General features: G+C 39.3%; 6 protein-coding genes and 1 long non-coding RNA gene across 15 annotated transcripts; 2 read left to right on the top strand and 5 right to left on the bottom strand.

Moving 5' to 3' along the window:
- Positions 1 to 20,551: 20,551 nt before the first annotated feature.
- LOC131971156 (membrane cofactor protein-like) lies at positions 20,552 to 30,769 on the bottom strand. Of its 9 annotated transcripts, none has more exons than XM_059332471.1 (15): positions 30,613 to 30,769; positions 29,365 to 29,480; positions 29,074 to 29,262; positions 28,713 to 28,812; positions 28,486 to 28,559; positions 28,200 to 28,379; positions 27,865 to 28,044; positions 26,903 to 26,956; positions 26,119 to 26,166; positions 25,906 to 25,953; positions 24,171 to 24,194; positions 24,015 to 24,056; positions 23,530 to 23,602; positions 22,493 to 22,553; positions 20,552 to 21,705 (listed from the first exon to the last, which is right to left on the bottom strand). In XM_059332471.1, the coding sequence occupies exons 2-15, from the start codon at positions 29,420 to 29,422 to the stop codon at positions 21,703 to 21,705; spliced, it is 1,134 nt and encodes a 377-aa protein (XP_059188454.1). In that variant the 5' UTR covers positions 29,423 to 29,480; positions 30,613 to 30,769; the 3' UTR covers positions 20,552 to 21,702. The 9 variants fall into 9 exon arrangements, with proteins under 9 accessions (XP_059188454.1, XP_059188457.1, XP_059188455.1 ...); XM_059332474.1 differs by having other exon boundaries at positions 29,365 to 29,461; positions 30,613 to 30,666; XM_059332472.1 differs by having other exon boundaries at positions 30,517 to 30,628.
- ptpn22 (protein tyrosine phosphatase non-receptor type 22) lies at positions 29,243 to 65,567 on the top strand. The gene is made up of 27 exons (XM_059332470.1): positions 29,243 to 29,316; positions 47,742 to 48,311; positions 50,311 to 50,419; positions 51,648 to 51,724; positions 51,823 to 51,918; positions 52,050 to 52,088; positions 52,318 to 52,389; positions 52,597 to 52,656; positions 53,581 to 53,723; positions 56,384 to 56,450; positions 56,538 to 56,615; positions 56,811 to 56,897; positions 57,956 to 58,013; positions 58,110 to 58,685; positions 58,842 to 58,910; positions 59,615 to 59,686; positions 59,838 to 59,977; positions 60,253 to 60,280; positions 61,163 to 61,261; positions 61,933 to 62,001; positions 62,090 to 62,223; positions 62,446 to 62,473; positions 63,883 to 63,945; positions 64,235 to 64,338; positions 64,437 to 64,467; positions 64,559 to 64,642; positions 64,718 to 65,567. Exons 2-27 carry the CDS (start codon positions 48,210 to 48,212, stop codon positions 64,783 to 64,785), a joined length of 2,553 nt encoding a protein of 850 aa, XP_059188453.1. The 5' UTR covers positions 29,243 to 29,316; positions 47,742 to 48,209; the 3' UTR covers positions 64,786 to 65,567.
- LOC131971157 (uncharacterized) lies at positions 35,000 to 38,022 on the bottom strand. The gene is made up of 3 exons (XR_009394358.1): positions 37,883 to 38,022; positions 36,864 to 36,961; positions 35,000 to 35,723 (listed from the first exon to the last, which is right to left on the bottom strand). It is a non-coding gene; the product is annotated as an uncharacterized LOC131971157 (long non-coding RNA).
- On the bottom strand, positions 38,055 to 41,303 carry LOC131971552 (complement receptor type 2-like). The gene is made up of 6 exons (XM_059333060.1): positions 41,180 to 41,303; positions 39,908 to 40,004; positions 39,637 to 39,825; positions 38,477 to 38,644; positions 38,215 to 38,394; positions 38,055 to 38,062 (listed from the first exon to the last, which is right to left on the bottom strand). The coding sequence occupies exons 2-6, from the start codon at positions 39,963 to 39,965 to the stop codon at positions 38,055 to 38,057; spliced, it is 603 nt and encodes a 200-aa protein (XP_059189043.1). The 5' UTR covers positions 39,966 to 40,004; positions 41,180 to 41,303.
- Positions 42,143 to 44,421, bottom strand: LOC131971550 (uncharacterized). The gene is made up of 4 exons (XM_059333059.1): positions 44,391 to 44,421; positions 43,978 to 44,295; positions 42,821 to 42,974; positions 42,143 to 42,719 (listed from the first exon to the last, which is right to left on the bottom strand). Exons 1-4 carry the CDS (start codon positions 44,419 to 44,421, stop codon positions 42,554 to 42,556), a joined length of 669 nt encoding a protein of 222 aa, XP_059189042.1. The 3' UTR covers positions 42,143 to 42,553.
- A 1,996-nt stretch (positions 65,568 to 67,563) lies between the features above and the next one.
- On the top strand, positions 67,564 to 71,861 carry ube2t (ubiquitin-conjugating enzyme E2T (putative)). Its single transcript, XM_059333825.1, has 7 exons — positions 67,564 to 67,691; positions 68,424 to 68,533; positions 69,940 to 70,009; positions 70,108 to 70,213; positions 70,309 to 70,407; positions 70,651 to 70,734; positions 71,548 to 71,861. The coding sequence occupies exons 2-7, from the start codon at positions 68,425 to 68,427 to the stop codon at positions 71,662 to 71,664; spliced, it is 585 nt and encodes a 194-aa protein (XP_059189808.1). The 5' UTR covers positions 67,564 to 67,691; position 68,424; the 3' UTR covers positions 71,665 to 71,861.
- Positions 71,862 to 71,968: 107 nt separating this feature from the next.
- Positions 71,969 to 115,753, bottom strand: LOC131972072 (leucine-rich repeat-containing G-protein coupled receptor 6). Its single transcript, XM_059333824.1, has 18 exons — positions 115,437 to 115,753; positions 100,910 to 100,981; positions 93,859 to 93,930; positions 91,220 to 91,291; positions 87,522 to 87,737; positions 87,273 to 87,344; positions 83,138 to 83,206; positions 82,597 to 82,668; positions 82,388 to 82,459; positions 81,948 to 82,016; positions 81,469 to 81,540; positions 81,130 to 81,195; positions 80,388 to 80,459; positions 79,436 to 79,507; positions 78,095 to 78,220; positions 75,022 to 75,176; positions 74,303 to 74,383; positions 71,969 to 74,207 (listed from the first exon to the last, which is right to left on the bottom strand). Exons 1-18 carry the CDS (start codon positions 115,655 to 115,657, stop codon positions 72,958 to 72,960), a joined length of 2,901 nt encoding a protein of 966 aa, XP_059189807.1. The 5' UTR covers positions 115,658 to 115,753; the 3' UTR covers positions 71,969 to 72,957.
- Between the last annotated feature and the right edge of the window lie 277 nt (positions 115,754 to 116,030).

Genomic DNA, 116,030 nt, shown 5'->3' with positions numbered 1-116,030 from the left:
TAATTGATCCCATGAAAGGAAACACAATTGTCATAACTATAACTTAAAGAAAAAGAACAGTTCCAAAGTAGATTAAATAACCTTAAAAAGCTATAATACTAGACACAAAGTGATGTGTTATCACAATTTAACTTTTCAACTAGAAAATTTCCTCTTGGGAAATTTTGAAAGGGCCACGGGGGCTACTGCCGGTGTGTGTGTGTGTGTGTGTGTAATTAAAATCACATAAAGTTACTGTGTGTGTGTGTGTGTGTGTGTGCATGTGTGCGCGTGCGTGTGTTTGAAGCATGTGTATGCATGTGTGAGGAGTGTGCGTGCTTACGTGCATGTGTGTGTGTGTGTGTGTATCTGTAACTGTAATCACATCAAAGATCAAAGGCAATCAGATCAAAGCAATCAACAGAATTAACTGGCACCTGTTAATGAAAGAGTGACAGCAGCCAGAGGTGGACTGGAATTTCTGGCCTCGAACAGAAAGCATTTTTGGCAAAACCATAATAGCTATCATTGATCCGACTTCACTTTGAGCGTCCTGAGTTCTTCCTGAACGTCTACATGTGATTTTTTTTAAGAAAAATGAAAAAATAGCTTTGTTAGAGCGATCTAAAAAAATTGTTCCATCTTCCCTTTTTCCGAAATCTCCCTGCGTTTTTAATATGGGAGCCAATGAGGCTGTTGGAAAAATTCGTATTCTGTAGAGAAAAGTAATAGCACACCGATCCCGATCAAACCGCACGTTTGTCCTGCATTTCTTCAAGTTGTAGGACTAGTAGCGGGACGAAGTTGCGTCCAGAAGAGGAATAAGAAAAAATCCACAGTATAACAGTAGTGCTCGGTGCGATTGCCCCGAGGCCCTAATTAACCTCAGTATGTAATTACATCACAACCCCTTTCGTCTTCTATATCTCCTACGTGAACCTACACACTTGTGTCAAATAGTTGCATACAAAAGAAGCAATTTTGACTCAAACCTTGTTCTTTTTTCTTAACCTTTGTCCAAGTAGTCTTGTTGCCCAAACCTAGCAAAGTATTGAAGTGACATAATGTTAAAGTATTCAAAACAACATGTTAAAGAAAACGGTAATAGGTTGTAAAATATCAGACAAACCCGTTTATACATTGCCTTTAAAAGTAGTTTTAAATATATTTTTTTGCATATTCTCTCTAATTGAACCTGTCCTATTTTTCAGAAAGTTGTAGACAGGTGAGTGATAATGTATGGAAAACCCTGTTTATGACAGTTTGGAAAGTCCACAAAGAGACTTTACTACTGTTAAATTCCTCATCAAGTAGGCTATTTAGTCAGATTTTTACATTTCTGTCAATGGAAACAGTTTAAGTCCACAAAAACAACTACTGCAGTCTTCTTTGTTGATCTTCCAGTCCAGACAGAAAAAGTATCTAGTAGGATAGTGAGCTGTTAAGGGAAAGGTCAGTATCTGATAAGGTTATTATCATTTTCAAGAATTCAGGTGTGTCTTACGGTATACATATTATTTTAATGTTGACTGAATGTGTTTTCCTTAATTATAACAATATGTTATACACACTGATGCACTTGCACCCCCTTAAACGTGCACCTTATATTATTATATCTATACTTATCATCATATGTAATAAATAAATATATATAAATAGTACACTTTTTATGTTTACATATTTGCTATAAGGCATGCCTTATATAAATATATTCTGCATACTTTCTATATCATCTATCTTTTCTTGTACCCTTTTAGACTAAAGTATGTATATCCTTTGTGTGTATATACATATATTGTTATTTTATTGTTCATATTAAAACATGCAACAATCTATTTAATATACAATGTACAATATCTGTGCAAAACAAAATACCCTCAGGAAAACCCTATGTGCACTATTGATAGTAACGTTTAATAGCAGCCATATAAGTATTTTATTTATGGAATGTGTGTATGTGTAATGTATGTATGGTCATGCATTTATATAAAGACTTTTTTATTTATTTTATATGCAGATTTGCTTGAGTATTTTTTGAAACTCCCCGTCTGTACCTTAAGCTGCTGTGAAGACTGAATTTCTCTCACTGCGGGATAAATAAAAGCTTAACCAAAAGAAAGGGGAGAAATTTAGGCTAAACCCGGAGGTGCAGAGAGGTGTATCCTCTTGTTCCGCCTGCACTGCCTCACTCTCTGCGCCTGTTTGTAAACCTGCGTCAAAAGCACGTGATCCTGTTGACGCCTTTCGGAACGCGGTCCAATCAGGAAACGGGGGTGTGTGTGCTGGTGGGCGTGGCTTGTTTGTGTTGCTGTGAAAATGTCGATGGACAGGGTTTTTTATTAAAGCCAGGGACCACTTTGGATTTCATAATAATAATTGTGAGGTTAAATGGAGGTAATGGAGGTGGGGACGGAGTAGTAATAGTTAAAGTACCGGACGTGTTGCGAAAGAGGCGCTGTCGGTAAGCCATCGCCCCTTCCAGAAGGGACTGTTTATTTACATCCAGTTCCTGCTCCAGTGCATTATATACCATCATTTGTATGGATTTAGGTTACAGTGCCTTTATGTTGCGTGGTAGGCTGCTTTTAGTAACGTGCTTCAGTTTTTATTGAACGCGTTTTTACGTTAACATTTTCTTTATTTATTTGTGGAATGTATCATTTGTTTTAAATCTGTTTAAAAATAATGGTATTTTCATATTAAAGATCAGTGAGAATAACGCATGACCGTGATTTGCTAATTGCGATGTATTGCGCAGTTTCCAGCATTACCCGGAAATTAGCAAGGTACTTGCTCTTAGCTGTTTTCGTATAAAACGTGTCCTGGGAGGTGGATTTTTGCCTCATTTTTGTGTGAGAGGGTGAGAGGGCAGAGGAGCAGGGTGGGATGGAGAGGTGTGCTGGATGCTTGCTGCAGGAGGATGTTGCGCACTTCACTTTACCTCAGGAGTAAGTGGTCTTCATCCATGCATCCATGCGGTACTGCGTAATGATTTAATATATGTTGTACATAATATTCTTGTCTATGTCTGTAAGTAGAAGTTAAGACTTACTTAATATGATTACTTCCCTTTTTTCCCCAGAATTAGAAGTAACAGGATACGTTTGGTAAGTAATAGGATAAGTTTGATTTAAAGTTACAGAAGAGATGAAATTACTTTAAACTGTATTCTGTAAAAAAATAAAAAATAAAAAAAAACTTTCAAAGGGAAAGCTTTATTTTTATTTTGCTACTTTTTCAGGAAATCGATATGATAGTCCACTTTGAATTCGGTTGCTATTACACCTGTCACAACCTGTGTGTAATACTATTTCATGCTGTATTTAAAATGTTATATTTGTAAAGAAATGTTAAAAAAAAAAAAAAGTTTCCACTTAATTCAACAACATTTTGCTGCGTATAGGCATATATAATTTTAAAAAAATCAAATATCGTTTATTACATTGTTCATAGCAGACATACATTTCCTTCAGTTCGTTGTTGTTGTTTTTTTTAAATCTGCATATTATTGACTATTTCTAAAGACACATTTTTTTTTGTAAAACTAAAGTGCGTGTGCCTGCTGTACCAGTGCCTTGACTCAGCTCCATCCATCCAGAGGTTTCTATGTCATACGCACTTTTTATTCCTGATGTAAACAAATCCTCTAAAAGCAATACTCTTACTTAACACAGGGTGGCAGGTTTGTTCAGAATTAGAGCTTTCACAGGGCATGAAGTTATCAGAAACAGTGGGTGAGGGTAAAACACCAGTTTGCACATCTACATTTTTGGAGTGTTAATTAGTAGTTCATTTAATTCATTTTGCATCTTGTGACTTTGTTGACAGGAGAGACTAGCATTCCGTTGTTGTGCTTTGGAAAAAAATGGTCTGACATCAAAACCCCAAACCAACTGCAGTCGGCTGACCGATTGATTTGCTGACTGCTTCACAGTAAGAGAAACTGTTGTTCAGTGGTGTGACAGACAGACAGAAAATATACTGGGGAATAGGATAAAACAACAAAGGTAAGCTTAGAAATGAAGATAGCTTGCCTTTCAGATAAATATTGCAATTTCTCCTTTCACACAGAGACAGTAGATATTACTTTTAGAGGCAATCCACTTCTCATCAAACACAGCCAGCAACATTTAGGATGAATAGCACAACAGTGCCACAGCTCTGCCATATTCTAAAAAATTGAAATGGCATAGAATTAAAATGTGTCACATTATATTCTGTACAAAGGTCACTTTTCTCTGACTTGGTCCAACAAACAGTTGAGCTAAGGGGTAACATTTGAATGATGATGTAGTGGGTATGTCTCCAAATAATGCCTGGGATTTTTCTCAGGACCTGCAGATGATAAAACTCTCAGAGATTTATTTTTCATCATACAGTGAATGATGCTGGAGCTCGTGCTGACATCCCCAGAGAGAGCCTGTTTGCGTTCTCCTGAGTGGTAACTTCAAACCAGGTAATAACAGAAAAAGATCACACCGTTTACTTTCAATAAAACACTGTAATAACATTATACTTTTCTTTAAAAAAATCTAAAATACATGTGCATTTAGGAGCTATGCCCATTGTTCCCAATAAAGCCAAAAACAATATCAATGGAACTGACTGGGCACCTTTCCAGGGCAGAGATTAAGGTTTAGGAAGTGGAACAGGCATGGCTGATAGATGACATGGCTAAAATTAACACACTGCCCACTGGATGAGGAGCATAAATAGCAGACAGGAAGGAGCAGAACTTGAACATATCTTTAAAGCTGTAGCATGTCCCTGTCAGCATAAACACAAACCACTGTCGCAGTAAAACATCCTATTTCCATTACAGGCTGCAGGCTGTGGGAAAAAGCAATAATTCCCAAGTTATTAACAACACTTGAATATTTGTAATGACTGCATATAGTTATACTAGATCTGCTACGGCCATAAGACAGAATTCAATATTTTGATATTACATGCAAAGTAATGACTAAAAATGTAAGTCTTTTAACCCATGAAATGAAGCACAACTCGTATTTATATTCCTTGGTGTTATCATAGTCGTCTTGCATAGGATGCACAAAAAGACTGAGGACATCTTCATCCTAGAAGAGAAGATAGACCTCTATCCTCAGATCAATACCCACAGCATCTACCAGTCAGCTCAGAGCAAACATGCCTTGATCCCTCAGATCCCTTACATTTCCCATATAGCTCGAGGGTGTAAGCTGATTCTTTTGCCGATGCTCTCCTTTCTCAGTCCTGTAAGGTGAAGCTGTGGGCTCCATATCCTCTGCCTCCAGTGGGGAATTAGGACATCACAAGCTACAAGTGCTGTAGGGGAGAACACTTACAGCCTCACGAAAAGCCAGATGAAAATCTAGACCTGTAATCTAAGGATAATAGAACATTTAAAGGGGAGACATTATGCACATTTTCAGGTTCATTCTTCTATTTTTGGTCTTTACTCAAACATGTTTACATCCTTTAATGTTAAAACGATACATTATTTTCTCACACTCTCCATACATATATTTACACTCAATCTGAAATGCTCCGTTTTAGCGCCTGGCTCTTTAAAACCACCCTCCCATAAAAGCCCAGTCTGCTCTGATTGGTCAGTGTTTCTGGTGAGTGCCACATCTGCACTCTTGATGTCTCTGCACCATCATTGCAGCCGGGGAATGACTGTACTATCACTGTAGCTGCAGCTTTCTACGTTGTGTTGAGTATAGTTGTGACATCACAACCTTACAGGAGTCCTGACGGCTCATTTAATTTTTAAATACAGGTGTGCATTTTATACTCTCACAATATTTTTATAGCACCTAGACCTGGCTCATAATGAAAAAAAATGACATGGAAATCTCACTTTTTCCAATACGGGACCTTTAATACATTAAAATATAGTAAATTTGTTCCTGTATAAATGTAAAGCTGTAGGTCGACGGTGAGTCTGCACTACAGCATAGAAAATAATTCTCAAAACATAATTCCCTTGAGTTCCAGCCAACAGTTATGACGTTAGGAATACACATTGTCCCCTGTGGTAGTATTGTTCCAAGATTTTTTCATGAACACAAACAGGGACATTGTTTACCTTTTGTTTACTGAAACCAAGCTTTTTTTTCAGTTTATTGAGTTTTCTAATCCTCAGAAATGCAGATAGACCTGAAAGACACAGCCTGGCTGAGAAGGCTGAGAACAGAAGAGCTCATTAAAGGGACAGAACCGAGCCTGCTCCTTTAATGAGTTCTTCTTTTTTGCAGTATTGCAGCATTTTTTTTAACCTTCCACCATGATGGATTCAAACAATATTAAACTAATCATGAATGCTGATAACAATAATTAATTTATAGTGTATGTATGTTAATTTAAACGTTGTATATAATAAAGGATGCACCAATTTGGCTGATAGCCAATGCTGATATTAATGTTTTGTTTTGGTGCCAGGGAAACAAATAAATTGTCATTATTAAAGATAAGTGAACTGTTTTAATGGTCTGTTTGTCTGAGTCAGACCAATAACCAGAACAACAGCTCAGATTAACACCGGATGCTGCCATCAGTGTTGGTCATCTTCGTCGTTGATTGGCTGTTTGCAGTCAACGAGGTGATATAACGGTGCATTCATTGATATAATAGAATCCTATTATCAGTTGGTTCCATTGTTGGTCATATGTCATTGGTTGGCTGTCCACTGTAACATTCACAAAGCTCTAATGCTATACAGTTCATCCAAAGTTTTTTGTCTAATGGAATGTTTCACCTTTGTCTTGACTTATATCTGTGTTATAAGTGAAATTTGATATTAAAATAATGTTTAGGACAGTATTTTTTGTATTCTAATAAGGGGTTTTCTCTTTTTTTATCTTCCTACAGCTCCATCAGTCAAGTTACAAATGCAGAATCATTGGATCAAGGCATGTGAGTATTCAGATAAAAACACGTGTTTTTAAAAATAAATTCTGCTAATGTTTGATTGAACCAAAAACAGACTATTTATAAGACAGAAACACAGTCATTTTAAAGGATCAGTTACATTTGTTGTTCTCATTCAATGCAATACACTTGCACAGATATACTATTATAATAAATTTCTCCACCTTTTTTAATCTTAGTGTGACCTTACAAGATTTCTTGAAGTGTAACTAACTTCCGTATTTTAAATAGAAACGGCAGATAAAACAGTACTTTGCATTTCCAAAGCTGTGGTGGGAAGCACAAGGAACTGAAAGGGGAAGTACGACAGACAGACAGTCTCCTTACACTGTATACGATCTTTCAACCCTTTCTCTTTCTCGGCTCTGGAAGTGAAAATTAGTAACATTTAACAAGGAACAGCGTGTTCTCTACGTCAGAAATCACCTTAGTTACCAACATATGGGTATTACAAAAGCATCGCATTACATTGTAAACAGAGCACCATGTAAATATTCCCTTTGGTGCAGATGCAAAGATAAAGGGCATCCCTCATTAGACTGTTTTTCTAAAGCCAAAAGACCATCAGAGTGCTTATGCAACTGATACAGAAGCTGGTGATGTGCCTTTAAAAGCAGTGGGTTGTCAGGTGATCGAGGAGGCTCAGTCAGCTCAGCCTCACAGACAGAGGAGCCAGTGCGTCTCTAGCTGAGAGCAGAGAGGAGTGCGCCAGAGAGGAGGGCGGTGGAGAGTGAGAGAGACCCAATTATAAGGGGACGTGGGGGGAAATGGGGACACGGCAACGTCAGAGAGTGGGAGACAGGGAGCCACGGTGGTAGGGTCCCTTTAACTGGAGTCTGCTCATGCTCACTTGCCTTGTGTGGCAGCTAGCAAGTGTGTTCAGCCTGATCAAGAAGTTGCGTTGTGTAGCTACAACAGTGGTATAAAAGCACAGAGAATTAAGTGCTGCGTCACACTGGGGAAGAGGAATAGCGTGATCATGCGTGAGAGTGCACGGCTGTGCGTGTGTGTGCGTGCATGCGCACGTACATATGCAACTGTGTGGGTTTTGCTCTCTATGTGTTAGCTCGAAGTAGCAGTCTAATAGCAGTTCTGCTGTTGCAACAAGATGAAAATAAAGAGTGCGTGTGTTTCAGAGGGAAGCAGAAAGGGAGAGAGAGGGAGATACAGGGAGGGAGGGAGAGCGAGCAAGTCAGAGGCAGAGAGAGAGAGAGAGAGAGAGAGAGAGATTTTGGATTAGTTGCTACGTCACTTTTTCATGTCAGGAGAAACAGAAGCTGAGATAACAGAAGCCCAGAGTCATCGAGTTTTCTACCTGAAGTCGACACAATGGTTTCGGACAACCTCGGCTTTCTCCTCCTCTTCCTCTTCCTCCTTGGTAGTTTTGATCTGCTCTGCCTGTCGCTACTATATGTGTGTGTGTGTGTGTGTCTGTGTGTCTGTGTGTGCAGAGGCTGTGTAGGTCCTGTGAGCTGGTATCGAGAGTTTCAACATGGATGCTGAAGATGTGACACAGTTTCTCTAGGTCTTGTTGTGATAGCATGATAAGGTGTGTGGTTTGGGTGGGCAGAGGTGCGACAAAGGGGTTAACAAAAGAATATTCTGGAGGGTTCTTAATATCACAGCGAAGCTCGATCAGGAATGTTTTGTCGAGAATTATCGAGGTTTTTCGAACATCACTTCTTTTTTTTTTGCCACCATCACCTTAAGGAATACGGATGATTACATTGGTGAAAATAGGTGAATACAATCATGCATGGTGCCGTCTGACCTATTATGAAACAGTATTAGACATTTAATACACCATTATATGGGAGTGTGCGCAGATGCAGCCAGGTGGACATTACAGCAGCCTATAAAAACGACAGGATAAGTTCGTTGTTGAATTCAGTCAAGAGGGTTTTTTAATGTAAATTAACCGTTTTATGTCACTACATATATACATATGTGTGTGTGTTCGAACTGTTGACTGCTGGCCCACTTTGTGGAGTTGAAGAAAAGAGTGAGCATGGAGGGGCAGGCATGTTCGAAGGCAGGGACTGGTTGGGATCCAGCTGTGTGTTGCTATCAGACAACAGATCAGCTTGGTGTCTGTGGCTAGTGGCACTTGTGTCATGTGATTTGTTTTCACCCTCCAGGGCCACTGGGATTTGGTGAAACCCTCCCCAAGACACATTTGTTTCTGCGTAGTTAGGAGACACAGAGATGGTGACGCAGTCATTTCTGAGCTGGCCTTTTTCTTCGACCAGTACATAGCTTTTATTTCTCCCTTGGTCTCTCTATCTGTTTATCTATCTGTCTCTCTTGGAGAAAGGGAGCAACAGCAGGGGCTAAATGTCATGGCTCAGGATCAGAAAGAGAGAAAAGGAGGAGAGAGAAACTGAGATTGAGAAAGAGAGAGAGAGAGAGAGAGAGAGGGAGCTTGTTTACCTTGCTCTCTTGGTGACTCTGCTTTGGCTTCTCTCCAGTTCACATGCACTGGACTTCCTAAAGCTGCTGCATCACAGGCCATCGTGCCAAAGCTGGTTTCTCATTGGGTGGGAGGAGCTTCCCCGACTCCACAAGCTGCACAGCAGCGCTTTATTGGCTTAGTACAAGCAAGCAGCTGGAGGTCAACATCTGATTGGTTAAAAAGAGAAACACTTTTCCATGGATACATGAGTACCAAGCATGTTTATATGGCTTTTTCTGTTAATATATTAACATATATTAAGTGCTTTTGTAAAAATGGTAACATTTGTCTTATATGTTGGTTTAGAAAGCTGCTGAAAGGGATAAATCAGGTCGCTGCCAGTCTCTCTTGTGAAGTGATTATCAGACATTTATCGTCTAGCCAGTGCTGACATTTCTGTCCAAACCTGCCTCTGAGGATGCAGTGGGCCATCCTCAGGCCTTTGTGGCACTTTTATTTATCTATTTATTTTACTATTTCTTCCATCCATTTCTCTGTCGACTATTACATCTCCACACTTTCAGCTATAGAAACTATTCAAATATCAAAGTGCTTGGCTCTTTAGGAACAGTTGTTCTTCAATTCAACTTTCTACTTAATACTTATAGTATTAAGATTATTAAAAGCATATTGAAAGATATGCATTTTTGATTTTGGGGGTGAACTGTCCCTTTTAAACACGTCTTTACCTTTATGATATCTTTTATGTTTTTTAATAATCACAGTTCCCATTATATGCTTTTTTTATTTCATGCTTAACTTCATTAACATATGAAAGCGTAGACATTTTTGTCTTCTTTCAGATGATGTGCCTGTTTAAGCACTGGAACTAACAGTTCTGTTTTTTCTGGCTCAGAGCTGTAAGAGAGCCCTTCAGCTATCTCCTAGACTGTAATGTTATTTTACGTCAGTCTTGGGGACTTTTAAAACTATGACTTCTCAGTCATTTTTATCTCTATCCAGATCCATTTCATATCTACATCTTCAGAAAAGCATTGGGATAATCATAGGGATATAAATTACATTATTTTAATTGTGGTGTCTTTTTTCTTTGAAGTAGCAACTCTCTCTAAACCTCCTCAACCTAATATGCTCTGGTTCTTGAACGGGTTACATTAAGGATTCTTAGAACCGTGGTGCTGTCTAGGAAATAAGCCTGCGTGCCCACCAGTTTTGATTAAAACCATTGTAATCAAGGATGTTTAATCAACGGAGGGCAATATAGAAGTGGGCAGTATTAGCAAGATGGTGGATAGCATTGATTACCAGCATGGTAAAACCATAATGATAAGAAGATGGAAAAGACTATTACGTTCAACCTGTAGAATATGACACGCCCACTTTGGTTTGCACTTTAGATCAAGGACAACCTGTTACTTTTTGTTTCTCTTGGCTCTGACCTTTTCGTACCAATTTATTTTCGGCCAATTTCCGGTTCAGAACTAGGTACACAAACTGCTGGTGTTAAAGACACAACAATGACACAGCACTTCTCCCAGATACAGAGACACGCAGCAGATTCTGATTGGATATTAGACCTCCATCAGCTCCGGCCTGTTTCTGATTGGTGCATCACTTTTGTGCTCTTTGTGAGACTTCTCTCTGTGCTTTTTAAATTGTTAACCGATTTAAACTTTTATATATTTCAGGTTTAATTCACAATTCAAAACTAACTCTCTCTGTTTGTCTTCCTGTTTCTCTTTGTCTGTTTCCGTGTTCCTCTTTCTGTGTCTCTTTCTTTCTTACTCTGTCTTTCCCTCTCTCTCTCTCTCCGTCTCTCTCTCCACCTTCTCTCTGTCTGTTTGTCTCTCCGTCCGCCTCACCTTCCTCCCTCTTTCTGGCTCTATTTTCGTCTCTCTCCGTCTGTGCATTTGTTTGTCTCTCCGTCTCTCTCTTGACTACTAGTTCTGCATACTTTCCGCTAAAGAAACCGTTCAAACATCAACTTTATGCTCTTTAATTTTTACATTTGAAAGTTTGAGTGCTTTTTAAAGGACAGCCAGTTCTTTTTGCAGGCTTTTAAGTTAATTCATTGCATCTTCCAGCTTTGGCAGTATTACAGTTTAGCCTCCAGCTTTTCTGGAAATTGTTGACTTTTCAAATTCATTGATTAACTGTGATAGCTGCACTTAAACACAAGCCTGCTTGTTCTGATAACAGACACGGGCATTTCAAAAAACTTTCAGCAAGAGGCGTGTTTTTAATAACACTGAATGTTTGTACTGTGCTGATAATTGTATTTAGGCTATAACATTGGGCCTCATTCAAGAACAACTTGTGCGAACTCATATTTATAATTTTCTCTTTGGCACAAATAAGGTTAACAAGCTGTCCAGACTTGTAAGAGAAAATTAAGATAAGATGATGAAAATCTCACATGACGTCTATTGATTCTGTTTACTGATGGGCGGAAAAGTGTTGCAGAGATGGCAGTAAAAACAGTCAGGAACACTAATCTATGCAAAAATTCACTTGTGTCGTGACTTAAAGATAAGGCCTATTGTGAATTTGGCTGTGATCATTTAAAAAAAAAAAAAAAAAAAAATAGTAGGTCCCCAGAAAAACAACAAGACACATTTTCACTGGTTAAAGACATAATTTCAGTTTAGTTAGTTGTGTAGTAGTTAGTTTCCATGAAATGACTGCTCAAATATAAAGAGATTCAAAATACAAGAGTAAATATGTCTATTAGATGACAACATTTAATTCTCCATATGCTTTACTGAAGAGAACGTTCCAGTTTTTGCAGTCTCACCAAGCTTCACCAGCTATTAATCATTAGTTAATTAATTGGAAGTGTTGCAAAAGACACTTAATTTATCAAATAATTCATACCAAATTACATAGTCACTTTCTAAAAATGTACAGTGACATATAAGCACCTTTCTAGGAAATGATGATAAAATAAAGTGTAACCCAAGCCTTCCTGTTCAACCTGAACTGTCAGTAAAACAGAGCTGCTCAGCATCTTTTGCATAGCGTGCATGCCTGACATGCTCCGATAGCTGTGATGAGGAAGGATTTAAATCCCTAGTCATGAGAGGTCTTCACATTCTCGAGGCTCGAAGTTCAACATCCAAAAGATGCCACATTTCTAAAAAAGATGATGCAAGAGCGTGTGTGGCTGCCTGTGGTCTGCATTGCAGCTCCAGCCACTACAGTCAGCGTCTTTCTCTCTCTTTCTCTCTCTCTCTCTCCCCTCGAAATGTGCTGATGGTATAACATACTGTATACTGTCGCCGCCTATTTATTTTTCCTTTATAAAGATGGTAGGAAAGAAGAAGATGATTCTGGTGCTCCCCCCAGTCACCTCGCCACTATGGGGGCGAGGTTACACCTTGTGCCTAGTCCACCACTAGGTGTAATTGTGACAGTCAGAAACAGAAGTACACTACTGCTGATTCCCTGCAGACATCCGATTTATGTGTATTTTTTAAAGAACAAGCTGTACTTTAACTTAATAGTATTTTGTAAATGTGTTACAAGTAGAAGTACAACTGTAAGCCAACAAATTGCTTGTCGTGCATGTTTCACTGCAGTTTACTCACCCAGCGATTTACTGTTGCTACTGTATTCCTATTTCTGTGTAACTAACGGCTGCTTTCATAGATATAAAGATATTGTCCCCTATGGGCTTTCCCAGGGTGCTTTAACGTTTCATTTTGATTCTGGCGTTGACCGCTCTCTAAAGCCCTCCTGTCCCTTTAAATCTTTTATAAGCATTACACAACAGGTCCAGTGGCACACAAGCAACAAACAACCCGAAAAAGAAAACTGACGGGGTTGGTTTGAGCCAGCCAGGCGAAGGAACCAGACACCTACGGACAGACAGGCCCTCTGATCAGAGCCGTCACTGTGGCTACAGTGCAAACACACACACATACATAGCGTTACAGACACTACAAACAGCCGCGGAGAAGAAAATTACTTGGCCTGGTCTATCTGAAGTCTGATAAGGACTTTTTAGGGGCCGTGGGGATTTTGTCCTTCCTCTCTTTGTGAAAATCAAAGTAAATTTCATCTGATGTTTTGAGGCCGGGATTAGGCTTGTCTGGTTTGGCTTTAGTCAGTTTCGAGACAAGTAGTATTTGTGGGAGTTGTCATTGTAAACATGCAGAAATGAAGGCAGACTGTGTGTGGGTGTGTGTTCTGAAGGGACAGGGGAGTTTGAAGCAAGACAATGAATAGTTAGTTGTCCTTTCACCTGCATGCAAAGAGTAAAAACAGCAGTAGGGAATGAAAGGATATTAGAAACAGTTGGGTAGTTTTGTACTTTGTTGAAGCACTTGGCAACAAGTCAGTGAACTGGCCACTACCTGTCCTTGCCCCACCCTCTGAGTGTATTGTAGCTGCCTGTCTGCGTCATGGCTCTCATTGCCAGCGATTGACTGCCACTTCCTTGCTTTTTCCCTTGTAGTGGCCGGAGAGCAACGCACTCCTCATCATCCTCACTATTCTACCGGGCAGCAGGGAGAAGAGGACTCATCTAGGTCTGTGTGCAAAGAGCTGCAGGTGAGCTTGAAAGACATGCACTGGCAGTGTTTTGTGTCTGTTCTTGTTTGGCCCTTCACACATCCGCGAAGCTTGGATCAAGTATCAGATCAGTCGTGTGGGCGTGTTGGAGAGAAATAGATTGAAAGAGAGAGAGAGAGAGAGAGTTAGAGAGAGTTACACAGAGAGAGAGAGAGAGTTAGAGAGAGAGAGAGAGAGAGAGAGAGAGAGAGAGGTGTTCTGGTGCATTCTCAGTGGTTTTCCATTTCATCTCTCTCTCACTCCCTTCATCTGCTTCTCTCCTCTCTGTTTTCTGTCCTGAACCAGGGCGGTCACTCTTTTTGCATGAGCCTAAACCATCCCAGAGTCCATTACAGTTGAGGTCTCTGACAGTCTCCCAAGATGCTGTCAGGCTTTCCTGGAACGTCACCTTGGTCCAGTCAAAAACAAGGTAGAGACAGACACAATTCAAAGCTTACAGTGCTGACAGTATTAATAATTTATCAGCGTAACGGAGACCAATGAGGCATTGTTTAAAAAATGAATTATTCTACCTGAAAAGGCTGGTAAGGCCCCCAGCTGAACAGGACGACACATCTGACAGCTGTTATCTCTTCAGTGTCACCTCAAAGATCTTATTTAATTCATGTTTTTCCAACTGAAAGATGTAACCAGTGTTAGGCCTGCGTGATTAATCAATCATTTTCAAACATGATTTGGCTTCCAGCAATTATGAAAACAAGATATCCAAGATAAATGATTATTGTGTGGCATTCAGATTCACAGTGTTTCTCTCGTTTTTTAGAGGAGTGCACTTTTGCTGAGTTACTGAGTGGATTACATTGGAAAAGTTTACCAATATGTTCGATTTATGTTAAGGGGTTTTTCAGTTGTTGCAGTAACTTATTTTAGTATTTTTTTAAATGTATTTATTTATTATTTTTAGATATTAAATACATGCTTTTTTTAATGAATACATCTTTAATATGTTGAACATATGTTTAGTTTGTAGTTTTCAATAGGCGTTACGACATAGTTGACTAGTTAGGCTTAGATAAGATAAGATTCTTTATTGTTTCCCAATGGAAGAAATTCAGGTGTTGCAGCAGCACAGAGTAAATACAGATTACATTTTAAAATGTAATATAAAATTTGGATGATATCATAATCAAATGTATTTGTATTTAATATTTGCCTAATATTTATTTAAAGTGATTAATGTTTTATAGATAATTTATTGTATTAATTTTTTTTGATACATTATTTATTTTATTTTATTTTATTTATTTTAATTAAAATCCATTGTTTTTAAAAGTTCAGTGAATTCATGATGTTTTCAAAGCCAAACTAATCGTGATCTAATCGTTGGTCTAAATATTGACCAAAATATTTGTAATTTAGATTTTTGCCATAATCTTCCAGCTGTAATTAGTGCAACAGTATGTTGTGCATATTTGTGTCATATAATCGTGAGTGAATTTTAAAATTCACATCTGCAAAAAGAATGTGTGTAGTTTCATAGATGGGTAGTTTCTACATTTTTTACAATTACCTACGTATATCTGTTCCATAAGAGATGCATTTCTGGCTGCTGATGCTTCTAGGTTTTACTCTCTTTTACAACTTCAGGTGATGAGTGATAGAAGTGAAGTACCTGATGAAGAGTAGAGAACACCTATCCATGTCATACTATCGACTAATAGACAACTTTTAGTACTTAACAGTAATTCATAACTTTCTGCCTGGGCCTAGACTACAGTTGGCTTGCAATCCCTGCTTCCATAACACATTTTTATCTATTGAAAATGTTAATTCCATAATGAAAATATTCCAAATGAAACAGTTGCATGTGTCGCAGACTCCTTAATCCGGGCTTTCTCTCAAACTACTGCCATATCAGTTCACATCTCCAGTATCTTTTTTAAGCTCTATTTTAATTACAGTACATGCAGATAACAAGCTACGTGTGTGTCAGCTGTTGCATCTGAACCACTCTTTTGTTCTCACAAATATCTTTGTTTTATTTAGTCTAATTGAAATGTATCTGAAATCCCTCAAAGGGACTTCTTGTCATAAATTCTCCATTATAGTGGAGAATTACACTTTGTCTTATTACTTGTGTCAAGCTAACAACTACTTTCACTCATTGTTACCCAGTATTTTCTGCTATTTATAATGTCATTTTCCATCATTTTTTTAGAGTCGAGGGTGTTTTACATCACAGAGGGATGCCTTTTGTCGTGCCCCCCTTGGAAGCTGGTTTCAGATGGTGGCTTAGAGTATTGTCATCTATCTAGCACCATTTGAAATCAGTGTTTTTGGGGAGGGAATTGATTTCACTCACCAGCAACAGGCAGCTGTGAAGTGTCCGGAAATAAAGGTATCAGTCCCTGAAGCACAACTCAGTGGGCTACAAACCAACAGACCACAGTGATGTTCTGACAACTCAAGCTCTTTGTCCCTTTCCAAGGTTGACCGGTTTCTTTTGGTGTTCAGAGTCTGCTTTTGTTTCTAGCACCATTTGAAATCGGTTACAGTGAAGGACAGATCTCATCTTAACTTGAGGAGGATTTTGCAAGTAAGCTGCGCTCTTTATTTAACAGACTGCGGACCGACCAGTGAAATTACAAATTACTGTTTGATTACAAATTAAACAAAATGACTGTCATCCTGGATTTCTCATTGATATGTGGATTGGTGTTTGCAATGGACGCAGAAGACTTAGATCCTTTACTGAAAGACATAGTTTGGACTTTTTGACGTGAGGTGACGTGAGATATTTGTCAATATTCAGTGTATTGCCTACAGTAGGTAGCGGTCCGTCTGTCCCAAGTTTGATAAAAGCAGACAGGAGTATGGACACGAAAGCTAAGCAATGTACTGCTGGGGACAGGGGAGTTTTAGTCAGCTAAAAAAATCTGTCAGTTTAAATGTATTCAATAGTTGTAATATTTTCACTGCGTTCTCTTGCCACCAGACAGCTCTGTAAGTTTACGTGGGGTGAACCAAAGCAATTCTATGCTCCTGTCAAAGCCACCAGACTTCATTTTCTTATTAAGTATATTTTTTTAGGGGAATTTTTGCTTTGACTGGATGGGACAGCTTAAGATAGACAGGATAGGGGAGAGAGAATGCAGCAAAAGGCCGCAAGGGGAGAATCGAACCAAACAAGGACTCAGCCTTTTGCACGTGGGGTGCGCGCTCAACCAGGTGAGCTACAAGGCATCCTAAAGCCACCAGACTCTTTTGATAAAAACAGTCATTTTAACCTTGCAGAACACAGGAGTTGCTGTTAAAGTCACATCTTAGTCGGTTCGTTTATTTGTGTTATTGTGTGGCTTCGTTGAATCCAAACTAACCTTTTAAAATACAAAAGTCGCACATTAACACAAAGAAACTAAACCAGCAGCTCCTGTGTTCTGCCAGGCAAAATTAGTATTTTTGTCAAAGGAGTCTGGTTGCTTTGAAGAGAGCATAGATTAATGGCTTTAGTTCCCCTGCACAAACTCAAACAGGGCTGTCTGACAGCAAGGTGGGGGTGACTTTATTCTGTTCCACAACAGTACATTGCTTAGCTTCTATGCTGGTACTCCTACCTGCTTCTCCAAACTGGGGTGCGACGACTGTCATCTACTGTAGGTAATACACGTCTCTTAAAACAATCTAAACTATTCCTTTGAGTAAAAGCCACAATACTACACTGTAAAAAATATTCTTAACATATAAACTAAAAGTCATGTATTCAACTTTAATAAAAGTATTTAGGTATTATTAGCTAAATGTATTGTTTTGTAAGTAGCAACATTGTCAAATAAATGTAGTCACATAAAAAGTACAGTAATTACATTGAAATGTAGTGATGTAAATATAAAGAAGGAAACATGGAAATAACACTATGCGACTACAATTAACTACTTAAATGTACTTAGGTACTGTAAATAAAAAGTAATTAACTTTTACCATTCATTTTATCATTTGGAGGTTTGTCAGCCAACTTGATAAAGAACGAATTATCTAGTTGAATCCACAAGGTGGCACTGTGATATAAAATATTAGTGGAATTATGTTCCATCTGTTATCAAGTTTACCCCTGACAGGTGCCCCCTCAAATTTTCATAGATTTTCTATTGCTCATGTTAAATATATAGCAAGATTTAGACATGATAAGCAGAGCTTCTGTACATATTGGATATCTTCACAATGAGAATATATTAACACAACACTGTGTGTGTGGCTCAGGAGGTCTCTGACTAAAGGTTTCATGGTTCCATCCCAGCTCCTCCTGTTTGTGTGTTAAGGTGTATTTCAAATCAAATTGAAATGCAGGCAATTTCCACAATTATATTGTCTTTCATCATATTTCATTTATTGAAATTGGTTCCAAAAGGTAGTGCCAAAATAAAAGCCTGTCTCAAAATAATACAAAAACTTTTAGTGAGGTTACAGTCCATACGTTAACTGACAGGGCGCACAAAATAAGCAATATGCCGAACATGCCATTAAATGTGACTAATATTTAAGTATAAATATTAAGATAAGATAGGCCCACAATTAACCCTCCTCTAACAAACCAACCACTGTTGTTTTCCATTATTTGTTAGATTCAAGGGTGTTTTACGTCACAGAGGAATGCCTTTTTTCAGAAGTGCCCCCCTTGGAAGCTGGTTTCAGATGGTGGCTTAGAGTATTGTCATCTATCTAGCACCATTTGAAATCAGTGTTCTTGGGGTGGGAAGTGTATTTCACTGGCAAGCAACAGGCAGCTGTGAAGTGTCACAGGAAGTGTCCACAAATAAAGGTATCAGTCCCTGAAGCACTGCTCAATGGGCTACTAACTACCAGTTTACAGTGATGTTCTGACAGCTCAAGCTCTCTGTCCTCTCTTTTTCTTTGATTTTCAGAATCTGCTTTTGTTTCTAGCACCATTTGAAATTGGTTACAGTGAAGGACAGATCTCACCTTACCTTGAGGAGGATTTTGTAAGTAAGCTGCACACTTTGTTTAAAAGACAGTGGATTGATTGTAGTGAAATAACAAATAACTGTTTATTTAAAAATTAAACAATCATTCCAATTCTACACCTCTCACTGATATCCTGTCTACAACTCCAATTTAAAAAAAGTAAAGGTTTGTGACATATATTCAGTTGAATGATGTACTAATAGTATATTATATTGAATAAAAGGTATTTAGATTATTAAGTCACAAAAAAAGCCCATAGAGGTGTGGCTTTTCTAATTTATTGATAAGATATTCATTATTTGAGGGACCAAGCATAATAAACAAATTTTAAAAATGAAATATGATGCATTATACAGCGATATACCTAAGAGTTAATTGTCTAACTTGTTTAATTATTGATGGTTCAGAAGTTCAGATTGAGGATTGCATTCTTGATTTGCTTTTAATGACCTTTTAATATACATAGAAAAAGCTTTTAAAACGTCACAATGCCACACTGTAAAGATAGCATTGTGAGCTAAATGTTTTGTCTGTACAACTTGAGCAAACAAGAAGTGGAAAGAATAAAGTTTTTTGCCAATCCTACTGTCAGTCTCCTAATCATTTCATGACTAATTGTGAAAGACTAAAACAATTAAACACAGACAGAGTGGCTTGATTTGCAGAGTAATTAAACGGTCAGACAACGGTGGAGGAAGGGGGGCTGAACCGCGTGTGTGATTAAAAAAAAGATATTCATGGAATAAAACGTGCACTTTCCCAGAGTCAATCTCGTTTCCTGAATATTCCGATATTATTTGAATGCAGCACAGCTACTCACGTCTCTCCGCCAATCACGGGAAAGCATGGTCAGTATGCCTGTGGGTGATTGGTGGAGCAGAGCGGGAGGGAGGGCGGGGACGGGCCCCCGGGTGGTTCGTAAAGATGAGAGCTGTTTGGTTTATTTTTTTTTTGCTGTGGGGCACCGCAACTGTTTTGGTTGGTTCAGTAAACATGTCAATGTGAAAACTTTACTCTTGTCTCTTTGCAAGGGGAGCATGACACTAGATAGTGTATTAAAGGCAAGCTTCATGGACGTTTAGCCATTTTAGTTAGTGTGTTGCAGCTGTTTTGGAACAGAACATCCGCCCATTCCCTCCAGCTTCGTTTGATTATTGGACATTTTCAGTGATAGATAGTGATAGACTGCAGGACGTATGGAGCAGCATGACGGCTAACTGGAGCAACACCTAGCTTAAGGTAAAGTGTTTTATTTTGAACAGCCGCCGAACAGTTTAACGAACAGCAATTTCATAAGAATACTTTACTTAAAAATTGATTTGATTTTGTTGTGTGCTGTGCCAATGTGGCTTTTAACACACTGGTTAAAACGTGTGAATCATTGAGGGCCAGCAAAGTAGACCACAAAAGCTGGGACTTTGTAACGGAAATAAAACAATGTGATAATAGGGTAATTGGCTAAACTGATCAACTATTTTATAAATTCACTCAGAATTCCATGCATCGTAAGGTGTTTTTTTGTTGGTTTTGTTTACATTTTAGACAGCATCCTCACTGTTAACACAATAATGTGAGGGTGTATATGTAGATCCACTTACAGCAGCGTTGGTGCCTTGATCCCCAGCTATCCACATAACATGTCAATGTGTTTTCCAAATTATTTCTGATGGTTGGCCATTCCTAGCCAAAGTGTGTGAGAGGGTGAATAGGATGCAAAGGTTGTGAAGTGCTTTATAAATCCAGTCCATTACATTGTCTGTTATTGTTTTATTTTATTAATTTATTACAAACTGTGCTGCCAAATAAAATCCTGCCTCAAATCAAAAGAAAAACGTAATGATTTTCTGAAACAAATCTGAATACATTCAATAAATAGACAAAAAGCAAGTGCAACATTTTCTGAGATCAAAGTCTTTAAATCTTTACATAACCATACACACACTGTTTTACTCATTCTTTATAGTGGTGTATAGTTCAACAAACATTAAACTGAAACTCTGGCAGAGAGGGGTTTACAAAACCAATATGGAGGGGGGAGATGTGATGTTTTTATTAGTGGTATTACAATAGCTATATTTTTTACATGCCAGAGGATATTGACATACATGCCATTAAACATGGCTAATTAATTAGCACAAACATTAAGTTTCCAGTAACATTAAAAAAACTGACAAAAACTATGCTACGTGGTTCTCATTTAAGGCAGTTTGAACATGCCTATATTTAGGCACTATGCTAGGGACTGTTTTACAGATCCCATTATTATCTCTTGAAAAGGTAGCAGTTGGAGGTCATCAGCTTCTCTTTTTTTTTTTTTTTACACAAATAATTTCCATATCAGTTACACCAATGGAATAATTTTTTTGCAGCTATATACAGGCAAATCAACAGCTGTCTTAAGCACAAAACTGATAAATGTGGATTTTTTTTTCTTTTCTAAAATTTAAACAAAATCTATATTACAATAGGTCAAGCATTCAAACATTCTTTACTGATTCTGCTTGTTGAAAGCGATCCGTATACTTGAGCTGTAACAGCCAGGCTGCGCTGCGCTGTGCTGTGAGCTATAGTGCAATAATATTAAATCAACATTGGGTTTAAGCCTCTTCCATAAACATCAAATCTCTTTCCTTCATAATTACAGCATAAAACACTGTTGCGATAGCGATTACACTATTGTCCAAAGAAAAGGGGTGCCATCCCAAACATCACTGAACTGAATTATGGAGAATAAGGGGTTCAGTTTTTCTGAATCTTAGACTGGCGTGCACAAACTTTTTTTTGGTGGGTTCCACAGGATTGTGCACACAGTAGATTTGAAGACTTGTCCAGTGATATGATCATCTTCTTCTCAACCAGACAGTTTTACACCCAGCAATTTTGGACCAGCAGTAGTGCTACGCTTACTACAAAAAACAGAAGCAAAGAAAAATGATCTAAATTAGACATTTTTTACACAAGTATTACAAATCCTTACACCCCTGTAAAAGAGGAAAGAATACTGTTAAAGGTTTTTGAGGGTATGTAACCATTGACTGTATAAAGAATGGATGACGTCTCCATTTCCTCCCACTGTGTAACAATGAGGCCAAAATATCCCTGATACGCCATCTTGCGCTGGTGACGTCATTTAGAGCCACAGTCTGCGCAGTAGTGACAATGAGTGGAGCCTGCAGTATCAAAGTCCAAACCAAACATGTGCCCGACATATTGTGAGTCAATTACAGCTGTCAATCATGACGTCATCATGACACCCTTGTTTTATAGAATAACTAAATAAAACCAAAGTTATCAGAAAACATACTTTAACAAACTCTATGTAACTGCCAAATATGACAGAAACCATCTTTGGGAATCTCTACTTCGAGTTTTTAGTGTAGCTCATGTCCCATCCACCAACAATGGGGGGCAGGTTTATGAGCTATACTGCAGCCTGCCACCAGGAGGCGATCAAGACGTTTTTGGCTCATTTCTGGGGAGCTGTCATGTCATCCATGTTTACATACAGTCTATGGAAGTCATGCAGGCAGGTGTTAAGTAGCAGATAATAATGAAGAAGAAGGAAGAAAATATTAGTAACACATCATGGAAATACAGTATGAAAGCTTGTGTGTTTTCACATATTATTCTTAAACATCATATCACTATCTGGCATAAATGAGTCCAAATGTGCTTGCTGGTCCTTCTTCTTACCGAAAGTGCTACATCCTCCCCATCTTTTGTAGCATCATTGTCAGGATAGCCTCCACGAGAGCTGTAATCCAATAATTACTGGTCAATCTTACCGCTTGTTGTACGACCAGGCAAACAAGAAGTGCGGAGAGCTGAAGTAAATCCAGAGAAACCCTCACAAAACTACAGACCAGCCCCTTTTAAAGAATACCTAACAAACACAAGCACAAATACACACACCCGCCCCGTCTAATGCAATGTCATTCTGAAATAATGCAATGCAATAAGATGCAAAATACTACCGATCCATTTCGCAGATCGGAAATCAACAGGTCACCAAAGCATCATCAAAGATGCAAAAGTTTAGATGGTGGTTTTAAATTCATATCATGTGGCATTTTTAAAAATGTTAAATTAGATTGCAGTATAATAAGAAGATTTTAGAACAATGTTCCAAGTGTATGGGCATGTCACATTTGTTTAATTTATAATAAAAATGTGAAAACCCCTCTTTGTATCCATAGGGATACCTAAGAGTTTGACAGACAAAGTACAATTTAATTGATTTGAGGCTGAAGTGAAATGAAGTGAAATGACAAAACATAGGTCATGTGACACTTGCAAATTATCACTAGCTGCCATGCAACAAGTCACTTTCTTCAAACTGCCATTCCTTCACTGGAAGACACTTGATGGGTGCTGTTTGATTCAGACAAGTCATTTGTGTAAGTGTAAGCTACTAATAAGTGAAAGCATTGAAATGGACCACAGATGATTAAAATGCAAAGCATATTTCCTATGAAATGCTATATACACAATAACATTACATTATACCTTATATATGCACAAAACTCCAGCATGCAAGACTTGACACACAGACAGCTTTAACAATACGAAAAAAGCGGACTATATACAAAGCACAGAGACATGAACAAAAGGTTGGAAGATTGTGCTCTGTTAATAGTTGGTTTGAGATGAAAATAAAAACATTGAAAAGCCATTAGTGACAAAGCCACTTCAAGGATTAGTTGGCATAGTTGAATAAAACCGAATGTTACCGTTTATCCTTGATGCAAGCCGGGACTCCACAGAAATAGCATACACAAGCAGTGATGACACAACCTATGAGGGCTATTTTGATGAGGAAAAAAAATGAAGATGTTTGATAATGACGTAAATAAAGATAATGAGCAATGAGGCAAACACATTTGAGTGCCATTTAAATGTATGACATGAAAAGAGCTTGATTGGTAATCCCAAAAAGCTTTATGCAATTATTGCTGTTGCTCTCTTTGAATATGCACCTTACATTGCAAAATGGTTAAGTACAAAACACAAAAAAAACAGTAGTCACAGAACCAGCCATTACCACATGAGTATGTGGTTATGGCTGATGAATACATAGGTCACTTTGTTAGCTGTTGACCCAAATAAGAACATGATGCCCACTTCAGACACAGTGATCTTCTGTGGCCTTCATTAACTTATTCATGTCAACATTTACATTCTTAATCTACCGTTTAAGGATGAAGTATAAACTTACCTGCCAAACCAACACCCAATCCTATTCGAGGGCCATTGTTAGCTGTAAACAAATAAAAAGGACAGAATTATGTCAAACTGTGGCTTTGGGTAGACTACTATGCTCATCTGCTACTGTTAAAAAAAACAAAATAATCCATTTAAATAAATTACTTACAAGGTGTGACCGGGTCAGGAGAAGCTGAAGTAGAGATATAAAGTTAGAACATTAAAAGTTTAGTCCATCTACGGTATCTTACATACACTTTAACAAGGCGCCAGTCATGTTCTGCAAATGTCAAGGTCAAGGATTTTATGATGAGATAAAGTGTTGGCAATGGCTGGCGTGTTGTGACTGCTGGAAAAGAAGAGTGACTGATTGCTATACACGTAGAGAAAACCATCATCACTGTTGAGTCGAAATTAAAATCACACAAAAAAAGCCATGAAAAGTCAATGATTTAGATTAGATTAGATTAAACTTTGCCATTGCACAGAGTACAGGTACTTAGACAACAAAAAGCATATATCCAGAAGTGCAAAAGAGCAGTAAAGTGCAAAGCATGTGCATATGTACAGGAATATATAAATAAATACATTGGCCCTCATTTATCAAACGAGCGTACGACAAAGTGAGCGTAAAGTGGGCTCACGACCATTTCTACGCAAGGCTCGGCATTTATCAATCAGGACGTGAGCGGGGAGTACGATCAGATCTCATATCTGCTCTCAGCTCTCGTACGCAAATTTGAGTCAGCATGAAGTCCACACGTCTGAGTCAGAGAACTGAGCTTAGACTATTGTATCGATGCCTGGAACGGATACAACTCTGCTGTGTTTTTTTTTTTTTAATGGTGACAAACCAAAGTATGTTTAGGCTATATCATTTATCACTAAAACATCATTAAAAATAAATACACCGTGAGACAGTGAAATTCTCTAACCAGAATACTAGCCGAGGCTATTAAATGTTTTTGTCTTCTGCTATTTACCGTTATCCGGCTCCGACAGTGTCTCCTCCACCAGTGGTGGTGCCCGAATAGAAACATTTCCAATCAGCGCTGCCACACGCTCCTCTGACTAGGACAGAATTCTTACTGAATGTAAAGAAGTGAATAATATCTCTCCATCATAATAATAATATTTGCATTATTACATATGCTAAAAAGGCTTTATATATCACGATGTATAAATTAATTACTCCAACCTCACCGGGAGTTGGATGATCCACTGCTACTCTGCACCACTGATTTCCTTCCTTTTCACTTTTTATGCTGCCAAACAAAACCAGTTTGTTGTGTTGCAGCTGTTGGACGTCAGCGTTTCACTTTCTGCCTCTGAGATACTCCTCTTCTATTAGGATTAAAACATTGTTTTACCTGTACTTTTATTTCGTAAACCTCCATCACTGCGTATTTCTGTAAAATGTGTATTTCGCTCCTGTTGTTATTGCGCCCTTCGGTGTCGTAAACTCTCGAGGCGAGCCATCTGAATCAGGTTTATATTTGGGCGTGGTATTTGAAATTACGCTTGTTTGGAGCCGCCACATTTATCAACAACCGATCATTCTTACTCTTATCTGCGCTCGTTTCTACGCTCGTTTGATAAATGACGGCCAATGTGTGCACAAGTGGAAGATGTAGACATTTTCCTTAACCAGTTGGCATATTTTTTAGCCAACTGGAGTGAGTTTAGGGTTGTAACATTTGAGGAATATTCAAGGTGGAAACTTTCAATGGGAATGTCGAATGCAGTGTGAAATGTGCTATGCGGCGATTATTAAAAGGGCAAGTTAACTAATAGGGAAGGGTACTTTAAAAATATGAGCCAACAATGTTGGAAAATTGCTCAATCAAGCAAACAATCAATGTCCGCTGGTAAACTGATTTACTCAAAATAAAATCAAAACTTACATGGCTCAGACAGTGCAGTAGTACTGGCAGTTGTGATGAGAGTGCGTGCTGTTGAATGTAGTGCATGGTTACATTTAAATTAAAAGGGCAAGTTAACTAATAGGGAAGGGTACTTTAAAAATATGAGCCAACAATGTTGGAAAATTGCTCAATCAAGCAAACAATCAATGTCCGCTGGTAAACTGATTTACTCAAAATATAATCAAAACTTACATGGCTCAGACAGTGCAGTAGTACTGGCAGTCGTGATGGGAGTGCGTGCTGTTGAATGTACCGCATGGTTACAATTAAATTAAAAGGGCATACTTTTACCAATGTCACAAAATATTTTTACCAAAATATGCCATAAGACCTAGTATTGGTTTCCATGTGCATTTTCCGTATGTGTTAATATTTAAAAATTAGCTAAAAATATAATCATGGCTCAGACAGTGCAGTAGTTTGGGCTACATTTTTGATGGGAGAGAGTGATGATGAATGTTAAAATTAAATTAAAAGGGCATACTTTTAATAAAAATATGCCATAAAGACCTAGTATTTCTTTCCATGTGTGTTTTCCCCCATAAGAAGTTCAGAATTTATAAAGACAAAGCTATTCCAGCCTTTGCAATCCTGGATGTAACTGCAACATTACTGTGTTGCAAGTGTAAGTTGCAATTTCCTTTGAGGGAAATATTGCAACGTAAACTAAGACTTCTCTCAGCCCTTATATAAACAGAATTTAGCACAAGTGCTAGAGGTAGGTTTCTTGGTGAAGCAATTATTTGTGTTATTTGTGTAATTATTTCAAATTAGGCGTAAGCAAAAGAAATAGAATCCTCCACCTGGGTTAATGTGATCAGGTTAGTTTCTGGAAAATCAGTTGGGGAAACTGTTTACGGATAAAATAAACAGTCTTTGTTGTTAATGAATCAGAGTGAATTCAAACTGCACCATTTTGTCAGGTGACAACACAGCATCGCTTTCGATGGTTCTTAAGCATAAACAATGACTCTACCTGCTGGGTCCTTTGTGGTGGTGGTGGTGGTGGGTTTAGTCGGGGTTGGTGTTTCTGCAAAAACAGTAATAATCAGCAAAGTGTTACCAACATCAGAGATGTGCTACTATTACAAATCCATTTATTCCTCTTAATTATGTTTCTTATGTCTGAAGAGTTGTATCTGTACCATTACAGTTACTTCCATATCTTGAAAACATGCAGTTGAACGCTAATTTAATAAGTACAAGATTGTTCCAGGCAGCATTATTGGGGCAAAAACATGCACACAAACTACATAGAAAGTGAGTGAGGGCCTGGTCACTAAATAACAAATTTCCATATGCCAGTATCTAAAACTTATTTTACCCATAAACAAACAAATTTCCAAAAAAGCAATAAGTATTACATAACAGAAGGGTGTCATCCAAAAGATATGCTCAAACATGGAGACAAATGGGACTGATGGTGTTAACAGTAGATTCTATTTTTTTATTCCAGATTTGCAAACCAAATTATCCAAAATGCACATGCAAATAGGAGAAATATGTAATGTCCTGCAGCCTTGTTGAAACGACTACGTCCATGACTCCAATTTCTACTTCATACCATTTCCTTCATACCCTCGGGAATATTTACGTTTGTGAAGTCTGTTAAGCGAACAGAGGATGTGTGGTGGAAGACTTGATTTAAAATTTGGCACTTTTACAAGTTTTAGAATTTCAGAATATTAATTAAACTTTTAAAAACTTAATTTAACCACTGAGCAAAGAAAATAGAAAGCCCAATGCCATCTAAAAAAGGGAAACCATGGGCAGTGTACAGAACGTTTGGTGGTTAACCCAATCACTGGTCATCGAGATGACATGGCACATGGAACAATGTGATCACATCTAGATTAGTAAAGAAAACATGTTCAAACATAACAAGCTGACTGTTGTTCCAATATCTCAAACAATTAGTAATTGTAATTAATGACTTACTGATACATGTTGGAAGCCCAGGTAACCACTGACTATCTACACCACATGTCAGGATGCCGGATCCTATCATGGTATATCCGGATCTGCATCTGTAGGTCACCGTAGACTGGTATCCATGAGGGGGTCGGGAACCCTCATACCATTCAGCATTTCTAATGTTGGGATCTGGACATTCAACCCCTGCAAGCAAAGAAAATTTCCATTTCATATTAATACAATTTTCCAAAATAGCCTACTCATGAGTGGGTGAGAGTATCAGTCACAACTAAATTTTACTCTACTAAAATGTTGAAAAGGGTTAGAAAAAAAAGAAATACATTTAAAAAAACACTTACTGGTACATGTTGGTGGATCGGGCGTAAAAGTTCCATTCGCTGAACATGACAGTGTTCTTGTTCCAATAAGTGTATAATCTCTTGCACAAGTGTACTGTACAACTTCTAAATATTCATAAGGTTCTTTGATTGGACTGTAATTGCCATTCTGCACTGGAGGCGGCGCAGGACAAGTCACCACTGCAAAACAAAAATGGCATCTATTAAAATGGAATTAGGCACTGTGTTAATACAGACTGCGTTAATACAAGACTCATGACTAAATAAAAACTCAGGATTTACCAACCTTCACATTCAGCCAACCTGCCCTCCCACCCCTGGACTCCACAAGTAACCCGAGGTTTGCCAACCAGATTATAACTAATTAGGAAATAAAAAGAAAGAAATAGTTAGACTTCAGACAACAAATTTCAAGATCTGTGTTTGACCTTTCGTTTGATATTACACCAACTTGTAAGTCCGACTAAACACCTACTTTAAGAGTAGATGTTTTGATTTGGAAACATGACTTACCCCTCGTTACAAATCATCAATAGTTGATCGCCAAAAGATGACCCTTCAGGGTAAGTAACTTGTCCATTTAACAACTCTCCGAAGGAGCCACAGTTCCTTGCTGAAAAAAGAAAACCGTCACATGGATTAAATTCCCCCTTTTAAAAATGACTGGATATTGTTATGCACAAATGATTCAACGGACTGAGTGATTACTGGACATTATCACATCAGGCACTCATTTATTTATCTAGCATTTATATCTTGGTAAGATGTTATTTACTAAATGGTTAAAATAACAGACTATTACTAGTTTAAACTTGTGAAATATTTCTCCTATTATATATAGCATATGAATATAAAATTTAGCACCATTACTCACGATCGCATTTCAATTTCACAGGACTCCAAGTGCCAGCAGTACAGGTAATGGATGCAGACCCGCCTGCACTCACGTAGCCAGGATCACAGGCAAAAGAAACCCTGGTCCCATCTGGGAATGTTTGTAAAAGAATGTCATCGCCCTTCAAACTCATGTTTGGTCCTCCTACAGGTCGGGAGCAGTCTTGAGCTGTAGTAAAGACAGAGAAAGCAAGATGGAGACTAGAAGTGAGGACAAGATAAGGTAACACCAAACACCATAATCACAAGCTTATTTGTCACTGCCACTTACCTTGAGTTGTTATGGCAAGGCCAAGACTGCTCAGTAGTAGGAAGTGAGCGACAGCCATTACGGGATCTGGAAAGTCTGACTGAAGTCAACAAGCTTTCTGGCAAGGACAAACGCAGCTGTAAGCAAGAAAATTGGAGTAATAGCTTTGTTAATACTACGTTACATCGAACTAAACCATCAGCATAGATTCCGTTTGGATTAAAACACCCAATATAACAAACGCTTAATATTTAGTCTGCATGTGTACACTGCTTACAATTCGATCGTTATACAAGGTCCATACACTTTGAGTGGTCAAATTCAAGCACTTTTCAAGGACTTTCAAGGTCCATTTTCCAGCTTTTCCAGGACCTTACAATGGTTGTGAGTTGCATGTTTTGGAAGAGTACTTACATGCTAAAAGGGGTAATTTCACTCAACCATACAGACAGCGATGGTTTTACACTTTTAACAACCAAAAGTACAGTTTGCTAATCTCAATATTCAATTATTTTTTTCATTGAACATGTGATTATATATATAGTCAGATTGCAAGAGAAATACAGTCAGAATTTCAAGCACTTTTAAAACCTTGAAAATACATTAAAATATAAGCATTTCAAGGATTTCAATCATCCGTATGAACCCTGGTTATAGGTGAATTTGCTTGCATTGTCCCGTTTCCTTTAAAGAAAACATTACGCCAAACTCCATTCAAAATATATCAACATTAGCTTATAAACATGGTACTGCTTATATACCGACTTTCACCAAGCCATTTCCCAAAGTGTCTGTAACGATAGTTCCGACTGGCAAGTCCGGAATACTTTTAAAATGAGAGAAATAGAAAGATGCCAATATAGCAGTAAAAACTCAGCCCGTAAAATGACATCACGCGTGTGGTGCCTGCCATCTTCCTTCACCGTGGGTGTTAGCGCGTCGCAGTTATATTCACGGTATAAGCCTAAATCTATATTCAATTTATATAGTGTATATGCCGAAAAAAACGATAGATCTTTAGGGTGGGGAAAAGCCCGAAGCTGTGTTCAAAATTGTGACTTAATTGGCTTGTTATCAATACCTTATTAAAACAGCCTGGGTCCTGTCAACACAAGCAGGGTTAAGCTAGTTAGCTATCAGTTAGCTGACCATCAAACGGTAATAATAACCTACATTGTTTTACTCAGGTCACAGCGATATCGTCGTTATGTTTTCGGTCAGCTTCGGAAGAGCAGTTTGTTAAAGCATCGGATAAGATTTTTGACTTACCCGATTAAATGCGAAGAATCACTATGGCAGCTACTGATCCACATCCGTGAACTGAGCTTCTTGTGGACGGCCACGCCTTCTTGTCGGAACATAATAGGCGGGGCCTTCCGGACAGCTCGGCTTCCAGCGAATCGGTGACGCTTTGCTCTCAGCTGAAAATCATAAAGTTTATCAGCGTTTGTTTTTTTCTAATATGACCTCACAATGAAGTCTCTCTCTCCAAATTCCAGCATATCGTCACACTGTTAAAATAATCGCCAAAGTCATTTTTTCAAGTTTTGCAGGAAACAAAAAACTTCACCAAAAGTGTAACATATGATATTTATTGATCATTTCACTCAAAAAGGATGTAACAAAGGATGGCTATTGGCATAGCAATAACACTGTGTGTAAATTATGTAATTTAAGAGAAATAAATGACTTAGGCAATTTTTTGAACATGCCTTTGTGACTTAAGCAAGATATGGTAACACTTTATTTTGAAGGTGTCTACATAAGAGTCACACAAGCCTGTCAGAAACATGACATGACATGTATCATGAGCATTAATGTTACTTCAAAGTGTCATTAATGTTCATGACACATCCCATGTCATGTTTATGACACGCTCATGTCACTCTTATGTAGACACCTTAGAGCAGGGATGGGCAAGTGGAGGCCCGGGGACTGCATACGGCCCCGCAGCCTCACTTGAAGTGGCCCTCAGTACAACTACATTTGAGCATGAAATCTTAAAAGTGCGTTGAAAAAATGCACAAAATTACTTCTTGCAATTAATGTTGGTCTGCTGTTCTTGCACTGAAAAAAAGAAATCACAGTAAGTGGTTATTTTTTATTTGCTTCAAACCTTTTGTATATAACATACATATAAGTTGCCCATCCCTGCCTTAGAGTAAAGTGTTACTTAGCTCTTCTTTGCTGGGTTTTTATATGATGCCTATGAATGTGGCAAATTGTCAAAGAAGTGATGATTTTAAAGGGGTAAAATCACATGATCTGATCAACTGAGGATGTAGGCGATTTCACCATAGGTGGCCGGTGTCATGAGGAGATGATTTAGGCAAAAAAACAAAACAATTTTGACAAAAAAGGACTTAGGTGATTATTTTAACAGTGTGACGATATTTACAACAAGATTAGAGAGGTTCGTTTAAAAATGCATAATTTCTTTTCTCCTCATAGTCAACCTGTTTGTTATATAGTGTTCACATTCTATTCAATTTTGGACCTATATGGGAATATAGCCTACAATTTAAAGACACTGATCACAATAAAAATCAAATCTGAAAGAAATTATTGTTAATTTAGAATGTATTAGTTGTATTTTATGATAAACATCATGATCCTGCTTGGTAAATTTCATATACACAATCTAAATTTGCCAAATCATCCTCCCCTTAAACATTTTTTTAAATAGCTTGTATTATGTTAATGTAGTCGATTTATAACTTTAAAATTATTTGAATTTCTCTCTTTGTTTCTTTTTATTTTTTCATTTGATCTTTTATGACAATGAGGTCTGACATTCTTATTAAGAATTTTAAAAATATCTGAACAATGAAACTTGAATATTGACAGGAAAAAAAAAACATTGAACACAATATAGGATATTTAGGTTCACTTAAGCTCCAAACACCACAAACACATGTGTTTTTGAACCTTTATTAATGCTGATAACTGATATGTATGTCATAACTTGTCTTTTAACAAACTAGATAAATGCTACATTTAAAAAAAGCTTATTTAGCGGATACGGCCATATTACTATACAGGGTTTATGAGGCTAAGGACAACTGGGCATAAATTCCTATAACTCCCCAGAGCTGTTGGGTCCATATGATGTCAGTTCAGAGCACTCAGTAGGTGCCTCCCCTTCAAATTTCTTTAGGTAGGTCCCACACAGAAAAATATTTTTTATCATGTGTAGGCTCCAATGACAGTAATTAGCCAAAAGGCCAAAACTTGCCAAAATGTCCTTTGGCAACAATAGGCACCATGACACAGGGCATTCATAGAGCATGGTGTAATTAACCCCACCCCTGCACAGTCAAAAGGAGGAAGTGATGTACTTCCTCCTGAGCAACAAAGTAGATTGACTATATATGAAAATGTTCCTCTTTCATGATTTTTCTCCCCTCCACCTAAATCTCATAGCTCGTTTCCCATTGATGTCACTTCCAAATTCTTAAAGAATACAGGACTTGTTTAATGTGGTTTGGGGATGCTTTACTTTTTAAATTATTTTGACATTTAAATTCATATATTAAGTAAAGTAAATAGTCGTAACAATGTCAAGTAAATGCATTTACAAAAAGTCAGACAAAGCCAAAATAGGTTAAGAGGGACAAAAAAGTTTCTACAATACAATGTGAATGATAAAGGAACTGCATGTTTCTTTGTCAATATTTTTCTCTCCTGACCCTAAATCACACAGCTCACTTCCTGTTGTTGTCACATTCAAATTCTTAAAAAAGGAACTACAGTTTCTTGCCCTGTCTTGCCCCGTTGCTTGCAAAATTGCCCTAAACAGTAGAAATAATTACATTTACAGCCTGGTACTAAAACAGTTTTAGTCTCTATAGTTCTTTCTCCCTTCATGACTAACTCACTTGTTTAAATTACATTAAGGCTTAAATTATGGTAAAATGTATACAGTATTAGAAGGCTGGGCAGAGAAGGGGTTACAATTGTATTCACAATTGATGACAAATACTGTGCTAGACCCCTTTGATAAAATAGCAAAAACATTTAATTTAGACTATAAGGATTTATTTCAATATTTCCAGATAAGGAGCTATCTCATGAAAGAGCAGAGAGAACAGATTCAGAGAAAACATACATTATTGGAATTCATAAACAAAAATAGAAATAGCTTTAATACTGGAATCTCTAAACTGTATAAAATTCTACAAGAAACAAAAGAATCTGTAGATAACACTAAAGAAAAATGGGAAAAGGAATAACAATATCAGAAGAAGAATGGGAAGAAGCATGTAAAAGAATATTTAAGACAACACAATCAAAGTATTGGAAAGAATTTGCCTGGAAAATTAACATGAAGCTCTTTGTAACACCAATCATTAAATAAAAATATAGTTAATCAGGAAGTGCAAAATACTGGAGGGAATGTCTGGAACAAGAAGCTAACCATGCACATATTTTTTATTTCTGTCCAGTGTTAGAAACATTCTGGAGGGCAGTTCAGGAGAAAATCATCAGTACATTTTATTTAAAGAAGCCATTAAAACCAGTTAATATTCTTTTAGGTACTATTCCATCCGAAATTGAGAATAAAGGAGATAAATATCTGTATACAGTGATGCGTATAACTGCATTAAAACAGATCACACGAAATTGGTTGGACGTTAATTCACCATCCATTAACAAATGGAAAATAACAATAGATGAGATTAAGGAAATGGAAATAATCACCTATTAAGAAACAGAGAAGAAGAATTTAAAAGAAACTGGAGTAAATGGTAATGGAAATAAATGGAGTGGAAAACTAGAACGGTGCGTGGAGTGTTGAAGGAGTCCCCCCCGCCGTTTTTTTTGTTGTTTTTTTTTTTGATTGTTTTTTCTTCTTCTTCTTCTCTTTCTTTTCCTTAATGAAACAATTCATTGAATAAGCAAACAATTAAAAAATGAATATCTTATTTACTTATTTATTTATTCTTTTGGCATTGCCTCTTGTAAAAAATGCATAAATGTGGCAGGATGAATTGAATATGTAATTAAGCTGTTAATATTTGTAATTTCATAACCTGCAATAAAGTAATAAAAAGGGCATGAGACCGCCTCAGCTAACTCCACCTCTAGATACACACCAAACCAATTTCCTTTTTTAGTCCGACTACGGGGAAATTTCCAGTATAACAGCAGCAACGTGGATAGCAAGATAGAGAGGAGTTTCAATAAAGATAACAATAAATAGTAAACGAGCAGTATAAACTTCAAATATATGAAAGGAACTAACAATTAAACAAGTAAAAAATACTTGACCTGCATGACCTGTCCTCCTCTGCCTCTGATTTGCTGACCTTGATATTCTTACCTTAACCTTAACCAATGTCACTCCTCTTGTCTAAACCTAACCATCCTAGCCACCATTTGGTGGGTACACTTCAGCAGCTATCCTTTGTTTGGTTACACTTTGAGCTTCAATATAGCTCTTCAACAACCTATGGGTGCCATCATTCAGACTGTATCCATATTTTATACAGTCTGTTTCTATCTTCTGATCTGGGAGGAATGCTTATTTTTTGTGTCCAGCACTGAACACAGTCCTCTTTTCCTTTTTATAAACAATATATTTCCATGCCATAGAACACCTCACTGCTGACTCATTGTTTGTGCAAGAGACTAGTTTGCAAATAGCTAACTGAGGCATTTGAATTTATTTATACTGGGAACTCACTATCCTTGTTTACATAGCCCGACTCATCAGAAAATGTACAGACTCTCCTTGTAATAGGTTTGCACTCCCAGTACTCCCAGTTTTTAACATGATATAAATGAGAGCCATGTTGTTTGTGGCCAGAATCTGTGGGTTTGGCTTTCAACTGCAAAATGTCCAGGGCCTGACTCACATCCGCTGTTTCCTGTGGTCAATTGTACGACTTGTATACACGGAAAATAAACACCCTGTACTGTATTTGTTTGCTCTGATAAATGTGTATTCATATTGTAACTAGAATCTTCACAGAACATCACATAGAGCAATGACTCGTTTCTTTATTATTCGTTATAGTCCTCATTTCCAGCCGGCATAGTAAATGTTCTGTTGTTTATTAATACAGTTCAGTCAGTTTCTTTGTGGAAGAAGGATGTGTGGTAATGGTGGTGGCTTTAGTTGTGGTTGAAATTACTGAAAAAGAACCAAAAGAGTAATCAGGACAATGTTACTGACATCAGGGATGTGTTCATATCACACTTATTCACTTTAATGATGGTATGAATTCATCCTGAAGAGGCTGTCAAAACTAGTTAAAATGCAGTCCACACCTTCTCTGAAACAAAAGTGTAAGTATCTGTACAACACCACAGGGCTTTAGACAGTTGTTAAGCACTAACATGGACTCCTTCTGTTGGTTTCTTTGGGGTTGTTGTTCCTGCAAAAACATAAAGGAGTAATCAAGACAGTGTTCCCTTTAATTATGTTATTGATTGATAATAAAAAGGTAGTAGACCAGGCCTGGAATTTAGTTATTTTAGGGCAAGGCCACTTGGCTTTTAGTGTTGTCAATATTTTGAGGGCACCAAGGCCATAAAATAAAACAATGATTTTAATGATTTTTAATTTTAATTTCATGTCCAGAATTAATTTAATTTAAGGACTAGTAATGACACTAGCCAGCCAGTGTGGAAAAATAGCTGGCTAGGGGGTCCGGAGAATTTTTTTTCCATAAAAGCCCAAATTTGGTGCCCTACCACAGATTCTAATGCCACTATTCCATCATACCCACCGATCTTAATCATTGCATATTTTAAGAATTATTTTAAAGGAGAATAAGGGTTCTTATATATTTTATTTAAGGCATCTTGTTTTGACAGTCTTCTTGTAAATTCTGTGGTCAATTCTGTTAACACACTGCGCTCTTATTTTGAAAGTTGCATGCGTTTAGTGACAGGAAGTTATTCAAAACAGTAAGTCACAGTTTAGTGTGATTAAAAACAACTTTAACTGTTAGCTAATGAACCGAACGGCATATGCCGACATAGGTGTCAAAGCTGTGTTGACAGGAAAGAGGAAGACTAGAAAACCACAAAACAAACTGGGGCAGTGGGCGGGGCATCAAGGCCACTGTGGCCTCAGGGCAGATATTTTTTTCATGGGCATGAGGCCAAATGGCGAGTGAAGTTCCTGCCCTGTTGTAGACCCTAACTAAAAAGATTACATTTTTCTTAAAAGTACAAGATTGTTCCAGGCCCTCTTTCACTTTCTAAGACTTCTGCCCATTAACAAAATAAATGTTTTCAAGTTTTACACAGCAGCAAGGTGTCATCCAACAGATATGCTCAAATATGGAGGCAATATTTCTGATGATGGTGTGTATTTGAATATTTTACTAATTCTATCTAAAAAAAAAAACCAACACACACACAGGCAGAGGTATATAGAATGTTATATGGTTAGGATAATCACACGTATCAGTGTGATGACATCTAGATTAATATAAAATCATGTTCAAACTTAAGCTGACTTTTCTTTACAGACCTCAAACAATTAGTAATTGTAATTAATGACTTACTGATACATTTTGGAAGCCCAGGTGACCACTGACTATTTAAGTCACATGTCAGGACGCTGGATCCTATCCTAGCAGGACGGGGGTCGGGATTGGTGTTTCTGCAAAAACAGTAATAATCAGCAAAGTGTTACCAACATCAGAGATGTGCTACTATTACAAATCCATTTATTCCTTTAATTATGTTTCTTATGTCTGAAGAGTTGTATCTGTACCATTACAGTTACTTCCATATCTTGAAAACATGCAGTTGAACACTAATTTAATAAGTACAAGATTGTTCCAGGCAGCATTATTGGGGCGAAAACATGCACACAAACTACATAGAAAGTGAGTGAGGGCCTGGTCACTAAATAACAAATTTCCATATGCCAGTATCTAAAACTTAAGCCCATAAACAAAACAAAAAAATCCAAAAAGGCAATAAGTATTACACAACAGAAGGGTGTCATCCAAAAGATATGCTCAAACATGGAGACAAATGGGACTGCTGGTGTTAACAGTAAATTCTATTTTTTTTATTCCAGATTAGCAAACCAAATTATCCAAAATGCACATGCAAATAGGAGAAATATTTTATGTCCTGCAGCCTTGTTGAAACGACTACGTCCATGACTCCAATTTCTACTTCATACCATTTCCTTCATACCCTCGGGAATATTTACGTTTGTGAAGTCTGTTAAGCGAACAGAGGATGTGTGGTGGAAGACTTGATTTAAAATTTGGCACTTTTACAAATTTTATAATTTCAGAACATTAATTAAAGGCGCAGCCTTTTAAAAACTTAACTTAACCACTGAGCAAAGAAAATAGAAAACCCAATGCCATTCTTCATCTAAAAAGGGAAACCATGGGCAGTGTACAGAACGTTTGGTGGTTAACCCAATCACTGGTCATCGAGATGACATGGCACATGGAACAATGTGATCACATCTAGATTAGTAAAGAAAACATGTTCAAACATTACAAGCTGACCGTTGTTCCAATATCTCAACAATTAGTAATTGTAATTAATGACTTACTGATACATGTTGGAAGCCCAGGTAACCACTGACTATCTACACCACATGTCAGGACGCCGGATCCTATCATGGCATATCCGGATCTGCATCTGGAGGTCACCGTAGACTGGTATCCATGAGGGGGTCGGGAACCCTCATACCATTCAGCATTTCTAATGTTGGGATCTGGACATTAAACCCCTGCAAGCAAAGAAAATTTCCATTTCATATTAATACAATTTTCAAAATAGCCTACTCATGAGTGGGTGAGAGTATCAGTCACAACTGATTTTACTCTACTAAAATGTTGAAAAGGGTTAGAAAAAAAGAAATACATTTAAAAAAACACTTACTGGTACATGTTGGTGGATCGGGCGTAAAAGTTCCATTTGCTGAACATGACAGTGTTCTTGTTCCAATAAGTGTATAATCTCTTGCACAAGTGTACTGTACAACTTCTAAATATTCATAAGGTTCTTTGATTGGATTGTAATTGCCATTCTGTATTGCAGGTGGCGCAGGACAAGTCACCACTGCAAAACAAAAATGGCATCTATTAAAATGGAATTAGGCACTGTGTTAATACATTTAAAAAAAACACTTATATATACATTTAAAAAAAACACTTAAAAGTTTCATCATCCGAACATGACAGTGTTCCTGATCCAATGAGTGCATAATCTCTCTCACAAGTGTAGTGTACAACTTCTCCATAATTGTAGGATTCTTTGCTTGGATTGAAAATGCCATATGCTATTGCACGTGGCCCACCACAAGTCACAACTGCAAAATAACAAGGACCTCTATTAGAATGGCAAAGGACTCTGAGAGGCGAATTCACAAAAGGATTTTGAGGCTTTTGTGTCCATTAATCATGTGCAAAAAAGGCAAAGACAAACTTGTCATTCTCAAAGCATATACAAAAGCTAAATTGTAGCCCTAACTGCACTTCCAAGCAAACTGTGCCTCAGTGCTCCTGTTTTCTATTTTTACAAATTTTAAAATTAGGTAATATGCAGACAGTTAGTACAGAATCGTCCCCTTTCTATGCAAATTAGGCTCATTGCAAAAAACTGAATCACAACAGAAAAACTCCTTTATTTTGGGACTCAGTGGCAGGCGCTCCTCTCAGCTCCTCTATGTGTAATTTTTGAAAATACATGAGAAAATAATCAGTTGAATAAACTCAGAGTTATTCTCGTGATGTCCACAGCTAATACGCTCACTGTGTGAAAGTGGACCGTGTGTGTGTCATATCTTTTGGATATGTTGACAAACACAGAACATTTAATAACAGTTCCAGGCTGATTGGCTGGTCTGGCTCTGGGGATTTAAATAATTGATGGAGATCCGCTGTTGTATCTTGTGGGTAAATATGCACTGTGTCTCTCTTATCTCTAAAGACACATTTACTGTATCTTTGCTGTCTGGGCTTCACCTCTCACATCTTGTACTTCAACCTCTAGCACATTTATACTCTGCCACTTTGCATAATTGCAATCACGTGTAAAGGCAAATTTCGGTCAGATTAAAAACTTTATGAGCGTGTTTGCACTGTGATAATTAGCACAATATCTTTTGTGAATAGGCCCTTATGATGGGGCAGACATCAGTTGCAAGTGATGCGCAATTCATGGTGCTATCAGCTGCCACAATGAATTCTTTGTGAATTCGCCCCTGAAGGATTTTTTTGGACATAGTTAGACATTATTTACAAAATAATTCCAAATGGCTGTGAAATATTGCTGCTATTATGAATTATTGCTGATATTTACCCTCACATTTGACCATTACAGGACTCCAACTGCCATTAGTACAAGTAATGGATGCAGACCCCCCTGCATTCACGTAGCCATCATCACAGGCAAAAGAAACCCTGGTCCCATTTGGGAATGTTTGTAACAGAGTGTCATTGCCTTTCAAACTCATGTTGGGTTCTCCTACAGGTTGGGAGCAGTTTTGAGCTATAATGAAGAAAGAGAGAACAAGATAAAGTAACACCAAACACCATAATCACAAACAAGCTCATTTGTCACTGCCACTCACCGTAAGTTGTTATGGCAAGGCCAAGACTGCTCAGTAGTAGGAAGTGAGCGACCGCCATGACGGAATCTGGCAAGTCTGACTGAAGTCAACAAACTTTCTGGCAAGGAAAAACGCAGATGTAAGCAAGACAATTATTATTTGGTTAACATGGTTCAAAACCGTCTCTGTGGCAGTTAGTGATAACAGCGAGTTACATCACCGACATCAGGACCTCAGACAGCCTGTACATCTTCCGCCACAGGCTGAAGACCTATATCTTCCAACAATATCTCGGTTAAGTCATGGTCACCTAACATATATATTGAAAAATAAATAAATAAATAAGCTCTTATTCTTTTCTCTTCTTTTCTTCTTTAACATATAGCACTCCTTTAGCGACAGTTAGCTCTTAAAGTTATGTACTTACTTGATTCCTATGGTCTATGTCTAGTACCATCAGGTTGAATGCACTTATTGTAAGTCGCTTTGGACAAAAGCGTCTGCTAAATGCCATGTAATGTAAAAAAACATGTAACATCAAACTAAAACATCAATATGGATTCAGTTTATGTTAAAATACCCAACATCACAAATAACAATAAATATTTATTCATCTACAAACGTATGTATACTGGTAACTGGTTAGCCTTTGTAGGTAAATATGCTTAGTCTTTAAGAAGACATCACACCAAACTCTTTATTGCAGTTTGGGGGAAAAATGAGAAAGTCGCCTCCTTCGTGAAGAAGTTACTCATATTTGAACTCTCATTAAAATAACAAATCTTGACAAAATTGCTGAAAATCCCAAAGGAATCCTGTTCAGACAGTGACAATGACCACAGAAAATCCAAAGCAAATGTACATCCACTGACAAATAGACAGGTCCTTATCATTTAAAACAAATGTATTATGCAATGGCCATTTCATGCAAAATACTCAGGAAAATCTCTCTCCATGATAATTCACAACCCTACCTTTAACTCTCTTAAGTACAGTGAAGTAACCGGATACTCTACTCTTTCAGGGTGATCTTAACATAATATAATTTAATTGAGTAATGAAATGTGAGAATTCATAGCCTTCTTGCTACTCTACCAATCACTGAACAAAACAATGACAAAGCCCAAACAGCAGCTATATTCACTACAGTAACCCAGGCTGGTTTAGTTTCGCTAGCTATTGGTTCACTTCACTAACATAACATCAACAGAGGTTAATAGCAATAGTTTTAGTATCACTGTTCTGATTCCGGCTTGTGTTGGCGAAAGCCTCGGGTACATTTTTTTTACTTACAACTAAATGCGAAGAATCAGCTGCTGATCCACAATGTTGAATTTAGGTTGCTTCTTAAACCGCCAACCAAAAAGTGATGCATATTGTGTCCTGCGTCGAAAGTCACCAACATTCATTAACCATAAACCATGTACCTTCAATATTGACTAAACAAAGTCCGAACATCAAAAACACAGTTCGTTTTTGGCAGCTATATCAATGCTGACTAATTACTGAGTATTCAAATGATTACTTCAGGCTGGAAAAACTGCAGTGTGTGCCAACGTGTCTTCAAACAAATAATAAATAAATGATAAATCAAGAAAACCCTTTTAAGCTGTTTTATGGCCATATTAGGCCACCATAAAGGACCTGAAGGCCATGGGCAACTGGCCACAGATGCCTTTAAGCCCCCCTGTTTAGCAGGCTGCTGGCTCCATGTCTTGTCTGTACACAACACCTGAGGGGACAAACAGAGGATGTAAAGACATGATCACACAGGCTGTAACAGCTAGATTCAAGTGGCCAGTCGAGGAACTTAGGAACTAGTTTTGGCACTTCCGCATTGGCTTCACTTTCAGCCCCGGAGGTTAAACCAAAACATTTCGATAGTAAATGGCTGGCCGCAGTTTATTTTGGCTTCATCCATGTTTCACCGTCTCACTGCATTGACTTGATATGCAGTTTCTGTTTTGTTTTTTGTAGGTTTCTGTGGTTTTGACCTTGAATCATTACTGGAATTATATTTGTTGGCTCACTGCAGCACGTTTTTTCATGTTTCTGTTGTGGTATTTTTTGGGGAAGTGTTTTTTTTTTATATGGCGTCGGTTCTGAAGGCACGCTACAATTTATCCAATTGGAAATGTTTTATGCCATTGTAGCATGTGTTCCCTTGTTGACTACTGTAGTTAACACACACTGAGACAAAAACACCAACAACAGCAAGTTTTATTGACATTATATCACAGACCGCTCATTCGTACCAATGTACAGTATGTATCAAAATAAAGCCAGCACATTAGAAGTACTTAAAGTTGCTTCATCCTATTATAACTATTTCACATTAATATATTGTATAACAAATACACTTTTATCCTTGTATTATTTGAGCTAACATGTGGTGACAGATTAATCTTTTTTCACCTCTTTAAATATGGATAAATACATGAAAATTACTTGTATATACTTATTTGTGTTGATGGTGGCGTACCAATGGAAAAAATAAAAGCCAAATGCTACAGTGAGACACTCTGATAAACATGTTGACATACATTATGACCCATGGCTCGTCATAAACCATCATGTGTTATCAACGAACTTCGGTAAATAATAAAACCACAAACCAATGTCACAAGGGCTGATATGGCTGAGAGAACTGCCACTATAAAATGCTGGTCAATGAGCCAACTGGTGCCTTCGCCTGACACAAACCCTCCTCTTCCTCTTGACACGCTTTTGCCTTGCTTTTGAACATTTGAGCACTACACCTAGAAATATCAGTAAGAATGCAAAACAACTCCAACGCACGAATGAATACCAAAGTGGCACCCCTGTCCATGCCCTGAAAAAGAAAAAAAAAATTAATGAGTGCCTGGTTTTACAACATTTTGCGGGACCATTTTAAGATAAATCGATAAATACATTAAGGAAACATAGCCTAACCTGAAAAAAAACAGATCTTGGTCAGTTTTATTGTTTGGTGAAGACTGGTTTCTTGTGTCAGGGAGGATTTTGCCAATAGCTTGGCAGGAAGTCAGAGGTGGAGTTTGGAACGTGGTGGTGCTCATTCTGTCGGCACAGTCATAAATGGGTTGGCCTGATGAGTCAAAAGGAAAACATAACATTGGCATTCTGTCATCAGTTTGTACTTTGTACATTATCGATTTCACAACAGCCTCATTATGTTAAAATATATTAAGATTCCTACTGTATCATGGTCCCTTTATGTATGATTTGTATTACAAACATTTCTCTTTAAAATGTAAAACTGATTGCACAATTTAATGTTTGTGTGTGTTTCTTGGATCAGATGGGAGTTTGATGAGGGGTTGCTATGTCCTGCTATATGCCAGTGTTGGCCACTAGGATTCGCCAAAGTTAACCCTCCACACAGGGGTTATAATCATAAATAAGGCTTTAGTCCATTATGACTCATTTGTCATTCTTCATGGCAGTCATTTTCCGCTATAAGTGAAGTAAGGGTGAGTTTGGGCAGCAACATTTAGTACCTTTTAAAATCAGAACTGTGTTGACGAAGAGGCAAAGGAAAAAGGAGAAATAATAATATCTATCTGTAGAATAAGAAAATAGATGTGGATATTTTAAGAAGAATAAATGAAATGTGGAAAAATAAAGATAAATAAAATATTATTTATACGCCTTTTCATTTAATTCAGCATTTATATGTCAATTTATTTCTCTCTATATTTCCACATTATATATTTTATTATTAATTTATAATTTTATTAATTTCTTTTTCTATTTTCACATTTTATTGTTTCCTTATTATTCCTATTGTTTAGCTCTCTTTATATTTACAGAAATTGTATTTACTTATTTATTCTTTTATTAACTTACCTGTATATTTCCACATTTTAGTTTACTTCTTCCTTCTTTATTTCTCTCTGTATTTCCACTTTAAAAACATTATTTTTATGTTTATTTGATTTATTCATTTACTTATTCCCCATAATATTTGCACCCTTGGCATTACCTGTAATGTCCAATGCCCTTTTTTGTGTTAGTATTTGGCTAATAATAAAGCATGACAATACTTGCTTTGATATTTATAGAAGCAACTACAAAACATTCGTCCTTACCCCGCGTATAAACGACATAGATGCAGTTGGGGTCTGCAGGCATCAGAACCTGCACGGAGAGAACATCACTCCTCTGACTGCTTACATCATTACTGGCTACACAGTAATAATCGCTGTCTTTTTCCACTGAGCCACAGTGCAGGTATAAGTCTGACGATTGGTACAGCAGGAAGTCCTTGTGGTGTGCGTGTTGGTACCAGGCGTAATGAACGGAAGTCCCCTTCATGCAACTGCAGCGCACTTTCATTGGCTGCCCCCAACATGTTGTCCTGTCCACCAGAGAGCTCAAGGGCTGAAGACTCGGTTTAGATACCGGAACTGGCACATAGAAGAAAGCAATATATTCTAATTTAACTTCACAGTATATTGGAATTAATGTCCAAAAGAAGTCTAGAATGTTTTGTTTTACTTGCCTTCAGTGATAACCACGTTAACTGAAGTCATGGTGTCGGCATATATTGTGTCAATTCCAACCCAGTACGCTCCGGTGTCGTCAAATTGGAGATTTGTAACTTTCACGTACAGCCCTCTTTTTCCTGCATCCAATACTTGAGCCCTGGGCATCTTTTTAACTCTACCATCTGAATCTACCAAAATCTCACAGGTTCTTCGAGAAGGCCCTCTGCACCAGTACTTATTACTGAAGCGGAATCTGTTTGTGTCATACGTGCAGGCAAGAATTAATTCATCTCGAATATGTGCTGTGATGCTTTTTTTATCACACTGGAGCTGAAGACTTGCTGAAAGACAAATCAGAATACAACTGCTCATTGCAACAGCAATTACACAAATACTCTCCTTTTTCATATTTTCCAGTTACAAATTAAGTTTGTACTATTAATTAAATCACTGTTACTTAACCATCCTGTTATGTTCATTTCTTAGGAACAGCAATAATGTTCGTGGGTCAATTTGACCCGGGGCATGTTTAATTATCCAAAAGTGTCAGAAATATATATTTATATTTAATTTAATTTATATTTATATTTAATTATCAACTCCATTATTATTAATTTCAATCAATATTTAGTGCAATGGTCTTCTTTACCTCCCACAGATCATGGTTCAATGAGGTTAATAACTCGTTTTTCATTAAAAAAGACAAAAAAAAAACTTTTTTTATGTACATTGGAAATAGCTACATATAAAATACAATACTTTTACATCACATTGATATATTTTTTAAATGTATTTTATTTTACATTTTAACATTTTTTCTTATATAACAAAATTACAAATAACAAAATAAAGGTAATAACTCCTGCATTGTCACACTTTACAGATGAGCATTTTCATTTTATATGTTGATTGCAGTTTCATCCTAAAAAAATACTTTAAACTATTTTTTAAAAGATTTTTTTACTTTCAAATATGTCAATTTGACTTAACAGGAGGGTTAAGTATATGTTATTGAAACACAATGGCAAAAAAAAAAATGATATTCTTTTTTTTCGTTCTCCAAAAGGCATGAAAATATTATTTACCTTTAAGACATTTTATAATTAATAAAAATCGTATTTTGAGAATTAATACAAATTGTAAATCATAGCCTACTCACCATGACAAAGCAAGATGAAACACAGTGCTCTCATTTTGATGTAAAGTTGGACTGTAAAACCTCTGTGATGAACACTCAGGAAGCTATAGCGTTGGACTGTGGTGATCGTAGCTTCCTGTACTGCAGGTGTGAGGGTTACAGAAATGCTTTGTTCATACTGAGATGCTTAGATTGTCTGACTGAAGTTACGTTTCGATTTTGTCACGGACACAATCCCCTGTTAATTGTGGTTTCATTTTCATTGTGATATGTTTGGAAGAGATTGATAAATAACATTTAGAGAAGATATACGCTTCATCTGTCGATAATAAATCACATTGTCACAATCATTTCATGGAAAGAGGTAAATAATATATTTAATTCCAACTTTATGGGCAACCGTGTAATTCATTCATTTATTCATTATCCTTAACCGCTTATCCGCACTCGGGTCACAGGGGGCTGGAGCCGATCCCAACTGACACTGGGCGGAAGCGGGGAACACCCTGGACAGTTCGCCAGACTATCACACAGCTGACACATAGAGACAGACAACCATTCACACTGTCATTCACACCTATGGACAATTTAGTGTCACCAATTAAACCTAAGTGCATGTTTTTGGACTGTGGGAGGAAGCCGGAGTACCCGGTGAGAACCCATGCTGACACAGAGGGAACATGCAAACTCCACACAGAAGAGCCACAGGCTGGAGTCGAACCAGTTCAATTCAGAACATTGAGGCATTGTTATGGATCCTTGATTTGCAATTAGAGCAGCCCAGATTATCATTGAATGGATGTAAATGTTTCATACTGAACTCTAGTGTAGTTGTGAGTGCAGCAAAACTGACTCAGCAGCCTAGGACCTCAAAGTTCTTTGCACTCAGCACAAACGTCAGAAAATAAAAGTCTGGAATCCAAAGTTCTTCTTTTGTTTGTTTACTTATAAACTTAAAATCATCAGTGGTGGAAAAAGTATTGCGATCCCTTACTTAAGTGAAAGTACTAATGTAACACAGTGAAATTACTCCACTACAAGCATTCAAAATTTACTTTAGTAAAAATACCAAAGTATCAGCTTCAAAATGCACTTAAAGTATCAAAAGTGTTACAGATTATATTTTCCATAGAAATGGCTACAACAGTAGTTTAACAAAAACAGGTTGCATGATTAGTAGGGGTGGGCGATAGGGGCAACAAAAAAAAAAAACGATTTTCTGACGATATCCTTTTAAATGTGATTTTTTTACCAAAAAAAAAGCTGTTAAAATTCTTCTTCCTTACCAGAACATCTATGGATGGACACAATGTTTCACAACAACAACTCTTGTTTATTTTCTTTAAACTTACGCATTCAAGAGACTTCCAGTTAAATTTCAATGTAGAGACATTAAATGGGTAAACATTCAGGTTCTCTCTCCTGAGGTAAATTGTGCTGCATACAAGCATGAGCAAATAAGTGGCACATTATAATTTCTTAATATTGTTAACAAAGTGACTCTCCTCTACCATCTATGTGCCTTTTCTTTTGTTTTCTTTTTGAAATATTATAAATATTTGATAATGAAAAGATGGTTTTAACCACTGTATAAATGAAACCATGTCAATTTACCATAAAGCCACTAGATGTCCTCATACCACTACTGTAGTGTACAACACCTGCTGAATGCAGGGTGCAGTGCATTGTTGTCTTCATCATGTCTACTATGGCACATTAAGCTCTCATGACGTCAAGTACGGCGTCGCCGGTAAACTTATTTTCAGGACATTTTCCTTGTTATTTTCCTTTCTATCTTTAGTTTAATCTTAATGGCGTGTATACAAGCTATAACAGATATTCTTATTCATACAGTATATGTTTTATTTTCTTTATTTATACCTAACTTCCAGCTTTCTGTGCTTAATAAAGGGAAGTTTTATATGGGTGAGTTCCTGAAGCAGAGCTCCTCCCATTGCTCTTTAAAGCCTACTTAGTCAGATTAGAATCTGCTCACCTACTAAACAAATGACAGGTTTTACAAAAAAATGGCAGCATTTACTTGATAGTATTTCATCAATTCTGTGCCGTGATTTACCAAAACAAATGTCACTGTGTACATAGGCATAAATAAAGACCTAGAGAGTTGAGTGGGTTGATGCTAATTGCTGACTCAGAACATCAGGATTTTCAGGATTCTCCCTCTCTTCACCACTCCCTCTGCCTCTGCCTCCATCCCTCCCCACAGCCCTCCGCCACTCCTCTTGTGTGTCCTGAATGCTGTCCAACAGGCTAGACTGCCTTCTTTTGCACTCTGACTGACAGTTGTTCGTAGATGTTTATATGCATAAATGTGTGGCCCACTCTGTTTGTGGGTGTTGTCCTCCTGGTCCCTCTGCGACGATGTCACGCAATGAAACACCCGGGTGACTTTAGGACCCAGCAAGAGACACCCAGGGGGCGCGGCAATATTTTTAATCTGACCACAGAACCTGTTAGCTTACTCTTGCTTCCTCTAAGACAGTTCACACGTTCCCTCACAATAGTTCCTTGATGTGACAGTTGCAATAGAGAAGTGCTCTGTGCGGCGGCAACAGAAGCACCACAGCCCTGAACCCAAGCCTCGGCGACCTTAATCCATGACCCCTGGACGAGGACCTTTGTGTCCTGACATGCCTGTGAAAGGTGCACTATCCCAGGCAGTGTATAGCCAGCCATGGAGCAGCAGGCATGGATACTAAGAAGCTTCCTGGCCCAGCAGGAGAGACAGGAGGCTGCGGACGAGCAGGCACCGAATGGCATTGCCGGGGAGTTTGCGGTGAGTCAACTGTTTTGCTTGAAGTACTGTCATGTGTTGTATTGTGGACGAAACCTAGACTGATTTCTTCCGTGGCTTTCATTATCACATCACCTGAAGCCATGTCAGAATGCCTTGATACTGAATGAACAGACTGTAAGTACGAGAGGGTTTTCCAGACTCACAAATCTCACAAAAGTCGTCATGTTCAGGGAAGTAACACGCTGCTGTTGTAACGCCACATTTGTGCTTCCTCTTTAAACTGATGCTTCTCATTGAAGGCACATGAACAAGGAAGACACACAGGCAAGTGCAGTAGAACATTTAACAACGACAACCAGAGATTATTCAATACGTTAAATCAATCATTCATTTAATATTTGTCAGTCTTGTATACATACTATAACAATGCATGTACTTTCATACACAAGCACAAGTCTTCTCATAAGTCTTGACACCCAGGATGACATCATATATGGGCTGCTGCCATGGTGATGAGTGACATGTCTGTGCCTGAGGACAGCACCGTGTGCTTCGCATGCTGCTCCCACCCAGACCACTCCAGAGGAAGGGGTCTATTGCATCACTTCCTTTAAGAACAAAAAGCACTCTGTGGTGTAAGTCGCACAGATGGTCCACAAGGCCTATGGCAGACTGTTTGGGCCTGTGAGAACTGGCTTCCAAACAAAAAGACCAGTGTCTTACAAATCCTGTAAGCATGGACGTGCCATGACTTTAATTTGAGTGTCAGATCTTCCACACAGTAAATGCCGGATGGAAATCCTCTCAGTTTGTAAGTCATCGTGTCAGGTTCTAGTAAAATGAGTCATAGATTCTAGTCACCAGGGGTTGAATCATATAAAAACCTACGTATGACCACTGTGCGATGGGTCACAATTTGCCTGCAAGCCACCCTCTTTTTTTTCTGACTCTCCTTTAAGACTATGAAAATACTGGAAAAAACATTACTAATATAAATGCGACACAACTGTCATAGATTTGAGTCACAGCACAATTTATGAGCTAAAAAGTATCCTACCACACACAACAGCAAATATGAAAATTAATTAATTAATTAATAATAATAAAAATGTGTGTGTGTGTATATATATATATATATATATATATATATATATATATATATATATATATATATATGTATATAGATAAACACAGTATAACACAGTCATGGAAAAATGATTAGACCACCCTTTTTTTCTCCCATTTCTTGTTCATCTTAAATGCCTGGTACAACTAAAGGTACATTTGTTTGGACAAATATAATGATAACAACAAAAATAGTTTAAGTTTTTTTAAACTTTTCTTGGTAATGATTTTGGTTATTATCAAAACCATTGAGATAGGAAGTTCTGCACTGAGTCAAAGAACAAATGGTGTTAAGATTGAAGTAAAAACTTAAGTGCTCTTCAAGAAAAGGGCCAGGTGTCAAGACTGAATAAAACAGCAATTATTGTCTATTCAACTACTATCATGGATGACCATCTATAATTTAATAATGGATTTTTATTCACAATGTGCCTAGGATACTACTTTGACTGCCAATTAATCCCATTCTTTTTTTAGTTTTTTAATGGAAAACATGACCTTATTAATTTGCCTTAATTAATTATCCCTCAGAGACAATAAGAGTGTTCCAAAGTTGGAAAGAAACAGATTTTTTTAATTTAAATTTTTCATCACCGGTTTCTTTTCAAACTTCCTTTTGTCTTGTGTATCATTCAATCTATCAAAGCAAAGCAATCTAACACAGCACTGCCATCAAAATGACCAAACTTCTCTGACAAATGCTTCATAAAGGTAGTATTTTTCTTTAACCACCACTGACATATTTGCAAAGCACCTTCCTCTTTTAGAAGTGTAAAGTTGGGCTGACAAGTGTGTTCATTTGTGTGGCGTACAGTGAGAATAAAAATAAAAAACTATCACATGACTTCAAGGAATTATGACCAAATTGTTGTAGTTGAATGTGGTCGGATTTAATGGCTTCTCTGTTTTTCAGAGGTTGAAAAGCCAGTCAACTAAGTACCGCACTGACAGGACCTTTCCCAGCAAGACAGCGGAGAAGCAGGAGAACATCAAGAAGAACCGATACAAGGACATTGTGCCCTGTAAGCTTTGCTCAAGGCAGATTTTATGTTTGCCATTTATAATTCTGCAATAGATGATAAATGTAATTCTACATCAGAGCGGTTCAGATATTCTCCCTTTATTTACACCTCTGGCACATTAATGCTGAAAATAAATGTAGATGGATGAAAGAATCATAAGATTGTAGAATTATGGGTCACACAACGTTTAGATGCAATCATTAAAATACAAGTAGATTTGAATAAACAATTTAAACGTGTGTTTGATCAGATAAAATTTTGCTAAGTAGGATTGATGATAAATAATATAAAATAAATAAAATAATACTTTATTTTGTACCATATTCATGTGGCCCAAGTGTGGCTAATTATGTTAGACAGATAATACAGATAATATTTGATTTTTTTTAAAAATAAAAATCACTGGACATTGCGTAATATGACCATAGTATTAAGAACAAATTAAGTTGAGGTGCTGTGTAAAATTTAAATTAAAAACTGAATCGATCAAATTCAGAACTCAGAGTGTATAATTAGAAATATAACTTCTTCTTTTTTAGCAGTATGGGGAAGGGTTAGGATTAGACCAAAAATATTTGACCCAAAGCTTATAGCAGAAGAACTGTGAGGCCAAAATGGATGCACAAGGCTTCATTTGAAAGGTAACATCTCTTAGTTTCTGCCGTTGAGCTCGTTTATCATGTGGCTAAACACAACCGAAAGTACATCCGTTCACACAAACAAGTGCTAACCCTATGCCTTACCTAAAGAGGTCATACATATTATCTTTGTCCAGTTTTCAATTGAATATGTTACAAAGAATTAACAAAATTTTTAATCAGATTCTGCTTTATTTACGTTTTAGACAAAGTCCCAACTTTTTTGTAATTGGGGTTGTACAAATATTAACATTTTGTTCAAATGTTTTGCTATTTGAATATTAGCTCCTTAATTCATTACATTACATGTCATGTAATTCCTCTTGTATTACTACTGTAATATTAATATGCATAAAGAGGTTTTATTCTGACATCAGAGGAGTTTACATTTGATGATTTCACATATTTTATACTTTAAATGATCTGCTCCATAACTGCACTACAATTTATTGTATTATTTATTTAATGCTGTTGTACATGTATTGTGTAAAGTTTTTTCCCCCCATGAGTATGTGAAAAGGTAAACCACGGTCAATGACCCTTGAGTTGTGCAACATTAATGGTCTAACTACATTTTCTTCTCCTTTTAGTTGACCACACCAGAGTAAAACTCACCTTCACCACAGTTAAAAATGACACAGAATACATCAACGCCAGTTTTATCAAGGTACATTGACAGTGGAAGAGAATCTTAATTATTCCTATAACTTACATTTGCATATACTAATGTGGTTTGTACAAATGTCCTGATGTTTTTTTCTACAGGGAGTGTCAGGTTCCAGGGCCTACATCGCGACTCAGGGACCTCTGCCTCACACAGTGCTGGACTTCTTGAGGATGCTTTGGGAGTACAATGTACAGGTATGACCCAACTGTCATCTGTGGACACAACACTGTGTTTTAACTCATAATGTTGCTCTCAAAACTATCATCATGCTTAAGATAAAATGATCATCTTACATAATGTGAACTTTTGCACTCCCCGGCTTTAGGTGGTAGTGATGGCCTGTCGAGAGTTTGAGATGGGAAAGGTAATGCTAAATTTCTGTTTTTCAATGGCATTTATGCCGTTAAAACTTCTGCATTTTGTATTTCCCTTAACCCTCAGCTTGCTGTGGTTTTATAAACCACTATGCAATGTAATGCATTTGTTGTTTTGCTGCATAGATTTAATCCATTTTCATGTGTGTTTGCAACACAGTTTAAATCAAATGTAATATGTGAAAAATACTGTACTTTCCTAATCATTTTTTTTTGTAGAAAAAGTGTGAGCGCTACTGGCCACAGAAACAAGAGCAGCCGTTTTTTTGTGACCCTTTTACAGTTTACTGTGTGAGTATTTTAATCTCACTTCCTACTTTGACAGCTGTCCCATAACATACGCTTTCATTATTATCTCACATTCTCTTCAGAACATCTGTTTCATACAACACTTTGTTATACTATTAATAATACAGTACCAAAGAAATTCAAAATGTCTACCCTTTTTAAACAATAAGTACTCACCCTAAAGATGCACTGCTGGCTTTTTTTAAACAGGATTCTGAGGAAAATAAAGGAGATTATCTGACAAGGACGTTAAGGGTGACTTATCGCAATGTAAGTACTGTTTGTACCGTACCCTCACTGTGGGAATAACTGTCAGGGTAATTCTCCTGAGACAAGCAAAAGATTATCAGCTGACATTGTTGTTAGCTGCTACAAAGACTAGAGGAAGTTGATTAAATCTCAAAACTAATGTGGTCATATTTGAGATCCCAGAGACTGGATCTAATATTTGTGGTGAAAAACCAGAACCGATGGTGGAAACGTGAACAAATGAAGACCATAAAGAGAGAACCTGTCTAGGTTATTAAAGCTTCTGCAGAAGGGCCAATACAAAACAAATCAAACAGAGTCTGAATTGGATTGACAAAGAGTACAGACTTAACAGTCACTTATAGGCAAGGCATGTGAAGAGTCTTTGTCTACACAAAGAAATAAACTATGAAACTATCTTTCATTAAGGCTTGATAGTTTGATGTATCTTATCAAACAATTCAAGACCTCATCTTCAGTAAAGTGGATTATACCATGCCCAGTAAAGATCCATGGTGATACAACAGATCCAGTGTCATCTTCTGGAGTTGTCCAGTTCAGCACAGATTATCAAAGCAACATATTGGCACAGTATACGAGTAATATAGTTACAATAAGTTCAGAAAGAGTTTAATTCACTCATCTGTACTTAGGTCAGATGGAGTACTCACTTAAGATGCACTTTTCTGCTTCTTGCCTCCTTCAATGATGTACAACCATAAATTGACCATATAATGGAAAAGAGAACTTGATCTAAAGGAGAACTTGGCCACTGCACTAATGTCTACCAAAACCGTTTGATTGTTGTAAATCTTAAGCTTTCAAAATGATACAGCAGCTCAAAGCAAAGCATTTGTCTGGAACTGATTTATGATCTCATTTTTAAATGTTCTCTGAAAAGGGGCTTGCATTCTTAACTGTCTACAATGCCTTTATTTTTTCCAGTTTAGCCGAACTTTGCTACAGCTGCACTATGTCAACTGGCCAGATCACGGTGTGCCAGACACAATCCAGCCCATTCTGGACATGTTGCATGATATGCGTTCCTATCAAGACCATGATGATGTCCCCTTTTGCATCCACTGCAGGTCAGGCTTCTCTATGGAATTTAATTCAACTTAATCCTTCTTAAGAAGAAAAAACCTTAATATCTGTAATAAATCATTTAAAAGCCCAATCCAGCCTGTTTGCACTATATCTAAACAATTAAATAGCTTTCTATTAATAATAACACCCATGACAAATATAAATTGGGCAGATCAGAATTATAGAAGCAGTTGAAATTTTTGGAAAGGTCCTTGTCTGGTTCCACAGTGATTTTTCAGCATTTGCTTCAAATACTCATCATATTCAACATGGTGTTCCACAGGGCTCCATACTTGGCCCACTATTCTGACTGTACATGTACCCTCTTATACAACAACACAGTGTGAAATTTCCTCACTATGCAGACAATACTCTTTTATTAATTTTTGACCCCAAAAGTCCAAATTGTTTAATTACGTAATTCGAGTTTTTCAACTTGGATGACTAACAACCATTTGGAATTTGATGAGGACAAAAGAGAGATTATATTTATTGGGACTAAATCAAAGGAAGACTGGCAAAAACGCTTGGTATCATTATTATTTTTATGTGTTAGGTTTGAGAAGCACCAAGCCTCAAATGTTTATCTAGCAACTTAAATAAATTTCCGTTTAAGTTTGCTTTAAGATATTTTACTATAAGATATTTTTTGTTGCCTTGCTTATTTCATATAAATATAAGGATCTTCTACTTGTTTTTTTTGTTTTGCTTTTTTAAACCAGGGTGTAGATTTCATTTTAATAGTTGTGTAAAAGAAAATACAAAATTTTGGCACCAGGTGACAATTCAAAATTTAAAAATAGAATAAAATGAAATTCAGAAAGTGTCTAAGGCACTCTGTATTGCTTTTAATAATTTTCAGATCAGATTTAATGTTACTCCTGCCGAGCCAACACAAATGTTGGCATGATTTACTCTAGTAAACGTCTTTAAATGCCCATGTGGCACCTATTTAGCTTCATATTAATTCATTATAATTAATTTATTGGACGTTTTAATAGCCCATATTTGCTATGATGATGAAAACTTTCTGCACATTGAAAAATGTCCCACATGTTTTTGTTCTCTGAGAAGTCGAGAATAATGTAATCAAAAGTTCTTATTTAATCTGAAAAAAATTGTGATTTAATTTGAATAAAGTCATATTATCTGCTATGTTATTCACAGCGTCTGACAGACACATTACCACGTTCAGTATCTGCATGAGACAAAGTTAAGAGAAGTGGCTGTTACTGAAAGTAAATAAAACTGCGGACAGGGCTTGAGATCACAATGACGAATGTATATGTCCTCTACTTTTTAGAGGTTAGGCCCCCCCCTCCCTTTTTCTTTGAGACAGGAAGTGTGCGTAGGCAGGTAGCCAACGACCTACGAGCTTTTAAAGTGTAAGTGTGGGCATTTCCCCTCTGTTTTTCCAGCACTTACACTCCGGCTGATTTCACACACATCTACCTTTTCACTGAAACTGAAACCCAAGAATAATGACTTAATCCAAACACAAAACGGCAGATGTTGATGATGCTTGATTATTGGACATCAATTTGGCTGTAGGGGGGATATGGGATGTGATGTATCTGACTACTTCAAAGGAAGAATGGAAGAAGGATTTATTCAAACTGACATCTCAATGAGTTACCAAAAGTAGTTTATTTCTCCTTTCTGCTGTTCTTTTTTATTGGAAACTACCCAGTAATTGGTGAAGTAAGATAAAAACTGAAATTGATTTAGCAAATACAGATGACGCACAAAAAAGTTTGTCAGTAACTATTTATGTAACCTCTGTAGAAAAGAGTGATATGAAACCGTGCCATACACTGACATACTGCCACAACTATTTAAGGATGATGGTTTAGAATGTGATGTTGAATCATTGACAAATCCATTGTACATACCAAGAAGCACACATCTCATATTATACTCTACTACAATCCAACCTTACCACCTCTAATATATGAAATAAACATGTTTATATGATTACTTATTTCATACAAATTGTAAATTTGTTCTTAGCATCACTACATTTATCACTAAAGGACATTTCAACCATTTGATCAAGTAGCTTTTAGACTGTAAAAAAATCATACTTATGCAGCATATATATATATCTAGTGTATCAAGTAAACAACTATAAATGATCCCTTTTTTATTTGTAAAAAGTAGTCAGTTTTAATGGCTATACTTTGACCATAAAAGGACAAACAAAATGATTCTACCCTTGATGTATCAAGTTACATACAATTATGTTCAGTAAAACCTCTGAAACTAAAATATTAAAAAATATACCTCCCTTGGAAAATTCCACCACTCAGAATCGTCAGCATTAAAGGGTTAAACATTTTTTTATTTATTCATGATATTTGTTTAAATTTGATCTCAGAATACATAAGAAATCCACTGGCATTGCCTTTTTAGACCGTTGAATTAGAAGTTAGAAATGACTATCTGCAAAGAAACCTGCTTGGAGTAAATGGTGGGTGCAGTTTGGACAATGCTGCATTGCATTGAATACTAGAAAATCAGTGTTCTAAAATCTGTTGTTTGCCAATGCCATGAAGGCAAATGCAACTCTTCTAATGATCATAATAACAATTATATTGAATGTCCCTCTTACTGGAAATAAGCAGAGTGGTTAAAATGAGGCTTTTTGTTGCTGTGATTGCAGTGCTGGCTGTGGCCGGACAGGAGTCCTGTGTGTCATTGATTACACTTGGAACCTCCTCAAGAAACAGGTGAGATATCCCTGCCTCACCACTTTCTATTTACAGTCAGATTAATATAATGATTAAGACTGAAACTGCTTTTGTTCTTGTTTTTAGATGATCCCTCCAGATTTCAATATCTTTGACTTAGTCTTAAACATGAGAACCCAGAGGCCTTCGTTGGTTCAAACCAAGGTAGTTGTTGTTTTATTTTTTATTTTTTTTATAACAAAGCATCACATGTAGCAAATCTTTCAACCACTGGAGCAACATTTCTGGCTAAATCTTGATGTCAGTTGCCTTGTTCTAGGAAATATCTTTTGATTGATTTGTGCCTCATGCCCCGGGCTATGTCACCTAACAGAGCAGGTTTTTGCTGTTTAACCACAGGAACAATATGAGCTGGTGTACAGAACAATCAAGTTGCTGTTTCAGAGATATCTCCAGTCCATGGATGCACAGACCCGCAGAAATGAGGTGAGCGACCAGAAACAGTCCCTTGTGAAGAAGCAGATTACATCTAAACAATGGAAATGTGTAATACATGCTCCACAAACACCAGCTGTATGCACAACCATCACAATCAGCAAAGCAAACAGATGTGGCAGATTTTCTTGTGGTTTCAGTAGCACTCACATCGAATGCGGTCATGTGATCTGAATGGAAAATCATCATGTATGCAGACGATTGAACTATGAAGTTTGGCAGTAAGGCTACTGCTTCACTTGAACAATTATCAGGAAGTTAGTAGTTTGTTTAACTGCGAGGGTCTTGATATTTACATGCTGCATAATCTGGCATACATTATGATATTAAAAAGATAGTTTGGATGTTTTGAAGTGGTGTTGTATAATGTACTTATGCATAATCAGTGTATTAACTACAGAAGATGGCAGTCGACACGCCCCCAGTTTAGAGAAACAGGCAGGAGTAGTGACACAGAAGCTAAGCAATGTGGACGGGGGCAGCAGCAAAACATTTTTGCCACTAAAAAAAGCCCCCCCCCCCACCCAAAAAAGTATATCAGTTCAAGTAAATGCCGTATTTACAATGTTTTGAACACTTTATCTTGTCATCAGACATCCCTCTTGTTCTAATCTTCTTTCAAGGCCACCAGACTCCTTTGACAAAAGCAGTGTTTTTATTTTGCAGAACACTGGAGTTGCTGATGTGCTGCTGCTTGAATGTTGCTTATTGGTGTTATTGTTTGACTTTGGTGAATCCTAACTAAAAAACACCAAAGTCACACAATAACAAACACACTTGATGATTTAGGCAGTGGCAGACCAGCAACTCACATGTTCTACATGGTAGAATTAGTATTTTTGTCACTGGACTCTGGTGGCTTTGACGAGAGCATACAATGGCTTCAGTTCAGCTGTAGGTGACTGACTATGGAGAAGTAGGTCATACAACCCCACTTCAAAGAATCTGAACTAAGATGATATGACTTAAGATGTTAGGGTTAGGGTTATTTGTCAAGCATTATTGCATCAAAGCTGTTGTGACTCACCCTCCTCTGTTAAACTGTCCAGGTGACAATGGTCCCGTCCGCTATCATGCCTGACACTGAAAGCGAGCTCTTTGACCCGGGTGAGGAGATGAATTTGCTGCCACAATTCCAACACCTGCTTGATGAGGAGAGGGATGTTTTGCCTCAGTTCCACAATCCCTCACCTTCTACTTTAGAACATCACATTGCACCGAGAGCCAATGACATGCAGAGGGACCAGGAGCAATGGCACATACTCCGGACCCTTCCTGAGGCTCTGGCCGGCACCCAGGACCTGCGGGAGGGACACAGGGCGTCACCCCAACTGGTGCGTAGCGGCCAAAGAAGCCCTGCAGCAGAGGAGAGGATACAGGGGAGCGATGACATACCGTCACTGAACCCTCCACCATCACCGGCTGTGGCAGCAGCTATTTGTATGATGGTGGAAGACCCTTACTTTGACACTCCAATGAGCTCGCCTTCATCAGAGGAAGCACCAATGGACTCTACTGAGGCGGGTAAACAATGGACAGATATTCCCACCTTCAACACGCCCTCATTGTGTCTGAATGACCAGACTCTGAAGCTCAACTCTCCTGCCTCAGGTACTCTAAATGCTGTGTTTGTCTTAAAGAGCACAAGTTTTATTTGGTTGATATTTGCATTAATGGATGTGTATTTTGTAGATACTGTTGAAGCCCATACAGATGAGGAGGCAGCTCCTCCCCTACCTCAGCGAACCCCTGAATCCTACGTAATGGCTGTAGAAGCAGGTCGGTGTATAAACCATTAGTTTCTATCAGGCTTAATCTGAGCTTATTCATGTGGCTTACCTGTTTTGTAATATTGATATGTGCTAATATATCATGGACTTTAGAGGATACACACTTTACAGTATATAACATGTATGATTTGCTCTAATCACTCAGGTCCCCCTGAAATGTTAATGGTTATAATTCCACCCAATGCTGCTGCTGAGGCTGTCAGACAGCTGGGAGGTGAGAAGCAGAAAATATCTTGAGGACAAATCTATTATAATATACTGAATGATGCTTTCCTCTTAATGAAGATGACGTATACCTGTAAAGAAAAAAAGTTGTGTTAAAGTAGGAGTGACTCTTTTCATGTTGAATTGACAACCGTTCTCACTCCTAACTTGTCAAATATAAACCCTTTTTTGTTTTGTTTTTTTCACCAAAATACAAAGTTAAACCGATGCATCTTGACAACTACTAACACAACATACATCGGCTGGCCCAACAACCAAAAATATATATATAATATTAATAAAAACAGCATATACATTAAAAAATTAATTGTACTTCATACAATGTTCTTTCCATTTTTGCGCATGAAGAAAGAAAGAAAGAAAGAAAGAAGGAAAGAAAGAAAGAAAGAAAGAAAGAAAGAAAGAAAGAAAAGGAAAAGAAAAAATGTCTATTTGACTCCCATGTGAAACCAAAGGTCAATGTTGTTATTTTAAGTCAACGTGTAAATTAACTTCTGTATGTAGATGAATCACATTCTGGATCATGACTTCACCATCCTAAGAAAAAAAAGTTAATCTAAGACACATCAAAAACTGACTATAGTAGAATAGGGTGGATTGACGAGTTGGGAATGAGAATGTGTTGCAAAATGCTGATAACACAGAGTACACTATCCATAACCAACTATGATAATTTTTTTCCCATATTTCCAGCCGGTCCCCCCTCTCCTGTCCCCCCACTTCCAGAGAGAACTCCAGAATCATTTGAGTTGGCCCTCGAGCAAGGTGACTGTTAAACAATGGACAACAAAATATAGACTCTGAATTCTGATGCTTTCTATTTTTATTTGCATTTTACATGATCCCAACTTCTTTGGAATCAGGGTTGCACTTAAGAATGTAATAATTAAATAGATTTTTGTTGTTGACCTTTCAGCTCCTGTGGAACAGAGGGCGGAGGACAAACCAGCGGTGAACCTTCACAGACTAGGAATGTCTTCAGAATGGTTCGGTGACTCAAAGCCAGCTGCTGCCGCTGCATCTCAGAATGAGACCAAACCTTTTATGAGGAGTAAGGTAAGGATAAAGCCTCTTCACTGGCTGAATGATGAACTGGATTCATTGACATTATTTGATCACATAATGAAGTCAGCATCTGTTTGACAAACACCTGAGAGTGTGGCTGGCATGTGCATCACTTAAAAAATAAATTATAAAGTGGTGGCTATAATAAAAGGAGATTTAAACCTCTTTAAGTTGACACTTTAACTGATGGGTTTCTAAAATCCTCCTTTATGAATATACTGTAATATCACAGCAGTTATGTAACAGCAACATCTCTTTCTTTGTAGAGTCTGAAAACAAAAATGACCTTTACAGGTAAGATATTTATATGATAACTCAATGTTTAGGGCTGTGAGTATGAATGTGCACCAGCTAATGATTAAAGGGACAGCTTACCCAAAATACATACTTTTCCTTTTTGCTGGGTGTTGGGTGGGTGAGAAATTGGCCATGGAAGTGTCTACTATCTCTCCAATATAATAGAACTATATGGCACTATCTTGTGATGTTTAAAGCACCAAAAATATACATGGGGCATCCTTAGTCTTTGACACAGTGGGCCCAAGTTTGAATCTGGCTGGGAGCTCTGTCCTGCATGTTTGGAAAATTCAATATCGTCTCTTTGCAGAAATCATGACTAGAGCCCGACAGATATATTGGTTGACAGATATTATTGACCTATCAAAGGCATTTTAATATCAGTGTATATGATGTCTGATATGTGCTGTTATGAAAACTTTTTACACAATATATAATGCAGAAAACATTGCCTGGCGTGATTTTTTTTCAATAGTCAGCAATAGACTGACATTGAACAATAATAACGTTCAGCTATTTATTTTATTCCTATTTATTTTCATTTATCATTTAAAACATTGGCTGACAATGTTATAAATGTTTTGTAAAATGTATAACAATGTTTAATATTATTTGATACATTTTTATGTTTGAGAAAGTAGCTCTTTGGCAGAGTGGTGGAAAATTGGTGCACAATTCACATTAAAATGGTCTATTTTCATTCCAGCTCAAAAAATGCCCTATATCCACCACCATATGGGTTATCGATTGATTTTCTCCCTCCAAAATCAGTATCGGCATCAGTCTCAAAAATCCCATATCGGCCGTGCTTTAATCATGGCCCGTTGTTGATCCATGAAATGACTATGTGTGGGATTAATAAAGTATTTTCTTCTCTAGTGCATACAACCCATCATGATGTTGCATCAACTACAACTCCGAACCTCCACCCTTACTGTCCACCTCTGGAGCCGCTGACTCCTCCGCTGCTTCCTCAAAGTTAGTTCACTAAACTGAGTGATGGAATTATGATCTCATCTCTTTGCTTTGAGATTATCCTCGCCAGTGGCGGTTCTAGACCAGTTTTACTGTGGGGGCCAAGGAGGGGCCAGTGTTTAATCAGAGGGGCACATTTAAAAATGGCAAAGATTATATTTAAGCATTCAAAACCTTTATTTTAGCTTATTTAAAAATGTCATTTAAATATATTTGGAAAGATACAAATACATTGATTGAAACAATGAGACTTACCAACAATAACAGTTATTTTTGTACGACAATGACATTTATCATTTTTGTGCACAATCACTTTCTTTTATTTTGAAAGCTTTTATTGCACAATTAACTATTATACAATGTACACATTCTGGGTTCATTTTGTGTACAATAAGATATTGTTTGAACAGAAAATAGGTAAGAATTGTTCCGTTGTTCATCGTTATAAATTGATCATTTTATTATTAATTTGACACAGGGGCCACAGCAGGGGCCAAGGGCTTCTTCACAGGGGCAGTGGCCCCTGTAGGCCCCTGTGTAGAACCGCCACTGATCCTCGCTTATACAAAAGGGAATCCACAAACATTTCTGACTGTAATTTAAAGAGAAAAACAAAAAGAAAACTCCCACTAACATAAAGATGAGTGATTTTGGTGTTATCTTTGCTTGTGCAGCTGAGGAGAGCCTGACTCCTCCACTTCCTGACAGAACCCCAGAGTCCTTCATTCTTACAACAGAGGAGAGTGAGTACATCGTTGCCTTCTTACAAAACTCACACAGTTTAGCTCATGCTGCAGTTTGTTGTCTAAGTTAAACTCTCGTTTCCAACAGTTCACAGGCAAACCGCCCTCTGCCCACAGCCCATAGCAACAGCACAGCCCTCGCCGAGGGTCGGCTTATCATCTGAGTGGGATGGCACCTCTCAGCCTAAGAAATTCCTCGACGTTGTCATGTGTAGGAGCAAGGTGATATAATCATAAACTTTATTAATTTTCTACAGCACTTTTCAAAATAAATCAATCAAATAAGTCTAAAAATGGAGGTTACATTGTGTTGTCAACACACACAAACAAGTGACTCATTTTACTAATACCAATACTAATCTCAGTTATTTTCAGTTCAGTGATGAATGGACAGTTTCCATTTAATAGAACATTAACATTTTTTCCTTCCAATGTTCTCTCCAGAGCGTTCGAGCTAAAGGTTCCAGACCAGGTAAGCAATTTTATTACTTAAATAAAGTTTCCCTTCTCTTCTTTTTCTGATGCTACCTGATCTGGCAGTTAATGGATAAGTCTAGCAATATTCAGGCGACAAATTAAATGAAAATAAGTGTAGAAACACAGGTGTACTGCTTTACACAATTAAGCAACTAACACCATATGCCATACTCAGAAGCGTGTATAAAAATACTGAGCAGGCCCAGCTGACCTTAATTTTCTGATCAATTAAACTAGCATTTTTCCTACATTTTGCAGTAACTTGCTGGTAGTTTAGTAAGTAATTAAATATTTTTTTTGCCTGCTATGTGTTGTTAAGAGCTGAAACTACAAATAGTTTGGAGCCATAAAAGGAATGGCCATTGTGAAGCCATTCCTTTCACCTCTGTGTAGTGCATGTGCAAAAAGGCGAGTGTTGCTCAGTGCTCACGCAGCCACAGAATCATCATTAATACTCCTCCCAAATATTTATGAACAAATACTCAGAGATGTTGGTGTGTGCTATTTTGGATGTTATCTGGCTAACTGAAAGATACTGACTCAAAACCAAAGCTTTTTTATTTATTTAATGATCTCTGGTTTCCCCTCGGGATAAATCAAGTAATTTTGATTGATTGATTTGATTTTGATTGATTGAACTAGTGGGCAATTAAGTCAGCTGAGCAGCATTTTGAATTATATTTTGTTATAATTCTGTCTTTAGTTAACCAAACTAGATTTTAGCCCTTTGGTAGCTTTGCTGCAGTTCAACTTCTTCCAGTGAAGTAATTGGTGGCTAGCACAGCTACGCATTTGCAAGCAGTACCTTTCGCCAACATTGTGCACTCATTCCCACTGGACATTTAAGCCATGAATATAAGCTTTCAGTTCTAAAAGGGGCTAAATCAATTCACAAACTGGATGTGTACTGTAGTTTTTACCAAATATTTCTCAAGCTGGAGTACACATTGGCTTTGTTGAAGGGCTACTTTTTCTGTCGCTTATGTGGTGTGTTGGTGAGCAGAACAGCGGATGTGGGTTTGACTAATCTAACTAATCTAAACTACTGAAAAAGCTCAGTGCAGTGAGGTGGCTCTAAGTGTTTTTGATAACTTTGATAACAATGGAGGATTTTTGGCACTTATTGGTTGTTTCATGTTGCAGTTTAAATAGATGCCAAATAATTCTTTGTTGACTGAATTCCAACCGTTTATCACATTTCGCAAGATTGCATTGTGTTATTTGTTGAGTGCATACACCAGCATGCAGGTCAAAGATAGTATTTAGAGGTTCCTATCTTCACCACTGCTAGGCATCCTCTACCAAAACAAGAGATGACTGCTTGATTGGTTAAATGACAGTTTGTCTTGTTCATGATTAATTTAAAAGATTGTGCTTGTCTCTATATTTGTGTTTCAACTGCAGAGTCCTTTACTGCAGTTCGCCAGTTTGCTCCACCTCCTGTGGTCGTGGCTGGAGCAGGAAGTGGTGAGTTGCTTCAGACATTAGAGGGGCTGCACTTTACAAAGTAGCCTCACACACACTTGTATTATTAGACGCATATTTACTTCCTGTTAAATAAACATATACGCGGCTATGTCATTAAAAATGCCCAGCCGCATGCATCACATATCTATGACTGGTGATTCCTAATAATAATAATACAGGGGGGTTTCTTTTGCACGAAGCCTTCTGTAACAAGCACATGAAGGTTGTCTCAGGGCAGTTTCAAATGCAGCAGATGATTTCATTTTCTATCTGTTTCTGTGTTCATCAGCACCTGTGGGGGTGCATGATGTGAACCGCAGACCCTCCCTGAACACTGAGCCATCAGGAAACAAATCAGACAAAAGCATTGAGAAGGGCATGTCTCGAACACGGGTAACACAAGAGCTACACACAACTAGATAATAGTTAAAAGGATGAAGGGAAAGTTTAGCGGACTAAATCTTGTTTTGTTTATATCTTCTTTTGTCCAGAGTCTGAAGTTTTTTAGACATAAACAAAAACGTAAGTGATGCTACTTTACATTCAAGCTCAATAAATGCATCGATTTTAATCAGAAAAGTAGGAGTAACATGTTCAAAAACTATATTTTCAGCTAAAACTGCCCCTCCACCACCTCCTACTCAAACTGGAGCTCCACCTGCATCATATGGGGCCTCTTCTTCAGTGTTCAAATTTGGTAGGTCATCTATTTGGTATGACATTAACCCATGTAACACACAATTTTTATGACACCATCTTTATTTTTTCACAGGATTTGGGAACCGTTTTGGAAAGCCAAAAGGACCCAGGAGTTACCCAGAGTCTTGGTTTAACATTTAGAGAGTCACCTTTCTTTAAAAATAAAAAATGGACATATTCTTCTTATGATAATCAACATATTAAATTGCATCGCTACAGGATATGGACAGTTGGAAGTGGAAGTTTATTACAGGTCTTACAGGGGACCTGAACAGCACTGAAAGCCGCTTCTCTTTGTCTCACACAGCACAGTAGCACCCTCACTAGAGAACAGGAAGTGCTTTGTTACCAGCTCTAATGCACTTTTTACAGTACTGTACAGCTGTTGTTGATCAGTGCCTTATTGAACAACATCCACTTGGACCGATGACTTGAATGTTAAATTAAAAACTCTCTTTTTGCTTGAAGCGTTTTGTGACTCTGCAGTGAGTAGTCATGCGCTTCTTTCTTTAAAGCTCAAAGCAATGCAGTCTAACTTGGTGTTGAGGAATATATTTAGTTTTGTATGTGTCTGCGTTTGTGCTTTTGGCATGAAACAAGAAAACGGGTAAAACATTGAATCTCAGTAAATCACTTTTTCTACTATAGGAACAACAAACTTAACATCATTCAGGGTACTATGTATAGTCATATACTTTGGTTTTTCTGCCAAAATTGACACACATTTGTAGTTTTTAAATTATTTTCAAAACGCATCATCTTTAAAAAGATCATCAACATTTTATAAGGAGATCTTGAGGTACAGTGAATGTGATGTATACTGAATATGGACATGATGCTACTGTATAGTTAAACCGTGTTGCATACACGGTTTACACAGAATAATTTATTAAAAAAACAAAAAAAAGTCTATGCATTCTAATAGTGTTTTTCTTTTTTCACACTAACAAAACTGAAACATATTGTAACCAGATCGCTATTTTGTAACTTATTATCCAGGAAACTTACAAGTACTCTTATAAAAACAGCAATTATTGGTGCTGGAATTCAGAGCCTCACAAAAAATGTGACAAAAGGCTGATTTGAGAGCATTTTAACTGTCATCTTATTTCTACGTAGAGCTGGCAAGTCATATTTGACAAACTAAAATAACCACTCTGTTTAAAGTTTTAAATGAGACAAACCATACACAATGCAAGACACAAGGATGGTAAAGAAAATGCATTAACACATCACAACTTCCTATATAGAATAGTACAGAACAAAAACCTTTGTAAAACTCGTACTCTTATCAGAAACTTTGGGTCACCATGTTTATTGTGAGGTAAAGATATTTTAGGCCAGATCGTTTTTGAAAGAAATATGAAGTTCGTTTTCATCTGTCACCGACAAACAGTTTGATCTTGGATAATTTTGTAGGTATTCAGGAACAGGTATTCACAGTGAAACCACACAATCACACTTGCACACAACCACAGTTATACCTTCCTCAACGGTGCTTTCTTCACCTCAGTGAAAATACCAGCTAAAACGTAAGATTAGAATGATTTTAAGTTGTGAAAAAATGACTTGATTGCACTGACAGCTTTCATGTATTCCCATCTATACTAATAACAACAACAACATTTTTACCTGCAGTGTAAAAATGCTCTTACTATAAGTACAGTGCTCTTACAAATAAAAGTCCTGTGTTCAAAATCGTGCATAAGTATAGTGCAAAAGCTTTAAAATATACCTAAAGTAGCAAAACTAAAAATACTCACTATACATAATTTCAGAATCATATATATTATATTGTTTAATTAAATGTATTGATGCATTAATGTGCTCATGGTTTTTATTTTGTAGCTGGTAAAGGTGGAGCTACTTCATACTACCTGGTAGTATTAACAACAATAATGTATCACTTATCAATTGATTTGCAGTTTGCATTTTGCATAGATTGCATTTACAACCTGAATGTTGAAAGTAACTTCAACTAATGTTATCAAATTATTGTAGTGAAGTAAAAAAATTACGCTACAATACTGACTTCCCGAATGGAGTGGAGTGGAAGTATAAAGTAGCATAAAATGTAAATACTTAAGTGATGTTCAAGTACCTAAAAATGCACTTAAGTACAGATCAAGGTTATTATAGTTAACGAAACAACGAAAACTAGAATTGAAAAAACATTTTCGTTAAATGAAATAAAAATAAAAACGAGATTTAAAAAAAAAAAAAACGATAACTAACTGAAACTATATTGTGTGGTTACAAAACTAACTAAAACTAACTAAATTTATAGTGAAAATGCCCTTAGTTCTCGTTTTTGTCAACTTTTTTCATTCATAATTCAGTGCTTCTATTTGAACATGCAACACATGGTAAATATGTTTACTGAGACTGGGATGTTTACACTAGAACCAAAATTCAAAACACCCAGAACTGTAAGAGTTAATAACCTCATTGGGGCTGAGATGATAAACCAAAGGAAATAAAGGAAACATTTATTATGACCTCTTTGAATCTCGCACCCAACATATAGCCCATTACAAAAAAACTAAAACTAATAAAAACTAAACTAAAACTAAGCATTTTCAAAAACTAAAAACTAAACTAAAACTAGAAAACTCTCTCTAAAAACTAACTAAAACTAACTGAATTTGAAAACAAAAATTCACAACGAAATTAAAACTAAAACTAATGAAAAATCCAAAACTATTATAACCTTGGTACAGATGTACTGATACATTCCACCAATGTTTTCTGTCCGTTACGTTTCTGAAAACACACTTCAAACCGCGCCCCCTGCAGCGCACATTCAGCAGACAATACTGTTGATTCAACGGTAGGTGGCAATCGTGCTCCGATTGGGTACAAATCACCATTTTATAAACAGTAGAAGAAGAGGTTGAACGCGGGCGGACCAGGGCGGACACGTGATGACGTAGAGCGAGGGAAATCCAAAACAGCACACGTCCTCTCCGCTCGACCGTTGCTGAAAAGTAAAAAGAAGTGAAGTTGAGCTATAACCATAGACTGTATAAAAGAACAGCGATTAAAAAGTAAGTGAATGTGATCTTATTTTGACTTCGGTGTGGTTCTTGGACTCAAAGACATACTGACATGTTTCTGTAGTCCCATCATTTGACGTTAGCAGGCTAACGTTAGCTTGGGGCTCATAAGAAGCTCCAAATTAACGTCAGTAATAAATAACTGTCAAGTAGCGTGACGTGTTAACGTGATATCACAAGTGACAGTGATTGAACATCCAAAGCTAACTTAACCCTCTGGAGTCTGGCTATTTTGATATTTTTGAATCAATTTCATGCTGCCTGTATATAACACTTAAAACAATGTTTACCACGTCACGTTGGTATCTTTTTTTTATCAGCACAACCTCACCTTTATGACCTGTGATTATTTTTTGACTTTGACTTACTGGATCAACATTTTGAACCCAAAGAAACACAACAAAATGTTGCAAATGTGGACACAAGTTGCACATAAGAGGTAAAATGAGGATTACATCTAGTTCTATATTTGTATACTAAATATATTTGACCTACCATTATCAAACAAAAACTGGCATGGAGTTTTAAGCCAGTATTTTAGAGGGAAGTTGATGGCAGGGAAACGCACTGCTTCCTTTTTACGCCATGACATCATGAAGAAATCATTCTGATTTGATAATGTTGGCGTGATTGGTGACTCCAGAGGGTTAACTGACCCAACTAAGCTCTGGTTTTGCGTTGCATTGATCAAAACTCCCGTTTACTCATTTTTCCGCTGGGCAGAATGCAGAGGGCTTCCCGTTTGAAGCGTGAACTTCAGATGCTGAGCACCGAGCCACCTCCCGGGATAACATGCTGGCAGACCGAGGAGCAGATAGACGACCTCCGGGCACGTAAGTATCCTCATTTTATACGCAGTTGGAAAGAGAATATCCTTAGCGTCCTAATTATTGTTGTTGTTTTGTGTATTCCAAAAATTAAGCAAAATACTTCACATTACATTAACCCATTGAAGCCTGGAAAGCGGATACGTCGTTTTGTAGTATTTGTATAAGCTCTCAAATACTTTTTGAATTTCATTTCTATCTGCTACAGAGGCTGAAAAATCTATTATTTAGTAGAAGCGTTGACACTTCTGTTGAATTTCCAGAAAAACTTCAGGTTTTAGGGGGTTATTTTAAAATCACCCAGAGGTTTTACAGGAAGTTTTAGGCGTCAATGGGTTAAGACTGCCACCAATCCATGATTTTGAGCATAAGGACACACACACACATACCACACACACACACACACACATACACTAAACTGTCACTTGCACACGTCAATCCTTGGAACAAAGGCATTCAATTAGGCCCATACCTATGTGTACACTCATCAAAATACGGTTTGAATGAAAAGTGTTCTTGGTTATGACCATTTATATACAGTCTATTGTAATTACTGATCTTGGATCATTGTGAGGGAATACCATAGAGAACAAAACTAGTGTGTGTGTGTATTTCTGCAGGAAACGCACACTACACACTCTCTAAAACACACACACAGCCGCTTCATTCTCGACTTCAGGTTTTATTTTATCATTCGAATTTGGCAATTAGCGTTTATTTTATAATATTCTAAAAACCGAAAGAGCTGAAAACCCACTGTACCAGACCCTGCATTGTTTCCTTTTATTCATAATTTCAGGGAGACATCGACAGATTTCCATGAGGTTTTGGAGGACTGAGGTGCACATATTTTGTGGGGCGTCTGGAGGTCCTCCTCCAAGAAAACAATTAAATATATGCAGTTTCAGATCATTTTGGACCATTAACATGTCCGTGTCCCAAATTTTGGAAAAACTATAGCAGATAATAAATAAACAACAAAATCCAAACAGCTGAATGACAACACCTGCTAAAGAAGTCCACTGGGGGACTTTTAGATGTGTGAAAAGTTATTTACTTGGTTTTGATGCCTGCCTCATTGATCTGGCTTAGATGGTGCCCAAATCAGCTTGTGTGCTGCGCCTAAGCATTATAATGAAACCCTGGTAGGAGGAGGGGGAGCAGGAAAATGTTTAGGGTTACTTTGCTTTGAGCTTTTCATCATGCATTTACAAGCCTAATATTTGTATTTATTGTCTTAATATTGGAGATCAGATGTTTATATTTTGACTGTCAAGTTAATCAGACAAAACCCCAAAATGACCATAAAACAAGATGTTGACATAACTCCATTTTGTCAAAACCAACTGATTTTGATAAAGCACCCCACATTTTGTACTGATCATGTATTTTTTCCCTTCTCTGGTTTACAGAGATAGTAGGCGGAACAGAAACTCCATATGAAGGTGGACTCTTCACCCTGGAAATCAAGGTCCCAGAGAGGTACATTTTCTCAAAGCTGATATGATCTCTCTCCCACTTCTACCATATGAACACTTAGTGCAGTCAAATAGAACTGACCTGCTCGCCTCTTTTCATAGGTACCCATTTGAGCCTCCCAAAATGCGATTCTTGACCCCCATCTACCACCCAAACATTGACAGTTCAGGGCGTATCTGCCATGATGCCCTCAAACTCCCCCCAAAGGTTGTATTGGATTATCAACCATAAATACAGGTTCTGATATACATCCATTATTTGGGGTCAAATTGTGATTATTTATTTATTTATTTATTTCTCAGGGTGCCTGGAAGCCATCCCTAAACATCTCCACAGTCCTCACCTCCATTCAGCTGCTCATGGCTGAACCCAATCCAGATGACCCTCTCATGGCTGATATAGTGAGTCACACATACTCTTCCATTCACAGATATCGTACTATCTGCTAGAGTAGCATAACTTTGACATACAATGATATTGTGGTGTTTTGGGAATGTTCTAACGTATGGATATGTGAGCTTTTTCAAAAAACTGTTTTTGGAACATAAAATCTACAGAGAGCATATGAGCTGTGATGTTGTGACCAATTGTGTATTTTGCCCGTATACAAATGTAAAAAAGAAGTATATATATTTTGAATGCAGTCATCAGAGTTCAAACACAACAAACAGCTGTTCATGGAGAAGGCCAGGAAGTGGACACAAGAACATGCTGTTCAAAAGAACATGGTAAGTTTTTCTGCTGTTTGGGTGAAGCAGTTGTAACATATTTACTGGCATTCATAATTGAAAGAGTTAAAATCTTTAAAAAAAATAATATGTAACAGTGTTTCTGCTATATACATTTTGTCGTTTTATACAACTTCCTGTGCTGTGCTTGTACTCCATCTTAAGCAGACACATTTGTAGTGCTAGTGAGAAAGTATGAGTAGGTTTTAATGGGGATCTTGTTCTATTTCTTAGTTACTTTGTTTTGTCATGGATAATTGTATTTCTATCCACTGTTTTATTGCTGTGGCCATGCCATTTCTCCTTGTCCACATACATCAATTTGTGGCCGCTGAGGACCTGGACACTGACAATAGGGAATGATGCGTTCAGGTGCACCTTGTAATAACAGGAGAATAGATTTTTGAAAGGAATACAGAATACCTGAGAGCTTTGCTGCATTAGACTGTATTCTATTGCATAAAAAGGATTTCCTTTACATAAATCAAGCCATTTTCAACATAAATTAATGCAGAAGAGGCACAAATTGGCGCCATTATTTTTCGTAGATGACCTAATTATTGTTGTCACTTGCTCCACATCACTGTAAAGTCATTGCACTAGCTCTATGTAGTTATATATTTTGCCCACAAGGTGGTGCTGTGGTCCCTCGGTAGAATGTTGTCTGCTCATTTAATACGTGCAACAAAGTGATGCAGACTGTTAGATTTGTATTCAAATGTGACATCCACATTGCATACTTTTAGATTTGGGATGTGAAGGAGCACATATGGGCTTTTCTGTTATTATCTCATGTAATATGTCTTTGTTCAGGGAGTCGTGGAGGGCAACAAAGAAAATACTCCTGATCAGAAAGCTTCATCCCGCAAACGAGAGGCTTTCAGTGTTCGGCAGGAGGCAGAGGAGCCGGCAAAGAAAACCTGTGCTTAGTTTCCATCTTGCTTGTTCGAGCCACCATGCCTTATACACCTATCGTCTTGTACAGAGTATTTTAAATGCATTTAGTGCTAATACCTACTTCTGTTTAATATGTACGCATTCATCTTCTTAATCCAGAAATACCCACATATTTATCTGTATAATTTTTACATTTGTGTTGTGATATTAAAGTTTATTTTGAACACTAATTAAGTGGTTGATGGTGTATACAGTATGAAGATAATAATTTTATTCAAACATATGCTTACCAGTTGTATACAAAGTATGTACATCCTAAATAGCAAGAGTTTTTTTGCTTTACAAACTAAGGATTTGTTTCTTAATATATAAAATTATATATTTGCTGTTTATCATATAAAAAGGGAGACAAACATCATAAGGCTGTAGTGAGTCAATACCATGCTAGTTCAGAGGTAGTTACATTGTATGTACATATTGCTAGCCTGCTCTAATGTCTGTAGAAAGATAGCTACATCCCATTCAGTCTGTAGAACTGCTTGCCTCCTGTTGGGCAGATTTGCATAATTGAGACAAATAATGTAAACCGTATGAAACTCTGCGACCTCTTTCCTGTTGCATTTTGTTGCCACATAAAGAAAAACATTCTTATAACAGCTAATACACAGTTGCAAAGAAATGTATCTGACGATAACATTTCTGTGAATGAAAAATCTTAGCTTACTCTGGTAAAAAACATCAACAAAAGAAAAAAATGTCCTGGTGTATCTGAGAATGAATCCCTTTCTTTGAAGCAGACTTTAGCAATAGGATAGAACTTATATTTAAAAAACAAATACGATGACTCCAGTTAAAATATAACCAATCAATCTGTAACCTCTAAGCTGCATGTCTCTCAATCACATTTCAGTATAAACATTTACACTTAAATTCTACCGGTTCTACCTTTTTTCCCCAGGCTAAACCATTGATTTGTCTGATGCTAAATTGTCCATGTAGCTTTTATTTGAGCTTTCTTTTTGTCATGCGAGTCCATGACTGACGCAGTCCACTGGGTAGTGTCTGAAATTGTCCTTTATTTTAACATATTGGGATGTTTCCTTTAATAGTCTTTATCGCGAAGGGAACTTTTAGTTGCAGTCTCCATTTTCAGAGGCACTTCGTTGTGTTCTCATAGACTTCTCTAGAGAACTCTACAGTCTCTGTGTGGACTCATTCTGAGGTGCTTAAGGGTTGATAACCCAGAGCTGGTCTTGCTGCTGCTGTTTATTGATGGTCCTTTAGTCTCCATAGTGTCCCAGCTATTCAGACAGCTAGCTCGGAGGCTCATGGATGAGAGGTGAGAGAGGAAGTCATGGTAGAGTGATACAGAGGGCAAGTGTTATGAATCACATCTTGATCCAAACTCTTCAGACATTCATCGTTGTTCAGGCTCCCTGCATCTGTCACCCTGTCTCTATCTCTGGCTGTGGGTATCTGGCAAGGGATGAGAGGAACAGAGGAAGTAGAGGAGCAGTGAGAAAACCTGATTGGATCCAGTTGTGGTACGGGAGAGGACCCCCCGCTGTAAAGGGCTTCAGCATCTGCAAGTGACACCTGCGTCGACGAATCGGAGCAGGAGCTCTTCTCTGTCTCCACGGAAACCAGTGAGTCCAGGGTGCGGTCCCGGCGGAGCTGTGGACGCGCTTTGGGGTGAGGCCAGAAGAAAAACTGGGAGTGGTCTCGTGAGAAAAGGAGGAAGAGGAGGGGGTTGAGGCAGGCGGGCAGGGGCTGGAGGAGCAGGAGAACTGATTTTAGCACCTCCTCGCCCAGAGAGAGGAGACCCAGGAGGGAGCAGAGGGAGAGGAAAGCCACTGGGACGTAGAGGAGACCATTGGTGAATATTAGCCAGGCAACATGTTTGATCATGGCGCAGTCCCACAGGCCCTCACACTCTCCCCGAAGTAACTCCCAGTATAGGCGGATGTATGAACCTGTGACTATCAGCAAGCAAAGGGTGTTCATCATAATGAGCGCCAAGGGAAAGCCCAGTGAGGATGGTAGTCGAGAGGATGGGGGTGGCAAGGGTGAGGGCAGGCAGAAAGGTGAGGACCCGTACTCCCCAACTCCTACCAGTGGGAGAGAAGCAAGCGTGAGGGAGAGAGTGAGGCAGAAAAGTGCACATGTGCGCACACTGCCAAGGGAAGGGGACTTCCCATAGGCACGGGCACATGTCACGCTCACGCCACACTGCACGGCCGCCAGGGTCAGCAGCAACACACTCGCTTCAGATGCAAACACCCAAACCCATCCCGTAGCTTGGCACCCAGGACCCCCCTCCCAGCGGGCGCCGTGGTGACCAAACTCTCCCAGGGTTAGAGCGTCCACGAGGGCCAGGGTGCATGTGCACACACCCGTCAGGAGGTTGGAAGCCCCCATGCAGGCCACAGTGAAGCGGAGAGGCGACAGGTAGCCGGGTGAGCCGAAGAGGGAGAGGAGCAGGAGGGAGTTCCCCAGAAGAGACACCAAGGAGATGGACCACAAGCCCACACGGACCAGCCAGCTGCCCAACAGAGACTCACAGGGACGGAAAGGACCTGCAAACACACAAATCATCAGCTGTAGAAAAACAAACTCTAAATAGTGAACTCACAAGTTGATCACATTACACTGAAGGTATAATTTCAGTTACCTGGAGTGGGTGTGCATTGGACACTGGTCTGTAGTTTAGATTCCTCTATTTCTAGTTGGAACTCCTCCAGGTCAGGGTCATCTGGATTAAAGCATTGTCAAGGTTAGCTTGTGTAAGGTTGTATGGCAGCTAATTCAGCATGTGTACACAGTATATGCATGTCAGAGTGTGTGTGGCACTGGCTTCAGGGGCTTGGTGCAATAAAGGTGATCTAACATTATTTTTGCAATTAAATAAATCATATTTGTCCAAGGTAATTGGAACTTGTGTAAAAATGAGATCATCATGACTGTTTTTCTAACAATTACAGATGAATCCATTTTAATCAGTGATATGTCATGGTGTAATCATCTTTTGTTATTGTATCTTTTGTTACACTGCAATTTTTGGGGTTATTTTCAGCTTTTAATGGAGCAGGTTTAATGGTTTTAATTTCAACTTAATTTTGGTTTATTGGTGTTGATATTTTATGCTTGCCACAGGAATGCATTGAAGGGTTAACACAAGTGTAAGTGTGCTTCAGCTGCCAGGTAGCTGTGGTTTCTGTGAGGCTCTGACATGTTTCAAGTGGGCTTGTGTTAATAATTCAGCAATGAGCACAGACATATGGGGCTCAGATTTCTGACTATTACTTTACAAGCAGTCCTGGTCTGTGTACCATGTGTTTTATATCGGTATATATGCTGTATAAATGCTTGCACGGATATCAGTATTCTTACAGTGTGTGTCAGCATGGAGAGGGTACATGGCTACAGTCCTCTTGTGTAGGTCCTCATCAGTGTTGCTCTGCTCTGTGTCCCACTGGCCGTTTGGCTTGTAGTTATCACAGGAACCATACACACAGCACTGGTAGGCATAAGGCATCTCTATCACCCTGTAACAAACAAATGGAGGAAAAGATATTGACAATAAACCAGGTAAAACAATTCCATGGTAAAGTACATTGCAGAACAATTGCATAAAGAAATGGTAGCAAAACCTTGAAGGGAAACTTTATTATTTCTCAACCTGGATCCGATTTTCCTATGTTTTCGTGACTAATGGGGACAACAGTTTTTGAATATGGTCCAGTATTGAGTGAAAGGGCTGTTGCTGCCAAGACTGCAAGGGCAATTGCATAGCATCAGTGTAACATTACGTCTACCAAAAGCATGGGTGGATTATGAGACAATGGGTCCCTGGGCACAGACATGCACAAGGTCCAACCACCTCTCCATTGGAGCAAGACACAATGAGATGCTCTTGCCTCTTATTTGTTGTTGTTTTGCATCTCTTTGTAGGCATTTTTTTGTGTACGTTCTGTATCTCTTTAGTATAGTTTTTCCCCTTGTTTTGGGTATTTTTGTGTCTTTGCAATTGTTTTATGACTCTTTTGTAGTTATTTTGCATCTTTGTGTTCGTACGTGTCTCTTCAAGTGACACGTAGGAACACGTACGGACCCCTGACACTTCTAGGCCCTGGGCCTGTGCCCGGTAGGCCCTTCCAGTAATCTATTCATCACTTAAAGAGCTTGTTTTTGCCACTGACATGCTCAGATTCTTATAACAAGTTTCTGATAACATCATGGAAAAGACCCAGCAGAGAAATATTTTTGCTTAATCTGGTCTAATTGTTTCCCAAACTGATGGAGAAGTCTCATTCTGAAATCTGAATATATGATAATTATACATAATTATTCTTCTCACAGTAACACCGCCAGACTTCTGAGCTTTGCGGCCTTGCAGCAGCTGCTTGACCCTACACTGTTCAATTCGTAGGAGCTTGTCATACTCTGGCTTTAAATAAATATAGGCAGCCTTTGAATTCAAAAAATCTCATCCACATTGTGGAAATCATCTAAATATTCAACAGTAACACAGAAAAACTTTTAGATAACAGCTACGCTCTCTTACTCCAACTCTCACTCATGTTTCTACTGTTGTCTTGCGGCAACAAATCACCTCTCACAAGATTTAACAAAGAGACATCTCATCTCCTCCTTCCCTGAAGGGTCCTTTCCTTAACACTGTCAGATGCTAATATTAGTAATCTGAGCCTGTCAGTGGCAAAAACAAGCACATTAGTGGATGTACGTTGATGGTGCACAGTTACCCTTGCAGCCCAGGAGCTGCGGTGCAGTTAAAAAGTTAAAAAATTAGTTGCTTATTCAAAAAAACATGGGAAACAGGATCCCATGTGAAAAAAATAGCCTTTAAGGCTTGTGTTCATCTTAAAGTTAAAGAAAATTACCAGCGTATTATATTATATTTACACTAACATTAATTTCAAAGCAACTTAGTACAAAACTACTCATCATGTTTAGAGGTAACATTGGGAAAAATATTTTCTGTAGCCTTGATCAGCTGACTTTGGTTGTACAAAAACATTTACCGAACATGTACAGTGCTTTTGGAATGGCTCTCTGCCAGAAGTTCTGTTTTGGACGATGTTCTACAGTAATGCTGACATTGCCACTTGATCACCTGCCATCTCCTATGTCTTTGAAACTCGCTCTCCATTTTCACTGAACCTTTCCAGGCCTTCAGGGATCTTTGCAACATGAAATAACTTGCTGCTGACAAATGCTTCCTCATTGTTGAAGTTCAGTTCAGGAATGGCTTGCAGGGATACAGTGCAATTAGGTTATTGTCGAGCTTGGCTGCTCTTGGTAAAGTGAAGATATTAATAGAAAATTGTGAGAGGAAGGATAATTGAAGGGATGGGAAGTGGTGCATTGTTCCTAACAGCCACAGGTTACACACCTGGGTAGGTTATCATCTTCAGTAAGTGTTTGATGAGAAGCCAAAATACAAAGTAAGAAACATTAAGTAGGAGATAATAAAAGGATGGCAACACGTTCCTACTCCCAACGCGTCATATATGGACACTTTGTTAGGACCCCATGGCATATAATTGAAACGGTTAAGTCTGGGTAGACTTAACTGTCAGTTTCCAATGTGCACGTTAGTTTAACATCTATAGAACTCCCCAACTCTATGAGACGCCATGAGATTTAAACAAATGCTGACTGCTGTGTTGAAAATTTAAGCATGGGTTTAGGGAAACAAAATAACTTGGTTAGTTGTAGGAAAATATCCTGGGTTGGGTTGAAATGAGTATGTTTGTTACATAATTTAACTACATGACGTACATAAATTAACATGTAAGTTAAAAAAAGTCTACACTGACTTTTGGTTCCACACAGGACACAAAGTCTCCTAGGTGAAAGTCATGTTTTTCCTCCTCCTTACGCTAACTTTTCCCCTCTTTTACCGACATCTTTTGGCTTCCTCTTTGCAGCGACAGGTTAAACACCTGGTTAGGTTATCATCTTAAGTAATTGTGTTTGATGAAAAGCCAAAATAAGTAAGAAATATTTAGTAGGAAAGAATAAAGAATGCATAATGATAACACATTCATACCCCCAACTCACAAACATGCCTTGATATCGTAACCAAATGCTCAGTTTAGGGAGAAAAAAGAACTTAGTTAGTTGTAGGAAAAGATCATGGGTTGTGTTAAAATAAGTACATTTGTTATGTAATGTAACTACGTCTTGTCTGCATAAATGAACATGTAAGTAAAAATAAGTCTACATTGACACGAACAGCAGTCTCCCGGGTGAAAGTCCTTTGTTTGCATCTCCCTACAATGACTTTTTCAGACTTTTACCTACATCTTTTAACTTCCTCCCGACACTAAATGGGTCCGTGTAGCGCCCTAGTTTTTTACGAGTAGGGCCACTGAACAAGCGCCTGTATCTGACTGGTTAGGAGTGAAAACGCCATGATAATGGTTTGTTTGTGTGTTACCTCATACGGGGGAAGTAATCAGGACTGAAGGCCTCGTACAATTCTGTGTTGCCCCTCAGCTTGAGATGAGTGAGACCCCCGAGACCTGCAACAGGTAATGCACTGAGATGGTTCTCAGTCAGGTCCCTGCGATATGGAAAGAAATTGAGAAAGAAACAGAAGAGGGTGGGTGTCAGATCAGGCCAAGTCACAACAAAAAATCAATCAGGCAGCTGCAGCTGATCCAGAACGCTGCCGCCAGAGTCCTCACAAACACCAGGAAACTGGACCATATTACACCGGTCCTTAAATCACTACACTGGCTTCCTGTGAGTCAGAGGATAGATTTTAAAATCTTACTGCTGGTCTACAAAGCACTGAATGGTCTCGGACCAAATTACATGCTTGATCTGCTCCCTCTCTATGAAGCATCCAGACCCCTTAGGTCATCTGGAACTGGCTTGTTGCATGTCCCAAAAACAAGAACTAAGCGGGGTGAGGCAGCTTTCAGTTATTCTGCTCCTCACCTGTGGAACAAACTACCTGTAGATCTGAGGTCTGCCCAAACGGTCAGCTCCTTTAAATCAGGACTTAAAACACTATTGTTTACTGAAGCGTACTCTTAACTTTAACACTTATCTGCTCTACTCTACTGCCCTTACTTTTTAACCACACAATGTTTGACTTGTGCTTTTTATTATTTTATCTTTTTTTTATCCTGCTGTATCTTATGTTATCCTATTTATATTTTTAGTTCTATTTCCCTGTTTTAATTGAGTGATTTTACTGTTTTCAATTGTGTCTTGCTGTTTTTAATGTGTATGTAAGGCACTTTGAATTACCTTGTGTTGAATTGTGCTATTCAAATAAACTTGCCTTGCCTTGCCTTACAAAATGTGTTTTCATTCCACATATTGCCGAGGGTCATCTTTGGTAACAAAAAGACCTTGTCTCTTAGAAATTTTAAACTGATCAGACAAGGCTCTATCAGATTTCATCCAGATAACACTTCCTGTCAGATGTAGTGTATCTGCTTGTTTAGCTTCGCATACTTAAACCAGTCTTTACACAATGAAGCAGTTTGTATTGGCATGACCTGAGATGAATCTCCTGGCCACACAGAGGGCTTTTTCAAACAATAAATGCATGTCAGTGTCTTCTGTAGACTCAGCCAAAGACAACACATTTTCTGTGGCACCCAAAGTCAAGTGTGGAGTGTTTGTATAAGGAGAAGGCTCTGACATACAGCTTAACTTTAATTAAGGATGCACAAAATGGGCATTCCTGCCAGGGGAGAAGAGTGACACTGCAGAAGGACCAGATGAAAGGGAGAAGAGTATTATAATGTGTCTGTTTACTCACAGTTTGATCAAAGAGTGAAGCGAAGCAAAGGCATCCAGGTGGATCCACTCGATCATATTCCAGCTCAGATCACTGACAGAGAAAAACAATCACAGTAAAGTGAAATGCACTGAAATGAACTGTAATTACACATTGAATGTTGTATCTTGATCACCACTAGATGTCAGTAATAAGTCATAAGTCTACATGGTTTGATCTTGACCAGTGTTTTCCAACTTTGTTAGTTTTTAACCCTTTAAAATGAACCAATGTCTATGTGTGACCTCATCATGCTATAAGGGATTCTCTCTCCACCAATTGTTTTATTTAAATTTTTTTTTTTTTTTTTGAGGTAAAACTATCCTGTATTTCACAGGAACAATAAACTTTATTTCTATAGCGGCTTTCGAAACCAAAGTTACAGGGTGCTTCACAAAGTACAGTACATTACAATACATATGCAAAGATTAGGAATCATGAAATAATAAAACAAGATAAAAAAAATGTAATAAAAAGAAAATGAAACAAACACAGATTTTAAGAATTGGTCGAATATAGAAAGATAAAACAAAGTAAAAGTCAAATGCCAGTGTGAAAGTGCGTTTACAAAAACACTCTGCTAATCTAACTCTAAAGGGGGAATTTGTTCCACAGAGTTGGAGCTTAAACAGTAAAAACATAAGCCCTTATTGTTTTTAGTCTGGACAGAAGAACTTTTAACAACATTTGGTTCTCTGATCTGAGGGGCATGGGATCAGAGTACAGAGGTTAGGAGTTAGGAAATGTAAAGCAGAGTCAAACCATTTAAAAGTGATCAACAGGATCGTATATTGAAGTCTGTAATGAATGGGGAGCTGGTGTTATTCTGACAGGACTGGAGTGATGTGGTTGTCAAAGGTTTTGCTATATTAACCATCTGATGCATGTGCAACATGTGGGAGAAAATAAACAGTTATAACAGAGGTTGACTTACAGTGCTCTTAGGGAGGTGAGCTGCTGGAAGGTGCTTGACTCTATCCTCCTGATCTGGTTGTGCTGTAGCCCTCTGTTGTGAAAAATACATAGAGCCATACATCAGTACAGAAAGAGTAAAAACATTCCAACATCGATATATCAGCTGTTTTATTGTTTTATATATATATATATATATATATATATATACACAGTACAGGTCAAAAGTTTGGACACACCTTCTCATTCAATGCGTTTTTCTTTATTTTCATGACTATTTACATTGTAGATTCTCACTGAAGGCATCAAAACTATGAATGAACACATATGGAATTATGTACTTAACAAAAAAAGTGTGAAATAACTGAAAACATGTCTTGTATTTTAGATTCCTCAAAGTAGCCACCCTTTGCTTACTAGAATATAAGACATGTTTTCAGTTATTTCACACTTTTTTGTTAAGTACATAATTCCACATGTGTTCATTAATAGTTTTGATGAATTACAATGTCAATAGTCATGAAAATAAAGGAAACGCATTGAATGAAAAGGTGTGTCCAAACTTTTGGCCTGTACTGTATATATATATATATATATATTCTGAAAGAAAGAAAAGTTTTTCTCAACATTGGGTGCATTGTTAACAGAAGACAATATATATGTATCTCTGACAGGCTAAGATCGACTGATAATATCGTCCAAGCAATTTATCGGCCCGGCTCTAGTTTGATACATATGTGTGTGTTGAGGGTTGAACTACTCACATCTCTTGCAGTGCAGAGCAGTGGTAAAAGCTGGGCAGATCCTCGATCTGGTTGTAAGACAGCTCACTACAACAATACACAAAGCACACACACACACACACAAAGCACACATAAACACAGTGACCAGCTGTGGATTTATAGCGTGGGAAATTATGGGGGTGACAGGATTATTTGAGTGAACAGTCGGCTCTGTGAGCAAGGCGATATAGCAGGACAATAATTTTTGGAGAGGGTGATTGGATTTCATAGCATCGTGATTGTACATATGATTGCTTGGGGGCACAACTCTGTTGGGTTTTGTGTATCAGTTTGTGTGTGTGTGTGTGTGTGTACACTCACAGCACTCTGAGATGAGGCAGCTGCTCACATAGATCCAGAGGGAGAGCTGAGAGACCGGCCCGAGTCAGAGTCCTATAGAGAAAAGGAGAATCCTCTGATCATTGTTGAAGTGCAAGCAAGCGAAAGGATCCCCCAGTCCTGTGAGTCTAACTCTGTCAGACAGGGACCTGTGTAGGTTCGCCAAACCTGTCACTGGCTGGCATAACTAGCTCACCCCTCCTTATCCCTTTTCTGAGTGTCCTGTTTCGTTCTTTTCTCTGCTGAAATCCCAAAAACACACATATACTTTCTCTTTTTTCCTTCCTGCTCATCCTTATCTCTATCTACTCTTTTATTTCCTTGTGTATTTGTGGACTACCAGGTCTGCATCTCTTTCTCCAACCTCAGTGTCTTCTCACATTCACACACATGGGATTGTGTGTGTGTGTGTGTGTGTGTGTGTGTGTGTGTGTGTGTGTGTCTATAAAGGAGAGACTCACAAAATTTCCAGGCTGGTGGTTCCTTTCAGATCGGGAAACTCTTGAATCTGGGTTGCCCCGTTAAGGGAGCTGCAGCAACAGGGAGAAAAGCCTCAGAAAACTCTCTTTCTTTCTCTCTCTAACACACACACACACACACACACACACACACACACACAGACCTTGTCTAACAGCTCATTTCAGCCATCAAACCTTTCCTCCAACATCAACACAGGCTGTTTTGGCTGTCTCACAAGACATCATAAGTCACACCATTCAACATGTTCTTACAACACACTCTCTCTTACCACATCAGCACAGAGCACAGCAATACGCTAACACAACATCATTCAGTAGGCCATTACACATGTCCACTCAACTCTCACTGCTAGGGACAGAGGATGATTTAAACAGTGTTTGGGCTAACTCACTGGAATGGTTCCTACTGACCACATACTCACAGTGTGTGCAGCTTAGGTAAGAACTGGAAAGCGGATTTTCCCACAAACTGGATGGGGTTTTCATAGAAGTGACTGCAAAACAGAGAGAGAGAATTGATATCGACATATTCTGATTCATTTGTTTTGGGGAATCAATTGCGCTGTACAAGATGTTGACATGAAATAGCAATTATGTATATTTTATGTGCACATTGTAACATTAAGCTCACATGGTTTGGAGCTGAGGGTTTCCCACGAAGGCCCTCTCAGGGATGGCTTTGATATTGTTGTTATGGAAGCCCCTGCAAATTTGAAAACATACCGTTAGTCAGACAGTTTATCAATATGTTTCTGATTTTGTGTGTGTGTGTGTGTGTGTGTGTGTGTGTGTGTGTGTGTGTGTGTTTGGAAGAGCAAGAGGCAAGTCATATGGCCTCATGTTGCACCTGCCATTGCACAGCTGAAAAACATTTTTGGATAAATGAGATGTAAACACGCTCACATACGCTGTATCTGTGTCACATATGCACGCCGCGGAACATCTGCTAAAGCTGAAGGGAAAACATGGTTTGTGTGTGTGCGTGCGTGCGCGCCAGTGTGTATGTGCAGGCGAGCGGGTGCGTGGGTGTGTAGCCAGCACCTGCTTAGGGCGAGAGAGATTGTATCCGAGTGCCACATTAAAATCACTTAACGGGATTACTTGGGATAACGCAACCATGATAGTCATGTCAGGCAGGTGTGTTTTGTGTGTGTGTGTGTGTGTGTACTCACAGTTCCTGAAGCTTACTCAGTGTCCTGATGGCCACAGGGAACTCCTGCAGATCATTGTAGTTCAAATCCCTGAGAGAGAAGTAAACAGTCATGATTAAATCATAAAAGTCCAAGGCATGATGTAGGTTTCATTTCTCTGCAATCATTATTCAACCATATATGACATACTGCATTTCCATGTGTGAGAAAGTGTGCCTGATTGCATATGTATGTGCAGCCATTTCCTCTCCTCTCTGAGAGGCTGACAGCTGTAGAGTGTGAAGTTTGAATTTGACCTTTGACCTTTGCTGCTCTGACCTGATTATTTAGGTCTGTCTGTGATTAGTTTCCGAGGAAACGCTGTATCAAAACAACCGTTGCTACAGTATAGTTGACACAGCTCATACGCAGGTGGCAGGAAAAGGGGTTTTATTGTATTTCTCGCCTGTATATGAGAATTTACTGTAGATTTGCTTGTGTACATCGGAAAAGGGTGTAGTCTGTGCAGGTCCACTAGTGTCTTAAAAATATTATTAAAACATTTCAATAATGTACAACAAAATAAGCATTTATGTGTTTGTTTACAAAATATGAACCTATAATTAGATAGGCTAAATTACCTAGCTTATAACTAATTATTATTATTTTCTTTGCCAGGTGCAGGTGAGCTTGGCGGCAGGATCGTATTTGTGTTTATTTATGTTATTTGCACAGATGCGCCAACCCTACCATTTATATTTCTCTCTGTTATCAACCGTACTTGAAAAACCACTATAACTGTTTTTCACATGTTGTGGAAGTCCCAGATACATCGAAAAACCAAACCAACACCACCATGCACCTGAGCCAATAATATCACCCAGTGGTGCCTAAAGTTCGTTTAATTTCTTTGCCTGGTACAGCATCAGTAAATCGGTGTGCACTCAAAATACACAGATTATTCTGTGGTTAAATTGCAATAAACAGATCAAAAGTATGCCGAAGTTACTACAACATGAAGTCTGAATTCATGATTTGTCAAGACGACAAGCAAAAACAGATTAAAAAGGTTGTTTTCTCAATGCAGTTCAAGACTATCAGGGCTATGCTGGCAGCAGTATAAACACAAAATAAACTGATTCACGTGTAATAGATTGATCAAAAGGATGCCACCATAACTACATCATGAGGCCCATGTGTAAAATGTCTGAGTTCATGCTTTATCAGGTCTGTCTGCAAAACGACAAGCCACCAACTTCTAAAATGCCTGAGTGGAGGTTGAATCGATCAGAGCTATGCAGGAGGTTCTCAATGCCTGGCAGAGAGCTGCACTAGTTCACTATTTCAATTGGTAATGTATAGAAAATGTTAGTATATAGTGTGTAATGTATAGTAAATAGTTCAAATTAAAAAGGGATTTACAAAAACAACATAAAACAGTCTAATAATGAAATATATTACTGTTTCCATGACACACATCTTAGTGCATGTTGCATGTGCATACATAGAATGTCCTCTGCCATACTAAGACATGTGCTGGTATGCATGCTGCCTTTGAAGTTTCTTTGCCATCCAGGTCAGAGGATATCTAAAAGTCATAGCCAACTGGATTTGTTTGTATTCTTTTCAAGTGTAAGACAGCGGAAATGCTTTGAAGTACTATATATATATATATATATATATATATATATATATATATATATATATATATATATAGTGTGTGTGTGTGTGTGTGTATCTTCCCCCCAAGTATCAGGGATGTTGTAAAATGTTGTCTGTCTGCCTCTGCTCTGTCTTGTTTGCATATGCAGCTATGTTTTCCAGCAGTCCCCTGGACGGCTCTTCGTAGTAATGATTTTATAATACACTCTTGGGGTTGGGGGGAGTTGTGGTGATGCAGATGGTCTCTCGTATTTCTCATAAGCGAGGCCGCTGTGAGAGATTAACCCCTCATACCAGCGCAATCCCCACGTCAATGACACCTGTCATCTTATCCCGCTGAATCATCTGTCTCTCCTCACCGCTGACGGCCCAAACACTTTAACACACACTATTCTGGTCCAGAATAGCTCCATCCCTCTTTTTCTCATTCTCTAGTTTCCCTTCATCCCCTTAAGCACGGCTCCCCTGACTTACACCCCGTTCCCTCATATTTCCCAGCATGGATAATGGCTTTTAAGTTGAGTGTTAAGCTAGCCATACGCTTGTGAGTCCACAAGCAGAAGTTGCTTATCTGCACACACACATGTTCCCACACACATGCTCATAAAAAGAAACGCATAATTTTTTACACTTCAACAGGTTGTTAAGCAGCATGCCAGAAACTGTGTTTTCATCGGACCACCATGATTTTTGCAGTAGACGCAGTTGCACTGTCTCCATTTCTCTCGCTTTCTTTCTCCACCTCTTTCATAAGGCTGTGTCAGTTTTCTGCGGTTTCCATATTGGTATGTGGTTAGGATCTAGTTATCCGAGCTGCAGCACGTACTCTCCAACAACCATCCTGCAGCCACGCTGAGCCATTTTTGACCTCAGCACTGCTAAGCAATTACTTTTACAAAACACAGAGGAATCTGTTGATGCTACTTCAAGGTAATCAAAGAGGAACTTTTCATCTTCACATTCCTGCCTGTTGGTTGTGGTTTTAAGAAATGTTCAAGCACCTGCTGAAATTACCAGGACATTAATCATTATGACTTTATGATTTAGCGCTGCACTTCATTATTCTTTGGCACACTTGGTGTATAAGGATTTATAATAACACATTAATTTTAGGTGTTCCAAGTCACACCAAACACAAAAAGAAACAAGGCTATAATCAGAGACAGAACGCTGGTAAATGTCTGCCTTTCGGTTATATGAACTTGAGGTTATTTTTCAGGGAGTGCTACATGCATCTCAGCTATTCCAAGGCAATTTGATTGTGGGAAAGACTACCGTACGGAATGAATGTTGATACTTGTTGATACTTTGTCATCACCAAGCCGGCATCAGTGTTTGGGGAAACAGAGGAGGTACTCATTTGGGTCTATGAGAGTGTGTGTGTGTGTGTGTGCGTGTGTGCGTGTGTGTGTGTGTGTGTGTGTGTGCGTGTGTGTGTGCGTGTGTGCGTTTGTGTGTGTGTGTGTGTGTGTGTGTGTGTGTGTCTCAGGAATATAATAATGCTTCACAGGACAGTTAAGCTATGATTGAAATCAGCGAGAGAAAAATGAGTTGCAATACTCTTTTTGCACAGCAGACGGCGCTATCTTTGACTTTGTTTTTTGAACGTCCTACCACGTCAGTAGCTTTATGAAGGGTTAAATATATGGCAGCTGCAGGTAAAAATCTGAGAAGGGTCTCGCAGGTGACGCAACACGCCCACATTACTACTGTTACCACTGTAATTTTAAGTACAAAACTCCTTATTTTAACCTAAATCTAGATCTACTTTTTTCTTTACTTTACCAGGTAGGTTTTTTTGCTAGTTTTGCCGCCTAAACTTAACAAAAGTGCAACTGTTTTGAGGTCCTGTTCTGTAGTGCTGTGAGCTGTGCACCCACAGGGAGACCTACAGGGAAGATCTTGAAACTGAGGATGCGCCGTCCTGTTTCAAATCAAGTGTGGTAACATTTTGGCTTCCTGATTAGCGGAGGAGATCAAAGAATCACTTCTGGGGTTCTCTGGTAGAATCATAAGCACTGTCAGGTGGCCATGATCAGCTCTGACAGCCACATCACGTCACAGTTGTGCCCGGTGGAATCCAATCAGAAAATAAAATAGGTGAGAAGGTGACGTACAGTGGGCTCTGTAAATGTCCAGAGATCTTTGCTTTAAAATGTAAATATGCTGATGGTTCGTAACAAAACATGTTAATTCCCAGCTAGGAAGACAGGCCAAGCCTTAGTGTGCTTTTTGAAGAGATTTTCTTTATTTGTATTATTCATTTATTTATTTGATTTGGGATTTGTTTTAAATTAAATTACATGTTTTTGTTGTTTAAGACAACAGATGAGAAGTAGAAGAAAACCAGTTTTAAGGAAATATGCATTGTTTTGCATAGTTTATACCCTCCCTAAAAAATAAAGATTCTTTAATTTGCTGACGAAAAGATAGAAAATCTCAAAGAAATAAAAATGTTAGTAAAAATGTCTTGCTGTCACATGTCTGTGATTATGTGTGTTTGAGTGATACTCACAGTGTCTCCAGACTGTGTAAACCTTCAAAACACCTCGCGCCCATGCTCTGGATCTGGTTGTTATGGAGATGCCTGGAAAAGGGCCACAAATATTTTTCAACAAATCAGAAATTACTTTCTCAAAAATGTTTCCACACTGCAATCATCACCGCCCTGTTCTAAGTCAACGGAACAATTCATTTCTCTGGTAAGTTGAGAAACCCAGACTCAGGAGAGTTTTTTAAGTAAACAAATCAAGATGTCACTTACAGTACAACAAGGGCCGAGAGGTTGGTGAACGCATAATCTGGGATGTGTGTGATCTGGTTGAGGGCCAGCGTCATGGCCTGCAGGGAGGGCAGAGAGTCCAGGGCCGTCACTGGGATCTCTGTTAGGGAGTTGTCATCCAACCACAGGTGTCTCAGGGAGCGAACCCCTCTGAAGGCCCCAGGAGGAACCTCAGACAAGAGGTTAGCATCTAGACGCCTGCAGGTGAGAGGAACTGAGCTTAGCGAGATAATCACCAAGTCTAAGTACAGTATGTTTGCTTACGTGCGTGTGTATTTGTGCTTGTGCGGGCATTAGTGGTTGTGTGTCGTGGCAATGAAACACTTTGGCTTACAGGAAGGTTATTATGAGAATTACACATCTTTTATTCTCCTCCTTTCATCTTCGCTGCTCCAGCGTCTTAGAAGCTCCTCATTATGATTTATTCCCATGCTAAATAAGCTATGTCTAGCTTCACCAGCACAGACATGTATGAAATGTAAGATGAGAAAATCGCAGATACAAACATGCAGGAACGGTTGTGATGAGCCTGTTTTATTCTATGCCTGGAAAAAGATGGGAAGGAGGGAGGGAGGAACAGTTAAAGACGCATCTTCATCTGTTTCTCCCTCCTTCACTCTTTCCGTTGGAGTCTCGCCGTTGCCATCAGTGTTTGACGTTACCACCACTCACACACCAAACCGAACAAAACCTTCCTCCTCTCTCTTCCTCTGTGTCCTCGACCCACAGGCAATGAGTGTGGACTGTGACATACACCCCCCGCCCTCCCCATGTCGATGCACACATGCATACACACCATCCATAGTGATGAATGATCCCCTCAGGGCAGAGTTGACAAGCTGAGACCACTTCCTCTCGCTATTCTTCTTTCTTTTGGCCCTTCACAATCTCCTTTTTCCTCCCTCTGGCCCCTCTCACACTCACATTTTGTTTCTTACATCTTCACTGATGCACTCCCAGCCACTGCGAACCCCTTTGAGTCTCACTCCTTAATTCTTGTTGGTCTTTCAAACATCCTCCCTTATCAATCTTCCACTGGGGTTCTTTGATTTTGGTGCTACAGCGCCTCCTCACCCCTTGGAGGCTTCACCAAACAAACAGCATCATCAAAGTGAAATCTGAACTTGAACTCTGAACTCTGGGCTTTTCTCCCCAGGGAAATTTTCCATCAGGAGAGGCAACTGTATACACTGGCAGATGCTCACACACAGGCACACAGGGAAACACCCTGCAGCGTGCATGTAAAAACACACAAGTGTGTTTACGCACACGCACAAACGGCTTCAAGAAATGTTCATCTTGCCTACTTCCTGAGCGTGCGCTCATTTTCTTCGGTGCTAAACATCATCCTTGTGCATCCTGTGCACTCCAACTGAGGACATTGTTTGTCCCTGACCCTAATCGCAGGATGAAAGCTGCGGAAGACCCTTCAACTTTCTGGTTTATTCTCCAGGGCAAAATTATAATTGCTCCTCTGGGTGGACCTGCCAGGTCTCCAGAAGGTCCAGACAGAACCAGGAATGTTCCACAGAAGCCAATAAAGGAGCAACTATTTCCTGTCCATCACATCAAAGTCTGAGGTACGATTACGGGAGAGAGGAATAGAGACAGAAAGAGAAAGTTCTCTTAAATGATCCAAGAGATATGTGGAGTGGACCTGCCTCCTCTCCTCTGTTGCAATTCTCCAGATGTCCAACATTTTATACAGTGAGGGGCTTGAAGGAGCACATTTCACTGCCAATCGAGTCAAATCTATAAAAACAGGGTCACATTGATTAATGTAGCTTGTGGAAGTCATCAGTGGTGATTACACTGCTAACATTTGAGTTGGGACCCAAAATACTGTCTGTCTTCTTATGACGACACCGAACCAAACAACAGCACTCAGTACTTGGGGCGGGAATCACAGACTGACTCACTATCACTATACACTGCAATCAATAAGGATGGTGTCAGCGATTCTGCGATAATTGATACATTGCAAGACAATTATCTACAATACAACACAAATTTCACCACTGTAATAAAAGAGAGAAAAAAACAAAATCTGAAGAGTCTCGGCTTAGCCCATCTTTAACACACACACACACACGCACACACACATTGACTTGCAACTGGCAACTTGTCCACATGTGCCATTATTCCAATGTAAAATAGCCATAAAGCAGACCAGTTCTGGCATTGGTTGGTGTAACTTAAGTTTACAGAAAACTAAAATGAAGAACCTCTCCGATTTGCTTCCTCTGCTGTCTGTGCAATCCGCCCTTATCCCCCTTTTGAGTTTATTCTTCTTCGTGCCAAGTTTTCCCTCATTCATTTTAGCAGCTCTACGACAAGGAAATATTGTTATTTGTCGCAGTGAGAGCGATATATTCTCATATCTGTATTTTATCCCACACCTCCTCAACACTGTGTGTTGTAATTAGCTTTTTCCAAGCAGTGGGGCTAATTACTTGACTCAGTTTCAGTTCTCTGCCGAGAAAAGGATTCTTGTACTAGATTAAGACATGATTTATTTTAGATGAAAGCCTCTTAATACATATATACCAATTTAAACCCATGTGCTGTCTCTCTCTCCTTTTACCTGGTGTGTTTTATGTCAGTGAGAGGCGCCGACAAGCTTCACTCTCCAAAGCCTTTCCAGTAATCTTTCTCCGCTGGGCTTATCATTACTGTAATGACAAGGTGCGTCTCTATACACTGGCTGTGTGTGTGTGTGTGTGTGTGTGTGTGTGTGTGTGTGTGTGTGTGTGTGTGTGTGTGTGCGTTTTTCATTACTTGAGCATCTCTATGGGAAGAAATTGAGAGACCACACACAAACACACACACTCTTGTGCACACACATACACACAGACTGAAGACAGACAGAGACATCATAATGAAGATACGCTCACACCGCGACTGTCTGAGCCATAGTAAATGCCTCTAGGTACAATATGTGTGTACATATGTGTGTGCGTTGGGGGAGAGCAGGCCTGTTTAATACCAGACAAGGAAACGTTGTAGGTGGTAGTTACATGTGCACGCCCCTCCTTTGTTACAACTCCGGCAATTTGAGTGTGATGAAGGAAATAGCTTTATGGATATTTACAGAGAATTATTAATTTGGAGTATGTGTGCGGTACTAAGTTAAGAGAGACGGGTCTGGGGGGAATACAGATGAGGTGGTCCACATGCACCCACCCAAACATTCACCCTGACACAAACACACACACACACATACACACATGTACACTGACCCCACAGATGAGACAATTATGCCACCAAACACTCTCATTAGCCAGGGGGATAGCAGTGTGGGTGGTGAGAGAACAGAGGAGAGGAGCGGAGGAGGAAGAGAGGGGGAATTGATGGAAAATGGGGTTGTTTCACAGCTCATTGGAGATGCTCTCCCTGGCCTGCAGTGTCTGCTGTTTCCCTCATGGCTTCCAGATGCTACCATGAACTGCACTGACACACTCAGGCTGTGACTCCTACCGTCAGGCAATACAGCACTGAATGCACAACTATTGGGGGTATGGTCTGTAATATGTCAGCGGTACTCTATACCTGCACTGTGGTTACAGTTGAGATGTGTGGGTGGGTGGCCAGGGGATGTTTTATTCCAGCTAGAGTAGCATGATTAGTGTGTGTGTGTGTGTGTGTGTGTTAGAGAGAGAAAGAGAGAGAGAGAGACTCACAGGGACAGTAGGTTGGGTAGGTCCCATGGAGCATCATCAGGAAGTCTCTCCAGTTGGTTGTTTTGCAGCATCCTGGAAGACACACACACACACACACACACACACACACATCGTTCAGCTGTAGGTAATAGGTCTATATGTAATAGAGTGTACGCAGTGTGCGTGAGGGCACATCAAGCAGAACAAATAATTCTATCGTGAGGGAAATCTGACACAAGGAGGAAAGGGCCAGTGAAAGCTTGAAGAGAAGCAGAGAATAAAGGGTAGAAGAAAAGAGAAAGAGAAGCTCCTTGGGTGGGCTGCTGATGTCATTCTCAGAAGAATGGAGCAAAAAGTGAAGAGGAAGTGGGGAGCAAACAATATCCCTCTCTCTTTCCTCTCCCTCCCTTGCTTTCTTTGTCTTTCTCGCTCCTTCGTTCTTTAAAGTTTTTATCATCAGACATTTGCACACGAAGCGTATAGTCTCCAGTGTGTTGCTCTCAGCAGCAGCACTATGCCTTTATCATGGCATCACGGTGCCTCGACAGTCGGTCTTTGTGAGTCGGTGAGTGTAAGGCCTGCGTCTCAACAGTTAAACAGCTTAGCTTACAGTAGGGTTATTATACTGTAACAATCTAGCATCTTTTTTTGTGAGTATGAAATAACTTTTATGCCTCTACTGCCAATAACAAGGTACATTTAGGTATCTGAAGTAGGGTTGCAAGGGAATTAATTTTTCACATTACGATAACTGTTTCACGATATACTGTATTGCACAATTATTATTATTATTATTATCATTAATAATAATATTATTATTATTATTACCAGCTAAATGACCTGCAAAGGAATAAAAACAGAAGGGTTTGTTAGTGGTTGGACAATACTTTACAAACACTTTATTATAATTAAAACGAATGCATTTTTTTCTAATGGAAGTATGTGAAAAATGTCTCCCTTTTTAAAATGTATATATATTATATATTTTTTCAATACCGTACATACCTTGCAACTCTACAGGTGCTAAAATTAACGAAATATACCTATATATTCAGACAGTAATAAAATTATTTATTTTATTTATTTATTTATTTTTACTTTAGCTCTTTATAGGAAACTATACACTGAATAGTGTTATCTGAGGATTTACAAGACTTAATTAATTAATTAATAATTAATTAATATTAAATTAAAATTAATTAATAATTAATATGGTTCATTGCCTGATAAAGGGAGCATGTAAACATGTTCAAGTATTAACCCAAAAAACATGTATGAACCTGAAAATGAGCCTAATAGGTTAGTTTAATGTAAATTATCTATTTATCTATTCATTTGTTTTGTAGTCAGTGAGAGTGAACTTTACTATACTTTACTAGTGTATTTTACTATATTTATTTACATAACTCAATGTGTCGCATGCCTTCATAGTGTCGTGTATTTCCCAATAGTCTCCTGATGAAATGACTGCTTCAGTGTAGAAAAAATGCCCGTCAGGTTTTGAGAGGATCAGGGGAATGTTTCCACTGGGACAGTGATGCCATGATAAATACATCGAATTTAGTCTTTTCCTGTTTCAGAAAAATTCCCTACGGGGAGATTCTCTGCACTCCGCTCTGGGTTCATAACCTTCTGTCTGTGTGTGTGTGTGTGTGTGTGTGTGTGTGTGTGTGTGAGAGAGTGAGGGAGTCAGCAGGGACCTTGCGGTTACCCTACACAAGGTCAGCAGCCCATTTGTGTTTGACACGGCCTGACTTTAACTAATATATTGAGGAAGGAAACCAACAGCTCAGCTGCTCTGGGGTCAAAGAGACCGTCCAAAGTTTTGTCGGTGTTGTGGTGTGTGAAGCATGAATGCTTGCAGACGTGGATGAATTCAGGATATGTGTGTCCTTCTGCAGTAATGACATAATAGCCCAGGATTCTCGTGAGTTTCACAACACAAGGTGAAAGAAGATCAACTTGTGTGCCTGGTAATCCCCCAGATTCCCTCAAATTACAAACCACAATTCTCTAGCTAAGTTTATATTCTGTGGCAGGGCTTCTCTAACTTTTCTCAGCAAGGGTCCAAAAGGAATTGAGTTGGCTGCCAAGACTCATGAAAACCTCCTTAATACCCTTGTCTCGCACCCAGTAGAAATATGGCAGCAACTCATTAGCCGCCGTGATCACAAGTCAGAAAGTGCCAGTGCCAGTGGTTTTTATGGTTGCTTTGCACTTTTGTGATTTAATACTTCACGGCAGCGCTAACAGTTGGTGGCCATGGATCATAAGGCTACGAACACAGCTTGAGAAATGGGGTGCTGAGGGAACAGCCTTCAATGGCGTTTTTAAGTGATTTTTTTTTTGTCACTTGCTGTAATCTCTGTGGGTGGTGTGACTGGGAGGTCCCTGCAGTACACCTGTGTACTGTGTGTGTGTGTGTGTGTGTGTGTGTGTGTGTGTGCGCGCGCACTCGCAACTGAAACAGTGCTTGTTTCGGAATGAAAGCACTAGCCCATAAACTTTAACTACAGTTAATGATGCGTGGCCTGTGTTTTTTATTCAGGGCGGGAGCACAACTCTATCCCCCTAGAATGCTGGAGTGGAACAACCCACTTGGGATGAGGACTGAACCACCAGAGTGCTATAGGGTGGGAAGGTGGAGAAAGGTTACTTACAGGACTTTGAGGTTGTGGAGACCCTGGAGAGCGAGGCCTGAGATATACCTCAGCTGATTCCCTGAGATACGCCTAGGAGAGAAACACAGAGATCAAAAAAGGGGGAACAAAATATAAAAGCGAAAAATGAAATACAAGCACATGCAGAATTCTTTTTACAAGTCTCATAAGAGAAGTTTTGCCTTTTGCATTATTCTACATTTTTGGATTGAGCTGCGATATGACTTCATTCTTGAGTTCCTGCTTCGGGGTTACTGCTGGGGCAGTATGCAAATAACAATATTCGATTCCCTTCAGTGTGGTTGCTATTGGCCCAAAGCACACCCTGAAACCTTAACCAATCCTGGGAGCTCTGATGAGTGAGTAAAGACTGAATTGAATGAGACTGAGACTGGGTCAACAAGTGCAGCCTGAAAGTATATTTGCTTGTGCGCATGCGAATGTGTTTATATGTGTGTGTATATGGTAAGGTGTATACTATATACGTGCACATGTGGGTGTGCAGTGTGCTATTTTCCATGTCCTTGAGGTAAATTGGGCCTGTTATATGAGGGGCCTTGAGGACAGCGAGGGAGAGAAACCACACACATTCACACAAGCAATCCAATCAGTTTGTTTATCAAACACAGCACCTAATGGTCATTTGTGAGTGTGTATAAGATGTCCAAATAAATAACATTCAGTCCAGCGGAGCAATTCTCAAGGTCACGAGCTGGAAGCACAGTTTAAACACAGATTTGGTCTTCACAGCTCGAGACCACCCACTTTTATTAAACACACACACACAAGTTAAAAGTTACTCATTGGCATCCTCCTGCGCACACCGTTGCTCTACAGGTGACATTTGCCTGACATTTCAGTCTTATGCTAAGCAGCCTGCCTCTGGCTGAGTTGTTCCATCAGTGCCAGGATACTGAAATATTGATATAGCGCTCTGCTTGCCTTTCCAAGCCACTATCATCCAGATGGTAATGGACGAGAGCTCCCAGCAAACTCTTTCTGACATCTGATACTCATGTCAACATGTCTCAGTCTTATTACTGTGCAGTGGCAAACCACATAACCCCACCCACGCCTGCCAAATCACTCACACAGCCCGGTTTAAAGTATGGAGCCATAGGAGTGCCATGAAAGAGAATAAGTCCATAAAAGAATTTTTAAAAAATGTGGAAAAATAAAGAGGAATAAATAAATGTAGAAATATAAAGATAAATTAAATATTAAAGAATAATTAAATGCATTTTCATTTATTTTCACATTGATTTGTTTGTTTATTATTCTGTGTATACATATTTATGTATTTAAAAAAATAAATAATAAAATATGTGTATATATAATATATACTATTTTATTTATTGCATAAAATTACTCAATCTCCTTACTGTATAGCTTCACTTTTTTATTTACATTTAACTACATTTATTTACATTTTGTTTATATAATTTCTTTTTCCACCCTTATTTCCATTTTCCTTGTTTTTTTAATAAAAATAAACAAATACAATTACTATATTTATATTAATATAGTATTAAATAATACAGATTTAATAAGCAAATAAAGTATTTTTCATTTTATTATATATTGTCTTTATATTTACACATTTATTTGTTATTTCATATATTTTTATTGATGTTTTAAAATTGTTGATTATTTTATGTATTCCTAATTATATTTCCCCATTTGTTTTCAGTTTATTCTTTTTTGTGACACTCCTATGGCTCCATACACAGATGCACCCTCACACATAGAAGCACACCCACATCGGCATGCTAGAATACAAAATGGACTGATCGTTATCTGGGCTATTGTGGTGCCTTTTAGTCATGCTTCTCAAACCACAGTCAAAACGTATTCACACAGACTTTGACAGCCTCATATACTCAATTTAGATTTCACAGACCTGAAGACAGAGATGACAGGGAGTTGATTTGCAGTAACTGCAGCTCTTTGACCTCCACAAATTCCAAAATCTATTCTTATTTCAAGATAAAGGAGTTCAATTTGCTTTCAGATCTTATTTTCTCTCATAAAGAAACCTGTATACTGCCCATTTCCTGTCCCTCAGCGGACGATAGGTCTGCTACTTCAATACCATTTCAGTTTCCGCTATTGCACAAGCTCGTCACTGGGGACCATTTCAATAGCTACTTTTCCAGAGGTAACTGTTTCAAAAGGCCTTGCTGAGGTCCTGACACCAGTGAAATAGATCTAAGCCTATTTCTGCAAAGACCCCTAAGTGCCTTCTTTTGGTTCCTGTTCAAATGCAGTGATTGGTTGCAGACGCATTGGAAGGAAAAAAGATATAGGTAGCACCAAAGAAAAATAAATGTCTTTTCAGTGGGGTGATGAGGAGGGCCAGTAATTTAGAGTTTTAGAAAACAAACATTGTAGTTAAGGCCATAGTATGATGTGCACGTCCTACTGCCAACCAGCCTTTCTCTATTAGCTGCACCATTGGAGCCAAAACAGCATTAGAGTGGAATCATGCTTTTTTTTTTGCCGGCTTCATTTGTCAAATGGATAATTATGTCGAAAGTGAAGATGGATATTGAAAAAGGAAAAAAATGTTCAGACGTTCTTGATAGACATCAACAGAACACCGGCAGTTGCCATTGACCAAGTGTTTCCATGATATCAGTGTGTGTGTTTATGTGTGTACGTGTGTGTAAATGATCGTACGTATGAGTGAATGTTCCGCACTTAGCCTCCTAGTCGTTCCACATCAATCTCATTCTAATGAAAGGCGCCTTGCTCTTGTCAAACCGTGGCTCCAACTGTTTTTTCTTTTAATTTGATTTGGGGATGGTTCGGATTTTTCTTGGCCCCTGGATCACGTTGATAAAAAATTCCACCTCAGCATAATTCAGCTACATTGACGTGATTCATAGATAAAATAACAGAGGCCAGCGTGTAGTTCAAACATATGGGAGAGAGGTAGGAGGGGTTTGTGACAAAGGTGAGACTGCCCGGCTATCAGAGCCAATCATGGAGGGTGTCACTGAAGCAAGCCAACTGTTGATTATCCTATGTATCGCCATGTCCTATTGTCTCGAAACAACAAACAAAAAAGACAGAATAAAGATCGAGACAGCAGCGACAGCATCATATTTTGGGATACTATCTCAGGTAGTGATAGGACACCATAGTGGCAGCATGACGGCTGATAGGAGTCGATGATGAAAGAAGAAAGCAAGGATAAACTGGTCTTATCAGAGAGAGGGTGGTGTGTGGGTTTGCCTGTAAGTACATATGCCTGTATGACCTTTTTCACCCTTAGTCCATCAATAGAAATGTTATCCCTCCTTCTGTTCGGAGGTCCAGCCCGAGGGTCAACCACTTAACCTGGTGTTAACCTCTGAAATTACTGGAGTAAAATATAGACATGTGGAAAACAGTGTGTGTGCATGTGTGTGGGTGGGCATGTGTCTCGGGGGGGAAAGAGACATGCAGACAAAAACCAATGTTGGCAACGCTAAAAGGAAAAGTTTTAATTGACCTAGATAGGCCCAGCTGTGTGATGCACCTGGAGTATCAAGACAGCCAATATTGCAAACCCTTAACCCTCACCTACGTTACACTCCTGGCCTATCAGCAGACAATCTTATCACAGAGAGGAAAACAAGCGCTGGCCTCCACTCACCACTTCTCTCCTCATTTGGTTTTGATTTGTGTTATAGCTGGAGAGCACCTGAGAAGACTCCCATTCCTGAGTCGATAACGGGAGATAGCAACATATTCCACGTAATCTGGTAATACTGCGGGCTGTTCTCATGATTGGTTCCTATGCAGGGCTGAACAATAAGGATTGCTCAATTGTAAAATGACACATTAGGCTTGAAATCTAACAACTAAAAATAATTAAACGCACATTTTTGTATTGAGCTGATGGTGAAGTAGCTAAGGAGTCAGCCATCATGCTTCCTTCTCATTTCTGTTAGGTGTTGCACATGCGATTGGACATTTGTGTAAAAATGACTGCAACCAGGAGACTGGGACACCAATGTTCATGTCCTGTTCGTATCCCGTTAAATGCTATGTATGTGAGTCACTTTTTATAACCCTAACCCTGTCCGATTTTCCTAACCTGAAACAAGTAGCTATGATGCCTAAACCTAACAACATAGTTACATTTTCCAAAATTAACATGTTCAAAACAGCAACAAGTCAAATTTCGTAGGATATCAAACCAACCCATTCATGGGTCAAAAGAGGCAAAGTTAAGAGTGATAAAGATCTTTATAAAAATCCAGTTTTATCCTGTCAGGACACTTTTAATGGGCTGATTTCACCTCTGTATTTCGGAGTCTAGTGATGGCAAAAGATAATAAGAAGATAAGCATAAGAGACTTGAACCGAACGGCTAGGGAGAGCAACGTCGAGCAAGGTTGTCTTCGAAACTTGTTTTCAGGAAGGGCTTTTAGGGCGACAGCTTCCCTTAGAAACATCCTCTGCTAGTTCCAAGCTGCAATTAGATCAGAAATAGATGGTGCATCTTTGATATTAGAGCGGAGCATTTGATGAGAGGGGATGTCTTTGATATGTCAGGTAGATGAGTAACCAGTCTGCGGGCATTGCTGCCCTCTCATTAATGCATAGACATGCAGTCTGCCTCTCAGTCGCCTCTCTTCATGCACCGTCTGACTGACAGTTGCGTGCAGGTTTTGTGTATTTGAATTAAGTGCAGATTCACTGATCAAAGCGCTAAATGAAGGCTTAATGAGAGGGATCTGAGATCAATTGAATACAGTTTAGAAATAAGGAGTTACAGGTAGAGAAAGGGCTGGAGGGACGGGCAATTACGCTTCTTATTATCAATATCAATGCCGCAATGAATCAAAGGGAGATTTGCCACATGCTTTGTGCGTTCATTTAATCATATCGTTTGAGGTTCAAAGGGATTAGCTGTGTGCACTTTGATACTATAGAGTTGAGCGAGGAGATAAGAGGCATCATGATACCGTTTATATGTACGAATGGTGCTTCAGAAGGGACACAGTGTGTGTGTGTGTGTTTGTTGCTCATAAGATTTTATTCCCTCTTTTCCCCGTAGTGTAAAACAGGATGAAAGCTGGACTTCTTGCCATAAGCAGATTTGTGTTAGTTTGTAAGAATGTGCAGAGGGCCAAAAGAGGGGAAAAGTGAAAAAAATATCAAAGGTAGTGACTGCAGCTTGTAGTAGCCTGCAGTAAAATGGAAATGGGGGGCTGTAGAAATGAATTGGAAAGGAAGGAGATAGAGTGGAGGAGGGCAGGGAGGTAGAGCCTAACATCAAACAATTTATCACTCTACCAGTCACAACATGCCTGGCCCTTGCCTCTCCCTGTGCTACCAACAAGTGCTGTGGACCCACATCAAACACTTTCGCTCTTGAGTCGACCGTGTTTGTGTTTAGAGCTTCAGTTTGTTTTTCTAAGCGCCATAACTTGTTGTAATTATAATGTGTTTACCATAACCTGCTATGCTTCATCTGGCTAAATCTCCTAGACGGGAGTGGATGTCAGAAATCTGCTTCTCCCTGCCTTGGAACATCATCATCGTCTCAGCATATTTCCAGAAATGGTCAGCCGGCTATAAAAATTGGCTTTAGGGCAGGAACATCCTCCTTGGATGAGTTACAAAGCAACAGAACGTCTCCATAAAGTGTTAGAACATGAGAGCGATACAGAGGAAGCAAGATCAATGGGGCTGTAAAACACTGGGAGGATTGTCTCTGGACAAACACTACAGATGGAGCCGCATCCAAGACCCCCACCCCCTTTTTTCCCCAATGCAGGCAAATGTCAGCATCGATGTTCAGCATCACTCTGCACTGTGTGGTTCTGATTATTACGCCATCGGCTATATCTGACCTTTACCATTTTTACAATTGCAAAAGTTTAGATCAGTAATTCAATACACCATAATAAATCAAAGTCTTGAATTTAATTCTCCAACTTCGAGGTGTCACAAAACTTTATTGTTCGGCTTTTCTTCGACTCTTCTGATCCAGCTTGACTGCGGCTCAAAGTCAACCGAACGGCTATCCAGCTAACCTTCTGCTTTCATCGTCATTAGCTCATGCCTCACTGGCTGCAGCTGCAAGAATTAGCAAAGAACACAGCGGACTGTTCAAACACCCCATGCAGAAACACACATTTGGCAGGCTTCAAAAGTAGAAGAATCAGGTGAAGGCTGACATTCACACACAGTCACACCCTTAGGGCATATCTGTGAGCAGCCTTTGTCAAACGAGAGACTTAGCTGAGTTCTGCTGAGTGGTCAAATCAGATATCGGCCAGGTCGACCGAAAAAATGTTCCAAAAGTTTTGTTACGGCATGTGTGCTTTCATCAGCCCTATCAGAGTAAAACCAATACCTTCTACTTTGTGAAGCACTGGCTAAATTGTGCCTGTAGCACAGATTATAGAAGTCAAAGAATGTGGCCTAGAGGCAGACTCAACGTCTTGTTTTATTTCTATTTTAACATATTGTTTAATTTGTCACAAGCCAAGAAAAGTATAAAGAATCAAGTCTTTTTCGGCATTTAGTGTCTTGGCACCGATAGCAAAACAAAAATGATACACAACTATACCTATAGCTAATTCTATTTCACAAGAAAAACATCTTTGCTTGTTTCATTTTCCCCCATCCTGTCCTGAAGTTCTCCTATAATGTGATGTTTGTTTTGGCACAGGCCTGTGTCTACGTGTGTACTGCTCCTGCTGAGCTGTCCAGCTGAAACAAAGTCAAGGGGGGGCAAGAAAGCAGCGGCTTGGATGCTGAGCACAGAACCTGCTCTCTAAACACTTTAAAGACCATATATTCACTCTCTGAGTGAATATCAGGTTCCCTTCGCCTCCCTCTTTTGTGCAGCCATCCCAGGATCTTCTAGCGTATTGCTGCAGGCAGTTTCTTGGTAGGAGAGATCAGAGGCAGGCCAGAGTCATCAATCCCCATCACTGAGGTCCGTGCGTATCAGCGGCTCGACAGGGACTGACTGTTTCTTGTCATGCATGAGTTGTGACAATGGAGTTTTATTAATTGAATGTGAGCTGAATGATTTTGTACTCACAGTTCTGATAACAGGTGCAGTCGGTGGAAGGCTCTGGGCTGGATCTCACTGATGTTGTTCATGCTCAGATCCCTAGAGAGAGAAAAAAGGGGCATCAGTATCAATCAATGTATGCCTTATCAATGTCCTTTGACGTTACTCGTGGCATGTAAAATTACAAATGTTTAGAAAGCGGTTTTCACATGGCGATCAATCATCAAGAGTGGGGAGTAGTACGCAGAAAAGGTTAGAGGGTGAGGTAGAGAGGTTGGAGGACGAGAGGGAGGAGAGGGAGATGTAGAAGAGAAATTTTCCCCAATGAATCATTGTTGGGCAGCTGTAATTTCCTCCTCGTCCCAGTGACTCTTTCTCTTTTCCAGATGTCTCACTCTACCTTCTCTCAGATTTGACCCCGCAGTCTCCCTCCATATCTATCTATCTCCCTCTCCTCTTCTTTTTTCCTCCTCAGGTTTCTCAGGAGACCACTGTCTTCCCCCTTTGTTCATGGCTGTAGCATAGACACACTCCATTTCTCTGCCTCTCTGACACACTCTGACGTGAGAGGGTGTGCTTCGGGTGAGTGTTGACGCAGCTGCGTTGCGGTCAAAGAGGGAGAGGCGCAGGGCGCTCGAATACATGCACACGCATTGAACACACACGTAACCTACTTTTTTAACACTTGGGATAGTATGAGGACAACTTATGTGTCAGCCTCTGGTAGAAAACATACATAACCTCGTGGCCTCGGTCATGTCAGGTCATCTCTTTGATAAACACAATGAAAGCAAAGAGGTGCTACGTCACCCCTTCTTTGCTTTCACAGCCCTTGGGGTCTCGCATGAGTCTTCAGGAGTGAAGCTTGTATGTGCGTGTGTGGTTGTGTGTGTATGACACTAACCATTGCTCATAAAGCCAGACCACCGGGCTAGCAAGTGTAAACTGTGCTCTCAGAAGCCCTTTGCAGTTGGGAGTTTTGACACACTGGCTGTTTGTTTGTGAAGTCAGCCAAGCTGACGGGGGGCTGGATGAATCTATCCGCAGGCCTGATCTATATTCAGCTTCAAGGGAGATGTGGAAAGAAACACTGCATGGCAATATTGTGGCTCACCAGTTTGGGTTTTTGAGTAGCATGTCATATTTAGCAGTTGTGACAAGACAAACTCACAGTTTGGTGCCCTGTCAAGGATAACATTTAACATCAGGCGGTCAGGATGTGGACACCCACTGTCACTTTGTGTGAGGAGGTGTGTTCTCAGTATGTTCTCAGCGTTAACCGTGTCCGTTTGCTATTAGATTTTGTAGGTCAGATAATTATGGTATGTAGCACTCTTACAGCCTCTGCTGACATTGAATATTTTCCTTATGAAAGCATAATTTTGGCATGTTGGTTTTCCTGCATGGGAATTTCCTGTTACACATGCCCCCTCCTGGGAGGTCTGACTGCAGAGAGAGGGCTTCAAGGTGTAACTCAGGGACACATAGGCAGGGTGGATGCTTTCGATCAGTGCGGAGAGCAGATGGCGGATTCTCTAATGACATTGCTTTTGTCTGCAATAGAACATAATAGGGCATTATAATTCCATGCACCATCACTGACCTTAACTTGTCTGTGACTAGCATGTCCCTTTATTGTAAAGGTCAACACAAGCACAAGAGTGGGGTGATACACATTACTGCTGCAGAGAATGGTAATGCATATTGACAGCTGATGGTGGTAATGCACCATAAAAGAAAGCAATGTGCTAATAAAAAAGGAGAAAAAAGAGGAAGGCGGCAGGTCAAAGTAAATGATGCAGGTGTCGAAACATTCAGAACAGCTTTGTGAATGTTTTAGGTGGTGTAGGGCTTAACAGAATGCAGTTATGTAGCCATGTTTGTTTACCAAACTCCAACGGCTTCTTTAAATATCATAGCCTCGTTATGTGTCCATAGACAGAGAGGGCACCAAGTCACAAGTAAGTCTTAAGTATTGCACTCAAGTCCCAAGTCCTACACTTTGACTTTTAAGTTATAAACTAGCCATAATACACTCTTCACCAAACATAACACCATTTTAAAAACAGAGTAATACAATTTTAAATTTACCGTAAAAAGCTTTTTAAAATGTTGTATTTATTTGTTAAAATGACTTTAACACAAATGCGACGGAACTTCATCATCATCATTAAAATAGTGCAGCTTACTTTGCACTTTCATAAAATATGAAGGTATTATGAAGTATTTTCGAGTCAAAAGGCTCACGTCCAAGTCAAATCACAAGTCATCAGGTTAAAGTCCAAGTCAATTTGCAAGACTTTTTGTGGTTTTGTCAAGTCAAGCAAAAAGTCATCAAATTTGTGACACAAGTCCAATTCAAGTCCAAGTCTTGAGGCTGGAGTCCACATGTCTGCCCATTAAATCTTCTCATCTTATCAGTTTATGTAAAAAATATCACATTTGCAAATGAAAGACACATTCAAAATGTTCTTTTTAGTGCACATCAGCTCCTCAAATGTAATGCAGCGCAATGGATACCTTTCTTTATTAGCAACGAATGGAATGATTCCATAAATTTAAGCAAATTAACACGCAATAATGTGTAGTTTATTACTTTTTTCCCACCAGTGTGGCTGGCTTCAGGTCTCCTGCTCAACAAATGCACTGTGGTGATGTCATGTGAGTTATATACTTCATGTTTGTCCTCACTTTTGGAACAATCTGCTCAGGCTCCAGGCAGTTATTTGGGAATGAATGAAACAAGTGTAATGCACTACTGCTTGATTAAAGTCAAGGGTAAATATAAGTGATAACAAAGTTGCCATGGAGATGACACAGCCAGCAGTAACGGCAAACCAATTGACATAATCAAGGGCGGGTGACATCACATATAACACAGGAAGCGCACAATCACCTCATGGGGCCTCATGAACAATACACATACACACCTTAATCCTATTCATTGTCTGTGTACTAATATTCCTCTGAGAAAAATATTTATTGGAACATTCTGGAGGGGATCATTAACGCATAGCAACACACACACATGCAGGCTCACACACTGACACACACACACACACGCCACCCGGCTTCTGGGATGCGCCCACGGATGGAGAAAACTCTCCATTATCTGGTCCTGATTAAATAAGCCATAAACAAACGTTGTGTGAAGTCCATAACAGCGGCCTCACTCAGACAGAATAAACATGCAGCAGTGGAGAGAGAAAATGTTTAAAAATAAAGACACACAGTGGTGAGTCATGGGGAAAGGTTGAATGCAGCTCAGCTCTGCTGTGCTCTCCAACCAGCTCATTGGGAAGCCGGAGAGAGAGAGAGACATTTCTGCTGTGCAGGCCAAGGCCTCCGCTGACAACTTGACGTATCGTTGGAAGGCGCTGCGCTATGGCTTGTTTTTAAAATCAAATAACAGCTGTGGCTTTTTTAAACCATGATAATTATGATTGATGACTACCACATGTGCATTGTGTCGGCTGGCGCTGTGACGTGCAGATATTTCAGCGCAAATAAACGGCCGCAAAAGAAATGAGAAAGGGAGCGCTTAAAGGTTTTGCAGGCTCCTCAGAGTATGGGAGTTTAACAATTACAATTGGGGTTTCTGCGTCCCCATTTTATGGGCACCTCAGATGTGTGTGTGTCAGAGAGAGAGAGAGGGAGACTGCAAGTATGTGTGTCAGTATCTGTGTGTGCAGTGCAATATTTTTTCCATTTATAGGTGACTGCGGTGTGTGTGGTAAGATGTCTGTCGCTCATTTTCACACCCCTATTGTTTCCAGTGAGCCTGCAGATGTGGTGGGTACAGTCCCTGGTCACGCTTTCACCACATCATACATGGATGCTGCCAGGGCATGGAAACAGTTTGCTGTGTGGGTCTGTCTGTGTGTCTGAAGGACAGAATGGAAGTTCATGTGGTTTCTTTTCTTTATTTTTCATGCGAGTATTCAGAAGGGAGGCGTCCTGCCCTATCTTGGCCATCGCGGCGTCAAGAAAGCAGCCTGATATTGCTCGCAGGACAACACATCTCTCAACCAACAGAGCCACACAGGACATCTCCTCCCCTCAGATCTCTGTCTGCCGCTGAATGACGAACTAAAGACTCCTGAGCTGTATTTGGAGCAGAGGATGCAGACATGGAGACCCATGCTCATCCCTCAACAAACACACTCCCAAATGTGCCTCTTAACCGTTCTTTTTATCCCCCTCTGCTCTGAACCTGCAGAATGACTGACAAAGCCCACAGTGATCTCTCTCTGTTTCCCTGGGGAGGAATTACATTTTCATGTGCGTGCATGTAATTCTGTGCTTTTAAGCACAGTAGCGTGTGTGAAATTGTGGCCAGTATTGCAGCAATTTGAGAAAGTAAGAAGAAATGGGACGTTTTCCATTCCTATTCCCTCCATCGTTCCGTGATTTGCAGATACACAATGTGCTCTGATAGATCATTTATTCTTTCCTCTCTAAAGTGTGTGAGTGTGTGTACGCTTGTGTGCATGTGAATGTAAGAGAGGAAGGTTTGGCATGGGAAGAAAGGTAAAGTGCTGGATATTCGACTGCTTTATGCTGTGATTGATAGAGTAAACCAAGGCAAGGAGCTTGTCTTAAGGGGGGAACGGAAGCATGAAGAAGCAGAGGTACATTTCCATTCATCAGCCTTGGCCCTTTCTCTCCCTCTCTCTTATGCCACTCTATCGCTCACACTCGCTCTTTCTCTCCTCATCTCTGTTTCAAATTTCAACTAACGCTTGAGGTTACACAGTCCGGTAGTTACAATAATGTGATTTATCATATTTCCTCTTCGCCATCAACAGAACTACTGAAGTATGTTATCGCCACTGTGATCAAAGGCAGTGTGTGTGTGGGTGTGAATGTGCCCCTAGCTCTGTTGTAGCCAATTTCAAAGTTGAAGCATTTCTGACAAGAGATGGTTGATTTAGCGCAAAACAACTGGCCACATCATATGAAAAAAACACCCCTGTTTATGTTCGGAGAGACCCCCACACACACACTAAATCCACAGGCACTCGTACACACTCCAGGCTCCGGGTGGCTTTTGTGGTGTGGATGATGGACCACCCTGGTGGCTGAATATACCCTCAGAACAGGAGAGATGCGATCAGCAGTCAGGTGTGTGTTTTTATCGTCAATAGTGAAATGTGTCAGTCAAACAAAGCTGTGCAGGAGCAGGCTGAGGGGAGATGACTTGATACATTTCACTTTGGAGAATTCAATTGTCTCGAAGCTTAAAAAAAAAACTATATGGAAAAGTTTCTGGCATGCTGCTCAAGCATAAAATTGCATGCAGGTACAGTACAAAACAATGCAGCAAAAGCATGTAAACAAGCAGGCTTACATTGTTGCCCTTGAGAAGGATGTTTTTTCATGACTCTTATACCCCGAGGTCTTCCCTCTCACTTCCTTTCCTACTCTCTATCTCTCTCTTTCTTCTTGCCTCCCGGCCTGCCAATCCCTTTCTCACTCACTCAGGTGAAGACTCTTACCAAACAAACAGCCAATAATGACGGTAAGCTCTTCCCCTTTGAAGGCGGCTTATCTGTGAGGAACATTAGAGTAATAGATCTTTAGTAGAAATCAACAACCAGAGCCTTTCCCCGAGGGCAGGAGTTCTGTATTAGCGCTGCTAGAGCCACACCTTGGCTGTCTTTTACAGTAACTATGACAGTAATGTCTTCAGTCGGATTCAGCCAGTCTGATCCTCTCCGCTTAGTGCTTTGAAACAGTTAAGGCCATGATGAAAGAGGATCTTTTATTCCACACAATGCAACTGGTAGTCAATGCTCGGGCGCCGCCTTAAAGAGGGCCTAAATGGTTGTGTGCATTAGTGTGTGTGTGTGTGTGTGTGTGTGTGTGTGTGTGTGTGTGAGTGAGAGAGAGAGCTGGAGCAGAATGTGTGTGCGTACTATGTGTGAGGGTGAGGTCTAAGTGTGTTAGCTTTTTTCTATCTGAATAGACTGACTGCTTTGGCATTCAGTTTCTCTCATGGTCACACATGAGCTTGCACACACACGCACACACACACACACACACACACACACACACACACACACACAGGCATGCACACAAACATACAAAGAGTCAGGAAGGAGGGTACAATGCTGTCCTCCCCTCCTCCTTCCTCTAAAGATGTGTTTTTTTCTCTCTCTCTCTCTCTCTCCCAGACTTCCTGGGAGGGGTACACTGCCCTTTGTGTCCGAAGGCACTCTCTCTTTATCTTTCCCTCTCTTATTCTCTCTTTCTCTCATTCACGGGGCACAAAGAGCGAGGGAGAGGGCGAGGAGAAGTCTTTCACCTGGACAAGGAGGGCCACGGGGAGGACTCGGCCACAAAAGAGCAGAGAAACAGAGAGGCAGGGAGGAAGAGAAAAGTGGAGATAACAACAAGACAGAAAAGGGAGATGCGTCTGTGTTTTTGTGTTCCCATGTTTTGTGCTCTTTTCCGCTCGCTGCGGTTTAGGGGAGAATGACAGGCGGATGTCTGGGTGGAGAGAGCGGCTGTTTAGTCTGAGGCCATGTCATGGGAAACATATTCATGCCCTCTGGGACTTATTCATACCCTGGTATACCACACATACACACGTGCACGTACACACTCTATGTCCGCTTCTTGTCCTCCCACACACACACACCCTGTCATGAGACGGAGAGGGGGGAGGTGAAAGGTCAAGCACTTCAGTAATGGAACAGGAAGTGTTGGAACAGTCGGCACTACACAACATACAACTGCCTCCAACATGTGGACAGGACTGACAGGCAGCTGTTGTGGGTAGGACATAGCTTTGGAGGCAGAAAGGCATTCATAGCCCTGCCCATAGTTCACTAATCTGTTGTTTTGGCATGTATATTTTGTCTGGCTTTCATATATGTTCGATACATGACATGTGCCAGACAGCATGTTTTGCTCCTTCCTAAATTGAAGTGAACAGTTAGTGCCACATGAAGGAAATGTTTCATGAGCACAGGACAACCGCTTGCCACTGAAATCTGTTGAAATAATGGCAAAGACGTGTGGAAAAGGGTTACAAATTTCACCACTTTTCCACACATCCTGAAAAGGTATCCCTTACAGAGGTGTCCTTTCCTGCATGCTGATTCGAGGCAGATTCTCAGCAGCGGATACAACAGTAAATGAAACCCGATGAGTATTAGTGTCAGGCTCTATTATGACTTCATTTGGTTGAATGGCAGAAACAGGAGGACACTGGATCTAGTTAGAAGACTGCTCAAATCCACTCCTGGCTCACTCCTCCTTTACTGCTGCACTCGCAGATCTATGACCAGCTCATCTGCTCCATATATTTAACCGTACCCATGGATAACATCTAGACCTGAACTTAGATCAGCACTTGATGAAATCTTACCCCATACCAATGAGGACATGTGGCTGCTGTTGGTTTAAAGAGATTTAGTTTGGCCTCTTGCCATGCATGTAAAAAGTCCAGATTTCCTCTTTTGCTCCTTCTCAGACATGTAATAGAGACGTGAGTAAGTCTGGCTGCAGTTGTAGAGGCTCTGCAGTGGCAGAATTCCCTCCAGCCACCATTTACGGCAGATGGAATATACACCTGTGAAGTCCAGTCCAGTCGAGAATTATACTATTGCCTTCTGCCATCTTAGTGACCTGACTGCTGTTTCTGCATTCAGATCACTTTTCCTGACTAAATTAAGAGTCATCTCTTTTTCTCCCTGCGTCATTCATCTCCCTAACTTCTGTTTTCTCCATCCCCTCTTCCACTTCCTGTGCAGAACCCCCATTTGGCTACGCTATGTGTGTGCCCTGAGGTGCGTGCACATGTGTGTGACATTTAAGTGTGTCTGTGATTGCTTCTTTGTTCCCTTTAGCTAACTCCCGTCCCAGTGGTCCATTCTCCCAACCTAATCCCTGCTAGCATCGCTGTATCAGCACTGCTCTGTGGGATGCTTTGATGCTGCACAGGGGGATTGGATAGGGCATTAACCATCATTAAGTCAGTATGTGCATGTGAGTGTGTGTGCAAGCAGGCTGGTGTGTGCATACAGCCATGCTTGTGTAACATCTTTCCCTGTGTGTATTCTGCACACAAGGGGTCTTGTGGGTAGGTGTGTGTGTGTGTGTGTGTGTGTGTGTGTGTGTACATTGTTGGAAAGGGCATTAAGTATCATTAGCTCTTACTAGTCATCACCTGCACACTGCCAGCCCCACATGAGCCACTTTAGTCAGCAGGCCTGGCCAGCGATCACACAGATAGGGAGACAGAGACAGACAGACCCATGTTGAGGTACAGGGGGAACTTGGAGAGCTATGTCCTACATGCACTGCTATCAGCACTCGTGTAAACATTCTCCATGTCTGGAGCTCACTATTTTGTCACTTCACTTTCAACCACCAAACATGTTTTCAGAGTCATTTTCAGCACAAAAGTAAGTGATTAAAAGGATAGTTCATCCCCATATCTAATTGTTTTTTGCTCAGCAGCAATGTCTCTTTCCAGAAATCATGAGCCGGTTACTCAAGATAATCTACAGGCCTTGTTTTGAGCAGTAGGAACTATACTAGAAAGAAAATAGTTCCACAGTACATTTGGTAACTCACACCAAAACAATCTAGACTGATAAATAGCACTATATGAAAGACAAAAACATATGGATTCTTGATTATTGTGTTAACTGTCCCTTGAAACTTAAAGCACTAAAGCCAAGTGCTTTACAGACGGTAGAAAATAAATAGAAAAATAGAAAAGAAACAGAAGATAAGATGCAAACTACCACAAAATATAAGGTTATTCAGTCAAATCCTGAATCTGCTTGGTTTAATCCAAATTTCTCTTTTAAAAAAAATACATTTTACTGGTACAAAAACTTTTCCAACTACGATAATTCAGACACCTTGTGAATTAAACTCAAATTGCCTCTTGCAATGTTAATGAAATAAAAACATAATTCAGATATCCACTTCAAATCATAATGGGTTCTTCCATGCTGCACCCTCCAACCACATTTCATGAAAATCAGTCCAGTAGTTTTTCTTTAAACCTGCTGACAAACAGATGGACAAACTGAGCCAAAAACATGACCGCCTTCGAGGAGGTAAAAATTTGTTTAAAACAAAAATGTTTGATCTCATTCATGTGTTAACCAACCATACATGCACTGACACAAATGACAGCTTGAAAAGTCACAGGTCATGGATGCACATGTGCATGTACACGCACTAGAACAGTTAGGGACATTTGTCGTGGCCTGGCCCAGGATTAGACAATGCCTTCTCTGTAGTGGAAAAGAGAGGGCTAGTGAACTTGCACAGATTCATGCATACACACTCACACACACAAACATTCCCATGGATTCCCAGGGTTGGAAAGGGGCTGAACAGGAATCTGGGCCATGCAGGCATTCTGAATCCTCTCAGTCAGAAGCAGCCCTTCACCCCACAACCACACGTCACACGGAGCACATTCCTGGGCCCCGTGTCATACTTGCGTCACACTGCTATCACACGAAACATACAGATTTACATATTCAGTCGGTTGGCACAGGTCTAACCCGTGACAAATACCAACCACAGTTGCGTTCAATCCACATGCAGGCTCCTGTGCATAAACACATTCTCCCCAATCTCCACCTCCTCCACCCTAGTTCCTTTTAAGATCTTCTGTCGTGATTGCTTTCTACTTTTTTCTAAAGGACAGGATATGGAGCGGTACAGCACACTATGGCCTCTGTGTCTTCACTGCCTGTCGCTCCCAAAGGAATTGTCATTGTTTCCATTGTTGTCCTCTACCTGCCTACCTGCCGTCTGTCCCTGAGCGACATTTAAAAGCCTCCCAGGTTGCTCTCAGGAAACCACAAACCGCTGCACTATCCAACGCTAACTGCCAATCCCTTCTCTCCAACACCCTTCTGGCATAAATATCACTTTTGTAGCAGGCCGAAGTGGCTTTTTCTGCTGGCGTTGACCGCTGCGTCTCCTGGGAATCTAGGAGAGAGCTGAGGAATTGACACTTTGAGGCAAGTTTGCAGGAAGGAATAAAGAAATGTAGGAGGAAAGTACTTTCTGCAGAAAATTCACCTTAATGCAACTTTAAAACCAGAATAGATTAACTATAATGACGTATGCCGCTGTTTTCGTCCTCTGTATAATGCCTGTAACTGTCTTCCCCAACTCTGATCACAGCTGCTAGTTAGTTGGCTTGTAGCCAAAGCACCTCCTCTTCCAACCAACACACACACACACAGACACACGCGCGCGCGCACACACACACACACACACACACCTTGAAAACATTTACCATTTGGCATGGGTACACACCCTTCACTCTTCTCACTCTGCTGCCCTGAGCAATATGCATTCATTTCACTTTTATAGGAGACGCAGTGCACATCGGTGATTATAAATTTACATTTATTGCTGCATGACTGGCTTCAACACCTGCTTTGAACACACACACACACACACACACACACACACACATTTAAGCATTTAGTATACGACTTCTTGTTCTATCTAAAGTAAGAGACCAGGGGAAACAGGTGAGGAAAGGAGAAAAGGTGGGGGAAGAAGGATAGACAGAGAGAAAGAGAGGCGGGGGGCCAACCATAGACGTCTGGAGCCAGGACACTGATGCTGGATCTGATAGCTGCTGTATAGAGAACCCTCCACTGACAGTACACACACACACACACACACACACTGTTCTCTTTCTTTTTCTGTAATTCTCTTATTTTTGTCCTCTTATTATCCTCCTCCCCCCAGTTACCCTTACAAATTCTCTCCCTCTTTCTCCCTCTCTCTCTCTCTCTCTCTCTCTCTCTCTCTCTCTCTCTCTCAGACATGATGTTTACAGTGTGACCCCCGGTCGCTTGTGATAGGAATCATTCCATCAACATAATGGCTAAATGACACGCACACGACGGTTACAGTCACGGCCAGGATCATCGGCAGGATGTGGTCCCCAGTACAGTATGTGTGTGTTTTTGTGTATTTTTCCAATTCACATTTAAGTGTCACCAATTTCTAATCCTCACCTTCCTCCTCGTCAGTTTTCACTCCTTTTCTTCATCATCCTCTCCATTTTTCTTACACTTTTGCTTCACCTCCACTTGCTAGGAAAAAAGTCCTCCTTCCACACTCTGGGTGGTCTTCACACACACACACACACACACACATGGACACACGCATGCACGCTCACTCACACACTCCTTGGTTTTCCTCTGTCTGGTAATGCACTAGCTGTGGTTTCCTGGCCTCTGCCAAAACACCGTTAGAAGTTCACCGCACTCACCGCTACCACAAAACATCACCTAATCGCTGCTCAACTGCAGTCACAGACCAGCCTTGGACCCACACACTCTTTTCCTCTTACACACCCATGCACACACCGATGACCGCCGAAGGAAGTGTGAGATGTGTGAACATAAGCACCTGGCAACCTTAGAAACAGTCCGTGTAAAGTATATCACGTCAGCTAGATCATTTGAATTATTTTCGACATGATTAAATATTTGCTGTGAATATGCGCTCATCTATCTGGGGGAGGGCAGCTGACTAATTCATTTGCCCCCAGCTAACATTTGTGACAGACACATACTTATTGTGTCACTGTGAAGCCATCTCTTATGACTAGTTACCTCGCTCGCAGCTACACATAAAACAGCACCGTTCCCCAATGTGCATACTGTACGCTGTGTTCTCAAACTCACATTAACACACATTCACACACACACTCACGTAGACACACACCCTTGGGCACTGTCTTTCCTCTCTAATCTGATATCAAAGAGAAGGTCTTTCAAAGCATCTCACATGACAGCTCATTTCATGTGTTGCCCACGGAAATGATTATTGTCATAAATCTCTACCCACTCTGCTCTGAGTTGCTCGGAGCACCTTTGCCTCTGAATAGTTGAACTCCTTTGCAGTCAACCTGTATTCAACTCAGTGTGGTGATACAATATTTTTTTTTTTATTCGTATTACATGATGTATCTGCCGTTATGCATTCGGGGCATCCAGATGTGCAGAAAACACTAGAAAACAGTCATGCATAGCCTGGATTGCCCTCTCTGCCACTATAGCATGAACAGTTGTGCTCACTTTGAAGAGCTCTCCGATGACACGGGTGAATGATGTCATATACTTTCACAGCGTTGTGTGGATGTGGTTTGTAATGTGGACTGTTCCCAAGCAAATCCCTGTGACCTCGGCAGCCTACAGTATGTGCTGGGAGGCTAATCCAGAATCCTCAGCACAGCGGGGCATGCTGGACAGTTCGACAGATCCTGCTGGAGTTTGGACCAGCTCTACACTGTTGTAACCTTTTATACTCCAGGACGAAACTGTAGCCTGCTGTGCAGAGATCTGGGCTGTGTGTGTGTGTGTGCGTGTATGCGTGTGTGTGTGTGTGTTTGTGTGTGTGTGTGTGTGTGTGTGTGTGTGCGTGTATGCGTGTGTGTGTGTGTGTGTGTGTGTGTGTGTGTGTGTGTGAGCATGTGGGCAGGGTGAGGAAGGGGAGGTTGTTCTGTTTGTGTTTGATGATTTTTATCAGCAAGGCAAAAGAGAAATCTGTGATTCTCTTATCTTAATTTGTTGCGGCATCTCTCCTGCTGTCCCACATTCCCCTCTTCTCCCCTCTGCAGTAATGTGTATGTAAATGTGTGGGTGTGTGTGGGTGACTGTGTGTGGGCGTGTGCGGTTGGTCTCTGAGTTTATTTATCTTATTCTAAATCAGCCCTCAAACTCACTAATTGGTCCAGTTCCACTGTTAGGTAACGAGGGGAAATGAGCAATTACTCTTGTGTTTGTAGGGAATGAGTGTGTTTGTGTGTATTTATATGTGTGTGTGTGTGTGTGTGTGTGTGTGTTAAGAGCAGTGTATACTTCAACAGAGAGAGACTCAGGTCATCACTGTCTTTATTTTAGTGGAAGATTTTGAGGCTCAACACTCTCCTTCTCAGATTCATCCCTCCTTGTATGTCAGTATATATGTGAGTGTGCTGGCTCAGTTGTGTGACATGGCCCAGCGTTGCGCCAACCGTCTGATGTTCTCATAGGTAGAGTGATTCCTGGATGGAGTCAGAGAGTGTATTTCACCATCCATAAACTCTACATGTGTTTTAACTCTCAAACAAACACAGTGAACTCTGGCCGTCGCAGGCTCCCATGACAGCTGAAGAGTCAGGCATCATTCAACTAGTCTTTTATGTGTCTCTTTTAGAGTCGTTTGCTACATAAACTGTTGATCTTTCCCTCCCTCCCTCTCAATGCTGACCCTCCACTCATGTAATACTTGTAGAGCCCCTAGTGAGCAACTGCTCTATCACACCCTGTTTCCTGGATTTGACTTCTATCAGTTCAATATCAGTTATCACAAAGTGTCTGTAATCTGTCCTCAGAGGATTACGCAGTGAAGCAATTTGAAAAATCTGGCTTTAAGCCACAGCAGGGTGGTGTAAGAAAACTGCTCAGTCTTTTTACATCATCTTATTCCTCGTAAAGAAAACCTTCTGACCTTCTGGCGGTGAAGTGGGCTTAATTCCTGCAGTTCATTATGGTAAAAACTGTGAGTTACACTAATGATTTCTTATATTATTTTCACTATGTGCGACTTCTCCAGCCAGCCTTTCAAACATATACTTTAGTCAAAGGATTCAAAGAAGGTATTTCCTTCAAAGAGGCATTTTGTCACTTTATCAAGTAAAAGAAAATAGAGAATTTAATGAATTTTTTTTCCATATCACATGCCAGTCATTTCAGTGTTTTTTCGTTCTGGTATCTAACAAACGCGAGATACAAATTAGTGACATAAAACTGGTCATTACACATTTAAACATCTGTTCAAACGCTTCCTCTTTCACACACACAAACACTTACTTGTGTCATGTGCTTTCAGCTTGCACACATGCAAATACACTTGCATAGATGTACACAAAGGCATATACACACACACACACACACTCTCATGCTGCGTCTCCAGTTGGCGCTCAGAAACCTGATACTGAAAGAAGTGGTCCAGTAATTTTGCCATAGTGGTCAACACACACACTCTCTCTCTCTCTCTCTCTCTCTCTCTCTCTCTCTCTCACACACACACACACACACACACACACACATACACACATGTTCCCTCTTGGCCCTGTCTGTTTTCATATGCATGCAGGTTCTGCTGCTGTTTCCCCGTCACACATCCAGGCAAATGTTGCCTTCTGCTCTGTTTTCAAAAGAGGAATCCCAGCTTGAATTGCCCTTTTTCTTTTTTTCTTTTCCTATTACAAATGATTGATCAAGAGATCACCTGGGACTCATGATTGGCAGGCATGATTTTATTTTTCATACAAAACAAATTTTCATGATGAAGGAGAAAAGGAAGTGAAGAAGATTGGGGGTCACGGAAAATGACTAAGGGATGAGATGCAAAGTGGAAACACAAGAAAAGTTTGATTGGGATGAAGAAAACAGTCAGGACACAGTGATAGGCCTGGAGGTGTAAAGGTTAAAGTGAAAAGGGACAAGCTAACACACCCAGGATGTCCCTAACTGTTCTCACAGTAAGATCTGGTACTCACAGGTAGGTGGTGAGAGGGCTGAGGTTAGTCGGCACAGACGATAGTCCCAACTCTGAGCAGTCCACCATGATGAAGATCCCATCTTCTTCACACTGGCACGGAGACGGGCACAGCGCTGCGGCGGGCCCCTGTCTCTCCTGGATCCGTCCGTACCCCCACACTCCGGGGGTGGACCCCCAAACTCCTCCAGCCGCGCAGAGAAGCAGAAGCACAGGCAGCATGTCTGACTGTCCACCTGTCTGCAACTACACCTGTACAGATTTCTGTCTTGTCACACTCTCTTTTTGTCCTCTCTGATGCTTGAAGAGGCAGTTTTGATCAAGTGAGGAAGTTCCAATGACTCTTTGCTTTTCCAAATACTCCTGGCTCTGTTAAAAAGCCTCTGTCACAAGTTCTATCTCCTCATCTCTCAAAGTCTCTCAGTCACCACTTCATCCCCAGGGGTTAACTTGGTTGTAACTTCTTGCCCCTCTTCCCTCTCACTGTGCCCTCTCCTTTCTCACCGTCTTTCTCCCCCAAACACAGTCACTCTTTATCCCTCTCTCTCTTTCTCTCACTCCTTGTATATATCTCTTGCTCTCTCTGTCTCTCTCT

This window comes from Centropristis striata, chromosome 5 (genome assembly GCF_030273125.1).
Source record: "Centropristis striata isolate RG_2023a ecotype Rhode Island chromosome 5, C.striata_1.0, whole genome shotgun sequence".
In the NCBI taxonomy this organism is placed as follows: Eukaryota; Metazoa; Chordata; class Actinopteri; order Perciformes; family Serranidae; genus Centropristis; species Centropristis striata.
This window is presented reverse-complemented; position numbering and strand designations above follow the sequence as displayed.

Excerpts from the sequence above, each read along its gene's own strand:
- LOC131971550 (XM_059333059.1), bottom strand. The coding sequence starts at position 44,421 with ATGACTTCAGTTAACGTGGTTATCACTGAAG. Across the intron at positions 42,975-43,977 it reads CTATGTCGTTTATACGCGGG|GCCAACCCATTTATGACTGT; the intron begins GTAAGGACGAAT and ends TTGACTCATCAG. Across the intron at positions 42,720-42,820 it reads CAAGATCTGTTTTTTTTCAG|GGCATGGACAGGGGTGCCAC; the intron begins GTTAGGCTATGT and ends TTTCTTTTTCAG.
- ptpn22 (XM_059332470.1), top strand. The coding sequence starts at position 48,210 with ATGGAGCAGCAGGCATGGATACTAAGAAGCTTCCTGGCCCAGCAGGAG. Across the intron at positions 58,014-58,109 it reads AAGCGAGCTCTTTGACCCGG|AACATCACATTGCACCGAGA; the intron begins GTGAGGAGATGA and ends CTTCTACTTTAG. Across the intron at positions 58,686-58,841 it reads CGTAATGGCTGTAGAAGCAG|GTCCCCCTGAAATGTTAATG; the intron begins GTCGGTGTATAA and ends CTAATCACTCAG.
- LOC131971552 (XM_059333060.1), bottom strand. The coding sequence starts at position 39,965 with ATGGCGGTCGCTCACTTCCTACTACTGAGCAGTCTTGGCCTTGCCATA. Across the intron at positions 39,826-39,907 it reads CCTTGCCATAACAACTTACG|CTCAAAACTGCTCCCAACCT; the intron begins GTGAGTGGCAGT and ends TCTTCATTATAG. Across the intron at positions 38,395-38,476 it reads AACTTTTAAGTGTTTTTTTT|TGGTGACTTGTCCTGCGCCA; the intron begins AAATGTATATAT and ends TTTGTTTTGCAG.
- ube2t (XM_059333825.1), top strand. The coding sequence starts at position 68,425 with ATGCAGAGGGCTTCCCGTTTGAAGCGTGAACTTCAGATGCTGAGCACC. Across the intron at positions 70,214-70,308 it reads CCCTCAAACTCCCCCCAAAG|GGTGCCTGGAAGCCATCCCT; the intron begins GTTGTATTGGAT and ends TTTATTTCTCAG. Across the intron at positions 70,408-70,650 it reads ACCCTCTCATGGCTGATATA|TCATCAGAGTTCAAACACAA; the intron begins GTGAGTCACACA and ends TTTTGAATGCAG.
- LOC131972072 (XM_059333824.1), bottom strand. The coding sequence starts at position 115,657 with ATGCTGCCTGTGCTTCTGCTTCTCTGCGCGGCTGGAGGAGTTTGGGGG. Across the intron at positions 100,982-115,436 it reads AGCCCTCTCACCACCTACCT|GGATCTGAGCATGAACAACA; the intron begins GTGAGTACCAGA and ends TTCTCTCTCTAG. Across the intron at positions 80,460-81,129 it reads TGCTCTGCACTGCAAGAGAT|AGGGCTACAGCACAACCAGA; the intron begins GTGAGTAGTTCA and ends TTTTCACAACAG.
- LOC131971156 (XM_059332471.1), bottom strand. The coding sequence starts at position 29,422 with ATGGCTGTCGCTCACTTCCTACTACTGAGCAGTCTTGGCCTTGCCATA. Across the intron at positions 29,263-29,364 it reads CCTTGCCATAACAACTCAAG|CTCAAGACTGCTCCCGACCT; the intron begins GTAAGTGGCAGT and ends TCTTTACTACAG. Across the intron at positions 28,813-29,073 it reads TGTGAAATTGAAATGCGATC|CAAGGAACTGTGGCTCCTTC; the intron begins GTGAGTAATGGT and ends TTCTTTTTTCAG.